At 53.9% G+C, this 141,655-nt stretch overlaps 1 protein-coding gene and 1 long non-coding RNA gene across 4 annotated transcripts; one reads left to right on the top strand and one right to left on the bottom strand.

The window, feature by feature from the left end:
- Positions 1–26,348: 26,348 nt before the first annotated feature.
- On the bottom strand, positions 26,349–51,776 carry LOC142448322 (uncharacterized). The gene is made up of 3 exons (XR_012784517.1): positions 51,666–51,776; positions 46,124–46,152; positions 26,349–26,474 (listed from the first exon to the last, which is right to left on the bottom strand). It is a non-coding gene; the product is annotated as an uncharacterized LOC142448322 (long non-coding RNA).
- A 184-nt stretch (positions 51,777–51,960) lies between these two features.
- FBLN2 (fibulin 2) lies at positions 51,961–128,264 on the top strand. 3 transcript variants are annotated; one of them, XM_075550090.1, is made up of 18 exons: positions 51,961–52,113; positions 79,061–80,430; positions 98,567–98,678; positions 100,828–100,957; positions 104,776–104,956; positions 106,805–107,014; positions 107,565–107,678; positions 108,244–108,345; positions 110,197–110,337; positions 114,375–114,509; positions 116,178–116,315; positions 117,189–117,332; positions 117,439–117,567; positions 117,923–118,048; positions 120,253–120,369; positions 120,777–120,905; positions 125,456–125,579; positions 127,385–128,264. In XM_075550090.1, the coding sequence occupies exons 2-18, from the start codon at positions 79,116–79,118 to the stop codon at positions 127,740–127,742; spliced, it is 3,705 nt and encodes a 1,234-aa protein (XP_075406205.1). In that variant the 5' UTR covers positions 51,961–52,113; positions 79,061–79,115; the 3' UTR covers positions 127,743–128,264. The 3 variants fall into 3 exon arrangements, with proteins under 3 accessions (XP_075406205.1, XP_075406207.1, XP_075406206.1); XM_075550092.1 differs by lacking the exon at positions 106,805–107,014; XM_075550091.1 differs by lacking the exon at positions 110,197–110,337.
- The last annotated feature ends 13,391 nt before the right edge of the window (positions 128,265–141,655 follow it).

The raw sequence follows: 141,655 nt of genomic DNA, 5'->3' as shown, positions 1-141,655 counted from the left end.
GGCTTTCTGTAGGCCAGGGATTTTCAAAGTACAAAGTGATTTGAAAAAAAGAAAGAAAGAAAAACAGTAACAGAGCAGGCAGCCATGTGCTAATTATTGGATCCCACCTCATCGCCATGGTACATAGGTGGCACTGCAGCTGGACAGGGTGGGCTGAAGGACAAGTGGACACGTGGGCTGCTTGGCTTCAAACCAGAGCTGATCTTAGATGAGGGATTGGGGCCCAGGGAGGGCTGATACCCTGGCTAGCCAGTAAGCTAGGACCAGGACCTGGTCTCTCTGCTGGCCACTGATGCTGCCTCTGCACAGGGAAGCAGAAGGGAAGAGCAGCCCCTGAGATCCACAGCAAGGCTTCACCCAGAGACTGCCCCTCGCCAGCCCTCTGCACCAGCACGTGACACCATTCCTGGTGCTCCCAATCTCTCCATTCTCAGGACAACTTCCCAGCTCAGGGCCAGGAGCTCCATTCACAGACTAGAAAACCGAGGCTGAGAGGTCCACAGGACCTGCCACAGAACCAGCTTCCAGCTACACCCTTTGCTAACATCCTGGGCTGTTCTCTGGCTTCACGCTCATTATCAGGAGCCTGTGGACTGGGTAACAGGAACGTGAGCCCTGCTGGGGCCAGCCTGGATGCAGGTACCACCTCTGCCACGACTCACCTGCCATGTGCATGGTCCTGTGCAAGTAGGACCCACCAGCACAGGTGGTTCCTGCTGTCTGGCCCCATGTCTTCCTCCAAGAGCAGATGGTGTGAGAAAATGGAAGTGGGGCTGACATATAGCAGGCGCACAAGAGTTACCAAGTCCTCCGTATCACTTCATCCCAGAACTGGGGCCAAGTCATCGCTCCCTCTTTGGGCAACTGAGAGAGCTGCTGGGGTGATCTTTTCTGGGGGAATCTGAAGGCAGAGCCTCTGAAGGAAAGGTCCCCAGACATGGCCTTGCCTCTGTCTCTCACTTCGCCAACCTGGGCCTCAATACTTGCCAGAAGCCCCTGGGCCCCACGGCCCATCTGCTGCCCTGGAGCAACCTTGGGATCATTTTGGCTGTGAGGACCTGGGACACAGGGGCATCTCCCTGTACTTGCTGCAGCCCCCAGCAAGGCAAGGGCTGGCAAGGTCACTGGAGCCCCATAAGCCAGGAGAGGAGAGACATCTTCCCCAGGGAGGGGGGGGGTTGCCTGGTGCCAGACAAACTCCAGCTCTGGACTGAGATCTGTGTTGGCATCTGGGCCGTGGGTGTCTCTGGGAAGATCACTTATTTGTGCCTCAGTTTCCCCCTCTGTAACATGGAGGTAATAATGCCCTCCCTCCCAGGCGTGGCTCAAATGTGGGAAGCGATCAGGCAGATCTAGCACCAGCCTACCTGTGCCTGGTGAAATAGCACCCCTATGCAGAGGGAGTGAGCATGGCCTCAGTAAGTGACACCCTCTCCCCTCTCGGGACTTTCAGAGTGGTCGTGTGGGTGAATGCATCAGGCCAGAGAATCGCGCCGAATCTACCTTACCTTTTATTCTTCCCAGGGGCCATGGGTGGTCATGACACTGGCAAAGCCTTCATGTCCAGGTAGCCCATAGAGCAGAACTCTGCTGCCTGGGCACCTGTTGTGGGCAGGCCCGGCCTGGGCTTGGGCTGGCAGCTGGGACACAGACCAGTCTCAGCTTCCCTACTGGATTTGAGTCGCCTGAGGGCAGGCCCTGGGCCTGAGGCATCTCTAGTAATTGACAGTGTGATGGGACCACGGGGTCTCCAACGGGAGGTCACATGGAGCTGCCCTCCCAGCTCCTCTGGGGGCAGGGCTGGGGAAACAGACCCCGAGTGGCAGGCTGGGGCTGGACTCGGGACCTAGTGCTGAGCAACCTGGCTTTCCTCTCTGGCTGCTCACTGGCTGTGTGGCCCCATTAAGGCAGGTCACTGTCACCTGAGTGCCTGACAGCCATACGCTGGGGGTCTCCAAAAAAGGAGCCCTCAAACCGTGCCCTCCAAAGAGGATCCCGTGAGCTGAGAAGCAGGGATGGCCAGGGCTCCACTTCACTATAGCCGGGGATCAAGAGGTACGGCGATGACAAGTATCGGCCAGACCGACAGGTAAGGCCCAAGGCTGCTCCCCAAGGTGCTGCGGCAGGAGTTCACCCAGAGTGACCCTGGGAGGAAACACCAGCCGTTAAAGACCTGATAGAGCAAACTGATGATCTGAACGGAGCCCGGGAGACCTCGGGTCATGCACATAAAGGGTAACTGGTGTTCCTGAACGATTTGTGTGGAATCCACTGACGTGCTAAGCAAACTGCCGGGTAAACAGAACAAAAGAGTGGTCAGAACTGGAGAGAGCCGAGCTCTACTCTGGCACACCTGGGATGCCGTGAATTAAACTTGACTCGATAGCAATTGTTGGCTTTAAAAAAATGTTTATTGCTATTGAAGTCGGAAGCAGGAAGAACAGGCCCTCACCTTGGAGCTGTGCGTCCCCATCCTGAGGGGGGTGCACACAGCTGCCAGAAGGAACCGCCCTAGCCCGTGTGAGCGCCCGGCTGGCACACGGCTCCTGGGCCTGCCCAGGGATGGAAGGGGCATGGCCTGCGCTGGGACTCCCTCCGAGAGCCTGGCACCTAACCCGCGCTGCATGTGTACTGCCGCTGGGATCGCTGCCTGGGTGACCTCCCCTCCTGGGAGGTGTGTTGGTGAAAGGTTTCCTCTCAGAGGGGAGGCCACTGTCTGGCTGGGCAGCTGCTGGGCATCTTCCCCGGCCCACTCGCAGACCTGAGCTCCTGGCTGTGGGGCCTGGCGCTTGGCACTTGGGAGGAAGGAGTGGGCTGCCAGGGAGGTTCCGTCTGGGCTACATGCGATAGGCCCACTCCCTCTTGGACCCTCGGGCCAGTGCACCCAGCCGCCGTCGTCTGGGTAACCAATCCCGGGCAGCCAGACAGAGCTGTGGCATGTGTCTGGGAGGCGATTTCGTCTCATAGGCTAGGAGTCCTGTGGAAATTCCTGGAGCCCATCTGGTCCTGGTTACGCACAATATTGCTGTCTCTTGAGCTCACAGACATGGAACACTCATTTCTCCTTTCACAGCTCAGGAATGTGCCTTCAACACTAGTGGGCAGACGCCCATCGAGTTCCCGGAGTTCCTCGCGCAAGGATTGGACCCATTCTGCTCTTAAAGGGCCCCTGCTCCCTCTTGCAGCACCCCCACCCCAAGCCCTGCACTACCCCCGGGGATCCTGAGAAGGCTGCAGGGAGGGCGCGCAACCTCTGTGCTTCCTGTCTGTCTGGGTGGCAGGGCCAGAGGCCCGGCTCCCAGGGCTTGCGTGTGAACTGGACACAAGCTGCTGGCTGGTAGAGGCTCGCTGCTCGGCTGCAGACTCCAGCCCTGTGGGCCTGTGTCACTGTAGACATGCCTGCTCCATCGGGGTTTCTGTGACTGTGGTTCGGGAGAGGACGCTTCCGAGGCCCCTGTGGTGGGCTCAAACCAACAACCTTTGGGTTAGTAGGCAACCTGAACATCTTAAGGCGCTCAAGGACCCCTGGTGGGGGTGAGGCGCTGGGTAAGTGCACGCCCCCCAGTCGGCTTCATGAGTCTCAGCAAGCCCCTGACATGTCCGAGGACTGGGGGACCAAATGGGGTGAAGGGGCTTGAGAAAAGTCGGTGTGGGGAGCTGATCCGACGTCCTCACGGTTGGCCAACCTCAGTCACCTCAAGAACCAGGCGGTAAAAACAACAAGAATGCCACACGCCCCAGACACTTCTCAGGGGCCACAGGTGGTATCCCCACATGCCTCTTAGGCGCCCGAGTTCCTTTCTTCCCTGGAGGACTTGTCCCTTTGTGTCCCGTGAGATCGATTCTCTGCTGACTGTGTGACAGAGGGCCACCTCACTCAACCGAGGGCCAGGAGACCGGTAAACCCTGCACTCCACGCCAGGCGGGTGGACCCATGGCTGCCGCCCCAGGACATTGTTTTTTCCTTGAGGCTATCTCAAAGGGGGTGGTGGTGGGGGAATGGTGGTGGTGGTGGTGGTGGTGGTGGTTGTGTGTGTGACATGTGAGCTCCGGCTTCAGCAGAGGCAAGGAGAAGCCGGCCCAAGGTTGATGCCTGGGAGGGAGAGATCAGGCATGCCTGCACCTTCCTGCCTTCTTGCCCCTATCCAGACACCCGCCATCCCATCCCATCCCCAGCACGCTCTGCTTCTCTTCCGAGTCTGGGAAGCCGTTGCCATAACGCACCGACAGCCCTAAACTCGGGAAGATGAAGTAGACAGGTTGCATTTCAGGATCGGAAGCAGTCAGGATACAATTACTTTGTTCCCAGGGCATTTCTTCAGCCGCTCTGGTAGGGACCTCTGGTTCTTGGTCTTTCGGCCACGTGGGCTCCCTGGCCTCTGCCCTGCTCGGGCAAGGGGTGCAACGCTCCTCTGGTGTTAATCCATGCCCCTAGGGCACCCTTCTCTGCACTCAGCTTTCCTCTGCTGTGGGCCGGGGGGTCCACTGCCCCTCTGCTGCAGCTGCCACCTCCACTCGTGCCCCTGCTTTCTGACGCTCATGAGATTCTTGCTCCTTGCTTCTGAGGTGGCTGACACCTGTGACATGGCACAACTGGCCCGTGCCCACGCGGCAGAGTTCTATACACCTATTTGCCTGCTCTCGCCCATTCGTGTGGTAGAAGTTACCAAAACTACAGAGAGAAGAGCCATAGGAATTCAGCTGGGACATGACGTCCCACTCTTGCAATCCTGTCACTCCTGTGAGGCACATGGCTTAGCTCCCTGCCCTCTCCAGCCCAGCCCAGCCCTGCTGGTCCTTCCAGGCCAGCTGGAGTTCCACTTCACTGCCCTCCTGAAATTAGCCTTCACCATGCACTTGCACTGTGCCAATGAACTCAAAGTGGGCGCAAGTCGCTGGGTTACTTCCAGGCAGAAGCACAAGAGCCAGGGTATGCTTGTCCACGCGCCGTGGCAGATCATGCTCTGAGCCGTGGCAGCTGTCTGCCTCCGTTCCTGATTGCCCTCAGGTGAGGAGCGCCCACATAGAACTAGGAGAGGCCCCCAGACTGAACAGGAAACAGACTTTCATGGTTTGAAGAGATCGTGGGGTGTGGGGATGGGTTGTTGCCGCTGCACACACCAGTTCATCCCGACTGATGCACACCCCATTTTCCTGATTACAGAGATGTGGGTGATGCAGCTAGACTCTTGCTGGACCTGCGCCCTTACCGACTCATTTTGTGACAGGAGAAAAGAGAGACCTTGTCTCCTGGCTTACAGAGCAGCGGGCTTCCCCACGGCCCAGAGGAGAGCAGGCCTGAGCATGTACAAGCAACTGAGTTTCAGAAAAATGGCCGGCCATGGGCCTCCTCTCCCTACAGTACCCAGAATTGCTGCCCAGGCCGCCCCCCTTCCCCCCAGCTGTGCGACACCTGGTTTCACCAGAGCTGCCCTGACGCCGGCAGGTTCTTGAGACGATGTGTTATTCTTGGGATACATTCTCTTGGTTTCAACAAGACACACATTTCTAGAACCAACAGTCTGTGGTTACAAAACAATAACCTTTTGGTATGAAAAAAGGAGCCAGCATGACCATACCGCGTGTACAAGAATGGCCATGGCCAACAGTGGTGACGGGCACCATTTGTGTGGGTGCAAATGACCTTTCCTAGCTCAACACGCGCTCTCTGCCACCGAGTCGATGCTGGCTCGTGGCGGCCCTAGAGCACAGGGTGGAATTGCCCCTGTAGACTTCCGAGACTCTGACTCTATGCGAGTAGAAAGCCTCATCTTTCTTCTGTGGAGCGACTGGTGGTTTCGAACTGCCGGCCTTGTGGTTAGCAGTCCGATGTATAGCCACCACGCCACCAGAGATTGGTCGATGTTCTGTAGAACGTCACCATAGATGTTTGCTTCTCACAGAACAAACATTGGGTAGGTTTCTTAAAATGGTTAGCTCTGTGTGGTGTCCGGCGGGTCAGCTAAAATGACCTTGAGAATTCACCTTGGTAGTGTAAATGAGAGAAGTAACATGTCATCCTGTGCGGAGGGATGGCGGCAGCCAGATCTGATCCCTACTCTCCTCCAGCTGGGACCCCGGCACCTCCGAGTCTAGTCAGTGACAAGCATTGTTGCGCGGGTTTGGGGAGCTGCGGGCTTAGGGTGCAGATGTTCTGGGCTGGAGTCCTGGTACAGGGTGGTAGTTATATAATGTTTTGTCAATTTGAGCATTAAGAGTGAAGGGGTGGACTCTAGCCTGTCAATCATTGTATAGCCAATGAGGCCTCTGTGTGGGCATGGCCTTCTCCTGAGGATTCTGGGAACTCTGGTATTCCTCCCTGGAGGTGGGAGACACTCTTTTGGCTCACTCCCTGAGAGACTCTCTACTGACAGGACACATGGAGCTATGCCCGTGCTGCCCTGAGATGGAGCAGTCACGTGGAGACCCCTGCCAGCGCCAAGATGCTCACACCACCACTGGATCCACAAGACTTTCCACCCACTGGCCTGTGATCATCTTGCACTCGGCGTCATTGCATGTGTTTTGTGAGTCTGAAGAGGACTTTATAAATTGGTATCAGACATATGGGATAATATCGGACTTATGGACCTGATCTGGACTTGGTTGGGATGTTTTCTCAATGTTCAGCTGCTCTTGTAGTTAAAGCTCTTTCTTATACACATGAGTGTGTCTAAGAATGTGTTTCTCTAGTCTACCCAGTCTAACACAATCAGCCCCCTGCTCAGACCCTCAATTACTACATCAATTGCTATGTCTCTACAATGGGAATGCGGACCCCTGGGACCCATGTGGTCCTAGTTACACCTTGGGGAGGGGGAGGTGGTCCTGGGAACCACCTAACACATGGGGAATGCTCAGAGCATGGCTCTAAGTGGCCAGGCTCATGCAGAGTGTGAAGAGCCTAGGCCCACCAGGCTTGGGACACCACACAGCTTTGCTTGTGCCTGTGGCCAAGTCCCTGTCCATGGCCTCCTCCTCGTCCAGTGGGAATGACGGCATTTTCTGTGATTACGCCTTTTTGTGGCCTGTCCTCCAGAAAGAAATGGGCAGGACCTGGTACTGGGCCCTCAATACCACCCCAGAACTGGGCCCGGAGCACTTCGTCCACGCGGTCCCATGCTCCAGTTGTATTGAGTCGGTTGGTGATTCCTGGGGCCACCCAACCCCACCACTGATCATGGGGGACCAGCCAGGAAATGTCTTCGGCCAGGCCAGGGTGGATGCCTGCCTTCTGGTCCACTTCTGTGGTACCCCCTCCAGACCTGGGCAAGTCACCCCTCCCCACTCTGTACTGGGCCCTTCCAAGATTTCTATCAGGTTACTAGGTATCAGTGGGACAGCAGGGATGGAGCTCTTGGCCCCTCCAGCCCACTGGGGCCAAGACCACAATTATTTGTCCACCTGGAGGGAGTGGCCTAGGAGATACAGCACCTCAGTGGGCAAGGGAGGAACAGGCTTCTCTTCCTCATGCCCAGATAAGTCACTACCGCAGAGGTCATACTGACTGGTAGTAACCTGACAGCACAGGACACGCCATAGAGCTGTCCCCTCTTTCCCCAAGGCTACCCATCTTCCCGGAGGCAGACTGTCCCCTCGTTATCCTACGGAGGGAGTGACCAGTGAGTTCAAAGCTGCTGGCTTGGAAAGTAGTAGCCCCGTGCTTAACCCACTGTGGCACCAGGGCCCTTCTCTCCATCTCAGAGGAGATCCCAGCTGGGGTGGAGAGCTGGCTGGAGCCCACGTTCTCCCCTGGGGCCCGTGCCGAACCTTCCCTGGCCTCCGTGTCTCTCTGTAAAATGGGAAAGACCTTCGTGGCTACCTTTTAAAGCTGTCATGGGGAATAATAACAAAAATCTGTGTGAAGGGCTTGGGACGGTGCCTGGCGTGGAAGTCAATGCCACAGAGACAATATTAGGATTTGTATTGCTGGAATTCCTTCTGGCCCAGGTTCTGCTGTAGGGGGGACCGAGGGACCGAGACCACTGGGTCTGAGACCCCCATCTCAGATCTCCAGTGCCCTCACCTGAGGAGGGGGCTGGGAAGCCCTGTGTGAGCTCCTCTTTGGGAAAACCCAGCTCTGAGGCAGGTGTGCAGTAGGTGAAGCCCAGGTCCCCTCAGACCTCCCCCTTCCTGCTGGGGCTCCCACCTCTCTGCCTCTGTCCTGGGAGGGGCCCCGAGGCAGAGGTGGGTGCCCTGACCTCTGGCCTGTCTGAGCAGCTCCATCTGGCCTAATCGGCCTGAATAGGTGGCTGTGTCCTATCCCCCACCGTGCAGGAGAAAACTGAGTCCCTGCTAGGGCAGGCCAGCCCAGGTCACTCTGCAGCTGAGCAGCTGTTTGCCCAACCCCACTGAGATGTGGTCAGGCGGGCTCCCCAGGGCCAGCTGCGGGAACATGCTGTCCTAGCCTGCCTGGCGGCCAGCGTGGACAATTGTTCAGAACATAGAGCAGTCATTAATCCCAATCTCCACAAGGCACCCGGGTCCTCAACCCCTGTTGCAGGCTGGATGATGAGGCTGCCGGTGCCCTGGGGCCACCTGAACCTCCAGGGTGCCTTTACCACCATCAAGGCAAGGGGGCGGGGGAGGGCAAGCAGGAGGCAGGCAAGCCAGCATCCAGCTTGAGGCCTGCAGAGGAGACAAAGGACCATGGGAAGGGACAGTGCTGTTTCACAGGCGGTGCAGAGACCAGGGCGCCTTCTCCCAGGCCCTGCTGCCCTGCCGCCTCCTACCCACCTCCTGCCCTGGCCCGGGTGTCTCTGTTAAGAGGAGCAGCTCCCAGTCTGACTGGGCAGGGGAGACGGGTGACCTGCTGGGCTGTCTATGGCTAGTGTCTTGGGCCCAGTGGATCTGGTGAGGGAATGGGGCTGAGGTGGGCCATGTAGGGGTTGACAGACTCCAGGACCAGGAGGATTAGCAGGGTCCAGCCTTCTAGACAGCAGAGAAATTGAAGCAGGGGTCCAGCCACAGAGCCTGAGACATAGGACCAGGAAGGAGACAGCTGGTGCCCAGGGTCACTATGGACCCGGATTCCAAGCCTGCTCCAGTTCTTTGCAGCCATGCCCTGCTGGATCCGACCCAGGCCTGGGCACTGGAGCTGCGTCCTGCCTTCACAGGTAGCCTGTCGCAGCCCCTGGCGGTGTGGCCTCAGACAAGTTTCCTCCCCTCATTGAGTCTTCCTCGGCTCATCTACGGGACAGAACACGAGGGTGCCAGCACCCTGGGTAGATGGGAAGCTTGGCATCTGGGTATCCCACAGCTCGACATGCACTTGGTACTCATGCAGTTGGGCCTACATCGTCCTTCCTGTGGCCACAGGGCCCAAGGAAGGAGGTGCTGGCGGAGTTGGCACTGGCTCCGGCTCCCAGGGCTTGGGAACTCCCAGATCCTGCCTTTGGCCTTGATGCCAACCCAGGGCAGAGTGTCTAAGAGAACCTGGGTCAATCCCAGGAATGGGTCAGGCTGTGCGGGAGGAGAAGGGGCATGGTGAAGCTTTGGCCCAGGCTCTGCCAAGGTCTCCTGGGTACACAGTAGGGAGTTGGCACCCGATGACCAAGCTGGTGCCCAGGGCTGCCTGCTGGGTACAGTACCAACAGGGGTGATCCCATGGAGCTGAGCCTTGGGAGGCCCAGGAAGTGTACTGGCAGGTGAGCAGGAATCTTCCCCAAAGGTACCTGGGACAATGCTCACTTGGGTAGTCTCTATGATGTGTAGGCAGGTGTGTAGGTCAGGAGGGGGGCAGGGTAAGAGGGTGACATCTAGGTCCTCTAACTAGAGGGCCTCCAGCCTGGATCAGGTGTGCTGGCCTTGGGCTGAGGCTTCAGGGGCTCACCTCCATCCCTGGGTAAACAGGTAGGACCCAGGCAGGCCCGAGCCCATGGGGCCTGCTTTCCACAAGGATCTGGATCAGGACTAGAGCTCGGCACCATCTCATCTTGCACAGGTGAGGCGTGGGTGGGCTCGGCCTGCCCCTGGCTTCCAGGGTATTTTGAACAAGGACATCTCTATTCTTGAGTTGTCCTCAGATCCTGTCCTCCCCCAAGGCTAGCCCTAAAGGGGTGTGGGGGGCGTGTTAGGGGGATAGGGGACTGTATCCCCCTTGGGTCAGGTAAAATGGGTTTTCTCTCTAATATCCTGGCCCCATCATCTGCCCTGGGCTCTGCCCTCAGCATCCCAAAATGCCAGGATTGTCTGTTGACCCAACTTCATGAAGGACCTGGGGATGCCTGCGTGCCCGAGCTGAGTCAGCTGCGAGTGACCTTGTGGAGTGCAGGTCAGACTGCAGCCCTGCTCCTCCCAGTCTGTGCCTGCCTCCTCCCCAAGCTCCTTCTCCTCCCTGCACGGCCCCCTCTGACTCTCCTGAGGGCACTTCCACCCAGCATTGGAGGGCTGGCTGGGCTGAGATGCAAGCCCTTCATGCTGGGCCAGAGCTGTTCTCAGAGACTGGACGCTGCGTTTGGGGCCATCAGGAGCTCTCTAGGGAGCATGTCCCTGGAGAGACCCTGGGCCTGGGATCAGAGAGCTTGAGCTCCCCTGCGGGCCCACTGCAGTCCTCAGAGAGTCTCGGCTTCTCTCCAGGAAGGAGAGTTGGGGTTGAAACTGTGGCTCTTGTAGCGCATTCCCCAAAGAACTCATTCAACCTAATGCTTTACAAAATCTTCCGGCTCTGATAGGAGCCAAGCCATTCGCTTCTCTTCCATGGCTGCAGAACCTCAGCAAATCTAGACCCAGAGACCTCTAAGGCCACTCCTCCACTCCCCACCCGCCACCCCCAGCAACCCAGCACAACCAGGGCTTTGCAGGCCACTGTGGAGGCCCTCCTGCGATAACTCCAGCCAGGGAAGGCTTCCTGAAAGAAGAGACGTGTGAGCTGAGCCTTCTCTGTTTGGAAGAGCATTCTTGGCAGAAGCAGAACATGTGCCCAGAGCTCAGGACCATGGCAGGGCTTCATCTTCCAGAAGAGGCATGCGGGGCAGTCTTGGGACCCCGGAGGCCTGAGGAGGGCAGGGCAGGGCAGGGAGTCCGGGTTTCTCAGAGGCTTTCTCTGGACTCTGGGTCCCTTTCTGCTTCCCTGCTGCCATAAAACCAGCCTCGGTTTCCGCATCTGTCTAATGGGCTTACAAAGCCCAGCCGGGGAGAGGTTCTCTCAGAGGGCAGCCCCCTCCCCACTCCTCTCCTTTCCCTTATGAGGTCGACATTCTCTTTTATCCACAGCTAGGGAAACTGAGGCCCAGAGAGCAGGGGGAGGTAGTTCCCAGTTAGATTTTTGCTGTGTGGCCTTGAATAAGTCTCGACTTCCTGGGCCGCTGTTCCCCCAACTCTGGCTCTATCCACAGGGTTCTTGGAATTTCTTATTGGATTGGAATGGATTCCAAGGCTGGGTGGAGGGAGGGATGAGCTCGCCCTGGGAGGCCCAGCTGCCGAGGCAACAACAAGCTGAGGCTCACCTCCGGGGAGCGCTCTCCCCCATTCGTTTCTCCCCTGCCTGGTGCCTGTCCTATCTTTCCTGGCTCCGGGGAGGCGGAATCAGTCCGAGATTACAGCTGCCTGTGCCAAAGCCAAAATCCGTCTCAGGGTTGGGTGGGTGGGTAGCTGGCAGTGTGACCAGGGGGTTCTAGGCAGCTGTCCAGCTGGAAGGTCTCCCAACAGGGCCAGGTCTGGGCACCCTCTCCTGAAGGGCCTTCTCAGGGTGCTCTGCTGGGCTCCCCAGGACAGTGAGCTGTGAACTCCTAGGCCAGCAGTCGTGCTCCCAGACCAGCCGGAAGTTGTGTGAATTCATGGGTTGGAGCAGACCCTTCTCTGGGTAGGAACTGTAGGAGCCTCCAGATAGGCCCCTTGTGCTCCACGGGTTGAGAGAATCTTCCATGGTAAAAAGTTAGAAAACGCATCTTAAAGAATGACAAGATCCTTCGGTCATTGTGGCCCCAAACCGCTCACTTTAAGGCTCGAGCTCATGAGAATTTTATACACAGATATATTACGGAGTCAATCTCTCTTCCTATGGCTATAGACCTGGCATTCTGATTTTCAGTTTTGTGAAAAATAAGTATGTACCGAAATGTGCAAGCACCTCAAATACCTATCAACAGAGGCAAACACTATAGTCATACAGGAGAGCCTTATTCTTCAGGAAGAAGGGGCGACGTTAAAAAATGGGAAGGATAGAAAGTTCTGAGACATACTGTAACACTGATGACCCTTAAAACATCATGCTACAGGCAAGGACAGGCAGACTAAGAGTGGGTGGTCCCCCTTAGATGAAATACCTAGAATAGAAAAATGCATAAAGACCAACATGCATTTATTAGTGATGCCCAGAGGCTGGGGGGCAGGAGTCGAGAGTGGAGGCCGATGCAGGTTTCTTTCTGGAATGATGTGCATGGTCTGGACTTAGATTTCTATGACAGTTGTAACTACACTTCACTGGAGTGTCGTAACAGTGTGTGTTAGTCTGGGTACACCAGGGAAACAAATCCACAGACACTCATATCTATATCAAAGAGGAGAGTTTTATATGAAGGGTAAGTGTATATTAAGAAAGCATCCCCCAACCAAAAAATGTTTTTTGGTGCTACTTCATAACTGTAATTTTGCTACTGTTATGAACCATAATGTAAATATCTGATATGCAGGACGTATTTTCATGGTTACAAATTGAACATAATTAAAGCATAGTGATGAATCACAAAACAATATGTAATTATATATAAAAAAAGAAAATATCCCAACCCAGTGCTGCCTAAGCCCATAGGTCCAACATTAGCCCATATGTCCAACACCAATCCACAAAGTCCTCCTCATCTCAGAAAACACACACTATGACGCCAACTGCAGGAAGAAAGCTGAATCAGTGAGCATGTAAGCATCTCAGCACTGGCAGGGGTCTCCACATGGCTGCTCCAGCACCCAGGGCTGCATCGGGGTAGGTCCATGTGGCTTCTCCTCAGGGATGTCTCACAGGAAGTGAGCCTTGCCAGCTGAAGCAGGGAACTGACTAAGGCAGCTGCACGTTGGTCCATCCATCAGAAAGCAAGAGACCTAAGAACTAGAAAGGCCAGGCTCACCGAGCCATTTAACTCTCTGCCCTTCAATTAATGCCACATGTGTTTATCGGCCAGGTTGGCACAATAAACCTTAACTACCTCACAATGTAAGTTAAATCTCAAAAAATCTCTTAAAAATATGTACTCTACTTGTGAACATCAGTGTGCTAGCATTAAACAATAAGGTCCTTTGTAATGAAAATGGTAAAAACCATCAAAGCCCGTGGAGTTGGGTATTCCTGTGCCCTCTTGGGATGTCTTCCTGGGCCTCAGTTTCCTAGTAAATGTGGCTAGTAACAGTAGCCCTCTCACAGGCTCCTTGGGAGGGTTCAGAATCCAAGCCCTCTTGATAGTATTGCTGTTCTGTCCTTCTCATTTTCCAGTCAACTGCCCGCCCGGGGAGCTGGTTTGCCTTACTGATCGTCGGTTCCCCCAGTGCCTGGAGCAGTGACCAGTCCAGAGCTGGTGCTCAGCCAGTGTTTGTTGAATCCATACGACTCGTGTCCTTCGGGCATGTGGCAGTTACAGCTGTGGCAACTAGACACTCCTGGCAGAGGGTGGACTCAAACCTGTCCATCAGGTCACAGCCGGATGCTATCCCCCTTGGGGGCGTGGCCTTCTCACGAGGAGGAGCCTCCCGCCCCCTCGATCTTGCTATTTGCTGGACACCCTGAGAGCTGCCCAAGCCCCGCCCTGTTTCCACTGACTGGATCCACAGGACTCTGCACCTGCCGGCCTGCGCTCTTACCGCATCATTGTATGTGGCTGCGTGAGTCAGAAGAGAGACTTGTGGACTAGCATCGGACTTACGGACTTGAGTTGGACTGGGCTGGGATGTTTTCTTGATATAGATTTACTTCTTGATATCAAGCTCTTTCTTATACGTTCTAGGAGTGTAATTGGACCTGTTTCTTTCATCAACCCGGCCCACACAGGGTGTAGGGACATGCATGGACAGCCATAGAAAAACGTCTGAGAAGATCTGTTCCCTCTGGGAACCTCTCCTGCATGGATCAACAGCAGATGACTTTTAGGGATGCTCATTGACTCTCTAGTTCAGCAGTTCTCAACCTGTGGGTCGAGACCCCTTTGGGGGCCGAACGACCCATTCGCTGGGGTTGCCTGATTCATAACAGTAGTAAATTTACAGTGATGAAGTAGCAACGAAAATATCTTTATGGTTGGGGGTCACCAACACATGAAGAACCGTATGAAAGGGGTGCAGCATGAGGAAGGTGGAGAACCGTTTCCCCAGTAAACTGATCAATAATGTTGAAGCCAGGGAAGGGAGTGATATCTTTCTCCTGCTCCAGGCTTCTTCTTTTAAATGAAACTGTTGTTATTGTGGATTGGGTGGTACATATTTTAGACTATCAGTTCTACATTCAACAGTTGAAACCACTTAGCAGACCCCATCCACTTACTCCATCCCCTCCTCCCCCTCTCCTGATTTCTCTTCTCTCTCTCAGGGACCTCGGTCCTTCTAGGGGGCCGTTGCTCCCCTGCTGCCAGAACACCACTTCTCTCTAGGGAAGCAGGAAGGCATGCACTTGGGAGGCACGCAGATCTGGGGCCGCTGTTTCTTTGGAGAGGGGACGCACAAACGCCGCCGGCTCTCTAGACTGGGGTGTGACTTGGCAGATACGTTCTTGAAAATGAATGAAGTGAGCCAGCACTTCAAGGCGAGCCCTGATAGCAGTAGCTGCCAATCGTAACACCCGAGCTTTCAAGAGGAAATTAGAATGTTGGAAAATGTTTATCAGCACTAGGCGCCTGATGGGTTGCTTTCTGATGAGCTCAGTACTGATACATGTGACTTTTAGTCACTGAAGACTGAAAAGTGTCAGCACTTGGAAAGTCGGCCAATATGTCCCCAATAACCAAGGCCTGTTGTCACCGCTCACGGCTGAGGGAAAGGTCCATTTCAAGTGCGTGAAAAACTCACAGATTCTCGTTCTAAAAACGTCACAGATAGGCTTTCCCACTTCGTACTGCGACGAACTTTAAGAAATTACCACTTGGTGAGTTTTGGGCAGTTGTAGCAAAGGAAGATGGTCACAATGGTCTGGAAGGCTGTTAAAACACCCCTCCTTCTTCTAACTGCTTACCTGAGGAACACCGGGGATCGCAACGTCTGCAGTTCAAAACCACTAGCTGCCCCAGGGAGAAAGACATGCTTTCTACTCCCATGAAGAGTCAGTCTTGGAAGCCCCCCGGGGCAGCCTACCCTCCCCTGTAGCATAAATGCTATGAATCAGCATCGATTTGAAGGCAGTGGCTATAGTTTGGTTTGATCAGTGGGTAACCATCTTTTCTCTACATAATTCAATCATAATCATCTGCCACAATCTAAGAGGCAGAAGGAGATTTGAGTACCGCAGTCTTCTGTTAAGTCAAGAGAGTTTCGGAATTTGAAACCAAATCTACTCTCTTCACTAATGTTTTTATTTTGAAAAAATCTAGCAATGCTCATGAAATACATGTTTATGCTTACATAGAATGGTGCTGCTATGGTTACTTTTTTAAAAACATATTTTATTGGGGGCTCTTACAGATCTTAAAACATTCCATACATCCATTGTATCAAGCATATTCGCACATATGTTACCATCATCATTTTCTAAACATTTACTTTCGATGTGAGCCCTTGGTATCAGCTCTGCTTTTCCCCCTCCCTTCTCCCACCCTCATGACCCCTCCATAAATTATAAATTATTATTGTTTTCATATCTTATACCGACTGCTATCTCCCTTCCCCTATGTTTCTGTTGTCCATCCCCGGGGGGTTGGGGATGATGCGTCAGTCATTGTGATCATTTCCCCCCTGTGGTTACTTTCAAATCAATGAATCAGGAAATGTTCTGATAATTTTTTTCACTTCGGGCTTCGGATACAGCGCATATGAATATTCACAATTCACATAAGCGAAAGCTCTTTGAAGTTCTCCATAGTCTGTGAGACCATACAAGGTAGAATTGTCAGATAAAATATAAGTATCTCCCCATGTAGCGTCTGGGGCAAACTTCCACCACATGATTGTTTGTGATTTATTTGAAATTCCAATTGAACTGGGTGTTTGTTTTTATTTGTTCATGAAATATGACAATCCTGGAAATAGATCCTGAGAGCATATAGGTGCAAACTGCTGGTGTAAGAGCTAATCGCTGTTTAGCAGGAAAATCAACCAGAAAAGAATTCCAAGAGTGAGACGATTGCTATGTGATGGGGAATGGCCGGGACACTGGAGCGGAGTATAAATGAAAGGCAGGGGGAAGCCGTGCGGGAGGGGGCTCCAGGCGGAGGTCACAGTAAGGGACAGGTCCCCGAGGCTGGGGTGAGCTTGGGTGATGGAGGCACAGTAGAGGTTGGCTGCGGTCAGGATGGTGCCCATCTCATGACACTCCCAGGGCACAACAGAATGCAGTCCTGCCCGTCCCAGGCCGTTCCCATGATCCCCCTGATTGACTGGGTTTTCAGTGATGGTTTTCACAAGCAGCTGGCTGGGCCTTTCTTTCTCGTCTGCCTTTCACTAGCGCTTCTCTGAAGCATACACGCCTCCACGGACGGACCGTACGCCTGGACTTGGAGCGCGTTGGCTGGGAATGGGACCTGGGCTTTTTCATGAGAGTTCCACCACCCAGCCACTCCCCTGCCTCTTGCACTGTGAGGCAGGGCATCACCATGTTCAAGACGAGGGGCAGGGCCTCCCGGAGGTTCGGGAAGAAGCATGCACAGCTGGCCCAGGATGTCAGGAAGCAAACCATTTGGGTCTGACACCAAAGTCCATGTTCAGTGGTCTAACATCTTCTCCAACCAAAAGACAAGGCCTGGAGACAGGCCTCGGAGATGCTCCACGGGAAGTCTTCCCTTCCTGGTTATGAGATGGGGGCCGGACCCCGCTAGTGAAGTCTTGGCTGCTGGGTCAGATCTCTGCAGTGGTGGGCTCATGCCCACAGGCGCTAGGAAAACGAGGGGGTCCGAGAGTCTGACAAGCATGGAGGTAATGAGTAGAGCCAGAAATGTCCTCATCCTTGGGACCTCCCTCTTGCACCAGGGACCTGGTGGCTGCCCCAGATGGGCAGGGGCTGCCCTTTAGCCTCCCAGGACTGGGAGAACCAGCAAAGGCTCCAACCGCAGGGCCTGTGCTGTGGCCTGAAGGCTGGGCCTGGGGCAGCCAGGAGGAGCTTCTAACAGCAAATGATATGCCAGGATAGCAGTGGGCAAGGGTGAGTAGTGGGAACAGCTCTCCCGGGACAACCAAGAGAGGGTGCACTGGCTGTAAGTCATGTTCATCCCTTAGCACCCTGGCTAAGGCCAGTCTGCTCTTTCTCATCACCACGTTCCACCAGTCTGAAAGAGGCCAGGGGTCAAAGAGTCCTCCTTGAAAATACCTTTTTCACACTCAGAGCAGAACCATTACTGTGGGTACGGTTAATTCTTAGTGGCCTGCCAGGGGCCCGCACAAAGTTCCCAGGCGAATGGAAAGAAAAGACAGTGGAATTTCCCCACAAATGTTTGAAGCCCCCTCAAGCGCCTGCTTCAGATTAGACTATCTTTGCGGCGGATCCTTTACGGAGTAAACATTGGACGTGAACTGGAGAACTCCCAGTGACATAGCCAGCCCAGTTTACTTGACTCAAGCGTTAGCCTTTGCTGGGACGGTAGGTTCGAGTGGTTTGGAAGCATCGTAGCTGAGATGCCGCTTGCTTCTCAACCCCTGTGTACCCCTGTGGGAGACTTCGGTCCTTGTATTTAAAGGACTCGCCTGAGCACTCATCGGAACGACAAGGAAGCCGGACATGAGTTCCTTCTGTCTCTCCACGTGCCAACATGCAGTCCGCGTCTGGAGTTCCGACGCACAAGAGCAAGGCAGATGCAAACACCGAGCGTATTGGGTTTGTTGGGTAAGTGCACGTGTCAGTTTCCACCCAAAACAGATTCATTGCACTTGGTGGTTATTTCTGGAAACAATTTCGTCTCATAAGATGAATAGAGCATACAAAGTGGAGTCACCACGAACAATAAAAGGGCTGGCAAGGAGGCCGCCAAGAACAGAAAAGTCCAGAACAACGTGGCCAAGAAGGAACCGTGAACTGGCCAGAATCCAAGGCCCTTGGACCAAGCACTTGAGTTTCACCTATATTGGACGGAGCACCCACAGTCACACCTACGGTTACACCTCCACCAATTGTGTCAGAATCCAGCCAAGAGCCCGGAGGGGAGAGCGTCTGACCTCTGACCTCTGAAACAGAACTCTCAGTCCCGCCCTCCCTCGCTGGCCAGTCTTGCCTGTTTCTCTTGATTTGCTATTGATATGTATGTGTGAATGCGTGTTGGGATACATTAGTTAAAAGATTGTTTGGCTCATAGAGTGTGTTCTGCTTGTGAAAGAACCTTAGAGACGGCAAGGTCACTGTCCGGGGCAAAGGCCAACTGATTCCTACGCTCCGGCTTTGGAGCTGTCACAAGGTGTTCCGGACATGAGAACCAGACCCATCGCCATCAAGACGACTGTCACTCACCGCTACCCTTGATCGGGTTTCAGAGACGGTGCACCTTCCCAAGGGCACGCAGCCTCGTCTTTCTCCAGAGGAGCAGCTGGGGAGTGTGAACCCCACTTGCAGCGGCTTACTCGACAGGGCCACTGGGCTCCTCAGTTAAGAACAGGTTTTGAAGAGTGACCTGGTCTGAGTGTCGAACACACGTGGTTGTCACTGTAAAAGGGTAGCAGGAGATGGAACCTGAAACAGGTCAGAAAAAAAAAGTGTACCCCTTCGAAGGCAGCCCTAGACTCAGGTCAGGGCCTGGAGCAAGGCTGGACTTGGGAGGGGCTGTGCTCAAGGCCAGGTTCAAGGAGGCTGGGTCACCCATTGGCTGTGGGGTTGACTCTGATCCATGGCGACCCCATAAGTGTCAGAGCTGAACTGAGCTCCCTCCGGTTTTCAGTGACTGGCTTTGGAAAGGAGATCACCAGGCCTTTCTTCAGAGGTTCTTACCAATGAACGCCAATTTTCATCCAGTTGCTGAGTGTATGAATCCGTTCCACCACTCAGAGCTCAGAGGGGATGAATCAGACGGTGGTCCACATTGGGGCTGGGGTTCTCACGGTTGGAAGTGATGCTCAGGCGAGGCAGGGCAGGCATGCTGGGGGGAGAAGTTGACCAGAACCACCCAACCCTCCTCCTTCCTTCCTGTTCTATCCTGTCAACAAGGAGGCTCCAGGCTGCTTCTGCTTGGTGAGTGCTCTGCTCGCCGGGCTGTAAATGAAGTCAGCTCTGTCCACGCGGTCTTTTATCCTGTTCTCAGCAGGGCAGCATGGACAGAGGGGGGGTCAGGGGAAGGAACGGTCCTAATCGGATATGGAGCCTCCAAGCATCACCCTGCCAATTTGTCATCTGTCCTCACCCGTCTGTCCCCATGGCTTCCCCACCGGCATCTTTGGGAGTCTTCTCTCAGTCCAGCATGATCATTGAACCTCAGTTGTGGAGTGACTTGTGTCCTCCAAAAATCTGTCTTTATAAACCCTCACTTGTGTATCTGTAGTTATAAATGCCATGTGGGAAAGGCTGTCATTTGCGATGTTAATGAAGCAGTCCTAGTGTAGGGTGTATTTTAAATGAATCTCTTTGAGACATGAACGTACAGATCGAGCAAGGAATCAAGCGTGCACATGGGGGACTATATGCCATATCCCAGGAGATCCAAGGAGCCTGGAGACAGACAGACAGGCTGGAAAGAGACAAAGACCTTTCCTAAGAGCTGACTCAGAGAGAAAGCCTCGCCTGGAGCCGGCGCCCTAGATTTGGATGGTTAGCCTTTTAAAATGTGAGAAAATAAGTTTCTGTTTGTTAAAGCCTCTCACCTGGAGGTCCTGTTTCAGCAGTACTAGATAACTAGGACTAGTACTAGATAACTAGGACTAGTACTAGATAATTAGGACACTTCTCCCTGCTGGAAACACCCAAACCAGGTCCAGTCAAGAGGCCCTGGGCAGCGCTCATGATCAGTTCTGACTCAGCTCACCTCACAACACCCACCTCTTCTCTGCCGTGATGCCCTGCTGTCACCCAGCCCAGCTGCTTCTGTCCCTAACAGATCTCCAGTGTTCCACTTCTCCCGCCTCCCATGCCCACCCGCCAGGATCACTCACCATGGGTCCATTCGCCTACCCTCTGGCCCAGGTCTTCCTCCCAGATATCACTTCCAAAGCAGTCCTGTATTTGGTTCATCATCGATATACTGAGTTCCTGTTACGCACCCACTGCTGTAGACCCGGCCTTATCCCCGAGGGCTTTACCGAACAGTGCGGTGAAACTATCCATCCTTCTACTGTTCCCTTGATTCAAACCATCCATCCATTCCTCTCTCCTTTAGTTCACCCTTCCTCAATCCTTCTGTCCATTCATCCCTCAATCCGCCCCTCCTTCCAGTCTTCCATTCATCCGTGTAGTTCTTCATCTACCTCCTAATCCTTCATCTACCCTCCTTCTATCTGTATGGGGAAGCACTTCAGCTTTTCTCTCATGAATTACTTATGCCTGTGTTAGGCTGGGTTGACTAGAGGAACAAATAAAAAGCTTTATATCAAGAAGATGCTACTTTGAAGAATAATGTATGCCCAACATGAACGCTAAAGAGAAAATGGGTGAAAAAGCAAATGTGAAGAAAGCTGACGGTGCCTGGCTATCAAAAGATATAGCATCTGGGGTTGCAAGGCTTGAAGTTAAACAAGCGGCTATCAAGCAGGGAAACAACTAAGCCTACATGGAAGAAGCACATCAGCCTGTGTGATCATGAAGTGTCACAGGATCAGGTATCAGGAATCAAAAGATCCCAAACAAACAATTATATTGATGCAGACAAGAAGGGTTGGAGTGGAGACTCAAAACCCATCTGTAGACAATTGGAAATCCCCACACAGAAGGGACAATTCCATCAGGGTACAATATAGCACTGACAAAACACACAACATTCCTCTATTTCTTCAATGCTTCCTGCCCCCAACTACCTAGAACTAAGTTCTAACTTAGTGTGCGTTGGCCCTGAGCCCTGGAGAACCCGTGTGTGTCACAGTATGTCTGTGACCTTGCAGAAGTTGATCTCCAGGCCCTTTTTCAGCCAGCAGCTGAGCACGCTAATGGGGCGAGCTGTCCTGGGGCTGAGGGTCCACGCCATGCTGCGAACAGCTGCGTGGTTTCCAGCGTGGGCATCTTACGATCAGTGCTGCCAGGCATGCTGGCCTGTCTTGTCTGGAGGAGGGGCGCTCTCCTCATTCCTGAGAAGAAACTGAAGAGTGGGATTTCTGCACAATAGTACATGTCTGTGTTCAGCTCCAGTTCACCCCACCAACCCATTTGCTAAGATGTAACGTTGTGAATTCCTGCCAGCCATGGACTGGACTGGAATGCCGGTTACTCTGCCTCCTTGCCCCCTCCTGGTATTTCCTATCTCTTCAAGGCTGAGATTCTGGTAGGTGGGCATCAGGCTACAGCCTCTCCGCGTGTACCTTCCTGTCTGGTCCTTGGGGTTCCATCCACGGTTCATAGATAGGGACTTTAATGTGCTCCCCGTCTATGTATGCGGGAGAAGCAGGGCTGGGGAGGAATCTTCTCCAGGAGGCGTCCTGTTGCCTGGCAGGTGGAGTGAGAGGTGGATGGTGGATTCCAGAAGATCTCTGGATATGGCCTGCAGAAAGGGGGTTGAGGCCTCCCCTCCCCTTGAAACTATCCAGCAGGCCTGGCAATGACTCCGTCGTGCCTGCCTGTTTTCTGGCTTGCCCAGAGAAAATGGTGCTGTCTCCATCTTCCCCAGGGAAATCCAGATGGGTTTGCTGGGTGCAGACGCCCCAGTGGAGAGCGTTAGGGGTGGTGTGCTCCAAGCAGGGGGTGTGGAGTCTGAATGACTGAGCAGGAGCCCCGCCCTCCAACCCTCCCGCCTCTCTAGTGCCTTCTCTGTAAAACGGACCCAGAGACAAACTCTGCCTAAAGAGCTGGTGAAGACTGCCTGGAGTGAGAAGTGCAAATGCTTCTAGCAGCACCCTCAGCCCCACGGGAGACTCAGAAATGGACCCCATGGAGCTGAGACGTGCAGAGTGGACTCCCCTTGGGGCCCAAGGCAGCTGGCATTCTAGGCAGCTACCCAGACTCTGAGAGGGGTGCTGGGATGTGGCCCACCCTTCTCCCCAGACCCCCATAAGTTGGCATGTGTTTTTGTTCAACTGGAGCCGAGCTAGGGAGTCCGGGGGAGGGAGAAGGTGTGCCAAGGATGCTGGGAAACAAGGCCCCTTTGTTGGTGCTGGGTCTGTCTGCTCCCTGAGACCGCGATTCCACGTCAGGGCCCAGGCCAGCCACCAAGACAGGCTGGGATGGGAAGGAAGCAGGGGCTCCCCTCAGTACCGGTGGGGAAACTGATGCTTGCAAGGCCCCTCTGGTGTCCGGGCTTTCCCAACTCCGGCCAGTGCCCGACCCCGGCTCGCCTTTCCTGGTACAGTTTTGGGCACGTACTTGGGCCGCTGCTCTCCTGAGTATCTACCCAGATTGACCGTAGCCCTCAGGGCAGGTGCTATCTGGTGGGGGAAAGCGACAAGCCCACCGACTAAGGGTCCAGGGAGCAGCGGAGCAGGCAGGGGCCTGGAGCAGCAAGCAATCTGCAGGGAGGACGAAGGGAAGCTGGAGCACTCCCTGGAGCAAGTGAGGCTCTCGCCGCTGTGATGGGAAGGCTGAGAGACAAACAGCTGGACAGGAGGGGTGGGCCCATGGGGGTGGGGAGGGACATTCCCTGGCAGATAGCAGGGGCAGGAAGGCTGTAAGAGCAGGGTGCGGTCAAGTCTGGGGCGGAAGCCCTAGAGGACCAGTGCAGGGCGAAAGACCAGGGAAGACAGAGGGCGGAAACAGGCCCAGGGAAGAAAGAAGACCCAGGACAAACCACCACAGCGCCTCCTTGGCCAGGCTGCTGAACTTGAACTTGGGCTTGATCCTGAGGCCCTTGAGAAGCCAAGGGAGGGCTTGAAAGGCAGGGAGGAACGTGGTCAGCTTGATGTTTCAGAAGGCAGCCATTGCAGCAGAGGGAGAAAGAAGTGCGTCCCGGGCCGGCCGTGATCCGGAATGACTTAAAAGGGAGAGCGGATGGCTCCCAGCGCACGTTAGGACCCCTGACGTCAGGGGCAACATGCCGAGTACATGCAGCAAGCCTCACGCGTGGTAAAGCGTGAGGGCAGTGACAGAGAGGCAGACAGTCAAGGAGGTGGGCCATTGTGAGGCCGGCACAGGACTGTGCTCCTCCTCGTTCTGTGTGTAATGAGTTCACTATGGGTTGTGCAAATTTCAACAAGTGCCGGCCAGGGGCTAGAGTGGTGGCGAAGGCTGGCAGGAGTGTCCTTTGGTGCAAGCACTCTGGGACAACAGTTTAGCCCGAGCTGGTGAACGTGAATGTGTACTCACTCCATAGCCCCAGCACCCCCACTCTCCGACACCAGCCCCAAAGCACCAATGCCAATGTCACAAGAGGCTGGGACACCATAGTTTCCATAGCACGATTTGGAACAGGGAAGAATGTTGAAAACACTCTATCCCCTGATTCATAACAGTAGCAAAATGACAGTGATAAAGTAGCAACAAAAATAATGTTATGGTTGGGGGGGGGGTCACCACAGCATGAGGGACTGTATTAAAGGGTGGTGGCATCAGGAAGCTTGAGAACCGCTGCCCTAAATGTTCCTAGACAACAGACTCTAGTTGTGACTCAGCTGGTCCATGGGGCAGCGTGCAGTACTGAGGGTCAGGGAAGGGCAGCTGCGGGCACTGGTGTGGCTGCTAATTGAAGACACTGTGAAGCAGGCTTGCAGGAGGAGCCTAGCCACGTCGTTGTCCATCTCGGTTGTGTACTGCTTTCTGCGGTAATTTAAGTCGGGAAAGGCAAGCTCACCACAGAATCGGGAGAGAGCTTGTTTCTTGGGGAGGGTCCACAGTGGAGGGTAGGGGCCACAGAGGAGGATTTCCAAAGTCTGGCAATCCCCTCGGCAGTGTTTCCACATGAGGCGCACCAGTCACAGGCTGGGGTGATGCTCTCCCCCGCAGGCTCACATTTTTGCAATGGGTGTAACCTGCTTGTTTCATCCTCAGTCACGAGTCACAGCCAGCTCCACTCTCCCATCACACCACTGTTCTCTGCTCTCTGTGCCTGGCCCCAGCATGAGGGATGGATGCTCTACACTCTGATTGGCTGGATGGGACCAGCCTTCCGGGCTGAGAGCCAATCACTGATGAGACTGATGAAGGCCCCTGGTCCCTTGCTGGTGATGTTACAGAGAAGGAACTTTACCAGGAAGTACCTGACAGTATCTGAATCTAATATGGAGGAATCAACCTCAAAGCCAAGCCGGCAGACATACCACTCCCCATAAGGGCGGTTCATGGATTCCTCTCCGGCCTCTGGCAACAGGCTCCGGATTTCCATTAGAGATCCACCCAAACCCTTCTCAGGCGTTTTAGGAGAGTTTATGACCAGGGTGCAGCGCATCCATTCTTTTGGCCACAGTGATGGGTTCAGAGCGGGCTACCTTACGTAAGTTCTCCAGTTAGAAGGAGCCACTGCTCTGTTTTGGCTGGACCAGAAGGATGGAAGGCTGGAGTTGTCTCACAACTTTGGTCACCAGAAATGATGAACGGAGTGGAAAGTGGAGCAGAAGGGAAAGCAGGGCTGAGGGACCAGGAGGGAGACACTTGCTTCTGGTGATATATTTGAGCACCTAGATCCAACTATGCTTGAAGTCCTCCTCTCCACCTTTTATGCTAATTGTGATCCGTAGCCCCTCCACACACACACACGCACTTTTTGGGTTTTTTTTTGCTTAGGCCTGGTTTGGGGAAGAGGATGGCAGTTTTCAGCAGAAAGGGTTCAGCGCATCAGCGATACTTCCCGAGTCAGAGACCAGCAAGGTATGCTGTTTCTCCTCCCGCCCTCTCAGCATCCATGCCAGGCCTCCACAGTCGCACCTCCAAGAATCTCTCCAACACCAGCCTTTCCCCCATTGCTATCCCCTGCCATCTTCTACCTGGACCCTGGCAGCCGCTCCCTGCCCGTATATTCAACCACCAGAGGGATTTTGTTAGACAACTCAGGGCATGCCACTACCCCACTTTAAAACCCACCCGCAGCCAGCCACCCTCCACTGCTCTCCGAATGATCACTTCCCACAGCACACAGAAGCACGTGAGTCCAGGCCCTGCCAAGTCCTCTTTACGATCACCTCTCCCCCAGATTACTCCACAGTTTCCACATCATACCCTAGAGGCATCCCCGAAACCTTGCTACCTTTGCTGGAGCACTCGGTTACCGCTCAGGTAGTACGAGGTGGTGGGCATTATTCGCCCTGTCTTATTACAGGAATGTTAGCAGTCCTTTGTCATCATGCAGTCCTGACCGAAGCGGTCTGGGTCCAGTGTCCATGGGCTTAACCACTGCCACCACACCCGAAATGTGACCTCATCATCTGCATGACTGGATCCCAAGGAGAACGCACGCTTCCTTGCACATAACAGGTGCCCAGGACAGAGTGGCCAGGTGAGTAATCTACGACCAGTGGAGTGTTTACTCGTTGCAAGTTGCTTCCTTAGCAGTTGACATGTACATTGTCATTCCTTTAGTCCACACAATGGCACTCTGAGTGAGGTCACAAGGTAATGGGATGGGGTGGGGCATGGAAACAGAGAGGAAACTAGGGAAAGGCAGAGTAGGGCTTCAAAACAAGGCAGCCTGATCAGAGTCTGCTTCTAACCATGCACTCTGTCATCCCTGTGTGGGTGGATGGGTGGGTGGGTGGGTGGATGGATGGATGGATGGATGGATGGGTGGATGGATGGGTGGATGGATGGATGGGTGGGTGGGTAGATGAGTGGGTGGGTGGATAGATGGATGGATGGATGGGTGATGGGTGGGTGGGTGGATGGATGGATGGATGGATGAGAGGATGGATGGATGGGTGGTAGATGGATGGATGGATGGATGGTAGATGGATGGGTGGGTGGATGGATGGATGGATAGATGGATGAGATGATGGGCGGATGGATGGATAGATGGATGGATGAGAGGATAGATGGATGGATAGATGTATGGATGAGAGGATGGATGGATGGGTGGATGGATGGATGGGTGGATGGATGGATGGGTGGATGGATCGATGGGTGGATGGATGGATATATGGGATAGAAGGAAGAGAAAGCAGAGGCATTAGGGCAAGACTGGGTCCATATCCTGAGCACATTAGGAAGCAAGAGATGGATATATGGAGATCAAAGATTAACGTACCTTGCTGGCTCTTCTTTGCTGGAGAGCTTCGGAAAGTGTGACTTCGTGTCCGCTGTCTTCTCAGGGTCTTGACGAGGAGGTAAAAGGAAGAAGAGGCAGTGTAGAATGCAGGGAGGGCTAGACGAGCTGGAAGGAAAGCAAAGGGCACTCAGTGAAGATGCACAGGACAGATGGGCAGGCCTGTCCCAGGCTCTTAGGTCCAGTTGGGTTAGCATGGAGTCAAGTACTCTGAATGGTCAGCTGGGAGTCTGGGAGATCAAGGAGGCAGCCGGTGTGTGTTGTTATAACACTTTGATATAACAATAACAGCATAAAAACCCCAAGCCCACTGCTATCAAGTCAAAGGCCAACTCCCTGTGTGATTTTATAAGACAGAGCAGAACTGCCAAACAGGGCTCCCAAGGCTGTAAACCTCTTTTCCCCACAAAGCACCTGATGGTTTTGAACTACCAACCTTTCTGTTAGCAGCCAAGCACTTAACCATAACCCCTGTGCCAGAGTCACCCCTAGAGCTTCGCTCATATTACCTGAAGTCAAAAGATCAGATTATGGAAGGTGAAACTTCTCTCCCATTCTCAGTCTTTGGCTCCGTCCTGCCTAGGAGAGGGGCAGGCTGAGCTGCCCAGAGGAGCCTGAAGGCGCTGGGGTAGGTCAGCTTCCAATGCCCTGACTGCAGAGAAGCCTACGGGTCGGGAGACCAGAGGGCAAGGCCAGACCCCAAGAATGGAGTCCCTTCTGTGTGTGAGGAGGAGGACTTTCTCTTGGGCAGAGTTGTCCAGGAGTACAGCTGTCATCTCACCCATGCAAGAGAACACAAGCTCCTCCCGCCCAGGAAGGGGGCTCCTGGCTCTGCCCCCTGTGGCATTTCTTTGGCTTAGAGGGTTCAAAGGTCTCAAAGTTGGACCAAGAAACAAACGCTGCTGGAGGTGAGCCTGGGACAAAGGCTTGGGAGACTCCGTAATAAATTTCCCTGGTGGGGCGGAAAGTACCTGAATTTGGATCTAAGCCCCTCTCTCCTGAGCCTCAATTTCCCCATCTGAAGGCAGGGTTCTGGCACAGGAACATTTGTCAGGATGGCACAGGACCGGGCAATGTTTCACTTTGTCGCACTTGGATGGTGTCACTGTGGGTCAGAACGGACCCCGTGGCACCTAGCGACTACAACAACACCAAAAGATTCGGGGCACCCAGTATTTAACTGCCAGTGAGGACTGATGGCTCTGTCTCCAGATTTTCAATCTGCTAATTTTGTTTCCTTTTGAATATGGGTTTACATGTGCTGTTCGCTGGGTAGTGTGGCCTTGGCCTTGGATGTTGCGCTCACGCTTGTCGACAGCTGTCATTGATTCTCTGTCCGAAGGACTTCCCTTAGGACTTTTTGTAATGCTGCTGTGGTTTTACCAATTCCTTTCATTGCTCCACGCCTGAAAATTCCCTATTTCTCCCTCATATATGAGGGATAATTTTTCCGAGTATAAGATTCCTGGTTGGTAGGGTTTTTCCCTCTTTCTTTCTAGGTTTTATATATGTCGCTCTGCTGTCTTCCTACTTGCTTTATGTGGAGAAATCCAAATGTATTCTTTTTAAAAAAATAATTTTATTGGGGGCTTATACAGCTCTTATCACAATCCATCCATCCATCCATTATGTCAAGCACATTTATACATATGTTGCCATCATCATTTTCAAAACATTTTCTTTCTACTTGAGCTCTTGGTATCAGCTCCTCATCTTTCCCCTCCTTCCCCCACACTCCCTCCTTCATGAACCCTTGATAATTTATAAATTATTATTTTTTCATGTCTTACACTGACCAATGTCTCCCTTCACCCACTTTTCTGTTGCCCGTCCCCCAGGGCGGGACCCAAACCTATTCTTATGGGTTTCCCTTTGTGCGTGACTCTTCCTTTTACCTTAGCTGATCTCAGGGATTTTCTCCTTGTCTTTAATGTTGCAAATCGGACTATGATACATTGCGGTGATTTTCTTTGGGGTTCGATCATATTTGGAGTTCTCTTATCTTCTTGAACCAGTATTTTCTCCTCTTTTACGCTGCTGGGGACACTTTCTTACATGGTTTCTTGTACTACATTCTCTGTGGATTTTTGTTTCTTCCGCTCCAGAATCTCAATGGCACACAAGTTGGTTCCCTTGATAGTGGCACAGAATTCTTAGGCTTTCTTCACACTCCTCTGCTCTTTTGGTAGATTGCTCCTGTCATAGGTTGTAATGAAGGGGTTTGTCTACAAGCTCATGAATCTGGTTTTCCATGGCCTTGATTCTGTTACTTTGCTCTTTTCAAGTGTTGGCTAGTTTTGTTAGCTTCATATTCATTTTCTTCATTTCTATTTTTGTTGATCTTCTTTAACTCTCTCTATTTCTCCATCCATTGGAAGTATCTGAACACTTTCTTTTGAATTCTTTTTTTTCCCTGGCAATCCCAGAGCCTTTTGATCTTCAGAAAAGTACTTTGGATTTGGGTGTTGTTCACTTGTTTGTGCCTATTTATTTTTCTCTAATTTTGTGTGGGTTCATATTGACTGCTCTCTGCAGGCGATATTGTGAAGCAAGGGTGGGAAGGAGGCTGAGTTGTATGGGGGTAGTTGACTTCACCAAATGCTACAAAAGATGGATAACAGAACTCACAAAACAAAAAGGGGAGCCCCTCCCCCGAGAAGAATTTGTTCCAAAGGACGACATTGACTCTGCAACTCCGGGAGATGGACATATCTGATCAGAGCACACGGGAGCAGATGAAGGGGCAGGAGGAGAGAGTGGAGCACAGCCTGGCCCACCAGGCCGTGAGGATGATGTTCCTGAGTAGAGCAGCCAGTCCACAGAGAGAACAACATGGCTGGCCCTACTATGAGAAATGATGCCCCTCAGTGACTAATGGCGATGCAGGGGATTGCACCGGAGACACAGTATGGGAATTGCACCTGACCTGATCCCAACACACCAAGGCAAAGCACTGGGGGAGTGCAGCAGAACAGCAAGGGAATGGAGTGGCAAGGTTCCCAGGGAATGCTGAAAGTGGACTTTGGGGCCAGGGCGTGGTGCCCCAACAGACTGGACTGGAAAACACTCCTAAGGGCCAACAAATGATCCTTGAACTAACTACAAGCTTTTCTTTCTTGATGTGTTTTGTTTTGTTCTTTGTCAGTGGTTTGTTATTGTTGTTTTGTTGTCTGGTTGTATACTGTTGCTTTGTTTTCCTCTGTCTTGTTTTCGTGCATTTTATTGTCTCCACAGGTTTGTCTAAATAAGACAGGCTGGATGAACTATCTGGAGGAAAAACAATGGGACCGACAGTTCCAGGGGTACTTGGGATAGAGGGAGGTGGGGGGATAAGGAAGTGGTGTTAACAAACCCAGGGACAAGGGAACAACCTGGGATCCAAATTGGTGGTGAAGTGGGAGTGGCAGGCCTGGTAGGGAATGATCAAGGGTAAGGTTACGTAAAGAAGAGGTATAGCTGTAACCCAGGTGGAGATGGAGCATGGTAGTAGGGCAGGAGGAAAGTCAAGGGAGATGGAGGAAAGAGCTAAGAGTCAAAGGGCATTTATAGAAGTCTAGACAAAGATATGTACATGCAAATACATAAATGAGGATAGGGAAATAGATCTATGTGTCTATATTTATAGGTTTAGTATTAAGGTGGCGGAAGGACCTTGGGCCTCTACTCAAACACTCCCTCAATGCATGAATACTTTCTTTTATTAAATTGGCACTCTATGATGCTCACCCTCCCAACACAACTGCTGAAGCCAAAGCGGGTAAACAAGTAAATGTGGTGAAGAAAGCTGATGGTGCCCGGCTATCAAAAGAGATAGTGTCTGGGGTCTTAAAGGCTTGAAGGTGAACAAGCGGCCATCTAGCCCAGAAGCAAAAAAGCCCACATGGAAGAAGCACACTAGCCTGTGCGATCACGAGGTGCCAAAGGGACCAGGTATAAGGCATCATGCAAATATATATATATATATATATATATATATATATATATATATATATATATATATATATATATATATACCATAGTGAATGAAGGGGGAAGTGCAGAGTGGAGACCCAAAGCCCATTTGTCGGCCACTGGAGATCCCCTGACAGAGAGGGTTAGGAGAGGAGATGGGTCAGTCAGGGTGCGATGTAGTACCGATGAAGAAAACAGATTTCCCCCAGATCCTGGATGCTTCCTCCCCCCAACTACCATGATCCGAATTCTACCTTGCAGGACTGGATAGGGCAGAGGTTGTACACTGGTGCATATGGGAGCTGGAGGCACAGGGAATCCAGGGTGTATGATACCTTCAGGACCAGGGGTATGAGAGGCGATACTGGGAGAGTAGAGGGTGAGTGGGTTGGAAAGGGGAACCGATTACAAGGATCCACATGTGACCTCCTCCCTGGGAGACGGACGGCAGAGAAGGGGGGAAGGGAGACTCCGGATAGGGCAAGATATGACAAAATAACGATGTATAAATTACCAAGGGCATATGAGGGAGGGGGGGAGTAGAAAGGGAGGGGAGAAAAAAAAGAGGACCTGATGCAAAGGGCTTAAGTGAAGAGCAAATGTTTGAAAATGATTAGGGCAAAGAATGTACGGATGCTTTATACAATTGATGTATGTATATGTATGGATTGTGATAAGAGTTGTATGAGCCCCTAATAAAATGTAAAAAAAATAAAAAACCATAAAGGGGCAATAACAACAAAAATATATATTTGATGAAGGATTCACAAGGGTGGAAGAGTGGGGGAGGGAGGGGAAAAAAGAGGAACTGATACCAAGGGGTAAAGTAGAAAGAAAATGTTTGGTAAATGTTGGTGGTAACATATGTACAAGTATGTTTAATACAATTGAATGATGGATTGTCATAATATTTGCAAGAGCCCCCTAATAAAAATGATCAATAAATAAGTATTTTAAAAGGGGGGCAGGCAGAAAGGAGAAAGAAGAGACCTTACTCAATCACCACCTATGGTTATATTGGAGAATATGAATGTTGCATAGTTTTCTGTTTGCTATGCATGTAACACAGCTGTGGACTTCTTTGGCACATGCTTCAGACGGTCTATTCCGGATCGAGTGGTACAAGAGTGGGTAGTGGCCCTGCCCAGTTTTAGTGGCTGTAGGAGGTAAAGATATGATCACGCTGTATGGACACAATTGTTGCCTTCTGTTGGGTGGGACAGGGGAAAAAACAAGAGTTTGTTTTTTTTCTGAAAGCCCACAAACAAATAATAAAAAATAGAACAAAATAAAACAAGCAGGTTAACAACAACAAGAAAAACAAATGTCATTATGTTCTCGTCACCAGTCCCAGCGCCAGTCTTCTGTCTGGATGGAAAGTTGTGTGCAAAAGTTCATGCTCGCTGGGCCACATCGGGCTAGCCCCCAATTCACCTCCTGTCTCCTCGCTCACCACTTTGTTCAGTTCCTCCTTCTGCTCAGTATGCAATCCATTTTTCTCTCCTTTCCCGAGAAGCTGCAGGTCCCAGGACTATCGTCTGTGTCGACTGCAGTAGATTTCTCCAGTCTTTGTTGTGGAAGGTCTGCAGAACATGCCTGCCTCGTTAGTTCTGCATCCTTTCAGCCGGCCCCTTGATCAATTCTCTTTGGTGTGGCGACTTTGTACTTTCATTTGCTCTGGATACTTCCTGAGGCCTCCAGTGTTTTCCCTATAAAATCCTTCAGGAGAGGCTTTGATGATGAGACTCCTTAGAATTCGGCCAGCCTCTACTCATTACCCGGTTCCAAAGCCACTTCCACAGCTGAGATACGCTCGAGTAGCGCTGGACTCTCTCGGTACCAAATGCTAGTGCTGCGACTACAGAAACACCACCACCGGGTGTCTGTGACAAACCAACATTTCTTTTCTCACAGTTCAGGAGGCCAGAAGTCTAAATTAATCTTGGCTATAGGAGAATTCTCTCTCTCTCTCTCTCAGCTCTGTGGGAAAGTCCTTGTCTCTTTTGAGTTTCGATGCTGGGCCATTTTTTAAAATTTGGGTGAACGTTGACAATTTGTTTTCCATTCAATAATTTTTACTTATTTTGTGACATTGTTGCAAAACACTCACTAGCACTTCTTTCCTGCCCCTCACTGTCTTCTGAGCTGTTTGTGGGAAGGTTGTGGGAGCCCTTGCCGAAGAGAACATGCCTCTCCGGTGCTAGCGCCGCTTCCTAGGGCTGTCTGCTGTTTGGCTGAACATTGATCCCTAGGGATGGGCTGAGTTACAGGCTTGAAGGATGGCTGAAGGTCATAGTCTTTAGGGTCCCTCAGACTCTCTGATTAGTAAGGCAGATTTTGAATTTTGCTCTTTATGTTTTCTCCCTCTCTACGATGTGCTATTGTGACGCTGAGCAGAGAGACAGGTTGTGGCAGCCATGGCTAGTTCCAGTCTCAGAGTCATGGAGGCCAGCATCCATGAGGTCCAGTACTCTTGAACCAATTCTTTCTCTGAGTCTTTGATTTTTTTTAAACTCTTCTTTACTCCATCAGACAAGGAGAAACCAATAGTCTCCTTCCAGATGTCTGCACATAAGGTTATGAGATGTCCTGGGGGATATTCTTCATGCGGCTTGGCCTCTAACTTTCCCTTGTCTCCATCCACTGGTTTCATCTTTTTTACGTCTTTAAGGAGGACTCAGGATCCATCGTACACCAATTGTGCCTCCTTCATGTAAGCAAAGGCAACCCATTCCCAAACGAGATTATAACCACGGGCTTTGAGTTTGGATTTACAGCACACAACCTGGGAGGACACAATTTAATGCCTGTGACGGAATAATGCCAGAACTTTTGCTGTTGGGAGTAGATTTTTACAAGTTATATATATATCACTACAGATAGGACACTCTTTGTATATAACAGAGTCTATTGTGCACATTAAATGCATGTTTAAACACGTGTACATTCTTTGACCTTGAAGTTCTCAGAGAGGGGCAAGCACTCACAAGTACAGAGTCAAGGATATTCCTCAAATATTTTATCATCATAAGAAAACTTGAAAAAAAAGAAAAGAAAACTTGACCCCAGCCAAGGAAAGTCCAGGAACAGATGGCATCACAAGAGAATTCTACCAAGGATTCAGGGAAGAGCTAACACCAATTCCACATAGACTATTCCAGAATATATAAGGAGACAGCAAACTCCCAAACTCATTCTAAGAAGCAAGCATAACTCTGATTCCAAAACCAAATGAAGACCCCACAAAGACAGAAAGCTCCAGATTAATCTACCTCATGAACATAGACATAAAAATTCTCAACAAAAATCTGGCCAATAGAATGTGGCTGGCCACATGTCAAAAAAAAATAATAACTCACCATGACCAAGTGGGATTCATAGCAGGGATGCAGGGATGCAGGGATGTAGGGATGGTTCACCATTAAAAACACAATCGATGTGGAGATCCACTACAGAAACAGAATAAGACTCACACGATTCTATCAATTGAAGCAGAAAAGGCATTTGACAATCCAACACCCATTTCTGATTTTTAAAAAACCCACCCAATAAAATAGGATTAGAAGGTAAATTCCTCAACACAATAAAGGTCATATATGAAAAACCAATGGCCAACATCATGCTTACTGAGGAAAAGCTAAAAAAACTTCCCCTGAGAATGAGACCCCGACAAGGATGCCCTCCAGCGACAGTCTTATTTAACATAATTCAGGAAGCCTTAGCCAGAACAGCACACAAGCCAAACAAAGAGACAAACATCAAGGGAATACAATTTGGCAAAGGAGAAGTGGCTCTCTTCTTCAGGAAACCGTAACATGATTCAACATGCAGAAAATCTCAAAGGCTCTGCAAAAAAAGACTGCGAGATGAGAAGGTGGGCAAAGGACCTGCACAGACGATTCACAAAGGATGAGGCTGAAATGACTAATGACCACGCGAGGAAATGCTCTCATTCACTAGCCATCCGGGAAATGCCAGTCAAAACGTCATGAGATACCATCTATCACCCACAACCATAGCCCAAGTTTTAAAACCTGAGAACAACAAATGTGGAGAGTCTGGAACTCTTATTTACTGCTGGTGGGCTTGTAAATCCATGCAGCCACTGTGGCAAGTGAGATGTGATTCCTAGAACAGATGGCAATACAAATAGCGTATGTCCCAGCAATATCATTATGGGCATCTCCCCGAAAGAAATAAGAAATAGATCACGAATAGACATCTGGTCCCCCATGTTCATTGTAGCACAGTTCACAATTGCAAAAAGTTGGAAAGAGCCTAAATTCCCATTAGAAGATTGGATTAAAAAAACAAAACACCACTCTGGTATGTACACACAATGGAATACTATGCATCCCTAAATAACATCCATGAAACCCTTCATGACATGGAAGGGTCTGGAAGACATTATCCTAAGTCAACTTAATCATTCACAAAAAGGGCAAATACTGTATGAACTCACAGACTTTCAGGGCATCCAGTCTGCTGACCAGTGTGGCCAGACAGCCCAGCAGAGAGCCTGATTGGTGCCAGTGAACTGCACACCATCCTCTCTAGGTATGTATCTTGAAGATCACTTGTCCAGAGGGATCCTCATTTCAATTGGGACCACACAGTTAAGGGAGGGTGAGGGGATGCTGTCGACAAGGGGAATTGTCCCAGGTGCTATGCACTGAATGGGTCACACTGACCTGGGCTGCTGGGTGCATCCTGGGGACCCAGGCCAGGTGCTGTGGGACCCTGGGGCATTGAGTCCTGGATCTTTAGGGCACACGCGTGCTCCAGAGGAGGCATCCATGAGATTCAATGTGAAAAATCCACGGGGTGAACTGGACTTTAGCTCAGACACACTTGTAACCTGAGGACATAAGTCGGCAAATACATGGTGTCTGAGGAAGCTCAAGATTGTGGAAGTGTTGGTAGTCAGGCAATCCTGGTCTTGCTACATCAGTGCCCGATATGCTGTATTAAGATTTATATTTTTCTGGCTGACCTGAGACTGACATTGGCCGTGATTATTATTGAAAAATTTCCCTGACAACCAACTCCCACTGCTTGTGTAAATAACACCCAGCAACGGAAGGATTGATTCTGTACAAGTGGATAATTCTGTTACTGTGACAGCCTACACGGCTAACTCCATATCCCTCTCTCAACAGTGCTTTAGAAAGTTAGTACCCGGGGATAATCAAAGACAATATTAATGGAAGATCTTTATGCCTGTGGTAGTAGCTATAGGGGATGATCGACAAGACTCTCTCCCACAAATTAACAAGGAGGTTTGGGAAGGGAGCCAACAGCAGATTAAATAAAGCATAGCTCCAGGAATGGATAATCCAAACTCCAGTTTAAGAATAATTAGTTCTTATATCATGGCCCTGGGCAATCCTCGCGCCCAGGAAGGGAACACAGAAGAGATGGGTGTTATAGCAAAGTGTGGTGAAGAAATTAGGTAGTGCCCAACTCTCAGATAAAATAGCATCTGGGGGGCCCTAAAGGCTTACTTCCATGGAAGCACATCAACATCAATGACCAAAGGACTGTAAATCCTATAATCCAAAGAAAGCTAAAGAGGAAATACCATCAGAGCCTAAATTGTGAGACTCTGGTTTGCAGAAGACTGGGTGACAGTGGGCGCCCAAGATACATTGGTGGGATCTACATAGTAACTAAATCCTCCGGTGATTTTCCTCTATTCAGAATAGGGGTTGGGAAGAAACTGGTTACCAAGTGCATTGGAGAGGAGACTATAGAAGATGGAAATGATAAACCTGCCTTGTCATCTGATCCCTCCTCTTGTGGGAACAGGTCCGGGCGCAGGGGAGTGGGGGAAACAGTCACCAACCGACGCATGCGCACACAGGCTCCGGAGTCCTGGCTCTGATGGCGCAGATCTATTTTATTGTTGTCTTTCCACAGTTTATATAAGGCGCACAAGCCAATCAAATGTTACCGCGCCTACTTCCTTGTTCTAAACGTTATCCTTGTAAGGTGACCAGATTTTCACATTGGTAAAGCGGGACACCAGTGATAAAACTCATATCTTGCCGAAATAGCTACATGGCAGCCGAAAACCGAAAACCATATACCCTGCCTGCCGTGCATTCTTTCAAAAAAGTGGGACTTTTTAAAAACGCTGCGGGATGCGGCAAATTGTTAGAATTTGGGACGTCTGGTCACCTTATTATAAGGTTATGAAATTGCGCTAACGAGGATGAGGCAGCAGGCGTTAGCGGGGGGCTAGTGCACACAGAGGACTGTGGAAGCTTCCAGAGCGTGTAGTTCTCAGGGCCATGGTGCCTCACCCGTGTGCCGGGAGCCACTGTGCAGAGAGATGGCTTGCTGCGTCTCAGGGCTGTTCCTCCTTCGTGCATTCTAACTCCACAGCCCTCACCCCACAGTCCTCTGATGCACATTAGGCCTGATTTGTTTTAAACAATTTCTTTCTATTTTTATTTGTTGTTGTTGTTCATATTGAGCTTTATCTTAGATGTTTTTTTGGTCATTGGCGGTGACCCTCTTGAATTTTTATTAAATGCTGGTCTGTTTTTCAGTATTTGAAACCCAGGACTGATGAACCTACAGGGACAGCAAGTAGAATAATAGTTTCTGGAGGGCACATTGTGGCAGCGGGAGGGTAAAAGGGAGCCAATGTCCTGAAGTTCAAGAAGAAAAGAATGTTCTGAAACCGATAGTGGTAGCAATTGTATAATACTGCTTGATGTGATTGAATTATGGAATGACGATATCTGTATTACCTCCCAATAAAATGGTTTTGAAAAGAAAAAAGACTGTTGGAAAAAGATGAAGGGATTTGTTAAAGTAGCAGGATATATTACCAACAAGCAGAAATCAATTGCATTCCTGAATACCAGTGACGAAAGCTCTGGAAAAGATACCCAGGAAACAATACCACAGCCACACGTCAGATGAGCTACTCAGGAATAACCCTACCTGAAGAATAAAAGACCCGTATAATGAAAACTATAGAACACCTGTTACAAGGAACCGCAAGAGAGCTACACAAATGGAAGGCTATCTTGTGCTTATGGATAGGAAGACTTAATACTGTGAACATGTCACTACCCAAAGCAATCTATAAATGAAACACAATTCTGATCCAAATCCCAACTGCATTCTTTAAATAAGTGGGAAAGCTAACTGCCAACTTCATCTGGAGAAGGAAGAGCTCTAGGAGAAGCAAAGAACTCCTTCAAAAGAAGAACAAAGCAGGAGGTCTCACCCACCTGACCTCCAAACATCTTACACAGCCACAGTCGTCCAAATAGTTTGGACCTAATCATGGATACATAGACCAGTAGAGCAGAATGGAAAACCTACAAATAAATGAATCCACCGACAACTAATTGTCAACAAATATGAAATGGGAAAGAGACAACTTCTTCAACAAATGGAGCTGTAAAAATTGGATTCCATCTGCAGAAGTATCAAACAGGACCCATCTCTCTCCTCCTGTAGAAAAATGAACTCAAGACAGATCAGAGACTTGGATGTAAACCCCAGAATTGTAAGGATCGTTAATGAGAACGTTGGGAAAAACTTAAGGGCCCTATTGCAGGGCCTACACAAACTACCAAATATAGTGAAGGAAGCACCCACAGAAGACAAATGACTGAACCTATAAAAATAAGGCATTGAGGTGTATCGTGTATCAGAAGACTTCATTAAAAGAGTAAGGAGCAAGCTCATGGACTAGGAAAACATATTTAGCAATGACACACTGGTCAAGGGATTCCTTACTACACTCTATAGCGTTCTGCACCACCTCAGTAAGAAGAAACAAACAATCCACATTAAAAGTGGGCAAAAGGCATCAACAAACAGTTCATCAGATGACACTCATGACTAAAAAACATGTGAAAAATGTTCCAGACCACTAGTCATCCAGAAGATGCCAATCAAAACAAAGATGAGCTATCACCTGTGTTCATCGCCCCAAATAAAACAGAAAACCACAAATGCTGGAGAGAGTGTGGAGAGATTGGAATTCTTACTTACTGCTGGAAAGATTGGAATTCTTATACATTGCTGGTAGGCTTGCACACATGTACAGCCATTGTGTAAAGTGATAGGGCACTACCCGAAACAGCTGGGAATAGAAATCCAACAGGACCCAGCAGTACCACTGCTGGGTATATCCCCCAAAGAAGCAAGAGACGCAACACGGACAGATACATGCTCTCCCATGCTCATCACAGCACAATTCACAATAGCAAGAATCTCGGAACAGCCCAAATGCCCATCAGTAGATGAATGGATTAAAAAAAAAAACCTCTGGTCCAAACAGGTGGAATATTATACATCCTTAAAAAAACAGTGATGAAACCATGAAACACCTCTATGAAACTACCCTGACATGGTTGGACCAGGAAGCCATTATGCTGAGGGCAGTTCATCGACCACACAAAGACAAATATTGTCCAAGTCCACTACGATTAAGATAAACACCAACACAAACGCAGGCATCTGTTCTGAGGTCCCGTAATCTTCAAATCTGGTCTCCCAAACAGCCAAGTGGTGTGTCTGCCTAAGGCCCATGATCCACACATCAGCCGCTTCAATGGAGGAGGCGCAGCTCAGCTGGGACTAGTGTCTCAGGTTGGGGGAGAAGAAGATTGACCAGTTCCTATCATGTGACACTCTTCTACAGATGCTCCTACAAGGTTGCTCAGTAAACTTTAATGGAAATTCAAGTACAGAGTTGGCAGGTAGGGCAAATCGGTCTTTGAGAAGATGGTTCTACGTCTCTTGGTGGGCAAACCATGTGGGGCAACCGCCATTAGAACAAACACCTAGTATTACTTCCATGGGACCCATGTGTTGGTCTATCAGGTATGGCTCTGCCTTTGTGGAGGAGCATTATGGAAAGTTCCGTCTTATCTTCAGCCCTCATAATTTGTTTAAATAATGTCCTGTCACTTGAGATTTTTATCTGTTTGGGTCAATAATCCTTAGATTTTGGTGTGGAAATCTGTCCTATACATATATACATATTCCTTTTTCTAAAAAGTATCTAATTTTATAACATTGGCTAAATTAATGGTTCTATCAATAGATTTTCCATGTCTCTAAAGTGGACCAGGGACATGTATAACTCTAGATAAATGAATGGATTTTGAGCTTCTATACACCAATCTAAGAATAATTAGTTGTATGACTTGTATCTCCTCGATCCTTGCCCTTATGAAATGATCACTGAAGACTGAGTGCTATAGTGAAGAAATCAGATGGTGTCCGGCTATCAGAACGAATATTAACTGGGGTCTTAAAACAAGCAGGCGTCTAAGTAAAGTGACAGCCAAGATCACAAGGAAGAAGCACACCAGCCTGTGTAAACCAAGGATTGTGAATAACAAAATCCAAGAGCAGAGGAGGGAATGGTATTGGAGCTTAAATTCTGAGCACCCAGTTTTCAGAGTGCTGTGGATGGCCATTGAAAGTCCCAAACCCATTTCCAGGGTCCTTACTTGGATTAAGCCTCTGGTGAATTCCCTTTAGCCATTGAAAAGGGACAGGAATGCCTTACTCTCAGACAGGATGCATTGAGGAGCAGACTAATGAAGATGCAGTTAGGCTAAAATTTAACACCTTACCATTTGACCCATTTTAAATGTGTGATAGTTTTTATTATTCTCTGGTATCTTTTCAACTGAGGTTTTTTTCCTTATTGTTATTTACGTAAATATTTTATGTATATTTTCTCTATATGAGAAGTAGGATATCTATATATAAAGAGACAGTAACTTGATTAATAGTTCTTGATTAGTAGGGTTACAGTGGAAGAGGCTGGGGGAAATGACGAGCTAATAATATTGAGTATGTGGAAGATGTTCTAAAATTGATTGTGGTGATGACTTCTTGGAATGTTTAAGCCATTGAACTTTATGCTATGTGAATATGTATGACATATGTACTATGTGTCAAAAACTAAATAAAGATTTCCCTTAGAATACACTCACTTTGCTATTAAAATTAGATTCTGATTAAGTAACTGTTGGTAGTACTAACTTTAACCCAAGGATAGTATGTGGCTTCTTCAGGCTTATAAATGAAAGAATATGCTCTAACTATTCAAGGTAAAAATAAGAAAAAGATAATTTGGGGAAAAAATCAACAGAGAATTTGATACATAAAATATGGTTATAGCAGACAGTGGAATTGTATATAACTGCTGACAAGTATTATGTTGATATTTATCTATGGATGTGGAAAAATGAGCACAATCTATACCATTTTAAAAAGCATTAAAAAGTTCATTGGAAATTGCGGTCATAAATAAAACCAGCGGCCACCAAGGTGACTCTGACTCATGGAGACCTCGTTCGTGCCAGAGCCGAGCTGTGTGCTATCGGCTTTGCGATGGCGGCTCACCAGGCGTTTCTTCTGGGGCATCTCTGTTGTCAGGAGCTGTCTCATCGGCTCAGACTCCTAGGACCCTGTGTGTCCCAGAATGGGGCCCTGCTCAGTCCTGCGGCTCCCTGGCCATTGTTCTTAGGTTTCAGCTGTGGACGTGGCCACTGTGTCGGTCCCTCTTGCTGAGGGTCTTCCTCTCTTCCTGCGCCCTGCGAGTGACCAAGCATGGGGTCCTTCTCCAGGGACTGCCCTCGCCCGACAACAAGCCCAAGACACGGGAGGCGAAGCCTCACTGTCCTTGCCTCTAGTCAGCCTTCTGCCTTTGGGTGGGATTAAACCTCCAACCTTTTGGTCAGCATTGAGGAGATTGTTTGTCCATACATACGAGGGGATACCAAAAAAAGCCCCAAATGGAATTTCCCTCCAAGCTATGTAATCAAATATTTAAAGAATAAAACAACCTATCACTTTCAAACTACTCTCCATCATACTTCATGCATCTGTCTAACCTGCGATTGCGTTCTTGGAAACGTTTTTCAAACTCATCTGTTTGGGTGGCTGACGGCACCTCCCTCGTTTTTTGCTTCACCTCTTCTATGTTGTCAAGTTGCTGTCCTTTCATGTCCCTCTTCATTCAAGGAAACAAAAAGAAGTCACGTAGAGAGAGGTCAGGTGAGTAAGGTGCTTGGGGCAAGAGAGATGTTTTTTTGCCAAAACTGGCGCACTGAGATGGCTGTGTGAACAGGTGCACTGTCATGGTGGCAAAACCAGTCCCCCATCTGCCACAAATCAGGTCTTTTTTGTGGCTCACTGCCCCACAATCTTTTCAGAACCTCTAAATAGAAAAGATCCTGACCTGGTGGCACAGACTCCAAATGCACTGCAAGTTGACATTTTCGTCTGTTCGGGAAGTTGATGGATGTCCAGAACGATGTTTGTCATCAATCGACATTTCCTCCCCCCCTTTGAATGAGAAAACCACCCATACACTTGAATTTTCCCCATAGTGCTGTCCTTGTAAACTGTGTTCAACATCACAACAATTTCTGCAGCATTTTTCCTGAGCAGGAAACAAAATTACATAGCCACACACTATTCTCTTAAATCTGCCACACACACACACACACACACACGAGGTTTATGAAAAAATTCACTGGGAGCACAGAGAACCTTCCCAGGTGACGCCACTGGGTGCACTAACTCAGAGCATGTTGCTGAATGCTCACCTAGCAGGAAGAATGCATACTATGAAATTTCTGCCCAGTGGAGTATTTTTTCCATTTTATCTTGGGTAGCCCCTCATATATACATATAGACTAAATACAACTGAAAAGAGTTTATCTTGGAAAGGTAGATTTTTGTGGTATTGAATGTTTCATGATATGTATTTTCCAATTTATTTCTTAAAATCAAAACCAGATTCTTCCATGCCACAAATAAAGAAACAGTGGCTCTGGGTGGCAAGAGACATACTGGGACCATCTCTGGACTATTTTCTGACCTGGGTCTCCTTCCAACGCTCATGGCTCTGCTCACTCCCTGGGAGACATTGCAGATGACAAGGCACATGGAGGTACTCTAGTGCCCTGAGCTGGAGAAACCACATGGAGACCTCTGCCAGCACTGAGATGCTCACAACGTAACTGGATCCACAAGTCTTTCCACCCACTGGCCTGTGATCTTCCTGCATTCAGCACCATTGCATGTGTTTTGTGAGTCTGAAGAGGACTTTATATATTGGTATCAGACATATGGGCTAATACTGGATTTATGGACTTGAACTGGACTGGGATGGGATGTTTTCTTAATGTACCATTACTGTTTTATATAAAGCTCATTCTTACACACGTGTCTATGAATTTGTTTCTCTAGTCTACCCAGACTAACCCAGTAACCCTACCCTGTCATATAATGCCTCACTACAGTGTGCCCCGTCTCAAAGAAAAGTGCGCAGACTCTGGATCAGATCACTCCAGACCGAAATCCTTGCTATGCCAGTGAGACCGCGTTTCTTTATCTGTAAAATGGGGCAATACTGTCCCGCCCTTCAAGGTCGCTTGGAGGACTAAGTGAAATGAATCATTGTAAGGGGCCTGTGATAATACTTGATGTGCAGTATGTAGCTAATAAAGGTGAGCGTATTTTCAGTTTAAATGGGTTCTCCTTATTTAAGGCAAACCACCCTTAGAGAGAATCTGACTAGCACAAAAAGCTGACTCCCTTGAGGTCCAGCCCCACAGTTGAAGGCCAGCGCAATTACGGAAGAAAATAAAGAAGAGAGACAGTGGCGTGCAGGGGACCCCTCTCCATTATCCAGAGAAGAGAGGATTCCCTAGTTGCTTCAACAACAGCGTTTTAGAGGAGAGAGGCCTACGAGCCTCTCGTGAACACACACACACACACACTTCAGTGGGCACTGTGTTCAGGACATCCTGAGCCCTCAGGGGAGTGCTTCAAAGGGAACGCCAGGCATGCAGGAGACAAGAGGTGTGAATCACTCCTAAAGAATAAGACAAAGGAGCCGGATGCTCTCCGCATCTGTTAACCGTCCTGTGCCAGAGGAGCCGGGTCTGGAGGAGGCAGCTCTATGGAAGGTAGATGTGGAACCCTTCCTGGAATCTGTGCATTGGGCACATTCCATAGCTCGGACCGTGGAGGCGTGCCCTCGCCAGGGCTGGCGTGCCACGCCCTGTGGTCCTGAGTGCTAGGAGCAGGTCACATATCCTTGCTTCCAGGTCCCCAGTTTCCCACAACCTCCAATGGCTGACCCCAGGCCACAAAAGGCACCTGGGCAGACCAGGTGCCACGCTTTGGTTGGCAGTGCTGCCTCACCAGACAAATCCTGGTGGTCAAGACTCTTGGTTGCAAGTCATAAAACTCTTAAGTCAAAGCGGCTGAAGCCACCCCCTCCACTCCCCCAAGGGAATGCATTAACTCAAGGACCGGAAAAGCTGTCATCAGGCACTTACAGTACATTATGCCACCTGGCCCCTCTCTCCCCTCAGCCCAGCTTTCCTGCACTGTTTTGAGTAGACCCTGGCTCGTGATGGTCTCACGTACAAGAGACTAGATAGAACTCTCCAGCAGGATTTGCTTTTCGCTGTAAATACTTCACTGTGTTTTTGGCAAAGGCTTACACAGCAGTTGAGGTTCTCATTCTACAACGTCCCCACATGTTGCTCAGTAACATTTGCTTCATTCTTCACAACGTGGGAACCTTCTCATTGTTCTGTTTCCATGCAGTCTAGCCCCCTGGCTCCTGACAGTCTCATCTTTGTTTTATGGTCATTGCAGACCATCTGGTCGTATATGGATGGTTTTTAAAATCGCCTAGTACTTAGAAGTGATGCCCATGATTTTTTGAGGTGATTTGTTATTTAGCTATAAGGTGACATCAGGAGTTAGTCTGTGGTTGAGGTCTGACGGGTATCTCCGCAGTGGTCTGGGTGAGTCCTCCAATCTCAACCAGTCAAGTCGGTCTGGCTTTTTTCATAGGCATTTGGAGTTCTGTTCCAGATTCTTCTCCCGTTCTGCAAGGCCCACGGATGGTAGCCTTGATGAGGACGGTGGTGCTGGCAGTTGGCTACCATCTAGTTCTTTGGGTCCCAGGACGGATCAGGTTTGGGCAGACCATCTGTCTTGTGGATTTGTTTCTTTCTGAGTGTTTGGTTTCATTCTTTCTCCTTTGCTCCAGCTGGGTGGAGACCAATAGTTGTAATAGTGGACAGCTAGTCTCGAGCGTTGAAGGTCCCAGATCTGACTAGCTTTCCGAACTATACTAGGTCAGTTGACTGAGATGTCTGTCACAGCTTACTAGTGTCCACATTTAAACCCAGCGATTCACGCTTTCAAGGTATTCAGTTATGTGAGAGAAAGATGAAGGGTTTTACTTGTGTAAAGAGCGACAGTCTCGGAAACTCACAGAGGCAGTTCTACCCTGTCCTTTAGGGCCACTAAGAGTCAGAAGGAGCTTGATGGCAGTGACGTTTTGAAGAAGAAGTCTTGGCCACTGCGTCCCCTACATGCTTTAAACTGTATATGAATAAGAATATACGCACATAAAGTCACGTAGGAGCGCAGGCGCATATACTTACATCTGCATACATGCGTATATATACCTATACATGTGTACATCTACATACATATTCTGAAGGGGTTTCTTGGCTATAATCTTTTTAGAAGCAAATCACTAGGCTGTTTCTTTCAAGTTTTCAATTAGTGGATGAGCACAAATCCTGTGGTCTAACCAAACCCAGGACCTTAATCCAGCCCTGGTCTGCCTTAAGTAAAGAATGTTCCTTACTTGAGCTGTGTGCCCTGGCCGGAGCCAATCAGGATGGTGAGGACAGAGCACCCTAGTGGGCCAGGACTGGTTAAGAGCTCGCCTAGGAGAAGAGGACCAGGTCCTTCAGAATAATCTAAGGGAGAAAGAGGCTCTGCAGAGGAGACTCAAGGGGCTGGTACCGGGCGTGGAGGAATGGGTGGGCAGAGACCACAGAGGTAGACTGCATAAGCCTGTCCGCTGGGAGAGCTGCAAACATGAGCTCCTGTGGAATACTGGAGCACTGCCCACGTGACTTCTTAGCAGAAGCCTTGGAGCGAAACATGGAAGCGGGAGCAATGGTTAGCAGGTGTATAGTCGCTTGCTCAAACACAGAGACACTCCCCAAAGACTTATGGGAATTCCGGCCTTAAGAAGGTCGTTTGATTTTCACGTGAAGAGAGTGGCTTCACGACGACCAGGGGCTCTTTCTGCTAGAAATTGTCTTCTGTCTTGTAATACGAGATGGCTGCTCAGCTCCAGTCCCACCACTGGGCCCTCATTTCATCCAGCAAGCAGGGGGAGGGGAAAGCGTGGGCCCAGAGTCGCCCAGACTACTTTTGCTCCTGTCCTATAGCATGAAACTTTCACAGGCTCACCCAGCGGCTAGGGAGATTTTAAAAAATAGTTCTTTTAGTACTTTATCCGCATATCGTACGATTCAATAATGCAATCGTATCAAGAAGAGCTGGATGATCCTGACTGCAACCCATTGTAGAACATTTCCTTTTTCCTTGCCCTCCTTGTTATTTATGTAATTGTGAATTTTTAATTGTGGCAAAAAATATACACAACCAAACATTCTCCATCTCAACAACTTCTACCTGTGGCATTCAGTGCCTTTGATTATACTCTTTATGCTGTATGACCATGATTGATACCCTTTTCCTAATTATTCCACCACCAATAACATAAACTCCATGGCCCCTCAGCAAAAATTCTTCCTGGGAACTTTAGCGTCAGAGGAAGCCAGCCTCCAACAACCGAAGGTCAGTGAGCGCAATCGCATGGTTAAAATATATAAAGATTAATGTAAAGTCATAGAGAATAGGAAAGATAGGAGAGAGAATAAAATAAAGGAGTCAGACACATGTTATGGTAGCATGCTCACCTCAGTGCCTCTTGAAGATCCACGTGGAACTGGAAAAAGAGAGAGAGAGAGCCTTTACTATCTTGGGACATTTATAGGTAGCCACAAGACATGCATATTCAGTAGTGACACGGGTCACAAGGTGGGTGGTATCTATATTAAGGTCCCTGAGCTCACAGGTGAGGAAACGGAATACCTGCACTGGGGGAAGGTCCAAGGCGGGACTGGAAGGAGATAGCAAAAAGATGTCTGCTTCTCTAGGGAGATAAAAATCAACCATGTGCATAGCTGTTAGGGGAGAATCTGTGGGAATGAGACTTAAAGCAGGATAATGTACTTGGATTTTACCTCTAATTTACCAAAGTGGAGGCTTTCGTACCGTGGAATACCAACTCTCCAGATTCCCTCTGTCATAAGTTAGGGAATCTAGTCCTTGTCATATTTCCTTCTGTGTTAGTTTCCCACAGGTTAGTTTTTACCAGGCAGCTGGCCATGTGTTCAGCTGTATGTACATGCCAGTCTATCTGTATTGCACATACAGATTGGCTGTGCCCTCACTTCCAGGCAACCTTGAGACGGCACCAGTCTATGGTGCCATGTTTCTCTGTGATGGAACTGGACACACGATATTATACAGTGCTGGCAAAGTGAAAGCCATTATTGTTAGGTGTAGAAAGCAAACATTAAACAATAAAAGGTAAAATTGTTTCCCCATGGCCACTCTTATGTTGCTGGGCAGGTGCACCATGGTCCAGGTGGGATGCTGTATTCATGCCACCACTGCCTCTGGCTACCACCATGCTGCTCAGGGGGCCCGTGAGATTCCTGAGGCTTTGGCTCTTCCGCATCTCACTGGGCCTTGCTGCCAGATGGAAGGCTTCTAAACAGGTTCTCCCCAAACTCTGTCACTGGGTCCTACAAAGCCTTTGCTGCCAGCTCCTGCCATGCTACCCAGCTTGTGGGGCTCTCTTGCTAGGATACTACCTGGGTCCCCACTGCCCAGAAAGAGGAGAGACATACAGCCCTTTAAGGGACACACCCAGGCTCTCATGCACTGCACAAGCGATTGTTACAGCTCTTTTAACTCAGCCGGTCAGCCACCTGCCCGAAGGCAGCCAGCCCTTCTCTAGCGGCTGGGTAGGGTCACCACCTCTGTCTCTTATCAGCTTCGGGATCCTCTCTTTCCTCTGGTTCTAGGAGGTCCTCAGTGCAGGGACCCAGACCCAAATAATTCACTCTGCTGCAGACTCTTCATGTTGGTGGCAGCCAGGTCCCCTTCAACCTCTCAGAACAGAGTCACTGTTCTAAGTCCAGCAAGATGACCCAAACCGACCAATCCCCTCGGTCGGCCACGTCACCTTATCCATACACTGAACAATCCAATCCCTGCGAGACATTTACGCAGCTGATTTGCACGGTCCTGGCCATTCATGTGGCTGGTATCGGACGAGCATGGCTGGAAAGGTCATCTAAAGGAACTTAGGTCCCAGCACCCTCTCAATGTTCTATCCCTGCGTTCTCCCAGGACTAGCAGCAGCATAGGGGCAGAGGACCTGGGTGCATGGACCCACATTCAGGAGGAGGGGAAAGTGTCTGAGAGGCAATCACCGCTCGGCTTCTCATTTGGTTGAAGAGCAGCACGTTGGGACGTCCGAGTAAGGATGAAGGAGCTGGAGAGGCGGGCAGAGTCCAGACCAGAGAACCTGAGCCTGACCCCAAGGATTGACAATGTGCCCATATGTCCTATCTCTGCTCAGGCTGCCTGCCAGAAGCTCCCCTTGGCTACCCCACAAGCCCAGGGGCTGGACACTGAGGATATGACTCATTCTTTGGAAGACTAATGAGGGGGAGAGACCTGTGTAGCGCAGAGCTATTGCGGTAGGGAACCACAGGCACTGGCATGTGCGCTAGAAGACAGGGTGGGGGGTGGGGGGGAGGGCTGGGAGAGGGGGGGAAGGCGTCCACAGCAAGGCCCACTATGCGTGTCTTTCGAACTTGGCAGCACCTCCGAACCAGTTGAAGATTGAGGCAAAACACTGACCCTGCCTCTCCCTCTGGAGATTCAGATACAATTGTTCTGGATTACAGTCTAAACATCGGTGTCTGAAAATCACCCCCCAGACGATTCAAATATGCTGCCAAGTTTGAGAAGCTTTGTTCTCTAGCTCAGGGCTAGGGTGGGGCTGCCTAGGTTTCTGCAGGTAAATGCCACCTCGGGGTAAAGCAGGAGCCTGTCTGAAAGGCGCTGCCTATCACTCGTGACTCTGACCCCATATTCCAAATCGTGGGATTTGCCCCGAATGGGGGAAGCCAGTTCCCTCCCTGTACGGGCCTCTTTTGTAGCTGGAAGGAGACCTGGTGAAACATTAGCTGTTAACAGAAAGGCCAGCGGTTTAAATCCACCAGCTGCTCTGCTGGAAAAAGGTGAGGCGATCTACTCCTGTGATGAGCTTCAGTCTGTGAAGCCCTGAGGAGCAGGTCTTTGCTGTCCTACAGGGTGGCTAAGAGTCAGAATTGCCCTGATGGCAATGAGTGCGGTTTGGGCTCAGTTTGTAGCTGGGGGCCGACAGATTTCGCTCTCACCAGCAGAGGAGGCTTCAGCAAATCTGCCTGGGAGACGGGATGGGACAGAGCAGGCCCAGTGCAGCCCCAGTGCTTCCTCAGCCACAGCAGGTCTGGTGGTGGCGCATCCTGGCCCATCAGGGAGGGGTATTGGGCCGCTGTCGCTGCCCCACATGGTTCCCAGCTTGTTTCCTGGACATAACGTGGTCATGACAAATCCCCTTTCTCCTCCAAATAGCTGTCGGTTTGGACTGTTTGTGCTGAGTCATAACAATAGCAAAGGTCTCCTGGCAGGTTTACGACGTGATAGTCGCTGAGGGTCACAAATGGCCAAGTGCTTGCTGCCAGCCAAAAGACCGGGGTTGGAATCTGCCTGGAGAGGTAGGCGGCTCAGAAAGAAGGCCTGTGATCCACTCTGGAAGGATCACAGCTCCGGAGATCTGTGGAACAGAGACTCCATCATGAAACAGAGTTGATTCAATGGCAACTGCTTTTTACAATGTGTCAGACGCTGCTCTAAGCATCTTAAGTGCAAAACCAACCTATGAAGCAGGAGCGATTTTATAGGCTGGGTCACTAAGGCAAGCAAGGCGATTCCACCTGTGGAAGGGCAGACAGGAAGGTTATGGCTTTAGACCAAGGCAGTATGGCCGCAGAGACCATTCTCCAAATCCCACACCCATGTTGCGTGGTGGTTCTTCCTGTGGTGTCTCTTGCTTCTCAGATGCCAGTACCGAGGTCCAGAGGTTGAAGAGTAGCATGTTGGCCTCCCCAAGGCCGCCATCAAAGGGCCCACAGGCCGCCAGCTCAGGCGGCCTTTTCCCCTCTGCCGGCTGTCCAGGAGGGCAGGTGAGCCTTGGTGCAAAGGCAGGTGATGAGATTGTCATCGGTGCAGACTGCACTGCTGCCTGCTCTGCCCCTTCTGGCAGGGCCTTATCAGCCTGACATTTCTTCCAGCTGTACCTTGGCCAGGACCCGAGTCCCAAATTCCTGACGTGTGATGCTTGGGACCCAAATTCCTGGTGGGTGATTACAGCCTTGGCCGGGCTCCCTCCTTCCAGGACAGCCACCTCGGGGGCATCTCTAGCTCAGATAACAGAGGGTTGGGAAGTGCCTCTGCTTTATCTCCGGAAGGCCTCTCAGCACTCAGCTTTCTCGTGGGCGGCAGGGAGCGGCCGGCTCTTGGCTCATGGCCTCTCAGTTCTGAGATGGGGCTCTTGTGGAGGAAAGCCATCTTACCGGGGCAGTGAGCCTCCCAGAGTTGCCCCGTGAGTGCGTGGCCCGTGCCTGACACTTTCCAGTGCTCTGGGTCACTTTGTTCTTGGACTTAGGATGGATTTGAAAACTTGCCCACTCGCCAGCCCCTGTTCAGAGTGCTACCATATTTCAATTCTCTTAGTCTTTTCAACAACTCTCAGAGAAGTGTCACTGTATCCATTTCACGGCTGAGGAAATCAACACGACTACTTGAGCTTTAATAATCAAGCGATTCTACCAGGATTCATTTATAAATGAGCAACACAGTTAGCCAGTGGGAAGAGTTGAAGAAAATTCCGGCGTTAACAGGTCAGCGAGTGACTGGGTGGTCCGTTACTTTTCTTAGGGTGTCGGGGCATGTTGATGACATTTCAGCCCATATGTCAGGGCCAGCCAGGGCAAGGGTGTTCCAGGCAGAGGGGACAGCAGGTGCTAAGGCTCTGAGGAAGGAATCTATCTGCCCAGGGTTGGAAAAAATGGTGGTGGGTGGTGGTGGTGGTGGGGGAAGGCTGGGCGCAGGGCCTTCCTCTTGGCTCTGTCTGCTACAACCCCTCCTGGCTCTTGTGTGCTGGGTCCTGCGGGGGCCTGGACACTCCACCTCCCCAGCAGGCCATGCCCCTTCTCTGTGCCTTTGGTTTTAGTGGTTTTGCCTCCCTGCAGCCTATACGGGGATCCCTGGGGTGGGGGCAGGACACATTGTGGGCCTGCGACTGTTGCCCAGATGTGATGCATTTACACATTGGGTCTGTTTTACAGGGCAGGGATGAGGGGTGGTTGAGCGGGGCCTCAGATCCTGGAGCATACTTCCCTAGGATTGAGAGGGAAACCCAGAGACTGGGAGAAAGACTTAGGCAGAGCGGCAGAGTTCACAAGGGTGAGCCAAAGAGATAGAAGGAGATTAAAATAGAGATGGAGACAGAGAGAGAAACAGGGTTGAGAAGATGTCACACACACACACACACACACACACACACACACACACCTCACACTGCCCCCCCCTCCACCCCCTGAGTGAGCAAGTGAGAGAGAGAGGACAAAGACACCAAGAGATACAGAGAGCTGAGTCACAGAGATAGACGAGAGACATAAGACAAAGTTTATGGAAAAATTCCATTCTCTTTCCGTTCCATTTTTCCCATGAAGCTCCCTGGAAGAGGCAAAGAGAGCCTGGGATCGAAAGAGAAGACTCCCTGGAGCTCATGGACTTTGGGGACTGGCATGGTACTACAGGAGGCCTTGGGGGTGCCGTGGCAGAGCCCAGATCCACAGGGCCCTTTTTCCTGGGGGTGTTCTTGGGCCAGGATGTTTGCACGGATCTGGTAGAGCCTAGAATTGCCTTATCTGGGTTTTCGAGTTCTGGCCTGGAGGAAGGACAAGGAGGCAGGCTCAGGTATGGCTTCTATAATGCTCAGACTGGTGGGCTGAATGGAGACGTGGCACAGAGCTATGGCAGGTAAAGTGCTGACTGCCAGGCCCTGGGTGCATCCTGGGGATCCTTGTCATGCCATTACCTGGGCCTACCCTGTGGATACAGGAGGGAGATGAGCTCGGAGAGATCAAAGGACTTGGCTGGGTGCATGGAGAGTTGATGTGGGAAAAGGGCAAACCTGGAGGGACCCAAAGCTGGAGGTTCAAGGACCTACAGTCGCCGTGGGGAAGCAGAAGGGCTTCGTGGATGGAGCCCAAAGCTTGCAGGGCTGGAGACATACAGGAGGCTGGCCTTGGGACTCCTCAGGTACCTTACCATGTCCCAGGTGTTGCTGGGCTCAACCTTCACGTGGGGACACTGAGGCTTCTGCTGGCTGACAGGGCCAGGCCAAAGTGGGCGGTAAGCTCGATCGTGAACTCGGGTTTTTGGAAGAGGGGGCCCGGGGCGCCGCCAGGGCTCTGCGCTACGCTCGCTGGGCGGCCTCCCCACCGCCATCCCCGGGGCTCAGTGCGCTCTCGGCGACCAGCCAGGCGCGAGGCACTCTGGCCCCCGGCCCGCCAGAGCCGAGACCCCGCCCCGGGGCGGGCCAGGGGAGGGGGCTGGGGGCCGCCCGCCGCCTCGCCCCGCCCCGCCTCGCCCCTCCCCGCGCCTTCCGCCCCGCCCCGCCCCGCGCCGTGCCGCACAGCCGTGGGCGCACCGGCGCTCGCACGCACCGACGGCCCCTGGACAGACGACCGGCCCACCGACGCGGGGAAGGGACGAGGTGAGTTCACGCGAGTCCTCCCGGCCCTGACCGGCCCCGCGCCCCACCGGGCTGCCCCTCGCCGCCCCACACGGCCGGGGGCGCTCGGACGCACCGACGGCTGGCCGGACAGACGGGCCAGGCTCGCACTGTCTCCTGGTGCGCTGGAGCGGGCACGCCGGGCCCGCGGGGCGGATGCGGGCACTGCTGCCGGCTCGGGCGGGGGGCTCGGGGTCTCTCCCTGGATTCCAGGGCTGCTTGCTGGGTCCCGCCTCATCCCCCTGCAGGCTCCCTCCCCGCTGCAGGGTCCTGCCGCCCTGCGCGTTCCTTCAGGCTTGGCATCACCCCTCCGGTCACCCCTGCCTTCATCCCCAGATTTCCACACCCCTCGATTACCCCGCTAATAGTGCGTGCGTACACACCCACACCCACACCCACTCTCTTCCCCTCACACTCACACCTCTCAGACCCTCAGCCTCATGTCTCTTTCACACACAGGGAGGGACACACGCCTTGCAAACGCATGGCCTGGGCGTCACATGTAGGACTATTAGCTGGGTCTTCACCGGACACCTATAACTCTCAAACACACATGTTCCCCCCACACACGCGTGCTGCTGTCACAACCCAGTGAGTGCCTCCATCTCGAGTGTCCCGTGTGTGCCCCACGCAGGGGGCCTGGAGGCTCAGTCCCACACACCGGGAGTCTTGCACAGAGTCACACGCACCAAGCACAGTTGCATGGTCACAAGTTCCCTGGCACCCCACCACCCCGATAGAGGGGCCTAGTTTTCCACACTGGGCCTGGTGGGGAGGGGCTGTTGCTCTTGGCTGAGACAGTGGGGCCTAGGTGGCTGCAGAGAGGGCGGGAGGGAGGGGATGCAACTTCAGGGGCAGCCTGACTCCTACAGGTCCCCCAGCTCCGTCTTCCCCTCACTCCCACCCAACTCTGGAGCCTCTAGCACGCTTGGCCAACTTTTTATGTGGCATGAGTGGTCATAATCACTGAGCGCCCCCAAGAAGGGGACTTGCCTGCCCACCACCGGGGCGTGCTGGGACTGTGACCATATGGGCCTGGCTCGGATGTAATGTTGGCGTGTATTTGTGGTGATTGGGGCGTTGAGCCTCACCTTGTCCATGTGCAAACTGGGAGACCCAGGCCTGGCCTGGACTGCCTACCCTGCCCTCCTGCACCCAGAACTCTGTGTGTGTGTGTGTGTGTGTGTGTGTGTGTGTGTGTGTGCGCGCGGGCGCGCGCTAGAGAGAGAGAGAGAGAGAGAGAGAGAGAGAGAGAGAGAGAGAGAGAGAGAGAGAGAGAGAGAGAGAGAGAAAGAATCATATTCTGGAGGTACTGCCCTGCTAGCCTGCATCGCTGGCCCTGCATGTTTTGTTTGGCTCACAGCCTATTATTATTATTTTTTAAAATGTAATTAGCTGCCAGCATTTACAAATTGGCAGCTTTCACGTAAAAGTCCGGATTTCCGCCTTCTCTTGAATAATCACGAGGCCTGGCAACTTGAGGTCCACATTCTCCAGGTATAGGCTTTCCGATGCCCCCCCAGGAGGGAGCAGAGGTCGGCTGGCTGCAGATCCTACCCACCCATTTCGCTTATTCTTGGTTCCTGCCTGCCTTGCAGACCTCTGAGTTGTACCTTCTGTACAAAGGTCATTTTTTTTCATTTTTTGCTGCATTACCAACCCCAACAGTGACCCCAGACTAGTTCCGTCACCCATAGGTGGGCAAACCCAGGGCCAGCATCATGCCTGCTCAAGACCTTGGTCATAGGTGCAGAGGGGTATGCTCAGGGACTTGGACCTCAAGGCACCTTTGTGTTAGTGGCATGCGCTTTCTCTTGCACTGTCAGGGAGGTGGGAGGAAGGCAAGGATCACACAGGCAGTGCCTGTCCCTTTGTTCCCAACAACCTTGTAAGTGTGCATTCTTCATCTGCATGACAGAGGAGGAAACTGAGGCTCAGAATGGGGGCTACTTATCCAGGGTCTCAGAGTAGCAAAGTGGTTTTTGAACCAAGGTTTTCTGGGCTGTCAAGCCTAAGCCCTTTCCCTTATCTCATTTACCTGGGGGAATTCCCCAGGCCAGGTCTCTGGTGACAACCCCACCCCACCCCCCCCAAAAAAAACGACGCCTACCATCATGAGTCAATTCTGATGGCTACTGACTCCAGGTAGGGTTTCCAAACCTCCGACCTAGGGATTAGTAGCCTAACACCTGACTCTTTTGCTAGCATACTAACAAACAAACAAACAAACGAAAAACAACTCCCCCATCACACTCATTGCCATTAGGTTGATACCAGCGCATATGACCCTGTAGGATAAAGTAGAACTGTCTCTTTGAGCTTCTGAGACTAAATCTTTATGGGAGCAGACAGGCTCATCTTTCTCGTGTGGAGCCACTGGTGGGTCCGAACTGCTGGCCTCATTAGCAGCTCAACTCATAGTCCACTATGCCATCAGGGTGCTTTCTTCCCTGCACACAGTGGGTGTTTGTTCCATGGCTGCTTTCAGCAAAGCTTTGGTCTTGGTTCTCTGAAGGGATCAAGGTAGATTTGAACTCAGGGCCTGAGTGAGGGGAAGGTCATGCACTAAGTAAGCGATTGGTGAAGTAAGCAGGTTCCCCCTGCTTGTTCTTGAGGGTCACTTCTGTTGTGACCACAGCCACCAGACCAAAGACTGGGGCTTCTCTTGGTGAATTCTCCTCCCCCCCTCAGTACTTGTCTCCCTCTCTGTGATCAAGTGTTTGCCCTGCATTTTAGTGGCTGTGGGGTGTGCCCTTCTTTTCCTAGATGGCTAGTTAGTCCTGGTGGATGAGACTTGTACACAGGGGAGCCAGGTCAGGTGGGGTCCAGGATGGAGCATGCTCAGTGCAGTGGGGCAGTGGCTCATTGTGGTAGGTCTCTTGCTCTCTGGAACTTTTGTTAAATGAATGAAGACCAGGCACTGGAGCAGTAGGGCAGCTCATGGTCTCTCCCCTTTTCCTCCTGGAGGGCTCTTGGCTGCCTATTGCTTTTCTTTCCTACTGGGGAGGAAGTGGTGGGCTTAGCTGTGCAGAGTGGGGTCGAGGGCCTGGGTTGGGGGCTGGCCCGCTGTTGTTTGCTGTGTGACCCCAGGTCTCAGGCTTCACACCAGACACTGGTGGTCTTTCAGCGCTCGTAGTCCTGAAGTGAGTAGGGTGGGGGTGGGGGTTCTGGCTTCTGGGAGGCGATTGGGTGTAGCCCACCTCTGTGGCTTTATCAGCTCCAAGTTGCCTCTCCTAGCTGATGGGCCTTCCCTGAGATGCAGCTCCATCCTGGGATAGGATTCTGGGCTACGGGCTCTGCTGGCTTCACAGCCCGCTTTGGTGGGCAGGACTAGTGCTAGCCTGTGGTATTGCTGTGAGAATCACAACTCTCCCCGGCAGAGCGCGGAGCGTACTGGCCCTCTGCTTTGACAAACATCGTTGGCCAGTACTGCCTGTGGAAGGCAATCGGTGGACCAGCACAGGGGCATCTTTATTTCTGTGCAACGTGTAGGGGTGAGGTGAGGTGAGATAAGACAGCTATAGACTGGTGCAGGGGCTGTAAGGGGGCACAGCCAGCTAGCAGTACTGTCGAGGATGGGCAGGAAGGGCCTCTTTGAGGAAGTGGTTGCTGAGCTGAACCCAGAGATGGTGAGGAAGAGTGCAGGGCAGAGGGGACAGTGAGGTGGTCACAGGCTTGGGGTGGGGGGGAAGGAGAGAGAGCGAGAGAGAGAGAGCGAGAGAGAGAGGCAGGCAGCTAGAGCCACTGGGGAAGGCAGGCTGGAGTGTGGCAGGGAATTTGAAAGCTTTTGAAAGGTTCTGAGCCTGGGAGCCCCAGGATCTGGTTTCCATTTTCCGAGACTCTTAGCTCTGAGATCAAGAGGCTCTGTGCATCTGTGGAGAGGATGTTGGCGGAAGCGCGGAGCGCCCTGATAACCATTCCTGAAGGCCAGCGCCAGTGTAGGAGTGGTGCGTGTGGGCAGTGTCAGACCGCCACACCCAACTCCACAGGGCGGGAGGAGAATCAGTGTCAATGTCAGGGGTCCAAGGATGGCTCCTAGAAGGGGTAGGTCACCTCCAGCCTTTTTTACCAGTTCTGACATCAGACATCCCTCCCTTGACACTGTGTTGGATTTGCTCATTCATCGGAGAGACCATACCACGCTCACAGATCAGACTCAGTTATTGGCCTTCTTAGAGCAGTAATAGGTTACAGTTTAGGATCAGGAGCAATGTAAGATACAGTTCTTTGAGCAGGACATGTCTACAGTCTGGCTTTAGCCCCCCTGGTCTGGTCTCTGTCCTGCTTAGGCAAGTGTTACAAAGCTCTTTAGCACCTCTAGCAACTCTGTCGGAGTATCCCACTCCATCAGGAGTACCCTGACGGAAGGCTTTTGGCTCTCCTGCTTGCTGGGTGGCACACCTACTTGTAACTACCTTGCTCCAGGGGCTGGGAAGCCCACTGTTGCTGTCTTCTGGTTTTATGGACCCTGTTTCTCTGCTGCAGCTTCTCACGGTCTTGAAGTCTATGGAGGTAAAGGTTTTATGTGCCCTCTCAAAGGGTGGGCTGTGTCCATGTTTCCTCTTTGTGGTTCTGCCTCTGGGATGGCTCATTTTAAGCCTGATGGAATGCACAATCGATGAATCCACTCATACACTGTATTTGCATGGTCCCATCCCATAAGAGTCACAGTCTCAGAAACTCACGGAGGGTGGGCGTGGGGGGTGGTTGTGGGGCTGTTCTTCCTTGTCCTATAGTGCACTATAGTGCCCGGCGTGGGCAGCTTAGGCCGGGCTGTGGGCAGCGGGTGGCCCTTCCTACCATTGCCCGTCTAACTGAGGCTGCAGTGGACAGCTGGGTTCTCCCGCTAGACTGCAGTTTATGGGCTGATCCTGCACCTGGATAGGGGTTGACCTGGCCCCCAGGATGGGCCTGCCACTGGGCCATGAGGGGCAGTGGGAGCAGTAGATTGGCTGCTGCTGAGGTGACCTCACAGGACAGCCAGGGCGGGGCTTGCTGTAACTGAGTCCTCCCAGACAGGGGCTCCTTCAGCTTCTGAGCCCAGGAGGCATCCCCAGGGCCTTGGGTTCTCACCTGGTAGCTTCTGGTGTGTCTGGCCCTGTGCTGGGTGCAGAGACAAAGATGCACGACCCCACCCACTGCCACCCCCTGGGCCCCAAAGATGTGCACAGGCAGTTCTAGAGCACTTTGGCCGGGGCCATCACAGAGAACAGAGAGACGTTGGGGGGACCGAGGGATAACCAGCTCACCTGGGTGGAGGCAGAGAGATGGCTTCACCTCGAAGGTGGTGCTGGCGCTGTGTTTTGAAGGGGAGTACAGGGCAGGGATCGGCAGGAGATGAGGTTGGAGTGGTGGCCAGCATCCTGACTGTGGAGGACCCCTACATCCAAGTCTAACATGGGCAGTTGATAGGGGCCTTCAGCTGCTTCGGCAGATGCTGTGAAGGATATGCCCAGACTGGTGGGGCTGCAGGCCCCTCTGGCAGCAGGCGACTGCCAGGTGTAGACATTAGATCGGAGGGGGCAGGGCTGTAGGCCTGGAGACCTGTGCTGGTGATAGGGCGGTGGACTGGGCAAGGTGCCCTTTTGCAGATAGGGAAAAGGAGGCCTGGAGGAGTTGCTGGGCCTGAGGTCCCCCCAGTGAGGAAGGAGGCAGAGCTGAGATGGGACCGCTGGCCCAGTTATCTCGGGTCACACTGGTGTGCTCACCCCACTGTAGGCACACGCCATTCAAACAAATCTCCTTCCTGTGCGCTTTGCAGGTCGGCGAATTTGTATCGTGCACCATTGTCCTCTTTGGTCGGAATTTGGAAACGTTGCAGAAATGCCTTTCTTCAAATATGGAGATTGTTTCCAATAAATTGCTGATTGGGGGAAGGTGACTTCCTTCCTTGAGGGTGGAGGCCTGGATTTTCTGAGGTCGCTGGGTCATAGGTGCCAGGGTGTTCCCACCCAGATTGCAGTTCTGGGGAGGAAGTGGGGTCCATGCCCCAAGCCAGGCTGCAGGATGCTGGGAGCCTGGGTGTGGCACAGAGGACGATGGGGTAGGCAGTGATTGCCCACCTGCTCCGTGACCCAGACAACAGTCAGCGGGAGCCACGGGCGGCCTTGAGCTTCTGGGTGACCTGGCCAGACCAGGCCATGGCCTGCCCTTCTTGAGGCTTCAGTTTCACCCATCTGTGAATTGGAGCAGGCCCAATGACTTTGCCTATTGTTGGGGGTCCAGGAATGATCTGGAATCTGTGAGATGAATGCTGACCTGGACATGGGCCCAGGTCTGGTGTGTGGGCCCACAGAGTGGGTCAGTGCGCCCGCCTGGGCCTGCAGCCTGCTCACCTGGAGAAGCTCGCGCCGCTGGAAGAGCACCCTCTTGCTTGCTGTCGTCAGCCTCAGCCTCTGTGAAGTGGGACTGGTGAAAAGACCCCGTGTAGGGTTCTCATGGAGCATGAAGGAGGCGCCCTAGGCACAGCTCTCGGCAAGTTGTGCAACACAGGCTAGATCGGTCTTGTGGTAGGTGGCCCAATCTTAGCGGCCTCTGGGGCAGCCCTTAGCCTTGGGTTGAGCACACCGTTTCTTGATAAGCCTCTATCCGTGTTTGTCTCCTTAGCCCGAGGCAGCAGGTGAAGCATCTTGGTGAGGCTTACAGGCTCTCAGACACAAATTCACAAGCTGCCCCTAAACGGCTCACCAAGTGAGCCTTCAGGCAGCCCAGGAAGGTCTGTTCTTAGGCCCTTTAAAATGAAAGCCAATATTGAAACAAAAATACAGTAGAGAGCCCTCAGGACCCTTGAAAAGATTTTCCCAGCCCCCCAAGTGTCTGGGGTTCCCAGTTAGAACGATAGTCTTCTGGCAAGGGAGCCGGAGGTGGGGTGGGGTTGGAGGACTTGGCACAGGTGAATGCAGCTCACAGGTGAGTGAATGGAGGAGGTGGGAGACCATGCCCTCAACAGATGATAGGAAGTGACGTGTCAGTGGCAAAGTGCTGCTCTAGGTGCACGTGTAGGTCATTAAGACTCGTCTTAGGGATGCTAACGATACCTCTACAGTGATAGCCCCGACATTATCTACAGGATCCGCCTTCTACTCGACCCGCACTTTCTTTCCCTTTTGAGATGAAATATTAATCGCGCATCCAGTATAGCGGGGGTGGGAGAGGGGACTTTCATTTCAGACCATTAACTCTGTACTCAGCAGTGAACACCCTGGTACCCTGGATTGTATCCCAGCTCCCTCTCCTGACTTCTCCTCACCCTTGGAGGAGGACCTCCATCCTCCCCTGCACCCCAATCAGTCCGTACCAACCCTCCAGTCTGTGGCTTCATCCCACCCTCCTTGGTCTCCCTATCTTGGGGAGCCCCCATGATAGTTCCCATTGGTATGTAAGTCTTGGTCTTTTTTTTTTAACCCTTTGGTCCTTAGTGGTCCATAGTGTATTTGCCCTTTGGTGATAGACTCCCTTCGCTCCTCAGCCTGTTCTCCAGGCCCATCCCCGTCACGAGGTGCTTGGAGGGTTCCTTGTTTCGTGTAGCTATGCCGAATGGCCCCCGAGCCTTTTCTACTGTTGGGCGTTGGCTATGTGACCCCGGGATCTTTTTCATGTTTGTTAAGCCATTTGGATGTCAATTTTGGTGAACTGTCTGCTTACGTCCTTTGTCTACTTTGGGGGGCACACGGTTCACATGTCATAGAATTTAAGAGTTCAGTCATATTAACAAGAGTTGCTCCATCGTTACCCAATTCAATTTAGAAGTGTTTTCTTCCTTCTTGCCCTCATTGTTGTCAGCTCTCCATTTTCCCCCAACTTCCCTTGCTATGCCCCTAGGTAATTGTCCAAGAAACAAACGGAAAAATGAATAGCCAACAATCATGACAAAACAGAAAAACTGCCATAGAAAAGGAAGCAGAAAATATGAACCACTCGGCTAACTTTAAAATGGGTCAAAGGGGAGATCAAATGATAGGGCTCCAGGAAATTTAGAGGTCAGCCATCTGGCCAGCTGACCAGCAGAGGTCCACATGTGTACTCAGTCCAAAGAAAGGTGACCAAACAGGTGCTCCAAGTAGAGAACACAATACCTTCAGTAGCACATGTAAGTAGAACCTGGTTGATGATCATCCGACCGTGATTGTAGCAGGACATTGACAGGGAGCTGCCAGAGGTTCAGGCCAGATTCAGAAAAGGACTTGGAACAAGGGAGATCATGGCTGACGTCAGCTGGATCTTGGCTGAAAGCAGAGAATACCAGAAAGATGTTTACTTGTATTTCATTCAACTGTGTCACTCATAACAAACTATGGATAACCTTGAGAAGAATGGGTATTCCAGAAGACCTAATTCTTGTCATAGGGAACTTGTACATGGATCAAGAAGAGGCGGTTATACAAACAGAACTAGGTAATACCGTATTATTGTTTAAAACCAGAAAAATTTTTTTGTCAGGGTTGGATGGCTTTTACCATACTTATTCAGTCTGTATGCTGAGCAAATCATCAGAGAACCTGGCTTACAAGGGGTACACCCCAAAAATGGAATTTTTTTGAAACTATGAATTAAAATTTTAAATTTATTTTTACAAAACAACCTTATCACTTTCAAAATACTCTCTATTACTCTTAGGACATTTGTCAAATCTGCGACTTCATTCTTGAAAACCTTTTTCAAACTCATCTGTTTGGATGGCTGACAGCACCTCCCTCATTTTTTTCTTCTCTTTTGTGTAGTTAAATCGCTCTCTTTTCATTTCCCTCTCCATTTGCTGAAACTAAAAGAAGTCACACAGAACGAGGGCAGGTGAGTAAGGTGTGTGGGGCAAGAGAGGCATGCTGTTTTTTGCCAAAAAGTGGTGCACTGAGCAGGTGCATTGTCCTGGTGGCCAAAACAGACCCACATCTGCCACAAATCAGGCCTTTTTTGTCGCACACTTATGTAATCTTCACAGAATCTTTAAGTAGAAAGCTTGAGTAACAGTCTGACCCGGGGAAATGAGCCCCCAGTGCACTATCCCCCTCACATCAAAAAAATAAATGAGCATCGTCTGGATCTTTGATTTCACCTGATGAGTTTGTTTTTTTTTTTTTGCGGGGGGTCGGGGGGTGGGTGGGTGACGATGGTGTCTTCTATTGGTGTAATTGATGCTTGGTGCCGGATCGTAAGAACAGCACCATATCTGGTCACCAGTAATGACCTTGGGGAAAAAAGTCTGGGTCACTTTGGAGCTGTTCTTTCAAAGCACAACACTTATTTTCCTGGTCGGTCAGAAACCGAGGCACAAATTTCTAAGTGACCCTTCTCATTCCCAAATCTTCCATTAAAATTTGCTGGACCCAGCTCCAAGAGAGTCCGGATAACTTCCCCATCCATGTCTTCAGTGGTCTATTGTTGGCCTTCGAGCACAAGTACACTAATTTGGTCTACATTTTCATCCCTTCCGGAAGTTGATGGACACCCAGAATGAAGTTTGTCATCAATCGACATTCCACCTCTTTTGAAAGGAGACAACCACTCGTATACTTGAGTTTTTCCCATGGCCCTGTCCTTGGAAGCTGTGTTCAACCTCACAGCAGTTTCTGTGGCGTTTTTCCCCCGAGCAGGAAACAAAATTTCATAGCCTCACGCTGCCCTCTCAAATCCGCCATTACAAAAACAAACAAACAAAAACGAGGTTCTAGTGAAACTCCTTTTATGAAAAAATTCACTGTGACCAGAGAGAACCTTCCCAGGGGACGCCACTGGGTGAACTGACTCAGATCGAGTTGCTGCATGCTTGCCTAGCAGGAAAAAGCGGGCTACAAAAGCTCCGCTCAGTGCAATTCCCAATTTGGGGGGGTGGTAGCCCCTCACATATGAAGGAGAATGGGGCATCAGGATCGGAGGCAGGTTTATTAGCTTGAGATATACAGATGACTCATCCTTGCTTGCTGAAAGTGAGGCGGACTTGCAGCCCTTGCTGAGGAAGGTCGAGGAGGGCAGCCTTCAGTCTGGATTTACAACTCAATGTAAAGGAGACCAAAATCCTCACAACTGAACCAGCAGGTAACATCCTAATCAGAGGAGAGAAGACTGAAGTTGTCAAGGATTTAATCTTGCTTTGATTTACAGTGAATGCTCATGGATGCAGCAGTCTGGAGATTAAATGATGTATTTCATTGGGCACATCTGCTACCCCAAAACCTCTTTAAAATGTTGAAAAGCCAGGATGTTACTTTGAGGACTAAAGTGTGCCGGACCAAAGCCAAGGTGTTTTTAGTTCACTCAGATGCATGCGAAAGTTGGCCATTGCCCCTTCATATTGAATCTTTTGTTTCTAGGCATGGGCCTCCGCTTCACCGCTCTGACTTCTCCCAACCCCATCACAAAGGTGTTTGATTGGGTCTGCTCTGCAGATGAGGGAGCTCTGGCGGTGTAGTTTGGGGCTGCTGACCACAAGATTCGCAGTTTGAAAGCAGCTGCTCCTCAGGAGAAAGACAGACGCTCTACTCCTGTAAACAGTTACAGTCTCAGAAACCCACCACGGCAGTTCTACTCTGTCCTGCAGGGTTGCTATGAGTTGGAAATCACTTTATGGCAGTGAGTGATTTAGCAGATGAAAGCCTGGCTACTCCAAGCTGCCCTGCAGTCCAGGGGCAGAGCTGGGATTTGAATCAGAATGCTAGTCTTTGGCAGTCTGGAGCCTGGTGGTTCTGCCCCCTGTCCCTCTGTGCTTTGGCCATGGTGGCTGTGTTGGTGAGCCCCCTTGGCTCCTAGGCCTCTCCTCTAGTGATGTCCAGCTTGGGCTCGATCTGACAAGTTGCTCCACACTGACTGCCCCACTGGCAGTCCTGACAAATTCCTTAATTTTACGGGCTTGTAAATAGATGGGGTTCTGGCATGGTGGAAGCCTCAGGAAGCTGCCTGAGCTGCTGTGCCCGGCTCCCCTTCCTGTAGGGGCTGGGCTGCTGCTTCCCTGCTCCAGGCCTCCGTCTAGCTGCCTGTTGTTAGCAGCTAGCCCTGATCTGCTGCAAGCTAGTTCTGTTTGCCTGGCCCCGCTGTCTCTAGCCTTTCTCCGACTCCCATGTCTCCCTGCTTTGGCTCAGTCAGTCTCTGTGTCACTGCAGTTCCGTTTCTTTCTGCCCGTCTCGTTCTCTCTCCCTGGTCTCCCCCTCACTGTAGGGCCTCACATTGTTGTGTGACTAGAAGGAGATGGGAAAGGATGTGTCTATGAAGTGGGGAGAGGCATGTGGTTTTTACAATGGGAGGTTGCCAGCTTATGGTCAGTGTCTCACGACGTGACCTCAGGCAAGTTTCTCTGTCTGAAGGCTCTTTTGGGGATGTTTGTGACAATTACACCTACAATTTAGCCCATGGTCTGTGTCAACCCTGTACTGGGGCCATAGCAAATAATGACTCTACACTCCTCTGTGGACCCATCCATCTCCAACCCATCCAACCACCTGCTACCCCACCCATCTTGCTGCCCATCTACTACCCAACAACCCATATAGTTACCATCCAGGTTGTCACCTACCTGTGTACAGGCATCTGTGTATCTACCTATCCTTCCACTCGTTCATCCTCTCATTTGCTTCCCAGCATAACCACACCTGTCGGTACTTCTACCCATCCAACCACTCATTTACCACTCGACCCATTTACCTACTCATGCACCTACCCCTCACCGACCCACCCACTCATATATCCATCAACGCATCTATCAATCTACTCATTGATGTATCTGTTAACCCACCCATCCACCTACCTATCCATACTCTCATCCACACACCTGCCCACCTATTCACACATCCACCACCCCCCATTTTCTCGACCACACATACATCTCCCCACATACAACAAAAGCACCTTTTGTTTCTATCCATTGGGATTGAGCAGGAACCAGGATCTCTGCCCTCGAGAATCACAGTTCAGTTGTGGAGACAGACATGTAGGCACACATGTTAGTGTAACATTCAACTCCTCATTGTGTGGGAGGAAGCTCCCAGGCCCGGCCTCCTGCCTGGCTGGAGAGGTAACTGGTTGTGTTAGTCTGGATTAACTAGAGAAACAAATCCAGAGACACTCATGTGTATAAGAACAAGCTTTATATAAAGAGTAATTGTATATTGAGAAAATATCCCAGCCCAGTCCAGTTCAAGTCATTAAGTCCGATATTAGCCCATATGTCCGATACTAGTCTATCAATTCTTCTTCAGACTCATACAACACATGCAATGATGCCGAATGCAGGAAGATCATAGGCTAGTGGGTGGAAAGTCTTAAGGATCCAGTGGCGATGGAAGCATCTCAGTGTTGGCATGAGTCTCCACGTGGCTCCTCCAGCTCCAGGGCTCTGGATCCATCAGTATAGCTCCATGTGGCTGGTCAACAAGAATGTCTCGCAGGGAGAGAGTGTATCTGGCCTCCAGTGAGCTATTTATCTCCATAGCGCCTCAAGCTGCGACCTGATTGAGAGGCTAAACTCCACCCCTTTGCCCTTAATAGTCTCAAGTTGACACGGGGTTATATAACTATCCCACTGGTATTCTCTGACAAAAGGCTGTGGCAGGATTGGTCTTTCCAGGGGGTTGTTGGGGTGGACGGGTGATATCAGCAGGGCGGTCTGCCCTGAGCTTGCACTTGAGCAGGGTGGCCTGTGATGGAATGTTGGAAACAAGTCATTGACTGACCGAGGAGGCCAGCGGCCAGAGAGTGGGGAATTGTCAGGAGCAGTGTGGAGAGTGATTCACTGGCTAGGGCTGGAGATGGTTGTGAGACCAATGGAAAAGAGATGTCAGCTGCCGAGTGAAGGAGCCCCACACAGGCATGTGTCCTCCTATACACTCACACAAGCACTCATAGTTCCACACACACACTGCTTGCATACATGTATACCGTATGCGTGCTCACACACACGGTTCCGCATGCTTCAGCACACCCTGTTCATGAATACCCACTCCGCCCACACTCCCATGCTGTTCGCCACACGTCCCGAAAACGTGTTCATCTGTGGTGATAAGTGCGCACACACACTCTCACGCGCTCTCACAGGGAAGAGGCTCTTGGTCTCGAGGCTGCTCTTAGAACAGAGAGAAGATTTCGTGGGGTCAGAGACAAGGGTGACAATAGGCTCAGACCCGTGTTGCGGACTCCTTTCTGTTCGCTGGAGCCGAGGCTCTGTCTGGGCTTAGCGTCTGAGCATTCAACACTCCATGATGGATTCCAGGATTTACCTTCTGGGGGTGCTGGGAGAAGGGGCAGGGTGAAGTGTCATCTCTTGGAGGGGGTTGAGGGCCTCTGGGACAGAGTGGGCCCAGAGGCGTATAGTCTTTGGCCTCAGGTCTCACCATTCGTGTTACACTCACACCCACTCCCCAACAAGCCTGTTTGTTCTGTGGGAGGGGGATGGGCGAGCTCACCCTCAGTCCTTGATTCAGAAGGCCAGCTCCCATGAGCCTAGCTGATGTTGCCTGGTTCAGAATTCAAGATGCTGAATTTTGTTCACTGTTTCTGTCAGAGGTGATCGTGCCCATTTTTTCCCCCACTCTGACTCTAGCAACAAAAGTGAATTGAACTGATTTTTTTTTCTTTTAATATTGAACTGTCTTTGCGTTCCCGAGGTAGCCCTTCCCTGGGAACAATATATCACTAGCCTTTTAAGATGTTGCTGGATTCAATTTTCTAGTATTTTATGTAGGGTTTGGCAGCTAGGTTCACGAGTTAAACTGGCCTTCTAATCCTCTCTTCTTGCACCATCTGGGTCTGTTTTGGGTATCAGGATTGTCCCGGTCTTATAAAACGAGAGAAGGAGACATCTCTCTCTTTCTTGTCCCTGGAATAATTTTTTGTTTTAAGATGGAAATTGTGGTCAGCTGTCCATGCCACATACTGTGCTAGCTGTAGACCATTTTAACGTGATCCCGCAGCACCCGGTGAGGAGGCAGGGGGAACACAGACTCCACTGCAGCTGGGCACTGGCTCACTGGATGGAGCCTAGGCCCGTCCGACTCATGCCTGTCCCTCTGTGCTGCTCACCACTGTCCCAGGGGCTGTCTGAGATGCTGACCTGTGAAGGAGCAATTGGTCTCATTCTGGATTTTTCCAGCGGCATCTAGGAAGAGTGCTGGATTGAGTAGTTGACCTAATCTACCCACTCAGCCACCTGTTCCTTAACCCATCTGCCATTTGTTCATTGCTTCATTACTCAGTCTCCATTTGTCTCTGTCCATATGCTGATCTACTCAGATACTAACCTGTTTTACCATCCATTCACCCTCCATCTCTCCCACCTACCCATTCTGTACCACCCAATACTACCACCAACGCCTCGTTGGTCCACATGCTAGTTCGTTCATTGATGGATGAATTCACCCTCCCATCCATCTGCCCTCCATCTACCACCCATTCACTGCCTATCATCTCTTTAGGATTTATTGACTGCCTATTGTCCATTCCTGAGCTCAGTTAGCTATCTATTCACACACTAGTTTGGTGTACCCCTCCATACAGCCACTTTTCCATCATCTCCCCATCTGTCTATCATCTGTTACCAACACACCCATCTACCCATCCATCATCCATCTATCCATCCACCCACCCTTGGGGCTTGACCTTAATGAAGTATGCAGAAATTCAGGAGGGAGGTCACTTTGGGTTGATGTAATGATAAGAGCAAAGGCCATTGTTGAACAAGAGGGGGTTTGCCAGTCTCCCAGGTAGCAGAAGTTGGGTACCTGGAGGGCATCAGGGCGAGGTGGAGTCTAGAGAGTGAAGGAGTGTTCGCTATTTCCCTTGGACTAAGAGGTCTTGTCTTTAAACTGGGATCCATGAGTGCATTCCTTGGCATCTGTAAGACTGCTGAAACGATACACAGCGGTCTGCCCATATATTTGTTAAGACTTTGCGTTAAAGGAGCAAACCTGGCCAGCTTACCTTCATTAAAATGGGTCGATGACATCACGGAGGCTAGCGTTTCAACTGGCGTAAGTATGGCTCGTGTTAGTTGACACAAGCATGGCCCAGACGCTTAATGAATTTCGCTGTGACCCTGTTTCTGTCTCCATCTCTTGGCTCTTCTTTTTGTGAGTTGCCTCCAGCTTCAGACAGCCTCCTGATGGAAAGCCATGCACCCGTCTGTGTCTTAAGACAGCGGATAGGAGAGAGGCTGTTGGCTCAACATCTCCCCCAGGACGCCTTGCGCTGATTCTCATGGTACTAATTAGCCTGATGTCCAGTCCTGAGTTCAGCGTGGTTGTCAGGGCAATAAACAGGTTGGCGTGAGACTGGCCGGCTGTGTACGCTACAGTGAAATCCAGGGCTCTTTTCAGAAGCAGGCTGAATTTATGCTGGGGAATTGTCGTGAATCAAATCAACTTGATGGCAGTGAGTTTGAGGGTTTGGGGTTTGTTTTTTGAGAACATCCAACCTGTGTCCACTACAGGTCTTCGTTGTTTTGTCCTTTGGGGGAGCCTGTAGGGCATGGGTACTTTATCCCCAGCTTCCCTCAGGTTTTTAACGGGACCAGAAGTGGTAGGGAGCCGTTAGGGATTTTGAGCAGGCATGTGAGGGGATCAGATAAGACCCTCGTGTGCAGGATGGTGGTCCCTCCAGAGGGAGAAAGCCTGGTGGGGTCGGAAGGGCCGAGTCCTCATCCAGACTGGGTGGAGCATGGTGGGGAGGGACGTCAGGTGGGAAGTGGTGAGCTCAGTCTTGGCCGCTTCTCATCACCCCGCCCTGGGAGTGCTTCCCCTTCCGAGCGTAGGGACTTGTGGGGAAGCAAAATATCAGCGCCCTCCGAGTGCCAAAAGCAACATTTTCTTTTCTCAAAAGGTTGATTATGAGTCATGGGCATTAATCTTTGTAATTTTTTTACCCGATTGCATTGATAATGAGATTTGTGAGTGCAGGCGAAGGGTTTCGCGTGCCCCAGGGTTTAAGGAACTGTCGAGATTGTATTTTGCTTTTTTTTTTTTAAGAGAGGGAGGGGCAAAACGTAAAACCCTGGCTATTCCACTGGAAGGATTATTTCCCCCACTTTTCTCATGAGCTCACCCCCGTGAAGGCAGTCCCCAGTGGCCGATGAGTGTGTGATGCATGAGGGGCCAGCAGCACCCCAACCCCTCCTTAGGGCCTCGCTGCCTGGAGGGTGCTTTTCATTAGGGGCTGATGCCACCCCTTCATTCTGCATCTAGCCACTCTTCCCTGCCTCAGGGACATTCTGCCGCCCCCATCCATGCCGCTGTGTTGCCCGCTGCCCCTCTTGCTCAAGCCTCCCCCAGCCCCCACCCCCCGTCCCTTAGAACCTTTGTCTTGGCTTCATGTCCTTTTCCTGAACTACTTGCATTGGGCTCTTTTCCCCTTAAAAACAAGCAAACAAACAGCTCTTTTATTGTGGAAAAACAAGCAGCCCCTCGTACAACCCCTGCTTAGGTGAAGAACGAGAGCAGATAGTCACAGAGGACCGTGTCCTTCCGGACAGAGCCTCCCTCCCCTCCGTACCCACCGCCCTGGCCTTCCTGGTCCTCCCTCTGGCTAGTCTCCTTAGCTTTTCTCTCTTTGCATCCCTGCTGTGGAAGACTGTAGTCCACTTGTTACATGAACAGAAATGCCCTTGGGGTTCCGAAAGGCGTACCTGCAGCCCTTCCTTGAATTTGCAGCGGGTTGTGACCTAGCAGTGGCCCTCACAACCTTGTGGGGACCAGAGCCCAGCAAAACAACCCAAACTCAGTGCCACCACATCAGTGCCCACTCAACATCCATTCATCGCTTTGCCAAATCCCCTGGGGCACTCAATGTGGGGCACCGGCCCATCACTTCTTTCCCCAGGCCTCATGTCTCCCCTGTTCTCATCTCCCTGTAAGCAGCCACACGGAAGCCCCGCGTCTACCTCGTCAGGGCGTTTGCACGCTCTTCGCTTTACCCAAAATGCTGCTCTCTAGCGCCCCAGCTGAAACGGTACCTGCTAGGGGGTCACGCTCATCAAAAGACTCTCCTAGTTACTTCCAGTCACATTGTCAGATCCGTGTTTATTCTCCCCCAACCCCCCCGGCTATTTCCCCCTCCAGAATGTTGCCTCGATCATAGACCCTCCCTTGGTTTTGTTCATGTCTAGATCCAAGGCCCTGGAAGGGGATGTGCAAGGCGCTGTCCAGTTGGCTGACTCATAGCGACTGTACTAGGCCGGGTTGACTAGAGAAACCAATCCAGGGACACACTCATATACGCGTAAGAAAGAGCTTTCTATCCAGAAGTAATTGTATAACAGGAAAGCACCCCAGCCTGGTCCGTAAGCCCCAAACCAGTCCATCAGTTCATCTTCAGACTTGCATAGCCACATGCAGTGATGCAGAATGCAAGAAGATCACAGGCCGGTGGGTGAGAAGTCTTGTGGATCTAATGGGCTGGCACAGGGCATCACAGGGCTGGCATAGGTCTCAGCGTGCCTCATCAACAGGAAGGTGGAGGCAGAAAGAGAGAGAGAGAGAGAGAGAGAGAGAGAGAGAGAGAGAGAGAGAGAGAGAGAGAGAGAGAGAGAGAGAGAGAGAAGATTCCTAGGACCCTCCTTAGGAGAAGGCCACACCCACTAGGAGGCACCATCAGGCTGTGGCCTGATTGACAGGCGAGCCTCCACCCCTACACTGTCATATCTTCAAGTTGACACGGCGACCCATGTACAACAGATGGCAACAGTGCTCCAGCCTGCACCATCCTGACAAGCGTCCTTACGCCAAGTCCGAGGTCCTTCCCCAGGGACCGAGTCCTCCTGATAACAAGTGCAGACGACACGTGAGGCGAAGGCTCCCCACCCGCCTGTCTGAGGAGCATTCTCTTGGTACTTCTTCCAAGACGGATCTGTCCGTGTTTCTGGCAGTGTGCGGGCAGCTCCCTGCAGCACGTACACCACAATTCAAACGCGTCAGTCTTTCCCCTGCTTCCTTATTCAGTGGTCCAGCTTTCACAGGCCTGGGAAGCGACTGAAAATAGCACAGGTGGGGCCAGGTGCACCTCAGTCCTTAAAGTGGCATCTTGGCCCTCTGACACTCGAAAGGTTTTTTCGGCAGACGGGCCCAGTGCAGTCTGTTGTGTGATTTCTTGACTCTTGCTTCCGTGCATGTTGATTGTCGATCCAAAGAACACGAACTCCTCGACCACTTGTCTTTTCTTCAATTATCATGATGATGTCTGTTGGCCCGGGGGTGATGATTTTTTTTGTCTCCTTTACAGGTATCAGGCTTTATAAATATCTGTCAAAGAAGGACTTGGGTCATCTCCCTCGATCCTGAATTCAAGTCCCCATGCCACCTGTTGTTAGTGATGTGGCCATGTGCAGATATTTTACCCAGTCTGGGCCTCGGTTTCCTCACCTGTAGAGCATAGTTAAATCAATCCACTGCCTCCCTAGAAGTGTGTAGCCCAGCATGTGGCATGCATGGGCACTGCAAAAGCCATGTTCAACGTGAAACTGACAGGTAACTGACACCCCGTCTGCATCTGTGCCGAGAGCAAGTTGGGTTTTTCCAGTGGACCAGATGACGTCCTCTCTCCAGACAGGGGGCGCGGACTTACCATCTGCGCTCTCTTTTGTCCCCAGCAGCCAGGAAGCAAGCCTTCTCCTAGACGAGCGGCAGGCTCCGTGGCACCCCTGATTCCCTCTGGGGGTCTCCGTTTTGTTCTTTTTCCTTCCTCTCTCTGATCTTTGATCATTCACTCGTGCCTGTTTCTACAGTGCACACGTGCTAGTCTGTCTCTCTTTCTTTCTGTCTGCGGGGCAGGCCGACAAGGCTTGCTTCTATTGAGTGACTGGTCCACAGAACTGCTGAGGCCACTGTGCGCAGAGAAGAGAGTGGGGTTTAGTTCCTGGTCTCTTCCTCCTTGGACAGAGTCCTCCCCTGGCTTGGCTGGACTCACTCCTCGCAGCTTGCATGCCTCCTTGGCCCTAGACCCCCAGGCCTGGTGTGCCTTCAGCTGCGGGTGTTCCATCAGAATCCGCTGGTTCCTGAACACGTTCCTCTCCGCCCTTAGCTACAGGCTGTGACTCGTATGGCAGTCTGTCTTCTCTGACTCCCCCTATCTCCTGAGCAGCCGGCGCAGAATCTTCATCATCCAGGCCACCTTCTCGGGCATTCACGCATTGGCAGTATCCTGCTCACCTATGCCCATGTGCCTGCCCTTCCGGCAGGCTAGGGTGGGCGTTTTTCCGGCATTGGCCTGAGAGTGGACGGTCACAGGTTTGCAGATGACGAGGCCCTCTTGGATCAGTTTCCGGATTGGCCAGTGGGCGTTGGCATTGGCCGTTCCACTGGTCTCCTTAGGGTCTAACCAGACGTTCTTCTTGCCACAGCAGAGGATGCTGGAGGAGAGCCTCTTCTGAAGCCCAGGCCTACTCACAGCTGTGGCCGCGGCGCCCAGGGGCACTATTATTTCTTAACTAAATTACTTTCTTATCTCCCTGGGCTTGGGGTAACCCCGGACCAAATTGCAAATTCAGATAGCCTTTGACCGGTTTCTAAGGAAGACCCAGCCATCTCACCACTTTGGACTGTGTGCGTGGTGGTCCTTGTCTGTGTGCCTCTGCCTTGCCATGGCTTGCACCCCACTGGGTCCCTACCCTGGGGTTGCACTCAGCCCCTGGGCAGCAGCAGGTGTTGGCTGCGATGACTGATGCCCGTGCCCTCCATTCGGTTGACCCTGCCTAACGGGTATCCCCTCTCCCAGATGCCAGTGGCATCCCCAGGGTTGGTGGCACCTAGGGTGATGGCCCCAGATCTCACCTTGGCGTGGGTGAGGCCAGCCAGTGAACCCCTCAGGGTTCCTCCTGCAGCCTCTCCCCTATCCCGCTGCCTCTGGCAGGTGGGTTAGGGTCTGTGTGCGATGCTACCACTGAGTGTTGGCACAAGCTCTAGGGACATTACTGCTTCGGCAGTCCCCCTCCAACCTGTCTGCTGCCAGGACTGTGGATTCTGGGGTCACTGTGGCGTCACCCCCTCTGACAGCGTCAGGGGGTATTGTTCACACACTCTGAAGACACCCTCCCCCCTGGTTAGGTCGCTGACTTTATCTCCCTGTTCCTCGAAAGCAGCCACCCTCCCCACCATGTGCCAGCGATATTTCTGCGTCAGGGCCTTTGTCGCCCCTGCTCTGCTTCTGGGGAGCCCGGCACACGACAGCATGTCGGATGCAGTCAATTACTGTGGCCCCTGTAGCCAGAATCCCTGTGTGATGTAGTGTAATTTCTGGCCTCCTGCCTGTGGCTATAATCCCATATTGGAGGGAGTTCTCTGCCATGCTAGTAGACAGGACTCAGTCTCCACAGCAGAGGGTGTGACCTAAGCTACTGCCTGTTTCCCTGGGGTTGCGATCTGCTCAAAGACAATAAGCAACCTCCCCCAGAGGCATGCATTCTCTGTGCCTAAGCGCTGTCTCGGAAGCAGGCGGAAAGATATCCCAGGACCACTGGAAGAAGAGCCACTAGTGGCATGGAGCTCACGGGACCGAGCAAAGGGAGCAAAGTCAAAGAGACCAGCGGCCACGCCAGAGGAGCAGGGCCGAGACAGTAAACCCACAAGGAGAGACGCAGGCTGGCTTCCTGGCCCACTGAAGCAGGGGCCAATGGCCCTGCATGGGGCAGAGAAGCTGAGGAACCGAGAGAGACTGGCCATGGTCTGAGGAGCGGTGTTGGCTGTGGACCCATCCGCACTGCTGACTGATCTGACCTGTTGTAACCCCTTCCCCTCTCTAACAGCCCCCCTTGGTGGTCTTGTCTGTGAGCTCTGTGTGCCCGTGGCAGTGAATTATCGAGGCCCACGGACGTAGGGCGTCCGGGGAAGGATTGTTGGATGAGGATGGAGGTGGGTCTGACCACTGCCTCATGGCAGGAGGGAAACCGGAAGAGGTCAGTTATGCCCTCCAACCCCAAGCCATTTTCTAAGCATGTAGCTACATGATATACTTCCTTCCTGCTCTCACCGATGTCTGCGGACCTGTGGCGCTGGGCTGGATCCAGGTCTGACTGAGACATGGAGGCCTGGTTGGCCACCTGGGTCGGAGCCTCCTGCTTGGGTTGTTGCTGTTAGTTGTTGAGTTGGCTCTGGTTCCTGGTGACCCCAAGCAGAAGTGCCCCTGTGGTTTCCAAGGCTGTGATTTTTGGGGAGCGGATCAAGAGCTCCATATTTCAAGATGCCGCTTCGTGGATTTGAGGCATCAACCTCTTGGCCGGATATCAAGCACTTAAGGGACTCTCCTTGTAAGGGACTGAAATTCCCCAGTGTCTGCAGATCAAACCCAGCAGTGGCTGCCCAGGAGAAAGCTGGGGCCGTCTGCTTATAGAAGAGGCAGGTCCTAACTCAGGAGAGAGAGCAGGGTGTGCAGGAGGGAACAGCGCTCCCCTGGGGTCCCTCGCCGTTGGTGTGCACCGGAGAAGCTCAGGTCGTTGCCCTGTTGGAGCCTGCTATTGGAGTTAATGTGTCAGCCCATCTCATGGAGGGCCTGTTTCTCAGTGACCCGCTCCTTTACCAAGCCTGCAGCCCTCCTTCAGAGACTGCTCTCTTCCGACAACACGTCCACGGTGTCTGAGACAAGTCTTGCCAACCTCCCTTCTCAGGGGCACCGTTCTTCCAGCAGTTTGTGGCAGGCAGAATGTAGTCTTCATCAGGGACACCAGCGTTCAAAGGCATCGCTTCCTTTTGGCCCTCTTTAGTCCGAGTCCAGCTTTCCCGTGCGGATGAGGCAACTGGAAAACACCAAGGCTTGGGTCAGATGCACCTTCCCCTTGAAAGCGACCCATTTGACCTTTCTCTGTTAGCGTCTCTCTTGTGGCTCTGGCTAGAGTGAACGTTGACCGGATGGCTGGCCTGCATGCTCCCGAGTCCTCTGATAGAGTTTTCCTTTGGAGCCGGCCGCAGATGGGCGGCAGGCCTGTCCTATTGAAGGAGGGGGAGGTGTGTTTTGTGACAGGAGGCAGCCGTGAGGACACCAGCAGAGAAGGGTCATTTCCGGCTCCGAAATGCCAGATGCGTTCTTCGTCCGCTCTGCCTAGTCCCACGGGCCCTTGAGTGGTGAGGCTGGGAGAGTGGGCATATGACTTTGCTAGGGCGGCCTCAACAAAGCGTTAGGGATTGCAGACAGAGTCTCTGGGAGAAAGACATTCTCTGGGTGGGATCAGAGGTTCGCATTCAGGGTGTTAGCACGTTCATGCTCCTTCCAACGCCTGGAGATGAGGATCTTGCCTTTGCCAGTGTGTGAAGACCTGATTTCCAGCCAATGTTGCCCTAATAGGTAGAGAGGTTAGCACGTCACATGGGTTTTGGTGGGGTCTCAACTTGACCTGGATCAGTGGGGTCATTTCCAGGGGATTTTGCGCCACCAGCTAAGGCACAGGCAGAGTCATCTGTCTCCATCCAGACGTCCCCTGAGAAGAGAGTATGACAAGGGTGACACTCATCCCTGCTGACCTGTCCTGCCCTCTTTCCAGTTGTTGCCCTGAGGACGCGACACCATCATAAGCCTCTCTATGCAGGGCCATCGGCCCATCCCGTCCACAGCCAGGGCCTGAGCAGCACGCAGCAGGAGCTGTGACGGCCCGCATGTCTGTACCTCGATGTCTCCGCATGCCGTCCTTGCTTGAGCTTGCTCCGGTTTCTTAAGCTGTGCAGCTGGACAGCAGACAGTCACTGCCGCACCTGGACAAAGTGCCACAGATGTACGGGAAACATTCCATGTTGACTTAAGCTCTGGCTGGCCTTGCAGCTCTTTATGGAGAATGGCGGGGACAGAGGAACCCAGGCACCTGGATTTAACTGTCTGCCATTCCGGACTGTACGAAGTCAGAGTCTGGGGAAACCGGAAGTTATCGAAAACGGAACGGAGCACATAGCGATTGGTATCTTGGGTGTGCGTGAGCTGAAATGGACTGGCGTTGGCCATTTTGAATGAGGACAACCTCTGGGCCTGGTGCAGTTGAGAGGAGTCGGGTGGGGGCAGCTGTGGCCCCGTGGTACAGAGACCGTGTGCCCGCCCACTCTGGCCGGGTGAGTGGCCCGGTTCTGCTGCTCCTTCCTTAGACAGCCCTGGGAGGGCCCCGCCCTCCCCACAGAGAGCTCGGGCCCACCGTGTTGCCCCGCCCCCAACAGGACAGCTGTGAAGACATTCAGGCAGGGGACCAGCCCCACAGGACTTGGGGTGCCCCCTCCCCAAGCCTGGGCTCCCTCCCAGTGCGCCCTTCTGCTTCCCTTCCTGCCTGACCAACAACAGGGAGTGTGTGTGTGTGTGTGTGTGTGTGTGTGTGTGTGTGTGTGTGTGTGTACAGCAAGCAGCTATGCTGGGCATTACAGGGGGGCCCAGCTGGAGGCCACCGTGGAAAGGACCGGCTCTAAGTTTAGTGTCTTGAGAGGCCACGAAGTCGGAGGGCTTCACAGGAGACGGGGCCACATAGACTCTGCTTGATATGTGCTGTCTCCCCTTGGGCTGAGCTCCCGGTGATGGTGCCTCCGCTTGGTCAGTTTGAGAGAAATCAGGAATCTGAATTTGTACGTGAATGTTCTCCATTTTCAAAGCCGGAAATGCATTTAAAACTTCAAGAACCTACTAGGTGGACTAAACAAAATACACTTGCTTGTAGGCGCTCCTGAGGGCCCAGTGGAGCCTCTTTGTTGTCCTGGTGCCGCGGCCAGGGCCTTGCCCAGGGTCACACAGCAGTCAGAAGTTCCGAGCTTCAGGCTTGTGCCAGGGTTTGGGGTGGCTGGGGCCTTGTGAACCTAAGATCTGGGATATCCCGGATGTGGACAGGACCACGAGGGACCAGGCTATGAACAGGGCTGTCCAGCAGTCAGGTTCCTTCAAGAGAAATCCTGGGAGAACTGAGTTGCCCCACAAAACCCTGCTTTCCTCTTTGGAGATGTTTCTGCGTGTGGGTGGGTGGGCGGGGGCGGGGCTGGAGCTCTGGAGTTTAAAAGTTTATTTTATTTGTGGTTTTTACCCCATTTGGGGACGAGTTTCCCTTGCTATGGTTATTAGCATAGGGTGCCTTTTAAGCCCGTTGCCTTTAAGGCATAAAGGTAGCGGATTCGACCTAGGGAAGCCTGGAGAGATGGGGGAGGATAGATGCCATGCCGCAGGAAGATCACCCAGGACCCACGGGACAAGGACTTTCCTTTCCCTGAAGCCGAGCGCAGGAGAAGAACGCCTGCCTCCATTCAGACGCCTAGCCTCTAACGAGAAAACCCATTTGGTAGGCCACCCACATGGGGGTTAGTTAGAGCAGCACTAGGTGATAAAGACTCTTGGACCCCTTGGCCAGAGCCTCTCCTTGGTGCAGAGCCCTGTGTCCAGTAGCCTCTCCCCCTCCCAAGATCCTTTGACCTCCCCAGCTCCTCACGCCAGCCTGGAGGTTGTCCCTCTGAAATCCTCTTGTAACACTTTCTGCAGTCTTCAGGGTCTCAGGAGCAGAAGCGCCTCCTTCCGGGGTCCAGACCAAGGACCTGGTCACCTTTGGATGTCTCTTCTCCCACCCCAATCAGCCCGTCAATCAACAGTGGACCTCTACCATCCAGATCAATATCCTTTCTGTCTCCTTCTCCAACAAATGCCTCCCCGTTCCTGCCCAGACTGCCTGTGGACTGTTCGCAACACAGCCACCAGCAGATCCCATTATTGGAAAGCCCCGTCCTGCCGCTCCCTAGCCCTGGCCCTTCTAGCCACACTGCCAGGTGCCTTGCGCCCTCTGGCCACTGCCCTCCACTCCCACCTGGCCTCAGCATTGCTCTGCCCTTGCCTGCCCTGCCCTAGACATGCCAACGGAGTGCTGTTCCAAGCCCTTCACCCCTGCTATTGTCTGCCTGCCTGCCTTCCCACAGTCCTGTGGGTGTGACTCCGTGGATCCTTCCAGGTTTCAGCTCAGACCTCACCTCCTCAGGAAGCCTTCCCACCCTTACTGTGGGTTCATAACTTTCCATCCTCGCCTGGATGCCTGTCCCAGGAGGGCAGGGACAAGGCTTGTGGTGTCCACAGACACGTCCCCAGGTCACACCATGCTGTTGGTGTGAGTGGACATGGGCTCTGACTCCAGCATGGCTCTGCATGGCCTCAGCATTGCTCTGACCTCCTGGGAAACAGAATGAAATGGTGCCCGGTCCTTTGGCCTTAGCCTGCTTGTTGGTGTGTTGGAGTCCACTGCGGTGGCTTCTGTGTTGGTCCATCTCACTGAGGTGTCCCCCATCTTTGCCGACCTTCCATGTTACGAGCCACGGTGGTGACACACAGTAGGAGCACAGGAGGGACTGACTCACTGACCAGCAGTTCCTTTTGTATTGGGCCCGAAGGGGCGGGGACTGCTGGAAACTGGGTGACCCCCATTGTCCCTGGCGTTTTTTTAGGAACTTGCCTTTGTGGCTCAGGCCCAGCTTGCTCTGCCCTGCGCTCTTGGGCCCGCAGCACATGGACTGCCTCCTCTAGAAGCATCTGAACACTGATGATTTGCTTTTCTGCCTCAGTGAGACCCTTTAGCAGCGTGACTATCAACATTAAGGCAGAGCCTGTGCTGGAGAAGGTGGGAAGGAGCCCTGGGCGTTGAGGAGCTGTGGGTGGTCTGGCCACCGGGAATCGCAGGGGCCCGTGAAATCCAGAGACCTTCCCGGGGCAGAGGAGGTAGAGGATTAAGAGAAGGTGGCAGAGAAGTGGTTTTTGGGGGATGAGGAGGGGGAGCCAGGACATCTTCGTCCTGCAGGCAGGGAGAGGGCAGGAGTGCGGCTCTCTCTCTCTCTCTCTCTCTCTCTCTCTCTCTCTCTCTCTCTCTCTCTCTCTCTCTCTCTCTCTCTCTCTCGCTGTGTGCTGGTGTTAGGACTGCAGGCAGGAAGAGATGTGGCTCAGCTGCTGTCGAGATCTTGCCAGGATTTCAGCGCTGGCTGCTAAGAACAAGGTTGCCAGATTGAACCCACCCGGCCCTCGGTGGGAGAAAGATGAGGCTCTCTGCTCCCATAAAGAGTTGTCGTCTAGCACCGAAGAAACACACACCTTTCCTCTAGCTCTCTGGTGCTTCCTTCTCCCCACTATCATGACCTCAGTTCTACCTTACAAACTGGATTAGACCAGAGCATGCACACTGCTACAGACAAGAACCCAAAGCACAGGGAAACCAGGATAGATAAACTCTCCAGGGCCAACACGGAGAGTAGAGAACCTATAACCCCTCTCAGGGGGGTGAACAACGGAATAGTGGGTGAGGGGTAATGGAGGACAAAGTCAGATATGAAAATTATAATCTATAACATTTCAAGGGTTCGTGAGGGAGGGAAGAAGAGGGAGGGGGAAGAAATGGGGAGCTGATATCAGGGGCTCAAGTGGGAAGAGAATGCTTTGAAAATGATGATGGTGGCATATGTGCAAATGTGCTTGACACATTGGAGGATGAGATGTAAGAACCCCAATAAAAGCATTTGGGGGCGTGGCAGTGTGTAGCTGTGTAGGCAGGTGAAGGTGGGAACGTGTGAGTGGAGTGAGCTGGAGAGAGTGGGAGGGACCCACTGTGCCCATGCCAGGCTGGACATGAGCCTTGGCCAGGGAGTGTGGCTGAGCGAGGGGCATGTGTGTGCACGTGGATGTGGGGGCAGCGGCCGGGGAGGAAGGTGCGACTGAGTAGTGTGTCACCATGGCGGCCAAGGTGAGCTGGGTGGCTGGCCGAGTGTGCGCATGTGGATCCCCATGAAAGGTGTGTGTGTAGCAGTCTGGGCTTACCTGAGACCCAGGGCTGAGGTTGGGGGAGACACGAGGGCAAGCTGAGAGAGTGTGTCTACAGCCTCTGGGTGTGCACCCATGGATGAAGGTGCCTGAGACTGGGTGCACACTCCTGCGTGTGCTCATGCCTGTGCATGTGGGGTGCATACATGTATTGCACGGGTATGTGCACACACGTGTGTGTGCTCTGGGTCCCACATGGGCCACTTACAGACTTCCTTCCTGATTCCCCCAGGGCCTGAAGAAGGAGACCATCCAGCACGGGTTGTGTCTGAGCTGGCGGTGAGACGATGGAGCTGCTCTGGGGTCCGACGGCAGCCTGGCTGGCCCTGGCTGTGGCCTTGGTGTGCCCGGGCGAGGCCGCCCCGCCACAGGACTGCACAGGCTTCCAATGCCCGCCCCTAGAGAACTGCATCCAGGAGGCGCTGGAGCCTGGGGCCTGCTGCGCTACCTGCGTGCAGCAGGGCTGTGCTTGCGAAGGCTACCAGTACTACGATTGCCTGCAGGGCGGCTTCCTGCGGGGCCGGGTGCCCGCCGGCCAGTCCTACTTCGTGGACTTTGGCAGCACCGAGTGCTCCTGCCCGCCTGGCGGTGGCAAGATCAGCTGTCAGTTCATGTTGTGCCCAGAGTTGCCTCCTAACTGCATTGAAACAGTGGTAGCCTCGGACAGCTGCCCGCAGTGTGGCCAGGTGGGCTGTGTCCACATGGACCACAAGTACGCTGCGGGCCATACTGTCCACCTGCCACCCTGCCGGGCCTGCCACTGCCCTGACTCAGGGGGTGAGCTAATCTGTTACCAGTTGCCCGGGTGCGACGGCGATGCTGAGGGTTTGCCAGCTGCTGCTGCTGCCAGCACCGGGAACTTCTCAGACACCGAGGTGGGTGACCCCGGGCGGCACTACGAAGACCCTTACAGCTATGACCAGGAGGTGGCCGAGGTGGAGGCAGCAGCAGTGGCCCTGGCAGGCGAGCTCCAGGCAGGAGCAGGGGGCCCGGCCGCTCTGGGAGCTGGGAGTCAGCCTCTGTCCACCATCCAGGCCACACCCTGGCCAGCTGTCCTCCCCAGGCCCACAGCAGCCACTGCCCTAGGACCCCCAGCCCCTGCTCAAGCCAAAGCCAGTCGAATGATGGAGGAAAGCAAGGAGGAAGAGGAAGCGGAAGAGGAGGAACAGGAAGCGAAAGAGGAGGAACAGGAGGAGGAGAAGCGGGAGGAAAGGGCAGTCACAGAGCAGCTGGCCGGGCTGCCCACTTCAGGCCCACCTGGGCCAGGTCTGCCAGTCCAGGAGGGGGAAGCAGAAGCCAGGGCAGGGCCTGAAGAGAACCTCCTCCCCGACGTGCTGCCCCCCCCTCCTAGCGAGGGGCAGCAGGAGGGAGCCATGCCAGCCCCGACATCCAGTGTAGCAGGTCCTGCCCCCACGCCGAGTGCTCCTGGGCATCCAGCGAAGCCCAGTGTCCACAGCATCCTGACCACATCACTGCAGGAGGTAGCCCAGGACCTCCCAACCCAAGAGGTGCCCAAGCAGCCAAAGATTCTGACCCGTCCCAGGGCAGATGAGGACACAGACCCCAACTCTGTCCACTCTGTCCCTAGAGCTGGCCCTGAAGGTAAGACCCTTTCGTTGTTTCTCCAGGGCATTCCGCGGGGGGTGAGGGGGCAGCCTGGGGGCTCTGGTCTCTGCCTCAGGTTTCAGTACACCTGCCCCGCATGGGGGAAGCCCAACAGCCTGAGGAGAGACCGGTCTTGGCTGTCCCTGGTAGGGGGAAGAGGCTTGCAGGCTGCTTTGCGATAGCCTTCCCCCAGCTCCATGGAAATGGAATGGATGTGTGTGTATGGGGGCGTGAGACCCCTAATGCAGGGGGGACTGGGGCACTGGTTCCCCCAGAGTCTGAGGCCCCTCCGGCATCCCTCCTCAGAGACGAGTGGTCCTTCAGGAGGGTTTTCCTCCAGGGCAGAGTTGGCCCGGCAGGAAATGTGGAGCACAGATGTCCTGTGGGCACTGGTTCACATTCTGCCGCCCGGCACAGGCCTCTGGACATGGTTCTGTTCTCCCTCTCTTGTGGGGGCTCCCTGGGGGTTGGGGGCTCCCTGGGGGTTCGCAGCTCCCCAGCAGATCTGCCAGCATGCCAGACGGGCCCGTTAGTACACACACAACAGACTTCGCCCCTTGTCCACTCAGAACCTCCCAGGTCTCTGCCTCACCCAGGCCACAGGTCCTTGCCAGGCAGCCTCCTGCGCTAAGGCGCCTGCACTGGTGACTCCCTCTTACCGCTCGTCCAGGTGTCCCTGCCCCCCGCCCTCCTCCAATCCCCAGAGAGGCCCACCGCGGCCCTCCGCTAGCTGGAAGAGCTCTGGCACCTTGTCCTCCTGCTTTTAGCTTTTTGCTCTTAGCACTGAGTTCCCCAACTTGAGTGGGTATGTAGTTTGGTTTACTTGTGTACCGTCTGACTGCCTGCGTAGATAGACATCTGCCACGTCCTATGCTGCGCCCACGTCCCCTAATCCAGCCAGGCTAGCGTGCAGTGGGTGCTGTGTTGGTGCTGGCTGGGCACAGTCGTCTCTGACCACACCCCTCGCTCCTGCAGTCTTCCCCACTTCCAGCACACCCCACTTTGATGGTCTGTTTCAAGGCAGAATCCATGTGTTCACGTGTTCCCATACCCGTGTAGGCTGTACCGCCTCCACGACTTCCCTGACTCTAACCCACTCTGAACTGGGCATTGGCTGACCCCCTCTCTTTCTCCTGCCCCTTCCCCTATTCCCCCACCCCCAGCTCTAAGGATTCACTGGAGGTTGTCCATTATCCCTCTCCCTACCCCATTCCCCTCCAGCCTGCACCCACAGACCATGTGGGACCTGAGGAGGCAAGGCTGCTGGAGCCCTGTGACTTTCGACCCACGAATAGCAAAGCCCAGCTGGTCGCTGGGGGGCTTCCTTGAGGCACGGGTGTTTCTGCAGCATAGTCCTGTCCACACCCATACCACAGCCCCTGTGGTGTGGCCTCAGGCAGGTCTACTGGCCTGGCCATAGCTCCTCCTCTGTCCTTGCTCCCTCCACTGCTGGGGCTCTGCTGCGAGTACATTTGGGGTGTTTGCAAGGGTGCTGGGACTGGGTAGCTCTGTGGCCGTGCTTCCAGTCTGCCCATGCTGGGGGCCACTCACCTGACTGAGCCCCTCAGGGCCCTGACCTTTGTGTTGGTGGTTCCTCTCCACACCCCCACGCCCCAAGTCCAGAGGTGTACTGTAGATCCCTGTCCTAAGCTGAAGAAGAGGAGGGCACAGAGGTGGGATAGCGGGCACAGGGTACAAGCCTGATGGACTGGGAGGCTGCGTTCAGAGTAGCTCCTTCGTGTCCTCCCTGCTCTTGGACCTGTGAGGCTTGCCTGTGGGCTATGCTTTGGGCTGGACAAGGGTGTTGATGAGCTCCTGGGCAGGTTCTGGGCCAGCTTCCTGCAGGATGCAGATCTTTCAGGCTGCAGATGCCAGGATTTCTTGAGTAGCTGGCAGCACCTACCATCCTGACTCTTGCTGCCAGTGGCCTTCCTGCGATCCTGGGCAGCTGCTGGGATCCTGGAGAAGGGCTTTATTCTTTTCCTTTTTTATTGAATCATTTTATTGAGGGCTCTTCAAGCTCCTATCATAGTCCATACAACATCTATTATGTCCAGCACATTGGTTGCCATCCTCATTTTCTACTTGAGCCCTTGGTATCAGCTCATTTCCCCCCTCCCCGACCTCCCTCCCTCATGAACCCTTGATAATTTATCAATTTTTCCCCTATGTCTTACACCGACCGCTGTCCCCCTTCACCCACTTTTCTGATGTCCATCTCCCTGGAAGGGGGGTCATAGCAGGTCATTGTGACCGGTTGGAATGGCTTTGTTCTTAGGACTGCAGCCTTGGGCTTTTTCAGATGCCTTTGGGGATGTGCCTTTAGCGAGGACTGCGGGAAGATTGGGGCCTTCTGTTCTCTGAGCGCTCCCTGGGCGAGGGCCTCACACCTGCAAAGTGCCAGAGGTTAGAATGGGCTGGACATGGAGCAGGGAAGGAGGCCCTGCCGGTCATCCATGGTGCCCTTTCCTTTCCTCCACTCACCCATCTGCCCGCCGTTCACATATCCTGCCTCGATCACCTATGCCGCTCAGACAAGAGGCATCACTGCAGTGCGCCTCGGTCTCCCCACCCTGCAAAGCAGCAGAGACCCACCCCTGCTTCACGGCGCTGCTGGGAGGGTCAGAGGGGCCGTGCATGGCGTGGACTCCTCACAGCGCTTACTGCTTGCTGAGTAATGGGTCTTACTCATCTCATTCTTCAGTCCACCCAGTTCTTTCTCCAGCAGACATCTGCCGAGCCCTGTGCCGGGGGTCGGGCCTGGGAACAGGCGCAGCCTCTCCCCCTTTTGTGGTCTCCTGGAAAAGGAAGACCTTAAATGAACACAGATTTATCTGTGGTGCGTACGTGAGGCAGAAGGCGGCTGCCTGCTTGAACCTCCCGGGGAAGTGTGTGCTGGGCTGCAGTGGGGGGGCAGGGCCCGGGTCCGGCGTGGCAGACGCCTTACACTGTGGGGAGAAGCTGGGAGGTCGCTGTCTCCGCAGAGGAGCTGGTGGAGAGACAGGCAAGAGGCGGAAGGGGTCCCTCACTGTTCCTGGGGAGGAAGCCAATACCCCGGGCCCAGCACGGGTGGGGGTCCTGCCTTTGAGCCAGAGCTGTGCCAGGGCTCCAGGCTCTCTCTGCTGGGCTGTCCCCGCTCTGAGCGAGTCCAGATGTGGACTAATGGAAGCCACGTGCTAGCTCTGTGCTGGGAAGAGGGGTCTGGCGTCTGCAATTGCTTAGGGGACTTTGGGAGGGTGGGTTTTCGTGCTGGGGTGGCAGAGCCACGCACTCCCCTCCACCTCCGGCCTCCTGGGACATTGAGGGGAGAGAGTCAGGCCCACCCGCAGGGAAGTGCAGGGAGAGTCGGATCAGCCCCTCGTGCCAAGGGGGCTGGGGAGTAACGGAAGGTGTAAAGCAGGGGCAGCATATACTCTGATCTGTGCTTTGTGAAGCTCCCCCTGGGCGCCAGGAGGCGAAGAGGAGCAGGCCTGTGGCCCCTGGGGTACCCTTCCTCGTGACTCTAGGGGTCCCAGGGCCTGGCATCTCCAGACTCTTCACTCCCGGAGAGTCCGTCATCTGGGCTCTGCTGCAGTCTTGGCCTGGGAATTTCCAACTTCTAAAGAGTCACAGTCCAGGGACCCAGGGGCAGACGGTCCCAGAGGATGCCAGAGCCTGGATGTCCTGTGAGACAGACCTAACGTCCTGGAGTGGCCTCAGGGAGGGGTGTGCATGCCGAGCTGTGGCCCCGGTCACAAGCAGAGCTCAGGAGAACTTTCCTCCTAACCCCCCCACCCCCCCGCCACAGACAGAGGCTCCCACCAGGCCCCCATGGAGGTCTCGAATGGGACATCCTAGACTTCCAGGGCTAAGTAAGGCTTTTATGAGGTTGCCAGGGGTAGGCAGAGAAGAGGCCCATGTCCCCACCAGCCCTGCAAGTCCCTGTATAGAGTGTCGTCCCAGGCCCTGGAACAGAGATTTCAGAGCCGCCAGCCCCATATGCCAGATGCTGACCTCTGGCCTGCCTGGAATATGGCTTCTACAAGGCTCCAGGTCAATCCTGCTTGCTGTGTGACCTGGGGCTGTAACCTCCCCCTTCTGAGCCTCCGTTGCTCATCCATGGAATGACATGGGTGGCAGTGTTGGGCACCAAGGGCTGTCCTGAGGACTAGGTGGCGCATGTCCAGTGGGGCCTGGCCGTGTGCAAGGGTTAGGGCGTGGTCAGTGCGCATCCTGTCAGGTCTCACTGTCCTTGGGTCACCGCAGCCCTGCCATCCCAGGGACACTGATTTCTACACGCTGATTTCCTACTCCTTTATAATCTCAAAAGAAATTGATTCAAGATACAATTCAGTAGGTTGTCTTCTGTCTCCTTAATATCACAGAGGCGAGGATTGATAATACATAAGACTCAACTACCATTGAGTCAGTTCTGCCTCATGGTGACTCTGTCAGACTGGGGAGAACTACCTCTGTGGGGTTCTGAGACTGTAACTGTGTATGGCAGTAGAAAGCCTACTCTCTCCCAGGAGAGCAGCCGATGGTTTCAAACCTGTGACCTTTCCGATTGCAGCCCAACTTGAAGCCATGACACCACCAGGGCTCCTTTTAATACATAGGGTAAGTGAACTGGATCACAAAGTGGAAGAGAAACGAGAGACTGAGATTCATGGCCCAACCAAGTTGACACACATTTTGGAGGGGACACAATTCATTCCATGACCATAATAGCAAACAGTATGAGTTATGTGTTAGGCTGGGTTGACTAGAGAACCAAATCCAGTGACACTCACATATGCGTTAGAGAGAGAATTATATGAAGAAGTAATTATATATCAAGCAAACATCCCAGACCCGTCCAGCGCAAGTCCCTACGTCCAATACTGGTCCATAGTCTGATAGTAGCACATAAGTCCCTCTTGAGACTCACACAGGCACACATGTAGAATACAGGAAGATCACAGGCCGATGTCAGTGGATGCATCTCCAGGGCTCTGGGAGGTCCCACTGTGGCTCAGCAGCAGGAAGGCGAAGGCAGAGAGAGAGATGGGAGGTTCCCAGGACCCTCCTTCTGAGAAGGCCACGCCCACAAGGAAGCACCATCAGACTGTGACCTGATCGACAGCTTAGACTCCACCCTACACTTTAATTTATCAAGTTGACATGAAATCATGTAACTGCCACCGTTATCTGAGTTATCTGGTGCTGCTTCCTATTATGGGGACACAGTTCAATCTGTGACCTTGGTGTATTGTGACTGGCTTCTTTCACGCAGCATGATGTTTTTAAGGTCCGCCTGGATTAGTACACATAGCAGGATTTTTATCCATTTTTATAACTGAATAATATTTCACCGTGTCGATAGGGCACACAGTGCTTGTTCATTAGTCGATGGACACATGGGCTGTTTTTACCTTTTGGGAATTGTGAACAGTGCTGTGAACATTTGTAAACTACCTCTTCTGTGGACATAGCTATCCACCGAGGAGTGGAATTGCTGGGTGTGAGGTGCAGCCCCTCGCTCCAACGGGGTCTGGAGGAGACGACGCCACAATTACAGCAGAAAGGAGACGGAAAGACAGGGCGCAGGGGACTGGTCTCTAATATCTGGAGAAGAGCAGGCTCAAGCCTCTTCGACAATGGGATTATGTAGGAAGCAGGCCTGCAAGCCTCTAGCTGGCACATCCGCAAAAGAATGGGCAATGTGTGAATCTTGGACATCCTGAGCTCCCTGGAGGAACACTTCACGATAAGAATCGGCATTTAAGAGACCAGAGGAGTAGCTCTCTCCTTGAGAGAGAGGGATGAGAAGGAGCCTGGCCGTTCTTAAAGAGAGGCATCCTTTGGCTGCTTAGCGAGCCTCCAGGCACCTGTAGGAGACAGCTTTACAGTCACATTTTAATGGAGGGCAATTGTGGAGAAATCTCTCTCTATGGAGAATGTGTACTTGTTGTTATCTGTATCTCGGACTTTGGATCCTCTAAACCCCAGTGCTGGTCTTCCAAGGCCTGTAGTGGCGAGTAGAAAGATCGGGTCGCTTCCACTGTCTTCCGGGTTCTCAGTTTCCCACAGCTGGGTTACATGGCAGCTATTTTTAGCCATTTGAGGAGTTGTCAGGATGCCCTCTGTAACAGTTGTGCCATTGACATTCCTACCAGCCTTTTATGAAGTTCTGATGTGTCCACATTGTTATCAATACTTGTTATTGATAACCGACTTTGGTTACAGCATTCCTATCGGGTCTACTGAAAGCATTATCCAAAAACAAAGCTCCGGAAATTGACGGGATGCTAACTGAAACGTTTCAACCAGCTGTTGAAACACTGTCCGCACTCATTCATCTATCCCGTTAAATTTGGCCAACTAAGTGGAAGAGATCCGTATTTGTATCTGTGCGCAAATTGCAGAACAGCATCATTCATATCACATGCAAGTAACATTTTGACGCAGCCCGTCCAACCGCAGGGTCAGCAGCACACTGACAAGGAGCTGCCAGAGGTTCCGGCCGGATTCAGAAGAGGACATGGACTAAGGGATCTCATCGCTGATGTTAGATAGATCTTGGCTGAAAGCAGAGCATACCAGAAAGATGTTTACTTGTGTTTTATTGACTATGCCAAGCATTCGACTGTGCGGATCATAACGAACTGTGGATAGCTTTGAGAGGAACGGGAATTCCAGAACATTGCCGTGTGCTCCGGCGGAACTTGTACACGGATCCAGAGGCAGTTGTGCGAACAGAACAAGAGCATACTGCATCGTTGAAGATCAGGAAAGATGTGTGTCAAGGTTGATCCTCTCGCCATACTTTATTCGATCTGTATGCTGAACAAATCATCAGAGAATCTGGTTTATATGAAGAAGATGGAGGCATCGAGACTGGAGGAAGGCTTATTAACAACGTGTGATATGCAGATGACACAGCCTTGCTTGCTGAAAGTGAGGAGGACTTGAAGCACTTGCTGAGGAAGATCAAGGCTGGCAGCCTTCAGCCTGGATTACCAACTCAGTGTGAAAAAGACGCACATCCTCACCACTGGACCCATAGGTAACATCATGATAAATAGAGGAAAGATTGAATTTGTCAGGGATTTTGTCTTGTGGATGCACAATCAGTGCTCGTGGAAGAAGCAGTCAGGAGATGAAACACTACATTGTATGGGGGGAAATCTGCTTCACAAAACCCCTGTCAAGTGTTGGAAAGCAAGGTTGTTCCTTTGAGGAGTCAGGTACCCTGACCCATGCCTTATATGCATAAGCAAGTTAAGCATGGACTGGTGAGGACTGTGCGTTTGACTGCGGGTGCTGGGGAAGAATCGTGAAAGTAGTATGGACTACAGAAAGAACAGACAAACCTGTCTTAGAAGGACAGCCAGAACCCTGAGAGGCGAGGATGGGGAGGCTTCATCTCACTTACTTTGGAGGTGTTGTCGAGAGAGATGGGTCCCTGGAGAAGGACATCCTGCTGGTAAAGTAGCGGAGCAGCAGGGAAGCTGAGTTGACACAGTGGCCACCTGATGGGCTCAGGCATAAGCAGGCTTGTGAGGATGGCACAGGGTCAGGCAGTGTCTCCCTCTGTTGTACGCAGGGTGTCCGTGAGTCGGAGCCAGCTGGACAGCACCTGACAACCCAGGTGTGCAGTGGCATCTCATCCTGCCTTTTATTTGCATCTCCCCAATGGTTCCTGATGTGGAACTTCTTGTCATGAACTTGTGTTATAAAAATCTAGAAGACACAATATGACCCAAATACGTGATCAGTTGGCCCTTAGAGTGAAGACATCAACCCTTTAAGTAGAAAACACTGTACATTTGCGGGAGAAGATAGGTGAAAAGACAGTAGTCTAATGAAGTTAATGTTCTTATGAAAAGCATTTTGACTTCATAGATTCATGAGAGGGTCTTGGGAACCCCCAAAGGCCCCGATATATATATATATGGCTGGCCTCCCTCTTGGTGTGTGGAGAGCCCCGGGTTCTGTTTCACAGCTGCCCGCAAGCATCCATCGTTGCTAGACACGCAGCTTGTCCACAGCCTCTGCCGTTAGGATATGATTCTACCGTGAGCATATCTGAGCTCACACTTGTGTTTCATGCTCCAGTTTGGGGTCACCAGCTGTGCGGCTCTGTGTATTTCTTTATGAGGACCGGAGCCAATCTAAGTCCGCACTCGGCAGTGCGGCCAGCTTGGCGGCACACATGGTGGATGTCCTTGGCGGCCGAGCGGTGCCTCCGAAGAAGCCATCTCCTGGTTATCTACTGCTGAAAACTCAGCCATTGACAACTCACTGGAGTGCAGTCCCCTCTGACACAGCTTGGGACGCTGTAAGTTGGAATGGACTTGGTGCCCACTGGCTTGCTTTGTGTGCCCAGTGCTCAGATCAGGAAGCAGAAGGGGAGGCTTCTGCCAGTCCCTGCCCTCCTCCTTGGGGGGCTCCTGCTCTGACATGAACAGGAGACACTTGTGTTACCGATCCCACAGTACGCACATAACAGTGTGCGTGCCTGTGTGCTTAGTCAGATGTTGACCCTGACTGTTGGTGCCTGGGTCAGTGGCAGTCTCTGGATTGGCTACTTGGTCCCTACGTGGCCCCGGCTCGCAGAGTTGAGGCCGCCTCTGCCCTTCACCAACTCTGACTTTAGGCAAGTTGCTGAACAGCCTCAGAAATCTTCCCATCTGTTAGCATGACTGAGAGCCCCCCTGGAGAGCCATGTCTTTCTTCAGTGTGAAGGCAGCCCGGGGCAGGCACCTGGCGAGGCACCTGGTCTGCCACAGCAAGCCTTCGTGCCCAGTTGGTGCCGGGGATGCTGCGACCCTAGTCCTGGGGGCATGGCCTGGTGAACAAAGGCCTCTGGCTGAGCTGCTTGCTGTTCCCATGCCCAGCGGATGAATCGTTTGCTCTGCCCCGAGCCCCCTGAAGTCCTAGGTGCCTCCCTGCACCAGCACTCAGTGGTCTGTGCTGTGGGTCAGCAGCATACCCCTACTCAGCCAGGCCAGGGTTGTGTGGGCGCTGGACCCTTTGTCCTGTGCCACCTGGGGCCTTTGAAAGGGGCCTCCACCTGGCTGAGATCAACATGTTTGCCTGGCTCCTGGGACCTCACATCCCATGGTCGACTCCGGGGGAAGCAGGCCTGGGAGGGAGTCATGCTGGGGAGGAGCCCGGCTTGATCTTCTGGAATCTGGGTCACTCTGCCACCCCGGCTAAGTGACCTCTGGCAAGTAGCCACGCTTCCTACATCTGTACGAGGAGGGAGTCATGTCCATGCCAGCACCACTGAGGGGCGTGATGAGCTAGTGTCGGCCAGCGCAGATGGGCAGCGGGGGCGAGCTGTCAGTTCCCCTCCTTCTGCCAGAGGGTCAGCATGCTGGGGCCAGAACGAGGGCGAGGCAGGTTGCCTTTGGTTTATGCAAACGTGTGTCTTTTCTTTCTTTCTTTTAAAAAAATACTCTTATTGGGGATTCTTATATCTCTTATCAAAATCCATACATTCCTCCAGTGTGTCAAGCACATCTGCACATATGCCGCCTTTTCAAAGCATTCTCTTCCCACTGGGGCCCCTGATATCAGCTCCCCATGTCTCCCCCCTGCCTGCCCTCCCTCACAAACCCTTGATAAGTTTTAGATGATTATTTTCATATCTTACATCGTCCTCCGTTGCCCACACCCACTTTTCCGTTGTTTGTCCCCTGTGGAGTGGGTACAGGTTGACGTGGGTCTTTTGTGAAGCCGTCCCCTCTGGTGAAAGAGCCCAGGGGCCAGGTGTGGGGAGGTTCGTGAGAGGTGTCAGGGCATCCCTGCCTCTACTCCCAGGCGCTCTCGGAGCCCCCTCCAGCTAGGCTGGGCTCCCTCGCTGGTCACTCGTCCACCACATGCTCCTGTCTGCCAACGGGGACAGCAGATACCACAGTCCAGGAACCCCTTCTGCAATGGCTCAGCTGGGCTGCGGGCTGCGCGGGGCACCGCCCCGACAGGAGAACGGGCGGAGAGGGTGCCCTGCCCTCACCTGGCACACGCTGAGAGGAGTGCTCTCACGGTTCCCCTGGTTCTGTCCGCTCCCCCAAAGAGTCACCGTCTCGGAAACCCTCGGCGGCTGTGCTGCAGCAGTCGGCGTCGACTCGGGGCCAGTGAGTTTGGTTTGTTGTTTGTTCGTGTATCTTGAAAGAACATTAAGCTAGAACTAAGTCATGTCAAAGAGTCCACCTCTAACCGTTACGAAATATTGTTCCCAGAACTGGAATCCCATCCAAGTTCGTTTTGAGCAAAAGCACGGTCTCTTTGGTATTAGCAGTTTTTAAAGCAATCGGTGAGAGATTGTGCACAGTGCTTGTTGGGGGAGAGCCACTTGGCTGGGGTCTACCCCTGGCCACACTTCTTGGTAAGGATGCTTACGGTGTCATGGCCGGGGTGTGTGTGATGCAGTGCCTCAGTCATTCTCCTGACGGGGGCCGGCCACTCCTTGTGACCCGAGCGTTGGTCTGTGGTTCTGTCCGGACGAGCTGCCAAGTTCTTTTCCCTCAGGGCTGGCCTGCTTCAGGTTTCCACGCCTCCTTCGAGTGTCCCGACGTCTGATGGCCACTGCTCAGGGTAGTCCCCACGAGGGATGCCGCTCCCGGGGGTTTAGTTGTTGTGGAGACGAGACCGAGCAAACAAACACAGCTCACAGTTTCCACGCCTACAGTATCCTTCCACCGATCACATTCTCCCCTGCATTCTTGCGTTGTCCCTCCCTTCACCTCAGCTCACCGCCTCTGAGGAGCCCGGCCCGTCCGCCTTCCAGCTTTTGCTGTCGTCAGTCTCATCCTTGGGCTGGCTGCCGGGTGTCAGAAGGGACTCCCTGGCAGTGAGGCTGTTCCTTCGTGGCTTTTCTGAAATTGTTCGCAAAGGAGCACTGATGCGCAAAGCGGGCCTTTAAAAAAAACAAACGAAACCAAATCAGTTAAACGAAACCATCGTTTGATTTTAAGACCTCAGGGGATAATTTTGGTCCAAGGCTCAAAGATCATCTCTGAGAGATAGTTTCAGGGGTTCTTTCAACGTGCATGGCTCCAGGATGCCTGGAGTCCAAGCGAATTTTAAATTCTGTTCTGCATTTTCCCCCTTTGAGCAGGAGTTGTCTCTGGAGTCTCAGTTCTTCATGTTACCTGAGGCCACGCCTTTTGAACAGGGCTAAGAAATTTCTTATTCCTGAATCAGGGTAGCATGTGTTTTTGTTTTTGTTTTTGTTTTTAATACCAATGACAGGTCCATATCCCACTTGTTCCTTGTTAGAGAAGTATTTGTCCACCCCAAGAAAATAAATATATTTTCCTATATAATACTCAAGGCTTTTTATTATTTTACATTTCACTTTACATTTAGGTCATCAGTCCATCTGAAATTTGTTTTGGTGTGTGGTATAAGTAAGAGTCAAAATAATTGTTTTTTTCATTTAATGGAGAGTCAGTTGATCCAACAGCACGAATTAGAAAGGCCACACCGTACCCCTGGGTATATGTTGTTACGCTTGCCAAGAATCAAGTGACTGTTTATGTACGGATGCCTGTTTGCACTCTTCTTCCTGCTCCATTACGTATCTGTTTATGTTTGTGCACTTATTCCACGGCCCATGTGATTGCAGCGTGCTAGTAATTTTTGATAACTGATCGTGGACATCTTTCAGCTCCGTACTTTTCAAGATCGCTTTGGTTCTTCTAGGCCCATTTTGTTTACTTTGTCTTCTGCTTTTTTAACTTTTCTTATTATATTAGATAATTTGTTCTTGAAAGTTAGATTCGACAGCATTTCTTTTGCTTGTTCTCCTAAGGACTTTATGGTTTTAGTTATTTAGGTTCTTAACCCCTTTTGGGTATTTGTGAGGTATTTGTATTTGGGTCTGATGTGAGGCTTAGGTTCTGCTGCTGCTGCTTTTGGCTTGTGGGAATCCAGTTTTCCCAGCATCATCCAACAAAGAAACTCTTATTTCCTGTTCAGTGGACTTAGCCATCCTTGTCAAAAATCAGTTGACCATAGATGAGTGAGTTTATTTCCATCTGAACCCCCAGTTCTGTCCCAGGGCTCCTGAGTCCTGTGGATGTTACAGGATGTTAGCATTTCTTCAGCTGTTCAGGCCTCTTCACAATTCATATAAAGCTGAAGATAGGTTCTTCCATGCCTGAGAAGAAGGCTGTTGGAATTTTGATTGGACTTGCTTCTAATCTGCAGATGGCTTTGGGTGTTATTGACCTGTTAACGATGTTAAGTCTTCCAGTCCATGAACATGGAACATCTTTCCATTTATTTAAGTCGTAAATCTCTTTCAGCAATGCTTGGTAGTCGTCAGTGCACAAGTCCTTCCCATCCCTGGTTAGATCTCGTCCTAGATGTATTATTCTCTTCGATGCTGTTGGGAATGGAATTGTTCCCCAGATTTTCCATGGCTGCTGTCTAGAAATCCAGCTGACTTTTGTTTATTGACCTTGTGCCTTGTTATATCCCTCTATTATCTCTAGAAGTTTTCTTGTGCTCTCTCTGGGATTTTTTTTAATATGTCTGATTGCACGATTAATTTTTAACAGAGGTTTATGGGCATTGGTTTATAACTCTGGGTGGTGTGTAACTCAGACTCCATAACCTTGGGAATTGCCGGTATTTCAATTTGAATCTTGGAGACACTGCATTTTCAAAAAGGCCAAGAGTCGAACGTATTTGAACTCTTTGGAAAACCTGCCCAGGTCTTGAGCCTGGATGCCCTCCTTCCTTGGGTGTTTGGGGCTGTGTTAGCCTCTGTTGTCTAGAAAAAGCAAACCAATGCCACTTATAAATGCATAAGAAAGAACTTGATGGCAAGCAGATGTCCCAGTCCAGTCCAACTGCAGTCCCTGGGACCGATGCTAGCCAGAACCTTCTTCGACGCATGCAGGCTGATGAGACAGGAGTGGGAATCAGGGAGATTGCAGGCTGGCAGGTGTAGAGTCCAGTGGATCCTCGGTTGGGGGGACACGGCAAGGCACAAAAGGCTCCCAGAATCAGCGCCCGCATTGGGCGGCACTGGAGGCAGACGCAGAATCTCATCAAGGAGGAACAATAAGGACCAAAGAGAGTTCTCTCTGTCTCTCTTACAAGAGGCCTGTGCCCAAGAGGCATCAGGTGCCCAACCTGATTGACAGGTTGGACTCCACCCCTCCCGTCACCCCTCCCTTCACATAGGTTCACGTTGACATAACATCTAACCGTCACCGGGCTGTCTTCACATCATAGGACCAGAGACCTTTATTTCCCAGACAGCACTCTTCCTGGGGAGGGTGAGGTAGTCTGCTTGCGTCCCCTTCAGTTCCATTTGCTGCGCTTGTCTTTGTCCTCAGACCCCGTGTACCCTCCTTCCTGGACTCCTGAGATGATACCAGCGTCTCACAAAATGAGATGGGCTTCTAGGGACCCCGTGTGAGATTTTAGGCATGTTCCTCCTTTGCTTCCTCTGGTGTTGGGTTTCCCTGCGGGGGAGTGGTGATTTCCACAGGGACTCTGTGGGGCTCTGGTGGGAAAGGGAGTCCCAGCCTCCACTCGGGCAGGCAAGTGGCGCAGGGTGGCCAGGAGGCTGCTCCTTCCTAAGAGTTGGACACCTTGAACTCCTCGAGCTGAAGGGTCAGCTCTAAGCCCTATTCGTCCGGAGAGGCCTCTTGCCCCTTAACCCTGTAGGCCAGGGTGAGGGACAGTGAAATATATGCTACTGCACACCCAGAATTCCTCTCCAGGAGCTAAGAGCTGGGTTTGTGAAGGACGCGCGGGCATTTCAGAGTGAACTTTGCTTCCCTGGAATTAGCGAGGTCTGAATGAGGCCCTTGAACTTCCCCTTCCTCCTCCTCGCCCTTCCTCTTCTCTCCTTTCCTTTGATGAGGAACTGCCATTCTGGGGTCACATAGGCCAGGTTCAAGCTCACACGCCCTGTGGTCAGTTGTTGTATCACTGGTTAGCCACCTTTCGCTCATTTGTGCTGCGTTTGTGTCCTAGAATCGACGTGATGAGACAGCTTCAGGCTGGGTCCCACAGGAAGATCTGTTAAACCAGACACCCAGGTAGTCCAAGAGTGACTGAGCTGTGACCTGGCTAGGCTCAAGGCTGCGTTGTGAGCAGGTGGACAAGGTGACAACTTGGGAAGGGTGGGACAGGACTTGCCCCACAAAGGAGCAGGAGAGTGTAGAGAGAAGAGTTAGGATTGGGTGAGGAAGGCGTGGTTTTAGGGCTGCACTAACCTGAGCTTCGAGGTCGGTGTCTGCACAGAGTTGAGAGTGGGCCTGCGCAGGGCCCCTGCCTCGCTGCTCTGCTGTTTCTCCACTATTTCTAGCTTGTGTGTGTGAGACCCTTCTCGGGTTGGGCCCATTGTGGCTGGAAGACAAGAGGCAGCCGAGCTCTAAGGTCCTCTTTTGTTTATCCACCTTGCAGGTGTTGTAAAAAGCATCCAGGAACCCAGGGCTGCAGGTGACACCCCCCTTACCCTAAAGAGCACATAAAGCTGGGGGAGCTCAGGCTGCTGCACTAGCCGGTTGTTTACTCAGACCCACAAACATCCTGTCCAAACAGGGGCCTTCAGAGGCGGCACCCTCCTGGCCTCCCCACAGGTGCAGGGGTTGGTCTGCAGTTCCCAAAGCTGGAATTATTTAGGCCTTTAATGTGGAGGGGAGGGGCCTCTCCAGAAGGGTCAGGACTTCCTGCTGGGGCGATCAAAGGGAGGTTGGCATTCCCAGAATCTTGCGATCTTTGTAAAACATAATGTTGATTGAACGGTCAACCCTTTTAGGAGATCGTAAATAAATAAAGATCGGACTCCTCCCAAGGCGCTCGGGGTGGCCAGTTTCTTGGGACTGCTTCCAGAAGTGGAAGTACCCAAATGCATGTCCAAACATCCCCTTGGAAAGACAAAGGATGGCTTTCTGTTCGCACGGCTGCATGCCACGCTTGCCAAATCCTTCGCAGCACATCTCAGACGCTGTTCCGCCGCGGGGCGTGCAGATATGCCCACTTCCGCCCGAGACTGGATGGCGCTCCCACTGACGATGCGGCTGCTGCCCTACGACAGAGATCTCGGTGGTCTGGGGGCCACTGCTGTCCCAGGGGCTTGGGCGGTGTCAGCGGCATGCCTGTGTCCACTCCTGGGTCCCGTAGGTTAACTTCCTCGAAGCGGCGGTGCTGCGCCATCGTTCCAAAGGCATCTGGTGTTGGCCACAGACCAGCTCCGGGTGGTGCTGAGGTGGCTTGTGTGACGCTGACAGCTGTGACATCAGTAGTTCAAATACCACCAGGGCCAGGTCGGAGCAGAGGGCACCGAGCAGGAGAGTAGGAAGAAAGGCCAGTCGAGGAGCCACGGCCCCCAATCAGCCCATGAAAACCTTAGGACATGGTTCCGCTCGCTTGTTTGGACACGTCGCCCGCAGGGGGCTGAGAGAGCATGTTTGGTGAGGCAGAGGGCTAGGGGGTGGGGAACTCTGGGTGACAGGGGTTAGCCGTGTGCCGGCCACCGTGGATGGAGAAGCCAGAGGTGCAAAGGGAAGCCGCGACATCTAGTTCTTGACTTTGGGTGCCTTGGATGCCTGTGAACCGTTTGTGAGTCAGTTCGAACACCATCGATTCCCCCTTTTCCCCACCCTCCTCATGAATTCCCCTTTATTAGCGGTATCTTTCTAAGTCTGGTCTGCATTTATCTTGGGCATTGCCAGCATGTATGCACTCATAGCCTAGTTTAGCACCTACATAAACCCCACAACTGCTAATAATGAGGTCCACCATCAAGAAGAGTTGGACAAACTTGGCATTTGGTCAGTGGTGGCAGTATAATAACCCCACGTGTGCAAGGTGCTGGGTCATAGGGATTCTCCGGGGCAGTAAGTGCGGTGTTGTCTAGTCGGGAAAGAAGGTAGAGTTGTTTGTATGGTCCTTTACTGTTTCCTTCTCATACCATCTCACTGCCCCACCCCCACCCCCAATCTGCCCACCCACTCTCGCGAAGCAATCAGCATTTAGGTCTTCTTTTCAAGCAACAAGGAGCCCTGGTGGCGTCGTGGGGACGCATCGGGCTGCAACCTGCAAGGTCTGAGGTTTGAAACCACCAGCCTGTGCCTCGGGGAAAGACGAGGCCTTCAACTCCCATGAAGCGCTAGCGTCTTGCAAACTCACAGGGGCAGTTGTACCCTGTCCTATAGGGTCTCCATGAGCCCGCATCGACTCGATGGCAATTTGTTTGTTTGTTTGCTTTTAAACACCTGAAGCCTTTGATTCAGTCCAGTAACACCTTAAGCTGATGCTCTCACTGTAAAATTACTAACGAGAAGATGTGCAAACAGCAGAACAGTTGCAAATGTGGCTGTTAGAACTCAGGTTCACTGTAAGTCACGGACTGCCGCACGGCGCTCAGACCTGGATGAGATCACTCAGGTGGAAGGTGTTGGTGGAGAAGAGACGTTCCCCCAGGGCTGGAACTCTGAAAGGCTGGCACTCAGGACTTTAATAAGAACCAGAGACGAGGTGGGGGAGTGCAGGCTTGCTGGGGAGGAGGAGGAAGAGGAGGAGGAGGAGGAGGAGGAGGAGGAGGAGGAGGAGGAGGAGGAGGAGGGGTGGACATAGAGCTGAGCTTGAAGGACAGGAGTGGATCATGGGAAGGAAGCCCTGGATGAGGGGATGAAGGGCCACCCACCTCATTAGCTTTGCTTGACCCTGCCTCCCGCACTGTGGGCAGCGCAGGATCATGTCGCACTTGGCCCCGCGTAATTCTCCCACCTCTTGTTTTGCTTGGATGGCCTTCCCATCGGGTCACGGCCCATGAATTCCTTTGTCTGCAAAGGAGGGAAGCTGGGGTGAACGAGGCCAGGAGAGAATGGTGGGAAGCCCGCCAAGCATAGACTTAAACCTGGCATATGATCAAGGAGGTCAGGAAGAGAAAATGCCATTCAATCGACATGGCTGCCTGGCTGCCTCCCAGGCTTGTGATGGGCAGGGTCACAGAAAGGGCCCTCAGGTTGCTCGTGCTACAGACGTGGGGCCAGTGAGGCCCAGGAAGAGGAAGGGAAGAGGAAAAAGTGAGGCTTGGATTTCTAACCCCCCAATTCATCTGTGAAATAGGAATGGTAGTGGTACTCACCTTTATTTTACACCTGCAAGGATTAGAGTTCCCTCGCCCAGGCCTTTCAGCTGTTGCTATTGTCCTGGCTGGCACCCATCTTGTTTCTTCTGCCTAAGGCCAAGGGATCTGTCTCTATAAGGTAAGGTGACCAGACGTCCCGCTTTTGAACAATTTTTCCTGCATCCTGAGATGTTTTTAAAAAGTCCTGATTTTCGGAAAGAATGCACGACAAGCCAGGGTATATGGTTTTCGGCTGCCATGTGGCTATTTCGCCAGGATATGCGTTTTATCAATGGTGTCCCGCTTTACCAATGTGAAAATCTGGTCACCTTGCTATAAGGTAGTCTTGGAGAGGCCGGGGACCTTAGTTCAGTCCAGTATAAGAAAGAACAATGGAGTCCGAGCTATGCAGAGAATGGGTAGAAGGAATTGCCATCACCAGTATTCCAGCCAGGTGAGACTCTCATGTGCACGGTCTGTGCCTTTGGGCTTAAGGAATTCTACCCCCAACCCCAACCCCTACCCCTACCCTGGACACGTCCCATCACAGACTCATCCCCATTAGCTTTCCCAGTGAGTTTTAAACATACTTCCTTGTTAGGGTTGTATCTTTTTATCTCTGATCCTGCCTCGGGTCCCAGTCCTGGATTCCTGTGTGTGTGGTTTGTTTGGGGTGGGGTGGGGGGACCCTGCCAGGGTGGGACAAGAAGGAAGGAGCCAGCCTCAGACTTAACCCTTGGGAGCTCTGGGCACGATGGCACCACCGAGCTGTCCCCTGTGGGCTCCTGCACCTGCATGTGAGCCAGCTGTTGGTAGCACTCCCCTCTACCCCTACCCCTGCCCCACGGGAGCCCTGCGACAGGCTGTTTTCTCAGGAGGGCTATAGCAACCTGCTGTTAGCAGCCAAGGTGCATGGTAGGGCTGGGAGGAGGTGGGGTAGGTGCCCTAGAGGGGGTGTGGATGAGCCCCAGGAGCATCTCCTGTGCTCAGTGCCTGTAGGCCCTGGGGCCCATGCCGTACCTGGGGCTGACTCTGCCCTCTGTTAACCCCCCTCCTCCCCGCCAGTCTCCACCAAGGACCTGATCGAGACTTGCTGCGCAGCTGGGCAGCAGTGGGCCATCGATAATGACGAATGCCTGGACATCCCGGAGAGTGGTACGGAGGGTGACATCTGCAGGTAGGTGGGACCCTCCAGGCCCCTGCTGGCCTCCGTCTTTAACACCTGCTGTGCAGAAGGGCCCCTGGTTGTGTTTGCGGTTAGCCATCTGCTTCGCCCAAGACTGGGCTCAAGACCACGTGAACCGCCTGAGTTAGTACCAGCCTACCAAGCACCCTTAAGGGGCTGCACGGTGTACAGTGCTTACAGGTCTGTTCCTGCTAGGGCACCTCCCCGATTCTCTGTGCACACCGTGGTCACTGCCGTGGAGTGCGTGACCTGCCCTGACGCCCACCCTCACCTCTGAGCTCATTTCCTCACATGGCCACTGGGGACCTCCCCAGGGAAGGCCTTTCACTACCCAGCGGATTGCCCCTCTGATGTAGGGGTTCTCAGCCAAACCCTCATCTATGCCCACGGCTTCTCTCCCCTAGGGTCCAGTGGAGAGCTTGTCAGCCATTGACCCTCTTTTCATTGGGCCAACCTCCTTATTTTACCAGTCCAGGAAGACGGGGTTCAGAGAGGCAATGTGCTTCACCCAAAGCCACGCAATTCCTTAATGGACAGCATGGCCAGGGTTAGACCCCGTGTTTTCGAAATTCCAGCTCACCCTGACTTCTGTAGAAAAAATAATCAGTTCTAATGTGTCCCTTTCCTCCCCCTCTGCTGTCCCCCTAATTTGAGGCTCTCTGGTAGTGAAAGCACGTGCCAGGCAGCCCCCTGGAGTGTCCAGCTAAGCAAAGCACCGCCAGCCACGGGTTTAAAACAGCAGACAGGTATTCTCCTAGAATTTTGGAGGCCAGGTGTTCAAATTCCGGATGGCAGCAGGGCCGTCTCCTCTCTGAAGGCTCTAGAAGCCGACCCACCTCCTCTCTTCCAGCCTCTGGTTGCCTTGCTGCTCCGTGACTTGTGTCTGCGTCCCGCCCAGCTTGGTTTCCTTGCTCACATGCCGTTCTCGCCATCTCGCTGTTGATCTCTGTGTTAATCTAGGTTTAGAATAGACACTCAGATATGTATGGGAAAGAGCTTTATGTCAAAGAGTAATTGTATATTAAGAAACGATCCCAGCCCAGTCCAGATCAAGTCCATAAGGCCAATATTGGCCCATATGTCTGAGACCAGCCCAGGAATCCCTCTTCAGACTCACACAGCACACACAGTGATGCCAAATACAGGAAGCTCACAGGCCAGTGGGTGGAAAGTCTTGTGGATCCAGTGGCGGTGGAAGCATCTCAGCGCTAGTGCAATGCCCCTCTAGCTCTCTGAGTGTGGCTCCTTGTGGCTTGTCAACAGGAAGGTGAAGCAGAGAGAGTGCCTTGCCTCCAGGGAGGAAGAGGGGAAGTTCCCAGAATCCTCATGAGAATGTCACGCCCACAAAGAAGCGTCATCAGGCCATGCCCTGACTGACAGGCTAGGCTCCACCCCTTTTATCAAGTTGACATGAAATCGTACAACTACCACGGTCTCCTTCTTTGTAACGACACCAGTACCAGTCGTATTGGGCTAGGGCCCAGCCTACCAGTATGACCTCATGTTACCTGATGACATCGGCAGGAGGCCCTGTTTCCAAATGCGCTCACATTCTGAGGCCCCAGCGTTGAGGACCTGAGCAGCCCGTGGCTTGTCTGCGTCCCTCACATGATGATAGGCTCCTCACTTCTTGGGCTCTGGCTCTATCCCTGGATAGCCCTCCCTCGATGGTACAGAAACCCCTTTCCTAGGACCGCCCCCCCCCTCCCCGCCTTTGATCCCGGTTCTGGCTCTGAGGCACCTTGGCCCCAGGATACAGATAAAGAGGCAGCGTCTGGGGACCTGGAGGCAGTGCTTCCCTAGGGCTCCCTGGGTGTATTCCCACCCCGTCTCCACCGAGGACCCCACCTCCACGTCCTTCCTGGCCCTGCGGGGATCAGTGTGTGTCAACCCCCATCCCTCATGCGGCAGGTCACACTCAGGCCGGAGTCTTTGCTGAGTCAAGGCGGGAAACCCACCTGGTGTGGCAGGGTTTTCGGCTTCTGCTGATGCCCCAGCCACCAGCACCAGGGCCTGCCCGCTGTGTGACCTGGGAGGGGACTTTTCTCCTCGGAGCCTTGGAAGCAGGCTCACTGGAAGGCACGCCCGGCTCTGGGTTTGGGGGGCCTTTGGTTGGGGCTGAGTGCGCTCTCTGTTGCAGGACAGCTCAGAAGCACTGCTGCACCTCCTACCTGAAGGAGAAGACCTGCATGACTGGCGTCCTGGGGGCCAAGGAGGGTGAGGCCTGCGGGGCCGAGGACAGCGATACCTGTGGCGTCTCCCTGTATAAGGCAAGCCTGACCGGGAGTTCCCAGCCTGCAGTGGGGGCGCAAGGCTGGGCGGCCCTGACAGTCCCTGAGGGTCGAGGGGTTGAGGCGGCCTTCACCCCTGGGGTCGGTTTCTGCATTGAAAGCATCACGCATCATTAGTCGTCATTGAGTTCCCTTGAAGAATACGTGTTGAGTAAGGACCAGGCTGTGTGAGGCTTTAGGGACAAACGGAATAAGACATGACAACCTCTCCCCTAGAGCTTTCTCTCTAGCCAAGGAGACAAAGATCAGGATGAGCACGTAGGAAGCATGTATGTATATATGTATGTGTACCGTGTAGGAGGGTTTGTTGTGTAGAGGAGCGAGAATCGATAAGGGAAGCAGTGTCAGGGTGCAGGGTTTGGAGTGTCTGATAACAGTGGGTGGGGACAGCCTCACCAAGAAGGGGACAATTAGGGTAGAGCCCTGGAGGAGGGTCAAGCCCTGCGGATGACTGTGTGAAGCGCTTTGCTCAGTGAGAACAGTGGTTCGGAGGTGGTGTAGTGGTTACGTGTTGGGCTGCAGTCCACATGGTCGGCAGTTCAAAGCCACCAGTAGTTCCGCTGGAGAAAGCCTGGGCTTTCTACCCCCGTGATCAGTTCGAGGCTCAATGGCAGTGGGTTTGGCTTCTGGAGAAGGTGTGCTTGGCATGCCTGAGATGCAGTGAGGCCGCCTGGTGGTGGAGTGGAGGGGAGGGAGAGGCCTCTCCTGTTGATCTTGGTAAGGACTTTGGCTCTGGAGGATATGGTCAGTCCCTGTGGCAGTTGGGAGAGCGACTAGCTCTTGAGAAAGGACTCTCCCGTGTGGGCAGTGGGATAGGGACAGGTTACAATCTCCTCAGACAGCAGTAGGTAGAGAGAGACCCAGTAGGTCTGAAGCGAAGGCCAGAAGGACTAGGCTGGTGGTTGGGGACGTCTGTAGGGCAGGGTCAGAGGTGTCGCTTGCCCTGTCAGTCTTGAAAATCCTCCAAGCACATGGGCTTTTCTCGCAGAGGCTGCAAGAGGGAGGCAGGTGGGCCAGCGCCAGGGTAGCAGCTATGTGACCATCAGGGACAAGGGTGGTCCTGCTCTCTTGGTTCCCCGTCAGCTTTAACTTCCCACTGCGTGTTCAAGAGGACCCCGAGGAGCAATCAGGAAGCCGTACTTCTACTTATGTCTCATCGATTAGAACCTAGTCCTGTGGCCACACCGAGCTTCAAGGGAGGCTGGGGAAAATCCTGGGCCTGGGTGGTCATGTGCTACACTGAAGAAGGGAGTAGTATTATTGGGGGTTGACGGCTGGCTGTTTTTGTAGCGAACGGGGAGGCCCTCTGAGGGTAGTAGAACAGGGTCAGGAAGCACTGTGGAACAGGGTCAGGGCCATGCTTGGCTCATTCCGGGCCCCGGAGGCAGGAGGCAGGAGGGAGGCGGGGAGGGAATGAAAGAGAGCAGCCATGTTTCAAATCTGGGCGATTGTAACAAAAATGTGTAAAGGGTAGCACTGGGGAGCTGGTGCAGAGTGTAATGTGTGTCACTTGGGAGTCAGTTTCCCCCTGAGAACAACTGATCTTCTGGACAGGACTTTGGTGACAAGCAGGTTTAGAAAGGTAAGTCAGAAAGGAGTGTTCCGGTTCACACACGCACAGGTTTGTTTCAGACAAAGCACGTGTAACCGTGTCTCTGAGATCGATGGGTGGCTGCAGGCGGGCTCTCTCAGTAACTCCCTCGTGTCTTAGGCACATTTGGGACGGCTTGGAAAAAGGTCCAATCAAGACAGTGGCTTCCCAGGGGGTCTGCTGGGCCAATTTAAGGCAGAGATGACAGCTCTGAAGGGCATAACGATTATTTTTGGGGGGGAGTCCCAAGGGTTAATTGTGATAGATTTTCTCAGAAGACTCAGAATGATCACAGAGACTGATTAATAGAGACATTGTTTTTTAAAAACTTCATGGGTAAGAAAAATGGCCAAGAAAGTTGCACTGAGCATTAAAAAAAAAAAAAGGATGACAATGTATCTATTCATTCTGTGAGGGACTGTTCTCTGAGAATTTTGTTGGAGAACCTTACCGGGTCACCCGACAGCCCTGGCCTTGCCCCTTCAGGCTTCACTTTGTTCTAAAACCCAGAGAACATTTAAAGGGGACTCCGTTCGAGGCCCTCGGGGTGCTAAACTGCTGCTGTGAGTTGGTGTGTATCGGAGAGCACAGAATTCGGTGAGTGAGCAACATGCCCTCTGGAAACAGCCTCAGAAGTGGATCCACGTAGATCGGGGATATATTGGGCAATGACAGCTTCGCGGTTTAATATTTTTGTTTCCATAAAAGCTTCTATGATTTTGTAGCAATGCTTTCTGACTCACCCTTTAATGTTTGTTCCTGGACCATTTCCCTATCCAGAGCCTCGGAGTCTCCCTCGTCAACATGTGAATAGCACTCCTTCTCCAATGGGTGGTTATGGTCAGAACATAGGAACTATTTATTAAGCGTGTGTCGGGCCTTGAACAGGTGGCGACATTTAGTATTGGGGTATAGATTTGGAGCATTGATTAGCTATTGTGTAACAAACCATCCCCAAACCTAGAGGCTTCTGGGCTGCCTTAGCTCCCGAGTGTTGAGTCAGCTGGGCACTTCCACTGACCAGGGCCATGCTGACTTGGCTCATCCTGGCTGAGCTTGCATGTGTGTCCCTGTCAGCTGATGGCTCTGGTAGAGCTACACGGTCCAGAATAGGGTCTCTGACTCATCTCTGCTCCACGTAGTCGCTCAACTTCCCGCACGCTAGTCTGGGCTTCTGACTTTGAGGCTGGACAGGCTCCCAGGAGAATTCATAGAGGCCTTTTGAGGCCCAGACTCCAAACCGAAAGTCATAAAGCGCAATGCCGAGGCCGCCTCTTGGAAAGAGGAGCCGCCATGGCATTGCGAAGACGGTGGATGCAGTAGTGAGTGATTGACTGGTGCTGATAGCGGTCAGTCCATCGCGGTCATTTAAATAAACGAAAGGATTTATTTGGAGAATGAGCAGTTTGGGGATGGGATCGATCTAAATGGTATTTTCAGGGACCGGAGCTGCTTTTAGTTTTTTTCTTAGTCAACCTTTAGTTTCTAACGTCTGTCGTCAAGGTCACTTCTTGGCCCACGATGGCTGATACAGTTCCAGCCACCACATCTGTGCTCCATGAAAGAGGAGGAAGGAGAGCAGAGAGGACTGTCCAGTTAATTATAGCCGCAGATAAAATCTGTCCGGAGAACCCCACCCATTCATTTGCCTTCTGTGTCTCCCCACAAGGAGCACTGACCAATGCTGTTTCTTAGCTGGCCTGGTAGTGTTGGGATTCTGTTGTTAGAGAGGAGGAGGCTAGTGGATGCAGACAAGGGGCAATCTGTAGGCTTTCCACCAGAGAGGTCCTCCGTGATTTCAAAAAAACTTGTGTTGGCCTTACTCTGCCAGACCTGGTTGGGAGCTGAGACATGGAGGCAAAGAACGCGCCCCCCCCCTCCCCCGCCTCTGTTCTTTGGCCCATGCATCTTCCTTCCCCTGAATTAATCCACTTGCCAAACTCTTTGAGTGGTCCATCCAGGTCATCCACCCCTTACCTACTCCTTCACACATTAGTTCACCTGCATGCCCAGAGCGTAGGAGAGAGAAGATCTAGATCAGCTCCACCTCCCTCACCAGCCGGTCCCCAGCCCGTCTGGCCCGAGGCTGCACCCAGAGACCCCGAGTGCTCACAGTGTCCCACAGTCAGGCAGGACGCTGCAAATCCAGTGTGACCAGAGAGGCGGCGCGGTGACCGGGCCGTGATGGCTGAACCTTTCCTTGCAGCACTGCTGTGACTGCTGTGCCATGGGGCTTCGAGTACAGGCCGAGGGCCACTCGTGTGAGTCCAACCCCAACCTGGGCTACCCTTGCAACCACGTGATGCTCTCCTGCTGCGAGGGCGAAGACTCCCTCATCGTGTCAGAGCCCCACAGGCCTCCGGAGCCCGCGGCCATCCCACGGAGAGGTGGGTGCTGCCCCCGCCCCCAGGGCCAGGGAGCTTGAGCAGTTGGGTGAGAGGGGCAGCACTGTTGAGGCGTTCAGCTCAGGCTGGTTGCCCTTGGCCTTCTGTGGGAACCTGGCTCCACTAGTATCCGCCAGCTGAGAGGCACGTCTTCTAGGCAGGTGTCTCTATTGGCCTCTCACTCTGGACTTGACTCCATTATTTTTTGAGACGGCCATCTTTTTCAGTGTCCTATTTATTGACCCACCCACCTGGCCACTAATGGCCTACCACCTTTCTCTGTTCCACTATCGGCTCATCCGCCCTCCCCATCCTCTCCCACCGCCACACCCGTGCATCTCCCTGCCTCTCTGTGTGTTTTTCCATCTAACCATCTGTTTCCTCCCATTCACACCTGTCCCCTCCTCTACCTGCTCACTTAGTCATCCATCCATATGTTCGTTTACCCTCCCTCTGCCCTTCCGTCTGACCATCCGCCCATCCACCCTCTCATTTTCATCTGCCTACAGGTGCATACATCTTCCCCATCAGCCCGTGAGCGCTCTAGTCTGTTTTTACCCATCCATCCATCACATCTGCCCCCACTTGCCCCCGCACCCCTTAGCCCACACATCTGCCCATTCATCTACATTCTCATTCATTCCCTCCTCCTCACACCTTCTCATCTCACCCACCACCCTCAGTGTCTCCCGTCTGCCAATCATCCATTATTACTTCATTCACTCCATCGTCCATCCATAGGCCCATCCACCCATCTGTCCTTCCACTTACCCACCCACCTTCCCTCCTAGTTATCCATAGACCTACAGACCCATACATCTTCCTTCCCATAAATCCACCTGCTTGCCAAACCACCCTCTGACTCATCCATCCCTTACCTGATCCTTCACACATTAGTTCCCCTGTCTTTTCATTCATCCATCTACTTTTAGATTCATCCCCCTCATCCTCTAGTCTTACCTCTCGATCTACCTAAGTAGCTACCCATCCATCCAGCCATCTGTCCATCTGTCCAGCCATTTCTTCCATTTCTTTTGCTTCCACTCATCCACTTGCCCATGCTATTCCCGTGTCTTCAGTGCACATGCATAACCAGACATGGAGAATACATGGAGAAGCCCATTGAAAAACTCCATTATCTTTCATTCGATCCCTCTGTGAATTGTTTGAAGACCTCTTGAATGTCCCCCACTTTCCTTAGCAGCCCCCTTCAGGCTGCACCCTCAGCACCAGGCATAGTGCTGGGCTCACAAGAGACACTAACAAATGATTGAATGAATAACTAATGAGTTGGTCACTTATTCACCATCCTTACAACCATTTGCGGGCTACCACACCTGTGGCCATCACCTTTGGCCTTTGCCAGGGACCCATCCCTGAGCAGCTGTAAATAGTGTCTAGGAGCCTGGAGCCCCAGTGAGCCTCTAGGTGCCTGCTGCCCAGGTACCAGTGAGGGGCAGCCTGAGTCAGGTTCATGTCCCACCCCGTTAGAATCCAGATGTGGGGGCCCTTCCTGTTAGGGAAGTCCTTCCCGGTGCTATTCAGGTGTTTCCCAGGGAGTGTTGTGGGTCTTGCCCCATGACACTGCAGGAGGTTCAAGATGATGAAGTTTGGAACCTGGCTCTGCTGGGTTTGCTCTTCCTGCTGAAGGTTTGCTTGTCCGCTCCCGCGTTTGCTTGCTCATAAAGCGTTCATGTATCTACCCGCCCATTCATTCGGCTCTCACTCATGCTGTCACTGCTGGGCACAGAGGGTTCTGCGAGAACCTGGACTGAGTTCTGGGTGGCCCATGGACTCGGCCACCTAGTCAGGCTGACCTGTTGCTACATCCTAAGCAATGGCTGTGCCCAGTTTCAGAGGCAGAGGTTGGGAGTCGAGAGGCCCTGTCCCTGGGCACGGAGGCTGAGCTGGCCAACAGCCTGCCTGGTGACGACCAGGATGAGTGTCTGCTCCTGCCGGGGGAGCTGTGCCAGCACCTTTGCATCAATACGGTGGGCTCTTACCGCTGCGCCTGCTTCCCTGGCTTCTTGCTACAGGACGATGGCCGCACCTGCCGTCCAGGTAAGAGCCTGCCCTCCTGGTCTGTAGCTTGGGTGTGGGCAGGGCTGAAAGCTGCTCTTGTCAGTGGACCACAGTATTCCCAGGAACCTCAGGGCAAGGCAGGAAGGATTGTGGGGTCTTTTGCCCCATCCTTCGACATGGTACACCCCTAGGAGCTGGTAGCCCCAGCTGTGAGGCTTGGGGAGGCCCTGCAGACAGGCCCCAGAGCCTCGGGGTTTGTCCCCAGAGGCAGACATAGGTATGTGTCCAGCACCAGCTTCATGGAGTCCTGGGTGCCCAATGGGAACCCAGGGGGCTGCCCTAGCCCCTGGTCCCGAAAGAGTTCCTCCCTGCCACCTGTCTGGAGCTCCCTCCCTTCCTCTCTTTTGTACCTCAGCTACTTCCTGGTGCAATTATGGATGCTCTCCCCTCACTGAGCCCACCTCTTCCTCTGTGAAAGGGGAGGATGGTGAGGGTCTGTCCAGCGCCCAGGGGTGTGAGCAGCGCGCCACACATCAGGCCTGAGCATTCTGATTCTGAGCCTCTCTTCCGTGTGCCCTGCTTGCCACAGAACATAACCCCCCCAAAGTGGAGTCTGCGGTACAGTCTGCACCAAGGGCACCATCGTCCCCAGTGATCTCCAACACAATCCCACTACCCCTGCCTCAACCCAACACCTGCAAAGGTAAGTGAGGGGCCGGTGTGTGGAGCAAGGCCCTGGGACTGAAGGCGGCTGGGCTGCCGGCAGGTGGGAGTGTGCGGCACGGTTTCCCGATGAAGTAGCAGGCTCTTGCCTTGGGCCCGGGGTTAGTTGGCGGAGGGCCCTGTGACAGGGGGTCCCTGTGCCCATGGGTCTGTGCCTTTCCTTGCTGGACTCGGCACCCGAGCAAGCTGCCTGGCTGCTTCCCCTCTCAGCACTGGGCGATTGGGACAGCCGGCCATGAGATCGGGGAGATGCCATCAGTGAGGCAGAGGGAGCTCCTCTCTGCGGCTCTGCTGCCCGGTTCGTTCTCTCCCTCCTCTCGGCTTCTTGCTCCACGGGGCCCTCGCGGCTACTAGGAGAAGTTAGACTGTCACAAGGTGGAAGTCAGGCACGGTAACCAAAGGCGGCCTGGCGCCTGGGCTCCGCAGCGTGCCGTCAGGGGGAGTCTGTCCCTGCTGTGGACCAGTGGGGTGGTGCCCCTAGCCTGGAGGTGGGGTGGGGTGGGGTGGGGGACACAGGCTCTGATTACTGTGCTGCTTCCTCCTAGACAACGGGCCCTGCAAGCAGGTGTGTAACATCGTCGGGGACACAGCCATGTGTTCCTGCTTCCCTGGCTACGCCATCATGGCCGACGGCGTGTCCTGCGAAGGTGAGTGCCATGGCCACCCTCGGCCTGCGGGCCCCAGTTGGCCTCGGTGAGGGCGGAGGCTGCTGGAGGTGGGCAGGGTCATCTCACACTGTTAATTGGTGGCAGGGGGGCAGGTTTGTGTACTGTGATGAGAACTGCCCCCTCCCCCCTCAGTCTAGCAGCTGCAGCAGGACGGCAGGGAGGGCCTCATAGGCGACCAGCAGGGGGGCAGAGTGTTCGCAGTGCAGGGTCTGCCAAACCTTAGAGCAGTGGATCTCCACCTTCCTCACGCTGTGACCCTTTCATACAGGTCCTCATGTGGTGCTGACACCCCCCCCCACACACAAAATTATTCTCGTTGTTACTTCATCACTGTCATTTTGCAACTGTTGTGAATTGGGTGACCCCCAAAGGGGTTGCGACCCACAGATTGAGAACCATTGCGCCTGAAGCGAGGAGCTCAGACTTCACAGGCGGTAGAGTCGGAAGTGCAGGTGCCCGCTTGGCGGCCCCACTCCTAGAATCCGCATCGGGGGGTGTGGGTGCTGCGGGTGCACGCCCACAGAGCTAGTTTGCAGCCACATGGCCATGCCAGGAAAGTGAACGTGCCAGGGACACTCCGTTGTTGCCAGGTCAGGACCCTGGGGTGCTCGTCACCTTAGTAACCATGAGCTGCTGCCACCACGTCAGGGCTTTGAAGAGACCCTGTGGCACACTTGCTCACCTACGGACCTACCTGGGAGCTGGGGCAGGAGTCTGGGTTTCATCTTGGTGGGCCCTCAGCCTGGGACCCACAGAGCATGGTCCCTCCAGGACCAGGCTGCGAGGTTTTACTCCTCCCATCTGGGATGTGGCAGCACAGGGGACCCACGGAAAACTTAGAGCAAGTCCAGGCATAGGGCCCCTATGTGAGTCTGTCTGCAAAGCCACTCACCTCCTACCAGAGCCAGCATCCCTCACCAGTTGCTGACTGAGGCTATTGTTCTGAGAGGGATGAACTATTCCCTGTGCCCATGGGTTGTGGGACTCCTACCCAGGGCACCCAGCATGGCACCACGTGGCTGCCCTTTCTAGATGGCCTGGAGGTAGAAGGTGACCCTGCAGCTGTGAGTTCATCTCACAAGACCCAGGCCGGGAGTGGGCCTGGACCAGGCCTGGCTCCCCTCTGCTCCTCCTGGTGGGGGGCTGGCCTGGACTTATGCCTCCCCCGGCTCCACTTCCTCCTTGTGGGGATCCTTGTGAGAAAGTGGCAGTGTCCCTGCCGGTCGGCATTTTGACGGTGCTGTCTCACGGCAAAGGAGTCCTGATCTGCTCTGCCTTACCCACTGTGAGAAGCTCAAGCTTGGTTCTGGTTTTTTGTTCTTCCGTTAAAGTCCAGATTCCTTTTGAAATGTGGCAAAATCAAGTGACAGAGCCTAGGCCCCGCAGCTGCTCCTAGATCCCCTTCTCCCTTTCTGTGGCTAGCCTGACACTCCACCCCCTGACACACACACACACACACACACACACACACACACACACACACACACCCCTCCCCCCACCCAAAAGCACTTTGTGTCTGCAGCGTGTGCCCCTGTGTCCCTGGCTGCCTGTAGAGGTAGGTCGTGTGCAGAGGCTGGTGGGCCCTACTCTGGTCTGTGGCCGTGGGCAGGCCCCTCTCCTCCGCAGTCCTCCTCACCCAGCCTGGGCCAGTGGGTTCGGGCGCTGAGCTCTCTCGCCTCTTCACACTCAGACCTGGGTACAAACGCCAGCTGCGGTGGGCTGGGCGGCCCTGGCAGAGCCCTGCCCTGCTCCAGGCCTTGGCTTCCCTGCTCGCCGGCAGGCCGCGTTCCCTAACAGCCCTTCTGTTTTTCCTTCTGCGGCCGACACTAGACCAAGACGAGTGCCTGCTAGGTGCTCACGGGTGTACCCGGCGGCAGTTTTGTGTGAACACCCTGGGATCCTTCTACTGTGTCAACCACACAGTGCTCTGTGCGGAGGGCTTTCTCCTCAATGCGCACAGGAAGTGCGTGGGTAAGCGAGAGCCCCTGCTTGCCGCCCACCGACCGCCATGGCTCTCTGCCTTGCACCATGCAAGCCATTGCCACCCTGAAGCCACATACGAAAGGGCCTGGCCCTTTGCATGTGAGCTCAGCACAGCTGGCACCCTGCACTGCGTGTCACGTCCTCCGTGTCCTGGTGTCCTGTCCTGCTTGTCCTCCTGGAGGCTGCTTCCCCCAGGCACGTGTGTGGAGTCAGATAACTTAGCTGCTGTGTGGCCTGGCTGGGACTTCATGTGGGTCTTGGGGCCTTAAACAGGACCCCGTTTCTCAGTAGCTCTGCAGCTTCGGGCAAATGACCTCTTCCTCTGCCGGCAGAGGTGACAGCCCCCCACTTGGTACTGAGGTTATGCAGCCTGTGTGCAGTGTCTGATCCTTAGATGCATCCAGGGTGGGAAGGGGAGGGTGGGGACGCCGGGACAGTCCTGGCTGCTGACTTTGAGAAGCTGGCATTCCTGTCTCCTCCGCTCTCGTCTAGGGTGCAGGGGCTCTGGCAGGACAGGGGGTTGAGCGTTGGGCAGCTAACCAAGGGTTCACGCCCTCCAGCCTCTGCTGGAGAGAGAGATGAGGCGGCTGCTCCCATAAAGGTCTCGTTTCAGGGTCCACGTGGGTCAGAATCGACTTGACTGCAGTGGGTTTGCGGGTGATGCTGCTGCCGGCGAGGCATCGGGCCCCAGAGGACTAGGCAGGGCTCATACCTGTCTCTCGAAGCCTGGGGCTGGAGGGTTGTGGGCCATAGGACTGTGGACCGGGAGCCTCCCGCAGGGCTGGGCAAGCCTGATGTTACGGGGAACATATAAACGCTGTCTCCTCCAACCCCATGGGGAAAGAACAGAGCAGCAGGGGTGCAGGGCAGGCTGGCGTCAGCACTGCCGCAGAGATCCGAGCAAAAGGAGGGCCATTCTAGCTATGTAGTACCACAGTGCCTTCTGCAGCAGGTGGCATGTGCACCTGCCTCCAAGCGTGGGCAAGCTGTAGCAGAAGGGAGGGCATGGGGTGGAGCAACAGCCAAAACAGGGTGTGGAGGTGGGATGGCCTTTCAGAATGGGGTCAGGCCACTGGAGGGGACTGGGGGGTGGGAGTTGTGGGTGTCGGTCTTCTCTGTGCTTGTGGATTACAATCCAGCCTGAACATGTCCCCTGCTCACCCTGTGCGACCGGGCAGACGGCCACAGCACTGGCTTCTCACATGTTTGCCCTGACCTCCGGCCACGGCACAACATGCACACTTCCGGTCAGCTTGTGGGGCTGGGTGCCCTCCTCCTGCTTGGACCATGCCCATCCAGAGGCTGGTCCGCTGCCCAGGACACGGGCACCACGGCCCACTGTGCGCTTCCTTGTTGTTGCATTGGAGGGGCGCTCTGCAGGGCCCCTGTCCAGATGTCCCGGAGGGGAGGGGTCTCGGACGGTTGCTCAGTGGGTTTGGGCATCACAGAGCAAAGGTACATTCCATTCAGCAAAATTTATTGGCCCTCAGTCTCGTCCTCGCTGCCCTCCCCTTTCTTATTCTGGCCACATCTGCAGCGCCTCTGTTCCATGTACCCCCATACTTCCTTGCCATCATTCATCCCCTCCATCACGTCTTCACCTGCAAGTGTCTGTTGGCGTCTGCAGGTCAGGTGTGCATTGCCCATACCTGTAACGCCCAGACGGCAGGGGGAAGGGCCAGTGGGCTGCTGAATGCCTTGGCTTGGTCGCTCTCTGGCCAATAAAAGCCCTTATCAAGTCAGTTAACCCCTCTGAGCCTCTGTGTTTGCAATGAGATGGTAACAGCTCTCACCTAGGTTTGTTGAATTAAATGTAAGCTTAAGTGTTTGGCATCATTAAGATGATTCATCCGATGTGTGAGACAGAATCAGGCTGCAAATGGAGGGAGCACTCCCTCCCAGTGCCCCATCCCAGGAGGTGTGTGACTACAGGGAGTCAGGGTTGAGTTGGACAGAGTCCCGGTCCCCTAGTGGGCGTATGGTGGCTGCTGTGGGCCCCAGGCTTTGCCATATGCTTTCAATGCCCTGTTCTTGGAGGCCAAGGTCCCTGGCTGGGGACGGTGCAGGTGCGCTGGCCTATGAGGGAGGACACGGAGGGCAGCGGCCCTGATTAGTACCTGCCTCATCAGCAGTGTCTGCATGATGGGGAACAGGACAGCCCCCTTGGGGGCCCTGGGTCAGGTGGCCTGGCCATTCCTACTCTGGCCACAGACTGGCTCTGGGAGAGCTGGTTTCATCATCTGGAAGAGCTGCCCACCCCCTCCTGAGCCCCTCTCCCCTTGTGCTTCCTCCCACCGTGTTCCTGGGACCTGGGGATATCACCCCCTGGCCACCCAGCGTCCACACCAGACTTCTCCATCCTGCCAGCCGGGCCTTCCCTGGAACCCTTTCCCTCCCGCCCCGCCGCCCGACCGTCTTGCTGGCTCGGGAGCACTGTTTGGTTTCCTTGCTTGTCTGGAAGGGTCTCATGCCTCGCAGCCATGCCCCTCCCCCTCTGTCTGGTCCAGCCAGGCCTGGACAGCCCCAGCCCAGGACCCTGATTGTGTGGCTCTGCCCCGCCCCCCTAGGGGCAGTGTCTTTGACTCCCCGCACCCCTTGGCCGGCCTCCCCTTGAGCCGGAGGGAGAGAGGGAGTCGGTGAAGGGGCGATGTGCACCCTGCCTGCTGGTGCTCTCAGGAGGCAGTGGCTGGGCAGGCCTGGTGTCCCACTCGGGGAGAGGCTTTCCTTGTGCTTTTTTGGTGGTAGAGTGTGTACCCTAACTTCGGCCGTTTTAACTGAATCGGCCCTATGTACTATGCGTGCATAGCCACCATCACGATTTCTTCCCCCGACTTTCCCCTCACCCAGTGCAGTGAGTGTAGCCTCCCTCTGGCCACCCCCCTCCTGGCAGCAATGACTCCTGCCCCCCACCCCCATCCCCAGAGCCTTCTGCGTTTGCCTGCTCTGGGATTTCACTTCCAAGGGGGCTGGGGGCCGAGTGGGGAGAGGCTGACTTCTCTGTCCTCTCGCCCCTTCTCTCACATCTTCCCTCCCTAAACCGTGTTCCCAACTGTCCCCAGAATCACTGCTGGGTTTGGTATCTGCACCCCCTCTGCCTGTGTTTACCACCCAGATGCTCACTGAACATGAATCTCTCTCAGAGCTTCTGGGACTCAGGGGGGTGTCTCCGGCCTCCTCCCAGCAAGCTCAGGTGGCCTCAGCGGCTGCTATCAGACCCTGCATACTGGCTTCTCGAGCCTGACCTGCTCTCCTAGGGAGACCTCAGCCCGCCTCCCCGCCATCAGTGAAGCACATCCATTCCACATTCAGAATATTGCAGAAGGGTCTGCCCTAGCTAAAGGCCTGGGCGTCTGGGGGGATGCAGGTCCTCCTCACTGACCTGCCTCCCTCCACCCCTGGAGATGGCTCTGTGGTGCAGCTAGGACCCTGGTATGGAGACCTCAGACCATGTCCCTCCTCCCTGGCCCCTCCCTTGGCTCTCCTGCCCTCTGGGTTGAAGACTCTTAGATTCTCCTCCCTTACCTGCTCCCTCCATGCCTCCAGCATGCCCAGCAGGCCCCCCCTCAGGGCCCTGGCCATTCTCTCTGCTCAGAACACCCTCCAGGCCTGCTTCCCAAATCCTCGCTCTACTGCCATCCCATGTGAGCCCTCCCTGATCACCCTGTACCCCCAACTCAGCCGTCTCGTTTCCCCAGTCCTACCTGGGTCTGCCATGCTGGTAGACTCTTCACCGCCTCCCACATCACGTGTTTCTGTGTCTGTCTGTTGACCGTGTCCCCTGCTCTGGATGTCAGCGCCACAAGGGCCGGGCTTTCCGTCTGTCTCGTCGACGAGGCATCCCTGGAGCCAAGGACAACTGCACTTGGCGCCTTGCCAGTGCCCAATAAATCTTTGTTGAATGAATGGACGGATGGGCAGAACCATGTGTGCCTCTCTGGACGGGGAGGACCTGGCCAGCAAGGCCCGCTGGCTCTCCATCCTCTTCCGAGCCTGCGGAGCCCCTGATCACCCCCCCTCCCCGGCAGACATCAACGAGTGCGTGACTGCCCTGCACACGTGCAGCAGGGGCGAGCACTGTGTGAACACCCTGGGCTCCTTCCGCTGCTACAAAGCCCTTACCTGCGAGCCGGGCTACACCCTTGTGGACGGCGAGTGTACAGGTGAGAGGCTCTGCTGGGGCCCCCTCCCTCCACCCTGACGTGCTGGGGGACGCCTGCTGCATTCTTGGGGAGATGTCAGCACTCGGCCGGGAAGACTGCAGGGGTGGAGGTGTCGGGTAAGTGGTGAGAAAGCAGAGGGTCTGGGCTGGGCTTCTGATGGATGGACGGGTGGACGGCATGCTGGGTGTTTAGACCCTGCCTTTCCCTGCTGCCTGCCTCTGTGTCCTTGACTGCATATTGAGGTGGGGCCCCTTTGAAGAATCATTTCCTCCTCATTCACTTGAAAATTCTAGCCTTCTAAGAAGAGAGGGCATACTCGTTAGCCTTCTTTTTGGGTGTGTCCTGGCAGGAGCTCGAGGGCCACAAAGGTACTGATCTTTGACCTCAGAGATGGGGTATAGCCAATCACACAGCATGGGGGTTGAGTGGGGCTTGGGCCCCGCTGGGTGCTGTGTTGGGCGGAGGTGCTGTTGGAGAGGCCCCTGAGCGTTGAGAAGACCTCTGGAAAGGGGTTGCAGGCCGAGGGGGCAGCAGGCACAAAGGCCCTGGGGCAGGTGAGGGAACGTCATTGGCACGGTTACAGTCAGAAAGGGAGTCTCTCGTTGGCAGGCCAGGGCTTAGGAGGAGGTTAGTTCTGGCCACCACCGTCGGCGATAGGGCCCTTTTGTCAACGAGGAAAGTCCCGGGGAATGCCAGCGAGGAGACAGGCCTTGCAGAAGTGCTCAGGGGTTCTGAGCCCCAGCGACTGCACTGGTTGGAGCCTGGGAGTGGGGGTGGGAGGGTGACCTGGGTGGCCGGCGAGTGCTGACCCTCTGAACCAGGTTGCCTTCCCGACACCTGGGGAAGCACTGAGTGCCCCAGCCCACTGCCTCCCGGGTTCATGTCTGGGGTCCTGGAAGCCATGCAGGCCCTGAGCGAGGCCTGGCCTCTGGGAACATGGCCAAAGCCTTGGGAACCGGGAGAGGAAGGGTCAGACACAGGAGGGGAGGCGGACGGACAGGGCGGGCCAATAGGCGTTGGTCTCGGAGGAATCCAGGCTGAGGAAATCTTAGCAGGGCCTTTAGCTCTCTGTGCCCCTCTCCTGCCCCGTACCTTGGTCTCCTCCTCGATGGGTGGTGTGGCTCTGTGCTCGGTCAACTGTAGACACAGGCGTGAGCAGCCACCCTGAGGGCCAGAGTAGAGAGTTCTGGTGAAGGCTCTGAGGTCACCACGAGGACCACCACCGGGGTGAGAGCCACGGTCTCATCCCTGCGTCAGCCGCTTTGCCATGAGAGCTCCCAGGCCTGCCCGTCCACACGGCCACCCGAGGATGGCTGACCAAGGGCCTCAGTGGTTTGAATATTGCTCTCACCCTCGCAGGCCCCTGGGCCAGGCTGCTGGGCCCTCATCCCACCCAGACTCCCTCTCCTGCCTCCACTTCCCCCTTTGTCTGGTGGGCCAGGTCAGGGGATCTACTTCTAGAGGTTTGAGAGGATTCAGGATACACCACAGGCCAGCAGGCGTGCTTATAAACTGCCGGGATGTGTGTCGCGCTAGGCGATGGGGCTCCCCACAGCTTCTCTGGCGCAGAAGACTCCCGTCAGCCCAGTGGCCTGAGGTTGGCTCCGTGGTGGGTGGGTACAAGCTGGGTGTCGGGCTGAGGGCCCCCCTAACGTGGCCTCCTTGCAGATGTGGATGAGTGTGCACTGGGCACGCACAATTGCCAGGCGGGCTTCACGTGCCAGAACACCAAGGGCCACTTCTACTGCCAGACCCGACAGCGCTGCATGCAGGGCTTCCTGCAGGACCCCGAGGGGAACTGTGTGGGTGAGTGAGGCTGCTGGGGAGCACTGTGAGGAGCCTGTGTCCCTCCCGCCCTTGGCGCCCATCCAGGCAGTGGGCATGAGGGTCTGACCGTCACTCCGTGCCAGGAGGGGAGCAGGGAGGAAGAAGTGAAGCCTCTCTTGGGGCTCTTCCTTCTCGGGGTGGGGGGGTCCCGGTTTTACCCCTAGACTCGGTGAGTGTGTTTCCTACTTTTTAACCATCCCCACCAGCAGAGACAATCTTCTCTGTCATGTCCTGGTTGCCCGCACGACTAGAACACAAAGTTTACCAGGCAGCGCTCCGCCCCGACTGCACGCGGCCTGACTGCCCATTTAGAACTGCTAGGTTGGCTCCGTGCCCCCATCCCCACGAGTGGCTGCGCTTTCGGCATTGACATAGGCTGGCCCCGTTGTGGTCCCCGAGTGTGTCTCTGATCTCAGGCCCCTGCTTCAGCTTCTTCCAAACAGCTGGGGGTCAGGAGCCAGGAGACCCTTGCCCTCCCTGGAAGCTTGGCCCCTGCTGGCCAGGCTCCGGAGTGAGTAGGATCCGGCAGTGGCAGGGAGGCAGCCATGGGTGGAACGGGCAGCAGCACCCTCACGGTAGCCCCTCAGGTGGAGAGGAGGGTGGGAGGCGGAGGCCTAGGCCGGTGGGGCACTGCACCTGAGGTGCGGTGTTTGCATTCAATCCTGGGAGGCACAGAGGCTTTTGGAGGCGGGTCGGCGGCATACTGTGTGGTGGTAAGCACCCAGGGCCTCGGTGATGATGTCACTCTAGCATATGCGTGGGGCACAGGTGAGATGCCCGGGGCATCCTCCCCTCACAGGAGGCGGCGGGGTGGCACAGCCTGACCATTGCCACCTGGGCCCACTCTTGCAGACATTAACGAGTGCACGTCACTGCCTGAGCCCTGCAAGCCCGGCTTCAGCTGCATTAACACAGTGGGCTCCTACATCTGCCAGAGGAATCCCCTGCTCTGCGGGCGCGGCTACCATGCCAGCGAGGATGGTGCCAAGTGTGTGGGTAAGGCTGGCTCCCCCTCCCACCCTGCTGGGGCCTGCTTGGGAGACCCTGGTGCCCAAGAGCGGGAGGCACTGTGCCCCCCTGAGCCTGTCTGCCTTCCTTGCAGATGTGAACGAATGTGAGGCAGGCGTGCACCAGTGCAGCGAGACCCAAGTCTGCCACAACCTCCCCGGCTCCTACCGCTGTGACTGCAAACCAGGCTTCCAGCGCGATGCCTTCGGCCGGGCCTGCGTGGGTACGGGGGTGGGGGCCCTGGCCACACCCACTGCTCCCCACCACCTCTGGGCTGGGTGACCATGGCCTGAGTAGTACTCACCTGCCCACGGCCACCCCCACACCCGTCTCTGGCCTTGATCGCCTCTCACAGCTGTGACGGCCCCTTCTTCACCCCGGCCAGCGGCTGTTGTCTGTTTCTCTCGTCTGTCCCACTCTGTCGTTCTTCCTCTGGGTCTTTCTGCCTCTCCTTCCTCTCGCCCTTTCCTTCTGGGACCCTCTCCCTTTTCCCCAGCTGCCCACCCCTAAAACCTGGGGAGGTCCCTAGGGTGGTGGTGGGGACCCCTACTGCAACACACTTGCCCACCCGCCTGCAGACGTGAACGAGTGCTGGGCCTCCCCGGGCCGCGTGTGCCAGCACACCTGTGAGAACACGCTCGGCTCCTACCGTTGCTCCTGCGCCTCCGGCTTCCTGCTGGCCGCCGACGGCAAGCACTGCGAAGGTACAGCTGACCGGCCCTCGCCTGGTCCCGAGCAGCCCGGGGCCACCTGCGGGCCTGGCCCCATCCTCCCTTCTCCCCTTCGGCAACCCCCACTGGCTCAAGAGTCAGGCCGCTCTCCCACCGAGGTGCCGGGGCCTCTGTGTCTTCAGCACCCCTCCGGGGACCTCCTTGCTGCAGACATGGCGGGTGAGCTCCGGTTTCTAGGCCAGCCCCAGGCGGCAACACCCCAGGATCCAGACTGAGGCGGGGGTGGTATTAAGGCCCAGAGACAGCCCACCTGGAGAGGCCAGGGAGAGGCAGAACTGCCCTGATGCAGGCTCAGTGCCAATCTGTGGTCTTTCAGAGAGACCCCAAATCTAGCTGGTTATGCAAAGTCTCCTGGAGTTAACACTGCAGAGGACAAACTTTAATATGGATACACTGTGGGCTAAGCCAAGGTGCTCACAGATTCCACCCACCTGCCCACCGCCCAGCATTTGAGAGTGGTGTTGTGTTATCCTGAACTTTCCTTTTAAAAATCATTTTATTGGGGCTCTTATAGCCTGGGCTTTCTAGAGAAAGGAAACTGTGGGCACTTCCAAATCTGAAGAAAGAGCTTTCAAGGAAGCAGCTCAGCCCTGTCCCATTCTAGCCCATGGGCCGAAGCCTCAGCCGCACAGTGGTCAGCCATGGGCAGGAGGCTGTGCGGAAAGCTGGGCAGGCTCTGTCGCCCTGGGTGCAGTGTTGCAGGGTCCGAGGTTGGCAGAAAGAGGGCAGGGGGCTGAGAGCTCTCGGGTCGGCAGGCCATGTGGGTCACCAGCCCTAGAAGCAGACACAGATCCAGGCAAGCAGGAAGAAGGACCGAGAGGGACAGGTCAGTGCTCCATAGCGTCTCTTACCAGAATACAGGAAGCCACCTTGCCGTGGGGACGTCCGCTGGTCAAGGAAGGAGCAGGCGCTGAGCTAAGGACCCCACAGACCTGGTGCTGTTTCCCCCAGCCCTTCCCCAGTCTTTCCTTACTGCCCCCAGATGGAGGGAGTCCCCGAGACCCCTGGGGAGGCCACCTGTCCCTGTGCAGTTACCTGTGTACAGGCGAGCCCAAGGGTCAGACCCAGCCCAAGAGCAGGAGACCGTGACCAGGCGTGGTTTTGTCATGTTCCACGATTACCCCCTCCCTCATTCGTGTCTTCATGCCACGCTCATGCATGAGCACCTCCAAGTGCAGCCACGGGCTGGGAGCTGTGTGTCTGTGTAGTCACAGACAGAGTCATGCATTCAGCCCGTGCACTGGCTGCGCTTTAGAGGGGAATCCATGCATGCATGCATGCATCCATCCATCCATCCGTCCATCCATCTATGGACAGTTTCGTGAATGCTCTGTGAGTCCTGCCAGATCCTGTGGATTGACTCAGGGGCCTCGCAGTGGCTGGCCAGGCCCTGCATGACCCGTCCCACCCTCTCACACACCTGCACACTCCCATCCAAGGGCCCCTGCCTGTAGCACCATCTCCTTAGTAGGTGTCTCCTTCCTGACACACCTGCAACCCCCAAATGCACCCGCCCCTCCTCTGCTTTGTTTCTCTATGCATCCACACCGCCACCTCACACCGTTCCCTGTGTGGACCCAGCTCCACCCTCCACCCACACGCATGATCGCTTCCCAGGAGGGTGCCTTCTGGTACCCTCCTGTTCACAGCTGTGTCCCCAGACTGAGCAGCGCTCTCCTGAGTGAGCACAAGGACCAGTCCCGCTTGCTCAAGCGCAGCGTCCCGGGGGTTTTCGCCCGAGGCACCGGTGGGTTCTCACTCACACACTTGATAGTGCGCACCCTCAACCCGCCCGTGCTCGGGTGCTTGTGCCCATACAGTGCCCAACGAACCCAGCTCTCCAGGAAATCCTCACCTTCTCCCAGAAACATTGGTGCCAAGTGCTGTGGACTCTTGTAGGGTTCCCATGGCAGGGTGGAGGGAGTCTGAGCCCAACCTTTGACCACCCTCCTCAGCCGTCCCTCTGGAGCCCAGCATAAGCCCCTCTGTGTCCACACTCCGTTGCATGCCCTGGGCAAAGGCCCCTTGCCCTTCCTTCTTCCTCATCTGCCCTGCGGAGAGACCGGAAGGGCGGCCTCCCAAGGCCAGGCTTAAGGGAAGCTGTGGGGGCTCCGCCTTCATCTGAGGTGGGCACGGGCTGGAAGGGCACTACCGCCCTGATGGCCAGTCTCCTGCAGACGTGAACGAGTGTGAGTCGCAGCGGTGCAGCCAGGAATGCGCCAACATCTACGGCTCCTACCAGTGCTACTGCCGCCAGGGCTACCAGCTGGCAGAGGACGGGCACACCTGCACAGGTACTGCTCCTCTCCACCCTGCCGTGTCCCTGGCCCTGAGTGTGTGCCCCTCCCTGCCCGCTGTTCCTTGCCTGTGCGATGTGGGCACATTGCTTCCCCACTCAGAGCGTCAGGCCCTTCCTCTGTGAAATGGGTGCCTTCAGGAGCACGGAGGGTGGGTGCTCAGCCCACCACCAGCCCCTGCTGCCCCTCAGCTAACAATGATAGCGGCAGTGGCAGAGCAGCCCCGTGGGCGAGCCCTGGAAAGGAGTCCTGTGTGACTGTGCCTGTGGGTGCCTCTGCCCCCTCCTCATCCCAGCATCCTCGCCTGTGGAGGGGACCGCTCAGTTCTGTGGCTGCAGGGGGTTGGGGTGGGGGCCACCTCCCAGTGGCTGCGGTTCCCCACATGCCACTCTTCTCTCTGGCAGATATTGACGAGTGTGCACAGGGCGCTGGCATCCTTTGCACCTTCCGCTGCGTCAACGTGCCAGGGAGCTACCAGTGTGCATGCCCAGAGCAGGGCTATGCCACGAGGGCCAACGGGAGGTCCTGCAAAGGTGAGCCTGCCCCCCACTACTCCAGGAGCCCCACACAGCCCCATCGGGCACGGAGCAACCACCACGAGCGTATAAGCACAGAAAGACCCAGCCACCAGTGGCCATGCTAGCCAAGGCCTGTGTCTGGCAGGAGGCAGGTAAATTCTGCGCTTCATCCCATGTGAGTCTTCCGGAGCTCCTAGGTGTGCGGCCGTCTGGCTCTCACTAGGGGCCTGCCCCAACCGTGGGTGGGAGTTTGGTCCACAAAGGCAGGCCCTGGTATCTAGGGCTAGGAGTCAGACCACTGTGTGCAGGCTGGTGGCAGATCTAAGACGAACCCATAGCTGCTCTTGTTATTGCAGACGATAGCGCAGGTGTTAGTCCGAGTTGACTAGAGAAACAAATCCAGGGAGACTCATGAGTTTAAGAAAGAGCCTTATATAAAGAGTAATGGTACATAAAACACCCCAGCCCAGTGCATATCAAGTCCAGTAGTAGCCCATATGTCCAATACTAGCCCATAAAATTACTCTTCAGACTTACGCAGCCATGCAATAATGCCAAATGCAGGAAGATCACAGGCCAGTGGGTGGAAAGTCTTGTGGATCCAGTGCGGGTAGAAGCATCTTAGAGCTGGCAGGGATCTAAGCTACAGCTTAGATCTACAGCTCCCAGGGCTCTGACTGCATCAGTGTTGATCCAAGTGGCTTGTCTCAGTAACGTCTCACAGGGAGTGAGTGGGTGTCCCACCTCCAGGGAGCTAGTTATCTCCGTAGCACCTCCAAATGAGGTCATCAAGCTACGACCTGATTGACAGGCTAAACTCCATCCTTTCACTCTTAAGTCTCAGATTGACAACAGATTGGGTAACTACCACAGTAGGGCAGGCGACGTGGGGTGGCTCTGCCTGGGCTGGGTCAAAGTGTGCCCACTGAGCTGGGCCCCAATCCATGTACGTGTACCCTGCCCTAATGTGCGGCATTCCTCACTGTCCCTGCACTGGGGAGATGACACAGACCTGGAGGGACGCCATTCGGATCATGAGCTGGGTGCCCATGGGGGCTCTTGGCCCAGCCTGGGTATCCCAAAGCCTTCTGCATTGCCATATAATTAATACCATGTGTGCGTGACCTAAGGCCAACCTAGCTGTGCAGGAACTGGGACTGTATGTTGGAGAGCGTGGCCATTTCATTCCTGACCTTGAAGTCCTGCTTCATCTGATCACGGAAAGGTCACCCTGAGGCTGGGTCAGGTTCGCTCCAGAAGGACAGTCCTTCCCTCCGCCGCTGGGCCTGTGCTGCCTGGTATGGGGCACGGTAGCATGTACTGCACGCAGGCCTGCTCAGCTCCCCTGGGTTCTGTGCGTGGGACCTACGGCCCCCTGCTCTCTGCTTCCCTTTCCTCTCCACCCTTGCAGCCTACCTCTCTGAGATAGAGAGTACCCCTTCCTCTCCAGCCCCCTGCTTTGCTCTCTGCCCTGATCTGACTTGGGCTATAACGAGGGCCTGCAGCTCAGACGTAGGCTGGCCCTGAGGGAAGAGCGGGTTCCAACTGCCCATTGCTAGCCTACACCAGTTCTCTATAAGCAGAAGGCAGAGAGCGATTCAGAAAGGCAGACTTCGCCATTTCTCTAGAGCGTGCACTCCATGAGGGTAGGACCACGCCTGCCCTCTACCCTGCCCGGTACCTGGAGCTCACTCAGGCTTAGGGAATATGCAGGCTGGGGACGAGGTGGGATGTCCAGGGATGTCAGTACAGCCCCACCCGTGGTGCAGGCCTCAGGAGGTGCATGGAACGCAGCCCCATGAGAATGGAACCAGAGGGCTGCAGCTCCTGTTAATGTGTGGGTGCTGCGCCACCTAGCGTTTGCTTGTGCCAGTGCACATACGGGAAATGGACCGTCAGGTGGCATCTGGTTGCAAAGAATCTTGAATCCTGGTTTTGCCTAGCACTCATCTCAACAGGGGTGACGTTGTTGTTAGCTGCTGCTGAGGCGGTTACAACTCATAGCACCCCCGCCCCCCCCCCCCGAGTACAACAGCACCCTGCCCGGTCCTGCGCCAGCTCACCGTTGTTCTCACACTGCAGCCACTGGGGGTGGGCCCACTGCGTAGATGGCCTCCCTCTTTTTCTCTGCCCCTCCACTTCATCAATTTGTCGTCCTTCTCCAGGGACCGGTCTCTCCTGATGACATGTGAGACGAAATCCCGCCATCCTTGCTGGCAGTCCGCGGGACTTCCAGGAGTCTTTGCGGACTCCGTAATTCAGACGCTTCGATTCTGCTTCGGTCTTCCGCATTCAGGGCCCACCTTTCACAGGCACATAAGGCTTGGGTCCAGCACACCTTGGTTCCCGTACATCCTTTTTCCCAGCATCTTAAAGAGAGCTTTATCTGCAGCAGATTTACCTAATGCGGTGCCTTGTCAGACCTCTCGAGCTGCTTCCACGAGCATTGGTTGTGCATCCAGGAAAGGCGAGATGCTTGAGTGCTTCAGCTGTGTTTCTGGATCCATCATGATGTTACCTGTTGGTCGAGTTGTGAGGATTCGGGTCTTTCTTTACACTGAGTTGTCATCCGTACTGAGGACGGCAGTCCTTGATCTTCGTCAGCAAGTGCTTCAGGTCCTCGTCACTTTCAGCAAGCCACGCTGCGTCATCTGCATATCGCAGGTTGTTAGTAAGCCCTCCTCCAATCCTGATGCCACATTCTTACTCATACAGTCTCGCTTGTCTGATGATTCGCTCACAAGAATGCTGACAGGATATATCCCTGTGGCTCACCTTTCCTCATTTTAAACCATGCGGTATTTCCCTTGTTCTATTCACACAACTGCCTCTGGATCCGAGGACAGGTTCCGCAGGAGCATAATCCAGTGTTCTGGAATTCCCAGTCTTCCCAAAGCTATCCATAATGTGTTTTGATCCGCACAGTCACAGTCACTCAGACAAAAGTAAATACGTTTATCGTGCTATCCCCTTTTAGCCCAATCCACCTGACATTAGCAAGGGTATTGCCTAGTTCACGTCCTCTCCTGAACCCAGCCTGAGCACTCTTGCAGCATCTGTCCATGTATCGTTGCTTCTGAGCTTCTGTCTGTGCCACGCCGGGCCATTGGGAGGTGAAGGAAGTGTCGGTGGGCCCCTGAAGCAGGGCCTGGGTGGACAGGCCAGCCTGGAATGGGCTGCCGCAGCCTGGGTGCAGGGCCTGCTCACAAGGTTCCGAGAGGTTAAGTGAGTGGGTGAGTGCTGAGTACCAGGAGCTGCCCGGGGCCCTCCTGCAGCACGCCCTCCCCACCATCATCAGCTGCTATGTAGTCCTGATGGTTGGGCACCAGCCTGATGATGCCCTCAGATCCCAGACGCCAGCAGCAGCCAGACCCGTTCCTGCCCCAGCTCCCCCAGCGTCTGTTGTGTGTCTCTGAGCAAAGCCAGCCTCCTCTCCGAGCCTCGACGCCGTACTGTGTCAGAGGAGGCTGGTGGCCCTCGCGTGGCGGCCTAGGGTGAGGACCCAGTGCGGAACCTTTCTGTACGGAGTCCACCCGGAGGATCAGACAGGAACCCGGGTTTCCCCAGTGCCGTCTGCGCTTCCCATCCTCTCCCCACCCTCCTCTGGGGAGCACCCCTGGGCCCTCTGAACAGCTGAGCCCATCTCTGTGACCTTTTGCCACAGTTTGGCCTTCAGATCTCCGCTCAGGCCCACAGACTGGCTCATTTCTCTGCCCTGCATTGGGGGTCTTGACTCTGGTATCAGCAATATGAGCCCCTTCCTTCATGCACCCAGCTGCAGACCTAGCTGTTTGGTACTGGCACGTGCAGGACGTGCACACAAACACAGGCACATCTGCGACTCCTAGGGACACCATGCCCAGCACCTTGGGGACTGTTGACACATGACGGGATGTGTCATTCCATCCAACACTATGGATCTGAGCCCTGCCTCTGGCCCAGGCATCTCCCTGGGCACTACGGGCATCACAGGAGTGAGAAAGGCCAGAATGTCAGCGCTCTTGAAGCTCACGATGTGGAAATGGTGGGCAGGCAGAATAAGAATAGCCCGGGTTGAGTAGCAGGAAAATGACGAGATAGGTTGGGATGTAGAGCAGTGGGCAGGGGCTTTCTTGTAGAATGGTTGGGGGCTGAGATCAGAGGCACAAGAAAGAACCCTGTGGGAAGATGTGGGGGGCATTCCAGCAAGGGGCACAGCGGGGCAGAGGCCTTGAGGGAGGCAGGGGTCCTGGTATGGGAGCAGCCTGCGGGAAGCCAGCATGGCATACAGTCTAGGAAAGGGGAGGGTGGAGAGGCTTGGCACCCTGTGATGTGATGCCCATAGCAGGGACTTGGGCTTTTACTCTGGGAGCCTGGGCATCCATTCAAGGAGGGCCCGTAAGATGATTGGCATTTTAAAGCAGGGACCAGCTGGGCGTGTGTGGTGTGGACAGCTCTGGGACTTCGGGGCTCCCAGGTTGGGAGTGGTGGTTCTGGGTCCCAGGAGCCCAGTGTGGGTGGGGGGTTTAGGCCTGAGGGCCACAGCCAGGGACTGCCCTCACCTACTCGCCTTCCCCACCTTGCAGACCTGGATGAGTGTGCACTGGGCACCCACAACTGCTCTGCAGCTGAGACCTGCTATAACCTCCAGGGCAGCTTCCGCTGCCTGCGCTTTGACTGCCCTCCCAACTATGTCCGGGTTTCCGAAATGTGAGTACCCCTTGCAGTCTGCCCAGGGGAGCCCTGCCTGGACTCCTCCCACCCCTACCCCAACTGGCCACAGCCCCTGACTTTGGCCCTCGTGAACAAAAGCGGGTGAGTGTGCATGGCTCGAGCTTAGACTAGCAAAGAACACCGAGGAAAGGGGTCCAAGGACACCAATCAATCTCTCTGTCAGAGTGAGGGGTCCCCAACACTCAAACGGATTCTCGGGAGCAACTTTGAGATGGTGGAAAATGTAAAGACAGACATTGGGGCACAGGGTTTTGTGTTCCATGTCAGGACTGAGAGGGAGGGAGGGGGAGAGAGGAAGAGAGAATGTGTTTTCCCAGGGGGATATGTAGTGGGGCTGACAGATCTCTCATAAGGCATGCTTGTCCTACAGCTAACATCAGACATAATCAATAGGTAATATCATAAGCAGATAACAGTAAACCAACAATGAGGTGAGTCATTGTCTTGACCTAGTGCTAATTGACCTTAACACCCCCTGAGCCCTCCCAGGAAAGTACTCTCTGATCAGTATCAGCAAGAGATGTCAAAACACAGTGTGCTACATTTATGGTGGGTTGGCTATAGAACCTGATTGCCTTGATCTACAGATAACCTTTAGGCATTGTGAAGTAGCGACACAGAAATGACTCATCTTATATGGTGGCTACTTTATGACAGTTCCTTTATGGGGGGTTCAGTCATGAGAATGTCTATTAAGATTTATTTATATCTCATAACTGTGAGTCTTCCCCCACCAGAGTCCAGATCCAAAATTAGGAGCATGGATGACTTAGCCGCATGACAGTCTCATCCAGTCCCTCAGTTTACCATATCTCCCTCCCCCCCTCCCTCTCACACACACAGATGACTTATTAATTATCTATAGCTCAGTGACAAAATCCTGATCATTGTTTTATAAATGACGAACTGTGGAAAGGACCCAGTGTTGGCGCTGACTCAACAGCCCCTGACCACAACAAGACAGGGCCAGGAGAAGACAGAACTGTGACTGGGTACTTAGGGGTTTGAGGCCCTGACTGCCCTTTAGTGCAAGCGGGTGGGTGGAGCGGGCACTGTGCACCTGCCTCTCGGGGAGGCTTCTTCCTGTGGAAGCCGGCTCCTAGCGGGTAGAAGAGTAGATGGCGCAGAAGGAGACTACTGTGGAAGAACCAAACACTCAAATTTCAAAACATTAAAACTGCCAAGGCCAGGGAGTCCACACAGCTGAGTCGTGCACAAGAGGATTTTCTTGTTTTTTTTTGTTTGTTTTTTAAAGAAGGACAGACAGTAAACATGAAGGCAGATGGATCGGAAGGGGAAAGTGGAAATGAAGGAGGAAGGGTGACCAGAGGGCCTGATGGGAGTAAGGGAAGCTGGAGGGTGTGCGGATGTAAATGGATGACAGTTGCTGCTACACAGGGTGCCACCTGGGCCTTGTGCTCCCCTTGGTCAGCTTACCCCACCCCCAGTGGCCCCCCTCTGACACTTAGTGTCATCAAATTGGTGATTACCAAATTTCAGAGAGTCGATATGGGGTGGGGTGGGTCCCTGGGACTCAGTCCTTGAGCTCCCAACCCAAGGATTCGTGGTATGGAATGCACCCTGAGACAGAAGGGGGGCCTGCCGACCCCCTTCTGAGAGCTCAGCCCTGACATACGTGGCGTTGTCCCCGGACTCAGTGTGCCGGGTCCTGGGAGTCAGTGGTAGAACTGGTCCCTGAGCCTGGGCCAGCGCAAAGATAGATGGAGAGGGTGGGGGTGGACGCAGGGGCCCCGCTGACCCCCGCCCCGCCGTCCCTGCAGGAAGTGTGAGCGCACCACCTGCCACGACCTGGCGGAGTGCCAGAACTCGCCGGCACGCATCACGTTCTACCAGCTCAACTTCCAGACGGGCCTGCTGGTGCCTGCACACATCTTCCGAATCAGCCCGGCTCCCATCTTCGCGGGGGACACCATCTCCCTGACCATCACCAAGGGCAACGAGGAAGGCTACTTCAGCACCCGCCGGCTCAACGCCTACACCGGCCTGGTCTACCTGCAGCGCGCCGTGCCCCGGCCCCGGGACTTCGCCCTGGAGGTGGAGATGAAGCTCTGGCGCCAGGGCTCTGTCACCACCTTCCTGGCCAAGATGCACGTGTTCTTCACCACCTTTGCCGTGTGAGGCCTCCGGCCTTGGGGGTGGGGCCCTGTGCGCCACCAGGAAGGCTCTCCTTTCCATTTCTAAACCGCCGTGGGGGGGAGGGGGAGGGGGACAGACATTATCATGGGTTTTTTTTTATTAGAACTTTGTAAATTAACTTAATTTTGCTGGCTTGGTTCCTGTGGGGTTCCCTGGCCTCCTCATGCCCTGCATGGAGGGGGTTGGAGTGGGAGGAGTTGTTCCTACATGCACGCATGGGGGGAGCTTTGGGGACAACCTCAAGGTCACTGCCTGAGTCCTGCCTTCCGGTGGAGTCGAAGGGCGGCTCCTGCAGAAAGGAGACAAACGGCCTTGCTGGGGCTTTCAGACATGACTGGATGGCCTGTCCCAAGGGGACATGTGCGCTGCCATCTTCCACCGAGATTAGTTCTTTACCTTCCTTTAAAAAGATAATCGCTGTTGGTTTTGTTTTGTTTGTTTGAGCTATAAAAGTCATGTGTGTACATTGTAAAAACATTCCAAGTAAAAGGACTCTTGCTTTTCCGTGTTGGGTGTGGCCACAGTGTCTGCAGGGCACACGGTCCCTAGCCTGGCCTGGGATCGGGATGTAGCTTACACCCTTGTGCACAGATGGTTGGCCTTCCAAAGGCGTTCACCATGTGGGGAAGACAGCCAGCCAGACAGACCTACAAGCAGATGCTCTCTCTGTGATGCTTTGTCCTCCTCCTTTCCCCATGGGCACCTCTGCCGTCCTGTCCTTGGAATACCGTCCAGGACTGTACTCCAGCCCTCTAGGGCTTACAGTGGATGGGAGCAGGAGTGTGTGTGGGGGGGACTCAGTTTCTCCAGTGTGGGGCGCCCGGACCTCAGGCTGGGGCAAAGGGGGCTTTGGATCAGGGGAGTTAAGGCCCTGAGGGGAGGGAACATGCCCTAGGTACCTAGGTAGTCAAAACAGGCACCTGGACCTGCATGGGAGGAGCCCGTGCACATGGCTCCGCCCTACCCCTGACCGCTCGCTGCCCCAAGCTCGCTGGATGCCAGGTCGCGCTTCCCGACGCGGCTCTGAAGATGCGTGTAGTGGCCCCTAGCCAGCTCACGCAGTGAAATCAAACAGACCACGCCACAGTGGCATGCAGGAAAGGTAAGAATCAGGTCCTGGAACAGTGACTGTGTCTGTGTGCGTGTGCAGGTGTGCACAGCACACATGCCTGTGTGCGTGCCAGCTCCAGTCCACCTACAGTATGTTTCTGATTGTGAGCGTTGTCAGGGGAGAAGCGGCCAGTGGACGGGCAGCCAGCAAGTGGAGCACCGACCCTTGTAGCTGTGCCATCTGGGGATGGAGCTCAGATGGCCAACAATCTGGTCTGCACAAAGGCAGCCTCTGCACTTGCTTCCTCCCCTCCTCTTCCTGCTGCTGCTGCTGGAGAGTGAGCAGCAGAAGCAAGGACTTCCTCCTGGGGACGCGGCTGCACCTCTGACACAGCGACCCTGGCGGCAGGTGCTCAGAAAGGTGATTCCGTGCAAGAGCAGGGCAGGCCTTAGGGTTAAGGAGGCCACAGGGCCCGGGGAAGCTGGCCTGCTCTGGGATGGTCTTCCCTGTGACTCGGGCATGTGATCCCCCCCATAGCCTCACAGGCCTGCCCTGCACATACCATAGGCAAGCTCCTAAGCCAGCCCGTCCTGTGCCGAATCTCAGAGAACAGGTCCTTCTGACCTCGGGAGTTTCCAAGACTCTGGGATTCTAGAGTTCTGTGCTCTGGGAATCTTTAAAGAAGTCAGCCTGCTCACTTGCGAAGTGAATGGCGAGGAGTGCAAGTCTGCTCCAAGGTGCCTGAGAGGAAAGGCCAGGCGACCTACTTCTGAGAGGTCCCGCTCTCGACAAGCCTGCGGAGCCCAGGCCCGCTGTGCGCACGATGCTGCCATGAGTCCACGCGGGCCGCACGGCATGTGCTGTTTACACGGACACTGGAAGGAAGCTGTGTGTGTCCCTGGTCAGCCTCCGCCCTACTGCAGCCCGGGAGTTGCCACGCAGCCCAGAAAGAGGGCTTCTCGGAGCACTAGGCTGGCCACTGGGTCCCACGGTGAGCAGGTGTCCCGCTCAGGGGGAGGCCGAGCCCCATAAATGTCAGGCTGTGACTCCCTTTATCCAAGCCCCTAGCCTGGGCCCTAAACCCCCTCCAGAGGGTGCCCCCCGAGTTTCCACTAGGAAGCATTCACGGAGCAGAAGCAGGCCTGAGAGCAAAGTGGGCCCCCTTCCGTTTCTCTGAAGCGGACGAAGCAAAAAGCGCCTTCGGCCCAAGAGCAGCATCTCCCGGGGAGGGACAGAGAGCAAGTGCCTGCTTCCTTTGGGTTGGACACCCAGCTGGCGCCCTAAGCTAGCAGTCCGAGGGTGAGGGTGGGGGTGGGGGTGGGGGCGGGGGTGGGCTCCTTCCCAGAAGCGCCTGCTGCTGAGCACTAACAGCTCACCCATCCTGGCGGCAGTTCTTTGCCCGCTCCATGGTGACCGCGTCTCCATGCCATGTGCCCACCACTGTGTGAGGTGCCGGGGCGCTGTGAACAGGGGTGAGGTCTCTGGAGGGTGGCTGGCCATGGGAGGGGGTCTTCCCTCTACCTGAGCCCATCCCCTGGTTCTCACCAAGCCACTTGTACCCTGGCTGGCCTTAGCCAACAGCAGAACACCAGAGGAGTCCGCCGTGGGTAGAGATGAAACACACACTGTGGCAAGGCCTGGCGGGGCGCCCAGTGGAGGCCCTGGGGGTTCTGGGTTCAGACCATGCCCTCTGCCCTGTGCTCAGGGCCAGATTCCTGATTGACTTTGAGTGACAGTGAGAAGGGGGTGCCTTTCTGATGGACAGGGCTGCAAGCAGTGCCCCCTGGTCACGGGCTTTGTGTGAAAGAAGATGGGATTCGAAGTGGGAATAGACATAGATTCATGGGTCTGAGCCAGTGTTGTGACCATCTGGCCTGCGATCGAGAGAAACCAACAGGCTGGCTGAGGACAAGGAGGCCGGGGGAGAGCCATGGGGGCTGAGAGGTGGGGGTGGGGCACTGAGGGTGAAGACTGTCTCACACATGGTGTGCTCGTCTGGGTACTTCAGAGAAACAAGTCCACAGAAACTCATGTATAAGAGAGTTTTATATAAAGGGTAAGTGTGAATCAAGCGAACATCCTAACCCAGTGCTGCCCAAGCCCACAAGCCCGATATTAACCCACATGTCCAACACCAATCCACAAAGTCCTCCTCCATCTCACAAACACACACAATGACACCGACTGCAGGAGGAAAGCCGAGTCAGTGACTTCTACCTGTCATGCTCCCTGGCTCACATGGAGTGAGGCTCGAGGACTTTTGTCCCCATTTCACAAAGGAGGCTGCTGGGACCAAGAGAGTGCACAGGACTCGCCTAAGGTCACGCAGGGTGACAGACTGCAGAGCTTGTACCAGCCCACCACCCACAGCCCGGGGAGGCGGAGGGGGGGCTGGACCCAGCAACAGGTTGCACAGGCTGCGTGATCAGTGCCACCACGATGGGCCTCCAGCAGGCTCTGGAACCAGAGGGCCTCCCAAACCAGCCCAAGGAAGGCTTCCTGGAGGAGGTGTTGCCTCCAATGGGCTTTGGTGTCCAATGGGGATACCCCGTTCCCGGGTGGAGAAGGAGGGGAGGGTGTTTGTTTCAGGCAAATAAAGCAACATGCTCAGGCACCGAGCTGGGTGGGCCTAGGAAGCTGCCAGAGTTCTGAGGTGACATGCTGCAGGAGGTGGTCAAGGCCACGCTAGGTTCTCACTGTCCTTGGGAGTCTGCAGATTGGTCGCCGCCGCCAGGCTACCTTGCAGAGGTTCTGCGTCTAGAGGATGCTCTGGGCCACGGTGTGTGTGGAGCGACACCTGGTGGTGTGGTCTGGGATTGTGGGCTCCACATAGGTCAGAGCCGAGGGTGAGTGAGACGGAGTAGCGGCGATGTGCTGGCCTGGGCACAGCAGGGCAGGCAGAGGACAAAACAGCTTTCTGCTCCCGTCAACGTGAAGAGTCACCGTCTCGGAAACCCACAGGGGCAGTTCCACCCTGTCCTATAGGGTCACCATGAACAGCATTCACTCACACTGAGTTTGGGTTTTGTATTTTGCAGCCCCTAACCCCAGCCCAGGATGGTGCCAGCACCCCCTAGGGGACGGCTTTGGGAAACACATCCTCTCTGAGATTTTCTGGGAACATCAGAGGGGGTTGTGAGACGGCAGATCTTTACAGAAGCGTGCCTGCTTCTCCCTGTGGATGGCGTGTTTGAACTGCCGACCTCGCCTTCATTCAGCAGCCGCATGCTTCAGCCACAGCGCCTGAGGGCTCCTTCACACACACACACACACACACACACACACATACACACACGTGCGCGCACGGAATAGCCCTCCCAAGGACAGTGACAGTGAGCGCCGACACCACAGGCCGGGCCACCGCTCATTCCTAAGCGGGGACTGGCGTGATCTGGGACCGTCCTGTGCCAAACCAGGCCTGCAGGGCCTCCATGGTGGGCTCTCTCTGTTGGGGTCCCTGGGAGCATGGAGTCCCTGTGTGCCTCTGTGACGGAGGCCCCCCCTCGGCTCTGGTTTCGGTTGTGTGTGTACATGGAGGGTGTGGTGGGTCATTGGTCCCTGGTGCCCGCCTTCTGGCGGATGCCCAGTGCTGGTCTGCTGCTTGTGGCTCTCGGGTGAGATTTGGCCGTGACCAGCAGAGGGCTGAGGGAGTTCCTAGGAGCCATGGGTCTGCTGGGAAGGGGGGACTTCCCTGTCACCCCTGAAGGAAACCACGTAGCTCTATGTGCAGCCTCCTTGCTTGCAGCAGCAAACACCCCTCTCTTTTTATAAACTGGTTTTATTTGAATGTACTCATTTGTTAAGCAGTTTTATTGGGACACAATCCCAAACCTCCTACAATGCAATCGTTCCGTCACAGCGAGAAAGGGTGGTGCAGTCACGAACCCAGCCCGCTTTAGAATAGTCTCTTCCTTCCTGTACTGCTTGCTATGAGCTCCCCACTGACCCCCGTCTCTTCCCACTCGCCCGTCCTCGTGTTCACTCAGGGCCTGGCACAGGTTCCGGTTGACCAGCGCCCTTTCATCCTTCACCTTTTTTCCTGTGACTGCCTCCTTCTCAGAGATGCAGAAACGGAGGCCCAGAGAGCCGAGTGTTTGACTTAGGGAAACACCGGGCCATGACGGCCCAGGGATGGGGGCAGCAGACACCTCCTCTTTCTGAGCCTCAGTGTTCTCACCTGCATGTTGGAGCTGGGAAGGGGGTTCCCAAGCCTGAGCTAGCATAGGAAGCGGTGAACTCGGAGAGGACCTGGTCCCTCCTGTGGAAAGCCCACCAGGACTCCCATCACCCGTGGGTGCCCCCTCCAGGCAGGGGCCCGAGCTGAAGGCAGGGGCAGGGCTGGGTGTGGCCGGGGCTGCACTGGGGGAGCGGTCCCAGGCTGGGCCCGGCTGTGAGCAACAGCCCCCTGCGTACACACCTAAAGTCCCAGCTTCCTCTCTACACGCTCCTGGGGGAGTGTCACTGTTGATTCAGCATAAACCCCACCCAGGCTTAGCCTTCGGTGGCTCCTTAACTTTCAGCTCGGAAAGGTCAGGGTCGGGCCAGGCCTCGTCCTCTTCTCTCCATGTACCAGGTTGGAAGCTCGAGGCTGGCCAGCCCCGATGGAGCCAGGGGTTATGTGCTTATCCGCCCTGCCCCAGCGGCTCTGGCCAGGAAGGGCGAGGACAGGAAGGACACCTGCCAGTCACAGTGGGCTTCAGGCCACGATGTTCCCACCTGCAAGCCAGTCACCAGGGGATGCCTTTCAGCTGACACCGGGCTGCCCTGTAGGGGCCCAGTGGGGGCCAAGGACCGGTCAGGCTCGGGTCTGGGCATGGGTGGCAGGTATTGGGGACACCAGCTTCCCGTCAGCTTTATCCTAGAGCAGTGGTTCTCAAACTTCCTAATGCCACAACCCTTTAATACAGTTCCTCATGTGGTGGTGACCCCACAACTAATAATATTATTTCCATTACTACTTCATAACTGTAATTTTGCTGCTGTTATGAATCAGGTGACCTGCTGTCCTGGAGGAAGTTCAAGTGCCGCACTGTGCTGGGGGGTGGGGGCAGGGACTCCCTGGGCAGCCCATCCATCCCGGGTAGTGAAACATAAGAATCCATCTGAGATCGTGAAGGTTGATTGTGCCAAACTGACCAATAAACACATGTGGGGTTAATTGAAGGGCGGAGAGATAAGTGGCTCGGTGAGCTTTGCCTTTCTAGTTTCAGGTCTCTTGCTTTCTGATGGTCGGACCGGGGTGCAGCTGCCTTAGCCGTTCTCTGCTTCAGCTGGCAAGGCTCACTTCCTGCAAGACATCCCTGAGGAGAAGCCACATGGACCTACCCTGATGCAGCCCTGGGTGCTGGAGCACCTGTGTGGAGACCCCTGCCAGCGCTGAGATGCTTACACATTCACTGGTTTGGCTTTCCACCTGCAGTTGGCATCATTGTGTCTGTTTTGTGAGATGGAGGAGGACTTTGTAGATCCGTGTCGGACATATGGACTACTGTCGGACTTACGGGCTTGGACTGGACTGGGTTGGGATGCTTTCTTAATGTGCACTTACCCTTTATATAAAACTCTCTCATACACATGAGCTTCTATGGATTTGTTCCCCTAGTTTACCCAGATTAACACACCCTCTGATGGGGTCCGAGATCCAGCTGAGAGACACCGGCTGGGGCTTCAGTCTCCCCAACAGTGAAGCGCTGTACTCTTAGGACCCCTGGTACATCTCTCCCCTTTCTTAGTTACGGTAACAGTCCTGCTTCCCCCCCACACTGCCCCCAGTCTGTGCTGGGCTGTCTCGGGCCCACCATTGCATGTATCCCTCCTGGCATCCTGGCATGGGGGTTGAGGAGCAAACCTGCAGAGTGTGCCAGGTCTCGGATGGGCAGGGGTGATTTCAGGACCCCTTCATTTCACCTCACACTCAGATCATGGGCGAGTCCTTAAACATTCCAGAGCCTGCCCACTCCCACGCTCTACAGCCAAACCAGGGAACCCCTCAACCGTCACAACATTCCAGGACCTCTCCCTCCTCCTAACCTCCCTTCCTCGGCTGAATGCATCCCAGAGTCCTGTGTCTCTGGCCTTCAGAACACTCCAGAACCTGCTCACCTTCCCAAGCCTCCTTCGGTTCTCTGGTCCCCACCCACCCAGGGGTGCCTGCAGAGGTCTCCCGAGCCACACCGCTGCCGTCCTCACTGCTCTCGCACCTCACTGCTGCCGAGCGAGCAGTTACAAGGCGCCGGCCCGCCCATGCTTCCATCACACCTAGACGAAATGCCGACACCTGCTGCGGCCGTGAACTGAGAACATTCCCACCCCAGGGCCTTTGCACTTGCCATCTCCTCTCCCCCAAACACGAATGCTAGCTATTTGCTCCCTACCTCCACCTCCGTTCAGGTCTCAGCTTGAAGGGCACCTTCCCAGAGAGGCCCTGCCATGGCCACCGGATCTCCAGTCTCCCCACTGGACATCATTCTCCATACTTTTACCTGTTTTAGATGTTTCTCCAAAGCATCCTCACTGGCTGATGCTGTTTTATATCTCCTGTGGAGCCGTTACTGGCTGAGACCTGGCCCCCAGGTCACACACACACACACACACACACACACACACACACACACACACACACACACACAGGGGTGTGGGGGGCGGTGAGGACTGCTCTGAAAGGGAGACCTGGGGCTATGGGGACTTGGGAAAATTGCCGCTCCTCTCTCAGCCTCAGTTTCCCCATCTATACCCTGAGCTCTACCCTCTCCTTCTAGGGGCCTAGATATGGTGGTAATTCTGAGTCTTAGTTTTATCTTGGAAACGGGGTAACCATGGAAACAGAGGCCCCAGGTGCCAGCAGAAGGAGCATCCTCCTTCCTTTGTTAGATCCAGGGCCCACCTTCCCCAGGGGAAAAGGGAGAGGGGTAGGGGGTGCTTGCTATCTGGTTTCCAGGCATGCCGAGGGGCCAGTGGCCATGGCTTTTGCGGGGGCCACTATGTATGTGTGAGGCAGCTGGTGAAAGAGCAGGGCTCTGGGGCATTTGACAGGGGCATTGCAAGCGGGCGTGTGTCCCCAGCCCGCTGTGGCTTTTGGCAGGATTCCTGTCACCCCATTCTCTATAACTGGAGCCCCAGACTGGAGCCCTGGTGTCACCAACTGCACACAGCTCTGCTTTGGTAAAACCAAGACCCCCCCCCCAACAAAAAAGAATGGGGAGTGTGTCCCACAGCTGCTGGCGGGAGAGCAGAGGTGAAGGTATGGAATCCCCAGTGGGCTGCCCTTCTGGGCCTCAGTCTCTGCGTTAATCTGGGTACTTTAGTTTGCCTCCATGCGCTCACCCTTCCGGGGCAGAATGTTGGCTCGGCTGGGCTGGCAGTCCTCAGGGCGGGTGCCAAGAAAGGATGCCTTCGGTTGCATGCTCCACCATGTGTAACCAGGTGACAAAACCAGGCCCAGGCAGGGTCCTGGAGCTGCCCCCAAATCACTGGGCAAGGTAGCAGAGCACCAGGGTTTGCACCCTGTCTGCACTTAGTTCAATTCTGCATGTTCGTCAATGCAATCCATGTGATCTGCCCTTTAGTCAAGGTTTTCCACAAGAGCCCTGGGTCATGTTGAGGTGTCTGTAACACGGTGAGGATCGCAGGTCCTGCAGCCAAGCGACCTGGGTGCAGACAGGCTCCACAGCTACGATGTGAATCCTAGAGTCCCTGGGAACGTGATGGCTGTCTTCTCGAAGCTCACAGGACACTGAGGGTCCAAGGTGGGTAGATGGATGGGGGCTGAGTTCATATCTTTCACCCATGTGGAATATCCAGACCAGATTCATTTCCAAAGGCTCTTCTGCATCAGCGTACAGTAGTGGGGAGATACGTTTGTTAAGTAAATGACCATGTCTGTTGGGCCACAGTACCAAAGGTCTATGTTTGCAGTGAAGGAGGGTGTGTTCGGTTCTGCTCTGTTCTCTGAGCTCTCCGAGTCCTGGGATCAGTTCCAGGCCCCGAGGAGACTCTGAGATGGAGAGTGGCACCTGGAGACCCTATCCTGTGAGGATAGAGTGGCTCGGCCCCAGGAGTCCTCAGTTGCATTCTTGTTCCATCCAAGAGCAGGGCTTAGACCCTTGGAAAGACAGGACCCAGCCTATGAGGGATGACCATCGGAGGAGAAGGCTCACCAGTCAGTTGTTTCAAGACGGAGAGTCAACAAAAACAGAATAAAGTTATTATGTGATATCAGGTGGTCAGTGTCTGCAGATGAGCAGTAGAGCAGGGCTGGGGACAGAGGATGGTGTCGGTGGCTGGGCTGTGCAGAGGAGGTGCTACATGCCTGGGGACCAGCTCAGTGAGAGCTAGGCGTGTTCCAGGGCCGGGTCTGCTGAGAATGTGCTGGGCTGCCTTAGGAACACCCAGGTCGCTGGTGTGGCTGCAATGGCGTGGGCAATCATAGAGAGCAGACCTGCACCCCAGGCCCCATGTCCTCGGACCCCTTTCCTCTAACCGTCATCTCTCAAGCACCCAGGACCCAAAGATGCTCAGCTTCGGAAGGCTGCACCAACTCCATCAGCCACACGGGGGCAGCATGAAACCAGCAGGTAGCCAGCCAGCTACCCGGCCCAGGGTCTGGAATCCCCAGCCTTCTGCCCTCAGGCATCCTTGCCTTTCGCTTTCCCAGCTCCTTCCTCCAAACCAGGAAGAACAGAGCCTGCTGACACCCAGGCCCCACCTCTCCTGGCATGTCTCCTTGGAGCTTTGAAGCCCACACCTGACAAATGGGAGCAAGCGGGCTTCTCTTCCCAGAGGGCACGTAGTAGGTGCTCAGTGACCCTTGGGAAGCCAGAGTCCTGGAATCCCTGCTTCGAAGGACAGTAACTTGGTGGGCTTGCAGTCACCTGTGACCTTGGACAAACTGCTTATATTCTCTGAGCTTCTGTTTCCTATCTATAGAGCGGGGAGGTTGATGGGATTATGTAGAGGGATTTTGTCCAAGAAAACATATAAACATGTGCCAGTGAACTTGACACCGTGGCTGGCCCCTGACTTGCTTCTAGCCATGAGCTGGTAGTAATGACAAGAGCATTACGATCTTGGGCTGGAAGTTAGGAGAGACTTGCTGTTTGGGGGAGAACACTGAGGAAAACTCTGCCAAACTTGGGCGCACTGGAAACAAGAGGTGAGCTCCCCACCAAATGGCCTCTACTTTTGGCCAATGAGGGCATTGAGGCCCAGAGAGAGCTGGCAGCCCAGTCAAGGCCACCCCATTCAGGTGGGACAGGATTAGAACCCAGGATGCCTGCTTCCCTGTCCCCAACCTGTCCTGCAAGGCCCCTTTCCTTGGCCTCTGACACTGCGCACTGTTCGCCATACAGGAGGATCACTAACACCTACCTACATCCCCCCGCCAGGAGGTCAAGGCAGCTCTGACAGGGGTGGGGGAAGCTCTGCCTCATGCCACCTTCCTCCAGGTATCACCTCAAGAAGAGAAGGGGTTCGTGGGGGCCGGGTTTGGAGACGAGCCCATCAGTGCTGTTCTCTCTCCTCCAGTCCCCTGGGCCTGACTACAGAAGTCCAAGGCCCGTGGTGCTTAGAGCTCAGGGCTCTTATTTCGGAGGGCGTCTGCGAGGGAGCTCCTTGGTTTCAATGTCCTTTGGGGTGAATGAGATGTTTCTAGCAGGAGGCGGGGTGGGGCAGGTGGGGCTGGGCTGAAGGCAGAGGGGGGGACAGGGGTGAGGGGAGCAGGGCCTGCGAACCTCCCCATTTGAGTCTAAACCCTTCCTGTGACCGCGTGCCTCTCCCCTGGCATGGAGGGAAGCTGTCCTCCTAGCTCCTCTCCCTCCGTATCATCCCTGCGGGGTGCCCACAGCCCTTTGGGACTCATTCCTCTCAAACCTTGAATACCGGCAGCGTCTCGCAGGGCATTTTTTTCCTTGTGGTTCAGGTGGTATTTACAGTGAAAACAGCTATTGAAGCAAATTGCACAAATAATGTCAATGTTTCCACTTTTGACAAAAATGGGAAGGCAGGTGGTTTCTTGTCTATGATAAGCACATCTGCTCCTGCAATAATTACTATTTGAGATAATTATGAAAAAGAATTTAAATACTTAAGGTGTGCACCGGGCCAGGACAACTTTCTTTTCACCTATTCATCATTTCCCCGTGCAAGCTGCCGTCTTCTCCCGGTGAGGGAGGGCCACAGGCGCCAGGCCAAGGAGGGTGGGCACGTTTGCAGAGCCCCCCTCCCCTTGGTGTCCTGCTCAGGATACCAGAGGGCGGGGACAGGTCACAGCAGAAGCAGGAGTCGCACCCCCTCTGGGTTGACTCTGAACACATAAGCCAAGCAACCTTGGGCCACTTTCTCTGCACCTCAGTTTCCCTAGCTAGGAAATGGGGTTAATGATTGGACCGGTGTGAAAATGAATGTTGCTTACAAAGAAATACAAACAAACAAAGGATAACTTACCCTGCCTGGTGTCCAACTGGGGCTCAGGATGCTCCGAGCTGGTCCAGTGCTGCTGGGGAGCGCTGGGGGAGAGAACTGCGCCCTTCCCCCCTCCCCCATTTGAGTAGGCCCCAGGGCAAAAGCATTTCTTCCCTCCCTCTTGTCAAGGCATCTTCCTAGAGGCAGAATTCTGAGTGGGCTGGGAAGCATTGGCCCAGGGGCTGAGTGAGGAGCTGCCTGTCCCCACATTTCTGCCTGGCTGTTCCAGGTGAGCTCAGGGAAGGGTGGTACGTACTGAGGCTCCTAGGCTTGTGGCCGGAGCTCAGCTGTGCCCACTGGACCCTGGGCCAGGAAGTGTTCTTCTTGTTGCCTGGGGCTTACAAGGCGCACCTGCGTCACCATCTGCTGGGCTGCTGACCCCTGAGGATCCTGGCCCTGGCATTCCAAGGTGAATCAGGACCCAGGATTCCCAGGGAAGCACACACGGGTACAGAGGGAAAGGGGCCTTCATGGCGGCTCAGGCTCCCATGGTCCTCCCCTGCACCTGAGACCAGGCAGGTGCCCATCTCTACACGAGGCGGCTTGGACTGGGCGTCAGTGAGAAGCAGGTTGAGGATATAAAGAAGCTGCAAGGAGCAACGGCTTGAACAAGATTGGGGTGGGGCTGGGGGTGGGGGTGGGGGTGGGTGTGGGTGGGGTGGTCTTCCCTGCTTGCATTAAAGCCCAGAGGTAGGGTGCCCAAATCAGGTGTGGGACCAGCCTCCTTCTGGGGGCAGGCTCCTCCAAACCTCTTGGAGGAGAGCGGCTGCGTGTGGCCCGGGGCTGCCAGAGTCCCAGCCATCTGAGTGCTAGGCCCTGGGATGGAGGGAGGAAGGGGGAAGGCGCAGGAGCACAGTGGGGGGCATCCGATGTCCCTCAGGATAGGTTCCTGGGAAGTGATGCAGGCCACTTTATGAACACCCACTGGCCAGAGCTTAGTCACATGGCTACCTGAAAACCTGTCATCCTGGGAGAGACCTGGTTCCAGGGTTACCTGCTGACTCAGCCAAAGAACAACCTCATGAAGCCCTTCTGTATTGGTTCTGCGGGCTCAGGAGGGGTTGGAAATGCACAACACACCACGTGCCTGCCTTTTAAGAACAATAATGTTTGCATTGAACGAAACAACTTTTCAAAATTCTAAGATTCGGAGATTCTAGAATTTCCGTATGGAGTAAGTGAGTGAGTGTGTGTGTGTGTGTGTGTGTGTGTGTGTGTGTGTGTGTGTGTGCGCGCGCGCACATGCATGTGCCAGAATCCTCCACCAGCGGCAGATCCGGGGCTCTCCCCAGGGCTGGGGGCCAGTGGTGCCCCCACAGTGGCCAGGAGGCTGCTCCCGGCTCCTGGAATCCCACCATCCCGACCTGTCGGCACACGTGCCTGCCTGCTGTGCTGCAGCCCCAGGCCCAGGGAGGGCGGGGCACCCAGGAATGCCTGCTCTCTTGACGCCAGCGCGATCTTGTACAAAATTCAAGGGGCTACAGGGAGGGCACCCCAGAGCAAGCTCCTGGTGGAGAGGGAAGAATCTCTGGTTCAGAACTCCCACGCCCACTAAGGAGGCCGGGGATTCTGCTTCAAATACGAAGGGGCTCTAAAAGTCCGTGGAAAACCCGCAGTGAAGCGATCCTGGGATTTTGCCACCAATGTTTGGCAGCCCTTTCGCCTTTATCTGGACCTCCCTCTGTGCTTGGGACACTGCTCTGGGCTCTGGGGATGGTGACGGGGGTGGGGATGCCCCCAGCATGTCAGCAATGGCGGAAACGCACTGGGATGAGTGTTGGCACTGCAGTGCCCAACGGGGGTCTTGGAGCCAGCCTGGGAAAAGAGGAAAGAAGCAACTCAGGGAATCAGTGAGAGAGGACGTGGTGAGCAGAAGCACACGGGGTGACAGCCTGGGGAAGGCGTGGGGCAGGAGGGAAGGATGGCAAGACCAGGCGAGGGGAACGGGTAGTGGGTGAGGATGGAGAGGCCAAGGGCCACAGTTGAGACTTAGTGAGGTGGGAGGTAATGGAGGACCCTATGGTGTGTGTGCGTGCGTGTGTGTGTAGAGGAAAGATGTGGGATTTAGCGTCAGAGTGGGGTGGGGTGGGGTGTGACTTCGGTTTTCAAAGGGCCCTCTGGCTGCCCTTGCTCTGTTCTACCATGACGTCTAGAATGCCCCTTCTCCAGCAGTGACCAACTCCAAGCCCCTGGTTCCCATTGCTAGGCAGGAACTCCAGCATGCTGGCTCCCCCCAGCCTTCTTCCAACCATGGTTCTAGCTCATACCTCCTCTTGTCATGGAGTCGACGCTGACTCATAGTGACCCCCCGTGGGTCTCTGAAATGGTGACTATTGACAGGAGTAGAAAGCCCAGTCTTCCTCCCGAGGAGCTGCTGGTGGTCTTG

The sequence above is a fragment of the Tenrec ecaudatus genome, chromosome 5 (assembly GCF_050624435.1).
Source record: "Tenrec ecaudatus isolate mTenEca1 chromosome 5, mTenEca1.hap1, whole genome shotgun sequence".
NCBI classification, from domain to species: domain Eukaryota; kingdom Metazoa; phylum Chordata; class Mammalia; order Afrosoricida; family Tenrecidae; genus Tenrec; species Tenrec ecaudatus.
Note: the sequence above shows the minus strand (reverse complement) of the source record. Positions and strands in the feature narration are given on the sequence as shown.

Bases quoted from the DNA above. Each gene is read 5' to 3' on its own strand.
- FBLN2 (XM_075550090.1), top strand. From the start codon at position 79,116: ATGGAGCTGCTCTGGGGTCCGACGGCAGCCTGGCTGGCCCTGGCTGTG. The intron at 100,958-104,775 runs GCAAGCCTGACC...CTTTCCTTGCAG, and splicing joins GTGGCGTCTCCCTGTATAAG to CACTGCTGTGACTGCTGTGC. The intron at 110,338-114,374 runs GTAAGCGAGAGC...CCTCCCCGGCAG, and splicing joins TGCGCACAGGAAGTGCGTGG to ACATCAACGAGTGCGTGACT.